Source organism: Pogoniulus pusillus, chromosome 14 (assembly GCF_015220805.1).
Source record: "Pogoniulus pusillus isolate bPogPus1 chromosome 14, bPogPus1.pri, whole genome shotgun sequence".
NCBI classification, from domain to species: Eukaryota; Metazoa; Chordata; class Aves; order Piciformes; family Lybiidae; genus Pogoniulus; species Pogoniulus pusillus.
Window position 1 is genome coordinate 22,571,984 of NC_087277.1, and position 127,183 is coordinate 22,699,166.

Sequence of the window (127,183 nt, forward strand, 5' to 3'; positions counted from 1 at the left end):
TACAGTAGTACTCCTGGAAGGTACTAGACCTAATCTTGGAAGCCTTCACTCTTGAGGCAGTCTGAATGGTATTCTGGGGGGAACATGTATTGTAAAAAATCGATTTTATGTTCCTCTAATGAAAGCAGGAGGTGAACCTCTTTCTGTGTTTGTGAAGGGTGAAGGCACAAGTGTACTTTAACAAATGCTTGATTAGAATCTCAGTCCCTGCCTCACCTGAGGAATTGTTAATACAGATGTGAATTAATGTTGAATTTTCTACAGTGATGCAGAAGAGATTTCAAAAAGGGAAAAAAATGTTTCTTATTACCTGCTTGGGCAATAAATGATATTTGTTCTCACCTTACTATCTTTCCTATTTTGATACCAACTTTCAGCAAGACTCCATTGTTCATGACCAAGCTCGAGTATAGCAGTTACTTCAGCCCATGCACCTGCTAAAAGATAAATAAAAGACAAAAGAAGGATGGAAAAAAAGTAATTAGTTACTTTCAAACATAAATTATCTGCCTTGTTACCATCAGAACACACTGGCCAATACAGTGCTATCTGGATTTGTAACAAAAAAATCTCAAAAACTGATGACTTATTAAGGTCCTTTGTGTTTTTATCCCTGGTTTCTGGGATGAACAACATCAAATATTGAAGAACTGTTTAAAGGTAGTGTCTTGAGTTTTCCAGAATATTGGTAATGTTTTAACTTTATGGCCAAAAAGAATAATCTCTAGCTAGAAAATTTCCTGTCAGTTACCTTGAGAAAATAATGCAGTTTTTGCTTTTTTTTTACTGGTTTCTCTGTGCTTAGTTTGCTATATCCAAGAGCTTTCGTTGAACAACTCACACATTTAAACATTCCTATTTGTATCTCTCTATGTTATTCTTTTATTGCTTTCAGTGTGATGATAAAACTACAACCTAGCCCATAATAAGCCCAGATGTGAAACTTTAAGCTGATAAAAAGAGATAAAAGTTATAATATCCCTTTACAGTTTATAAATTACATGTTTTCTTCAGCACATGTTTATAGATGAGCACTTAAAATATTTTAGGAAAGGGATTGTTTAGCCTGGAGAAGAGGAGGCTCAGGGCTGACCTTATTGCTGTCTACAGCTACCTGAAGGGAGGCTGCAGTCAGGTGGGGGTTGGTCTCTTCTGCCAGGCAACCATCAGTAGAACAAGGGGACACAGTCTCAAGTTGTGCCAGGGGGTGGTTAAGCTGGATGTTAGGAGAAAGTTCTTCCTAGAGAGAGTGATTTGCCATTGGAATGGCCTGCCCAGGGAGGTGGCAGAATCACCATCCCTGGGGGTGTTCAAGAAAGGCCTGGCTGAGGCACTTAGTGCCATGGTCTAGTTGACTGTATAGGGCTAGGTAATAGGTTGGACTGGCTGATCTTGGAGGTTTCTTCCAACCTGGTTGATTCTATGATTAGGAATGACACTTCTACAGAGTCCAGCTAGAAGAAGCCATTCAGTTTGAAGAGGTTAAATGACATAGTTTTCACTGGGTATTATGACTCTGTTGGAAAAAAAGCTTGAATTTTGCTTAAAAAAAAAAAAATCATGAGTTGTGGCACTTCATCACCTATGAAATGAAACAAACAGCACATAGTGACAGAAGACTTCCTGGTGTATGGTTACAACTGTTAGTGCCCATAGCGTGTAGCACTTATCAGAGACTGTGATTGCTTCAGGTCCAGGGTCTATTTTTATGTGCTAGAAATAATCACAAAGTTTGCTATCATCTTCTTCTACAGTGCCTGATTATGTTCCATACAACAATACATAAATACAGTTGTGCTTACGATGTCTGGCTTACATTTCTCTCACAGCTGTTTTGCCATCAGTGATCTTAATAGAGAAACTTAACAGAGATTTTTCTCTATTCAAAACAACTTAGAACAAAATGTCAGGTGAATCTACTCCTGCTTGCCACCCTCTTGGGAAATTGGTTTGATGTGACTGCAGATTATCCTTATTGTTGTTGTTTTCGCCCTTTTCTTGATGCTGTGATGGTAGAAATAGATTTAACCAGATAATCTGGGTGTAGGACTCACAACTAGGGAGGGCAGGCGGGAAAAGGCACTGAAAAAGATGCTGACAGTCACCCTTAACAGCAACGTGTCCTACCAGAACGCCAGCACAAGTGACACAGCAGGTGCAGGGCCAACATAACAAAATGGACTTTAAGAAGTATGCATTTCCTGGACCACACTTTAATGTGCCAATCTGACTACCGATGGCTTTCTGTGATGGCATTCTGTGACACTGGTGTAGTTTAATGGTCATGAGAAAAAGCTTAACATTGGTGTGCAAATAAATCCTACAGAACTCATGAGTGGGGGAAGGGCTAAGGACCTTTGACTGAGACATGAGAACAGAGGTAGACAGGCTCTAATTTGGTAGCAGCAGTTTTACTTGGTGAAATTCCATTGCGACAAAACCCTTTTGCATGCCAAGTTTTGCTCTTAAATCTATTTTTACTAATACAGAAAATTAAACTATCCCAAGGCCCTGGAGTTATCTTCCCAGAGCTCCGTATATACATACAACATTATCAGATTCACTGGCAGAAAAATAGCATGTGCATGTCTGGAACACTCTCTTGCCTAGCTTCATCCTGCAGTGGTTAATTACAGTTGCATTTCAGTCTCTTGGATCAGAGGATTTATAACAGAAATACTGCTCAGTGTGCTACTTCTGTCAACTCTGCATATACAAGCTGGGCTTGCTGCAGCAGGTTTTGCTTGCATCTTAGAAGGCTTTGCAAGAGCTGAAGCTGTTGAGGATATTTTCAGCCTTATAAGTCTGCAGAGATCTTGAGTCAGAGTTCACAAGGCAAGAGGTATATACAGCAACACACAGGAGACAGGCTTTGTGGTGCAAAGGTGGTTGCTTCAGCAGAGGCTGCATGAGTAGCAACTATTTGCATCTAACCCAAGTTCTCTTGACTGTTTAAAGAGCCAAAAGCCCTCATTGTCTCAAGCATGTCTCTATTGGTCTTACAATCAGTAGCAACATCCAGTTGGTGGCCAGTCACTAGTGGTGTCCCCCAGAGATCAGTGCTGGGCCTAGTCCTGTTTAATATCTTCCTTGATGATCGGGATGAGGGGATTGAGTCCAGCATCAGTACGTTTGCAGACTACACCATGTTGGGAGCATATGTCAATCAGTTAGAGAGCAGGAGAGCTCTGCAGAGGGACCTGGACAGGCTAGACAGATGGGCACAGTCCAAAGCTGTAAGTTGTAACAAGGCCGAGTGCTGGGTTCTGCACTTCGGCCACAACAACCCCAAGCAGCACTACAGGCTGGGGACAGAGTGGCTGGAGAGTAGCCAGGCAGAGAGGGACCTAGGGGTACTGGTTGACAGGTGACTGAACATGAGTCAGCAGTGTGCCCAGGTGGCCAAGAGAGCCAATGGCATCCTAGCCTGTATCAGGAATAGTGTGGCCAGCAGGACCAGGGAAGTCATTCTGCCCCTGTACTCAGCACTGCTTAGGCCACACCTTAAGTACTGTGTCCAGAGAAGGGCACCAAGGCTGGTGAGGGGCTGGAGCACAGCCTTAGAAGGAGCAGCTGAGGGAGCTGGGAGTGTTCAGCCTGGAGAAGAGAAGGCTTGGGGGAGACCTCATTGCTGTCTACAACTACCTGAAGGGAGGTTGTAGTCACGTGGGGGTTAGTCTCTTCTGTCAGGCACCAAGGGATAGAACAAGAGGACACAGCCTCAAACTGTGCTAGGGCAAGTTTAGGCTGGACATTAGGAAGAAATTCTTCATGGAAAGAGTGATTGCCCACTGGAATGGGCTGCCCAGGGAGGTGGTGGAGTCACCATCCCTGGAGGCATTTAAAAGAAGACTGGATGAGGCACTTAGTGCCATGGTTTAGCTAATTAGAAGGGTTAGGTGATAGGTTGGACTCCATGATCCTGGAGGTCTTTTCCTACCTGGTTAATTCTGTGACTATTGAGAAGTAAGAACAGTCTTATAGCTAATGTATGAGCCTTGGGTTTTATTTCTGATTGTACAGAGTGAGACTTTGGAGATCAGTTTTATTTCTGTGATCATTTTAATTTCCTCCATTGTCAAACACAGGCAATAACTTGCTGCTACAAATGTTTTGATTTTATCTGTGCTGCTGTCCAGAGCACTGAAGAAAGCAGAAAACTACAGCAAAACAGACAGGAAAGTCATCATCTGCTAACCATGACAAAGGAGCAAGTTACAGTCCCCAGCTGTTCAGCTTGCAGATTGCCCCTACATTGCTTTAACAATAGCTTTTTTCTTGTCCCAGAGAGCATCTTGTTTCACAGAGTGCAGGTTCTGTGGTTTTGGCATAGGGAATGTGAGATGGGAATCTATACTGAAACTACCTGGTAAGGCCAGATCACTGTAGAGGGGCCCAAACTGAGGATGGAGGAAAGTGCTGAGGGCTCTTGGAGTTGGGAACACGAGAGTTGTGTGAAGGCCTGAAGAAGGAAAGCATCAGTGGTACTGAATCAGTTCTGCCCATGGATTTCAGTGGCAGAAGGACAAAGTCATTGAGAAAGGACTGAAAAGTGTGAGTGACAGTTATCTGAATATATGTACATATGTACACACACTTCACTTCCTTGCTGGAACTTTGACAAAGAGGCAGCTTCAGATATGCCTCTCAGCTTTTTCCTGCTAAATCAGGAGGAAGGTAGGGTTTTCAAACTCCAAGAGGTGCTGATGCCTTGATGGTATCACTGAAGGTTGCGCATGTCAATATAGTTTTCCCTCTGACATTTTGCAGTGCTGACAGCATTCACAAATTCTTTTTAGTTGAAAAATAATATATGTAAGTATTACTTCTTAAAAAGAAAATTTGGGGTTTTCTTCATCTTTGGAGAAAATACTGTTGGGATTAGTAAGAACAAAAAGGTCTTAATATTGTTGTTGTACTTGATTAGTTTACTTTCTTTGCATTTACTTGTGTGCCTTTAGCAGTCTTTCCTTGGGGTGTTCAAACCAATGTAGGTCAAAATCCTCTAATTGATTAGCAGCCATCACTGTACACACACTGGGGATCCATGGAGGCATAAATATGTGTGCCTACCTTGCACTGCAGGAATAACAGGCTTTTTCAAGGCTCTGCTTTCATGGTAGCTTCCATGGTTTAACAGAACATCAGATCTTCTTAACTGGCAGAACAAGCAGACAACAGATTTCAAAACTGGATGGAAGAAGTGAAGCAACTTTTTCAGAAACCCATAATTATCTAGATGTGCGTGGAGATCCTACCTATTTCTCTCAAGATCCCTCTGCCTTGAAGTTAGGCTCTTAAAGGCATTCCTGAATCGGTCTTTATAATGCAGATTAGACTTGCTGTCTTAGCTAATCGAGTTTGTAAGTGCTGAATTTCCTAAGAGTCTGGTGTCTTTAGCTCTTCAGTCACTGGTAATGCAATGGCTGGGAGTGATGTCTGCCTATGGCCTGCTTTTCACTTGGCTCCCCGGCCCTCTTAGGCAATTAGCTTCATTTGAACATGGGTGTAAGCTGCAGCACAGGAGGTTCCACCTCAACACAAGGGGGAACTTCTTTACTGTAAGGGTCACAGAGCACTGGCACAGGCTCCCCAGAGAGACTGTGGAGTCTCCTTCCCTGGAGACTTTCAAGGCCTGTCTGGATGTGTTCCTCTGTGATCTGTGCTAGATTGTGTGGTGGGGGTGTTGGCAGGGGTGTTGGACTCAATGATCTCCTTGGGTACCTCTCAACCCCTAGCATCCTGTGATCCTCTGAGTCTTTGAGACTTTTTTTAATAATGTTTTTGTTTTGGGTTTTGTTTGTTGGTTGTTTTTTTCCTTTTTTTTTTTTTTTTAAGTCCCAGTGGAACTCTCTAGTTGCTGTAAGCAAAACCATTAGCAAAGGTATGGTGTCTGAAATGCAGTATTTTTCTGGTGGACTAGACATACTGCCCAGCTTTCCCCTGTTGTTAGTAGTGAATTCTTCAAAAGGCACAGTTTTGAACAAAGCACAGAGGGCTGAAGATGCAGGTAAAGCAACTGCTAACCACAGAGAAAATATTTTGTTTGGCTTGATGTGGATTATTTGTTTTGAGTGCTAATTGGTGTATCTTTTTTTTAATTTCATATCCTCTCTGAGACAAAGGGTTTCAGAATGACAAAAATAAACACTTTTCCAAGATTTATGTTACTGGAAGCATAAGATGTTGAAGGAAGAGAGGCTTCTCCTTCTCAAGAATTGGGGCTGACATTTATCAATGCACCCAGATGTATTGCAGCAATGACACGTCAGACCCAGTGCCTAACAAATCATCATTCATACATTTCATTATCATCATGTAACTTTATTAAACATAGTAAGGTAGTTGCATGACAGATCAGGTTATCATCATGCTGACATAATTATTACTCAGAATGAAAATAATCTCAATATACCACAAGCTTAGACTTTTTTCCTCTGTTTGGTATTTTTCTTTCTGACAGGGAAAGATATTTTCACAGTCTCTTCTTCTCCTTTAACCTAGATACCTGCTCAGTGCTTGCAAAATCCTTGGAGAATTAAGAACAGATTTTCTTGCTGGAAGGATCTGACATTTCTATTTACCTGAAGAGTTTACAAGGACTAGATAACTAGATGAAAATAGAGCTTTACTCAACAGAAACTAAGATCCTGTAAATGACCAAAGAGCTTGGTCAGCTTCCTTGACAGGAAAAGTCCCACTAGCCCAGCCCACTCCCATGCAAACAGAAGCCATCTCTAGAGTGACAAAGGGAGAGACGGATTTCAGTAAGACTACATTTACCCCATTAGCTGCTAGTCTGTGGGTTTGTGAGGTATTTGGAGGGTCAGCATCCTAGTGTGGAGGATGAAGCTGTGTAGAAATAATGTGTTACACAGTGCTTCATTGGGGATCTCTCTTGATTCTTATGGGATGCTCTGACAGCCTTGAAAAGCTTGCATCATTCATGGTTTTCTTGTCCTTTAGCCACTAGACTGATTATCAACTTAAAACAAGGAGTAAAAGGACTGAAAATAGCCCTCCAAGAATGTGCAGAGCATGAAGGAATAGTGCAGTCTTCGTTTGACACTCACAGCTTTGGGGAACCTTTGTGAAGCAGCAGGATAAACGAAGAGCCTTTCCTCTAGCCACCTTCTAGGTTAGAGGTAATTCCTCCATCCTATCCCCTTTCCCACTATTCTTTTGGATAAACCCCTAAGCTGAAATCCAAAAGAACAGGATACCTTACCTTTTGGGTGTTTGGCCTCCTAAGTAAACGCCTCATGGAAGGAGAATTGCTTTTCCTGAGTGTGGCACGACAATTGTACTTTGATTAATGGATGGAATTACTCATGTCTTTGGTTAGTCACATGTTTTCATGATCAGGCCCTATTTTTTTTTACCTTGTTTCCCCCCACACCATATTTGATGTGACAAGCTGCTCTTCTTCAGAGAGGAATACATCAGGAAACATTCCCAACATTAGGAAATGTAGAACAGAAAATGATGTTTAAAGAAGTCACAGCAGGGGCACTTCACTCACTCTGGGATTACTATGTTTTATATCTGTAGGCTTTATCATTTATTGAGTGCTTGGTTTTGCTTCTAAAAATAATTTAAAATACTTCTGTTTCAAAATGCTGTCTGGGCATGGTTTTCACCACTAGTCAGAAAATATTTAAGAGTCTGATGCACTTCTATGGAGTAGGAGGAAATTATGTTTACCACTCTCTTTTAAGCTGATCTGCAAAATGCTGTGCTTTGAACCATCTCCCAGGAACAGATTCTGAGTGAGGCTGGTGGTTTTTCAAGCTTGTTTTTCTCTTTTTCTGCAAATGTTGCCCTTGTTTTCTGTAATATTTCTAGCTTTTTGGGGGGTATGCTTATTAATCATTAAAATAATCAAAAGCCACATTCATTGCAAGTATCTAGAGGCACTTTGGGTTTGATTTTTATTCAATTAATATTTTATTTAAGACTGTCATTTGAGAAAAATGCAATTAGACTATTTAGAGTAACTTTTGGAAGAAATACCATTAATAAAGTGAGGAAGAGATGCATTATCCCAATCACAATATTCTGATGTGAGTATCATCTATTAAATACTGTCAGGTGGTGTCCTCTCAGCTTACCTTACTAGAGTGAGCTGAATATTTAGACCTAGTCTTTAGGCTAGTAGATCAGTGCCCAGGAGAGGGACTAGATGTGCCTTCTATGAAACCTGTCAGCCTTAGCATGGCTGTCATGCCCAGAGACATCTTTTGTGTAGTTCTGCAGACAAAGGTTTCTCTCTGTTACCCCCTGCTCAAAAGCACTCAGGCGCCTCACAAGCTTCTTTTCCCTGTTTGATATGGGGCTTTCCAGACAGAAGGTGGCCAGCACCTTACAGCAAATTGTCTAGGTCCTTGGGTACTGAGTGATGTTACAAGACTCATTAAAACCTACCCTTCAGGAAAAATATGTAGTTAATAGCCACCTGTGTTCTCTACATATATATTTATTGCATACTGTCCCAGGCATTTCCCCTTTGCTTCAGGGTGTGAACTCAAGAGCAGAGACTGCCTCTTGTACGTATACACAATGCCACATACCATGTAGGATTATAAGAACAGGGATTGGATATTGCACCTTTCAAAATGTCCTGAGGACATCTTTTTATTGTTAATATGCTGCAGTGCACTGGCATCCTCACTGGACAAAACTGACTCTGGGATTAGGAGCAACATAGCTACACTAAATTAGCACCAAGCCCTGTTGACAATCTGTGTCCATGAGCTCTGGCAACATAGTTACATTGCTTTGAGGTCTAAAGTGATCATCCTGAGGAGCTCCATGTTGGATGAACATGAGAGCTTGTAGTAATCACTGTAATCCACACTGAGTTGAGGTTGGACCTAAAATGGCTTTGGTTTGTGGTTTGGGTAAAAAAGAGCCAGACTTATGTCTAAAATTAGGCATGGAGCCCTGAAAAGCTTTGTTGTGTTACTTCTCACTGTTTCATATGGTGATGGTTTCAAACATTTGCCTGTTGCAGTCTACCCTTAGCAAGTTGGTGGCTGGGGAGTCTCACAGCCTGGCAGAATCATCAGTGGTATTAAGGCATACAGTCCTTTGCCATCATACTGAAAGAGGAAGTGGGCCAGCAGTGCAGTGGTCAGTTGCCAGAAAGACTTAACATATATTAAACAGCGTAAGCAACTGTCACTAGGTGCTACATGACTGCATGAGATGCTGTGGTTTGGGAGAGGAAGTGGCTGATGTTAGAGGGTCCCTGTGAATTTTCCAGTAAAGCCACTCTGTGTACCTTCATCACTTCTCATTTGTATGATACTACATGTGACACAGCTGTTGCTTGCAGGGCTTTTCTTTCATGAGTTAGAAAATCTTAAGCTGTCACTCAGTGAGAGATACTCTTCCATAAGCTATCTGGTCTTCTATAAATATTGCTGACTCCATGCAGGGCATTATTATCTAATCTCCTAGGGAACATCTCTAATCACAGTCTGCACGCCCATGTCAATCTAGGACACTGCCAACCCTTCGAAACAGCAGTGGAGAAATCATAAAATGTTCTCACACAAGGAGTTGGCAGGCAAGTGCGAGACAGGATCACAAACTCTGCAAAATGAACAGTTTGCAAATGAACATGCTTCTCTCTTCTTCCCCCACCAAATGTGCTGGATGAGTATTTTATGATGATTTCAAATTACCACACTAACCTTCTCTCTTGCCTCTTCGGTTTTTTTTCCTTCTAAATAAATTTTCCTTTAATCAAGGCTGCCTACGTGAAAATAACACAATTATCTGCAGTAGATTATCTTCTGTTCTGTGATCAAAGTGAGCCTTTTTTTATATTATAAATTCATAAACAGTTTTCCAGTTGAAACAGGCTCTAGTGTGATGTTAGAATGGTTGTTCTAATGCAGTGGAACAATTGTAAGACCTAATTGCAACCTCTTCATACAAGCAAATGGTGAAGGAGAACAGAGGTGAGGAAGAGTAAGTGGATGGTTCCATTCACCTTCAGCTTAATCTAACTCACCATTCAGGAAATAGAATAATATTGCCAGGGAAACTGTTTTCTTCTTTTCTGGGTTGGCCTTCACGCATTTCTTTCTTGAAAAAAGCACATGTGTCTAACTGCAGTGTGGGTTTGTAATAAGGCCATGTACCTTCTCATGCTGAAGTTTCTTTTATGTGGATTTGGGGCAGCTAAGTTGATTCACTTAGAAAGAAAACAAAAAGAAAAGAACAGTGATCCCTGGTAGACCCCATAGGTAAGACATGGAGTAAGGCTCTTCCTCTATACCATGTATGTGATTTATAGACACCATCTTGCACTACCTAGCTGAATATAAAAGTACTTCAGATGCAGGAGAAATAAGTATAGGGCACTGGCAACACTCCAGGTAAACAGCCTCCTGCAAACAAAAAGATAAAATATATGGCTGATGGTGCTTGTCTTTGCTATTACATACCATTTGAGGAAGCAACCTTGAAGTGCAACAGAGTATGAGATATGAAACATTTTATTGCAGTAGTGGTTAGAACTTCAGGTGTCTTTCCAGGTTTTAACTCTAGCTGTTAGGCAGAAGTTTGTATTCTATGTCACACATCAGCCTGGACACAATTTAAGCTGTACAGGTACCTATGCAATTACCTCATCTTAGAAGGTCTTAGTACCAAGCAATCTGGGTATCATAGCTGTAAAGATATAGGCTTAAAAACAGAAAATCTGGGGCTCACACACTTTATTTTTTAGTGTTGGGAGTTCTGTAACATGTAGCCATTAGGCAAAGGGCAGGGCTGCTATCTTTGAGAGCAAGAAAAACCATAGTAGTTGCAACTGCTAGCAAGCACTTTGCTTCAGCTTCACCCAAAGGAAGCTACTTGCTGAAATAAGTAGTCCTAAGTCTCAAATGCCATCCAGGTATAGTCCTGGGCAACATGCTACAAGAGGCACTGTTTGAGCTGACAGGTTGGATCAGATGACTTCCAGCGATCCCTTCCATCTTTATCTACCCTTTGATGGTGGGTTTCCTCTGTGGCTTAAAGCTGCCAAAGCAAGCCCCATGTCTCCAGTCCACAATTCCAGTTTTAGAGGTCTAAGCTCCATTACACTGTTTAGGGAACAGAAGTGTAGCACTTAGTCCTGTGGGTGACAATTAGTCAGAAGAGTATTCAAACCACTCAGTGTGAAGAACCTGCTGCAGAAGAGACAAGTACCTTGTAGGTCAGTTTGGAGAGGCTGAATTTGCAACAACCAACCTGTGGCAGAAGAACATTTTGTTTTCCTCTTCTGGGTGAGGGCTTGCTTTTTTCCCCCCTATTTGGGGTGTATGGGGGGTGTTTTAAATAGGGAAGCTTTTCAAAAGAGATTTGACAAGAGCTTTGCATTGCTCAAAACTAACACCTCCTCCTGCTGTTCATAATAGAGCTACTTGGAGAAAAATTCCTAACATATCCTCATAAAGTTTGCACTTATCTTCACTGCCATTAAAACCAATACCCAATTGTTTAGCAATTATGCTTAATATACAATGATGACAACAGAAGGATGACTCCTTCCCTGGGTTAAAGTAACAGTACAGAAGCAAAACTATAATTATAGATTTATTAGAGAACTTATCTAAAATACAATATTATTTTACTCTTTAAATTAGAGCATATATTATTTCAATGAAAAGATATTTTGTATTATTTCTATGGTAATAACAACTTTTGAAGATAACACTTAACTGAGAACATCTTTAATTAAAAAAATCCAGCACTACCATTAAGACAATCCAGGTTGTTGACAGCATGGGTAAAAATGTAAAACTGTCTCAAAAAATATTTACATGTCAGTTTCTTAAAATCTAAAAAGTCTAATTCCCAATATTCATTTTGCTTTACTTTCTCAAAATACTTTTTTTTTCCTATATCATATCTAGATTCTGTATTCCTGTGCTTTTCACAAAGCTTCAAGTTACTGTTAGTTATGTGTACTATCACACCAGTAGATGAGGTTTCTTAAAATGGCTTATTTCACTATCACCTTATCCTCCCCCCAAGTAGCCAACACACTGTTACACCGAAGTGTCAGTTGCAGTAATAGTCACCAAAATACACACAGCCACCGCCCCACAACCCCCAGTATGCATCTCCCAACCCCACACCTTAAGAAGCTTTTCCCATTTGGCCAAGAGCCATTCACATTTCAATAGCTGGCATTTTAGATGCAGAGCAAAATAAAGAACAGATCTGGGAGACAAGATGTTGCCAGGGCACGCATCGCAAAGGTTTGATTTGTGCTTAGCAAAGGGGCTTCTCACAAACACAGCAACTTCTAACACACTCAACGCTGAGGTTACTGGAAGGAAGCTCTGACTTCTCTGCTCTTCAACGGCTGACATGGGCGCCAGTTGTCCACCATATGGCACATGGGCTCATTCTCAGCATTGAAGCAAAGGCCACGGAGTTTGCACATCTGTGGAGAAAGGCACAAATGCATACTTGTTTCACCAGGACTATTTGAGTTGTACACCTTAGGCCTGAGTCAGAAGGCCCAACTCAAAATTTTGCCAGTGCTTGTGGTCTAGACATGGCATCATCACCCATGCGTGCCTTGCATTTCATCCATGCCCCTTCCTGCCCCTGACACAAAATATCCTAGCAAGAGCTAAGAAAGCACATTATATAAGGATGCAGGCACACTCAGTGCCTTTTACTCAAGACCTGAACTGAAATCCTTTCAGAATCCTTTGCAAATTGTACCATTTGGCCTCCTTTGAAAGTTGCATTTTTCTTACCCTTGGGTTAAATGAGACAAATTCGTTCAAGGTTTCTTGATTTTCAAATACTATGAGAGGGAAAACTACTCCATATCAGTAGGAGCACTGTGAAGCTTTAGTGCTTGTTCCTAAAGTGAAACTGGTGTTTGCACAATCAGCAATAAAAGCACCTTGATGTCTAAGTAGGCATCTCCAAAACCAGTAGAAAGATTGTGCCAAAATTCCAAATGGGATCTCACAAAGACAGAACTGCTGACAAATGTGTAGGTGGGATTCAGGATTTCACACACACAAGGCTGCAGGCCAAGCTTTCTTTCATTCAAGGGGGAAGGCCTCCAGTAGTGACCAGCCTAGGAGAGGACTGTTACCTTCAGGACCAAGTAGAACAAGAAGTACAGAAGTCAACCACTGCCAGGAACTGCTGTGTCACTACAGTAAATGATAATGTGCTTGTCACACCCTGCTGTAACACCCAGCTTTTTCCTGTCTGGGAAACCAACTTCAATCCACTGTCACCTTTATAGTTTCTTGTTTTGTTCAGGTTTAGAATAAAAAGGCAAACTGCCACACACACTGTTTTGATCTCAAATCCATCTTTCAGATGTCAGTGGTAATAAGGGGTGTGGAGTGTGCAGGAAAGGCAAGTGGAGTCTTTTACCACTGGTAGGTGGTTAAATTAAGGTGTAGTAGGGAAAACTATTTTGGTCAATGTGTTCCTGTCCTTTAATAAAACCATATTTGCAAACTCTAGGCTATCAATAGCAATACCAGTAGTTTAGAACAAGTAAACTGTGTCAGCTTTAATGCTCCCAGGCAGTTTATTAATGGTAATCATTGCTATAATTGTTTCCAATAGTTCATCCTTAACATAATAAAAGATAGAATAAATGGCAAGTCCCACAACAGCTCAGTTGCACATTTTTCACACCAGCTGAATAAACCCCTTAGAATTATGTGGATATTGTTAGCATGTCTGCCATTGATAAAAGGGATTTAATAGTTTGAAGGGTAACCCAAAAAGCCCTTCAGGATCTAGATTCTATTTATATCTCCCAAGCACACAGATGGTGAACCCCAGGATGGAATCTTGCCTCTATGTAATTTCATTAATGGATAGTGCAGAAAGCTAGAGCCAGGAGTGATTCAATCTGCATGAGCTCCTTCCTCCTGGGCAGACACTATCCTCCAGGAGCTGCTGAACAGAAAAAAAGTTTCTTTTCAACAAGACTTCTGGAACAGCAAATTTTGCCTCTCCCAAACAGGGCAGCTTCATTAGGATAGTCACAATTCTGTGTGGGATTTCCTGGTCTGTTCTGAGCTAAACAGAACTTTTTAAAATGAGCTCATGAGCTCTGTGTTCTGGCAATGCAGAGAGATCCACACTGATTACAGATCTACAGTGTGACTCTGGGGATGCAGAACACATGCACTTCACATGCTTGGTTGATCCAGTATCTTCAGGGCAAGTATACCCAGACAGGTGATGTGTGCACACATAGCAAACCCGCTAATGCTCACAATACATGCCTGACTAACTCTGCATGTGCAAACAGTCCTTTCGAGCATGCTACTATCTTCCCAGGTCTTTACCTCACAGCAGCTCTAATCATATATCTGGAAAGCCTGATTAAATTTTCCCTGGACTGTGTTCAAATGAGAGCAGCCTTACATTTTACAGCAGACTACTTCCACATACAGAAGAGGCTAACCACTTCAGAGAGATGCTCTTGACATGTGATCTCGCTAGTACCCTGAGTAGCTCTGCAGTTACACAAACTGCCACTTCAAAGATTACCTGGAGGGCTGAACTGAAGCACTCAGTTTGACTCCAGCACACATCTACCGGCACCGTTCACTGCAGACTTACCTGCTCAGGGCTCACAGTGATGGGCTCCTTCAAAACATGCCAGACCACGCATTCAAGCAGTGGAGGAGTGGTCAGTGAACCAGGGTATGTCCAGTAGTCTCTGCATGCAGGAAGCAGTCCAGTGGGGTCAAAGTTTGTGAAAGAAGCTTGCTTTCCCTACAGTAAAGGAAGGTGAGCTAACATCAGGGGAGACACCACATACACACACACAGAGCTTGCAGTAGTAAAAGCTCCTAGGAAAAGATCTGTGTTTACAAAAAGGTAGAAACAGCTTGGCCTGAAGTGTTGAGTGTCTCCTGCAGTAGATTTGTGATCAAAGACTTTCAGAGATATTTTTCATTTTTAAAACTTTTAAGGTATTTGTTTCTCATTTCAAATGTTTAATTTATGTTTCTTGATCCTAGAGATATGATTTGTCCTTGTTTGAAGGAACAATGAGATTTCAGATGCCATGCACACTGATGGCTCTGGAAATGCAGAACCTGGGAGACCTGTTGGACAGTCCCTTGTAGTAAATGGCAGCAACCATTCACCTCAGAGGGAGTCCAATGACACAGATGATAGTGTAGTCTCATTCTTCACCTTTCCTGTCCACATTTCTCACTGGCACAGGCCTTTACCTGTTATCAAAGTAGTGATAGTCTTCTACTACTAGAAGAGTAGTTTGGAACATGCATTTATGTAAGCTTTTCCTAAAACTACCCATACTGCTTTTGCAACAGCACTGAGGTAACTCTGACTGCTTGTAGTATTCTGGAAGCGTGCTGAGAGGCCATCAGCAGAGTTCACTGCTATCATAGCCTTACCATACAATGACAAACAGTGTCAAAATCGAGAAGATGAATCCTACCCTACAGGTTTATAATGCAGTTAAGACAGAGAAATGTAGTCACACGTGCAAAATGACCAGTGCCTGTCATTCCTTGCCCTCTACCATAACTTCATTAGAACCTCTATTGCATTTAGGATTCTGCTGGTGGCAGAAAGGTTTCTTGTATATGCAGCAGACTGGGTTGAAGTAAAATACAAAATCTACTTTCTGAAGAAGACAACGCAAGACATATGTGACTGGTGTCAGTCACCAGAGACAGCAACTATTACCTTGGTTTGAATGGAGCTGAGAGCATCCACAACTTTCTGTATTTCAGGCTTAGCATTTCCTACCTGTAACACAAACCAAATGAAAAGAACAGAACCATGCACTCTCACAATACCTTTAGCTTTCTGTTGTTGTTCTCAAGGAAACATTTTCCCAGCACAATTTCATTACATAACAGGACTATTACAGCAAGAGTGACTGGAATGATCTCTGTAAAATCATGCCAGTAGGCAGCCAGCAAATAATGGGTCAGCCAAGGATGCTAGGCAGAAGAAAATTATTTTCTTTTACAATGCACAGATTTCTTTTTTTTTTTTTTTTTACTTGAGCTATTCTTTTTTCATAGAGGTCACCCAAGACTTCAATGAAAAAAGAAAGAATAGCTCAAGTAAGGACACAGTGTACAGTGCTGGGGCGCAGTCACCTTCTCCAACTAGCTGTGGAGACAATTCAATGAAGACAAAATGCTCTGGACATTGAACACTGACAGAAAAAAAGAGAGGTGCTAGTCAGGCTGATCTTACTGCAAATTCATACACAGGTGGGCTGCCCAGTTATGCACATCACCTTTCATCAAGAGCAGGACTGGCAGCATCACTGTATCATATGTAGCAAAAGCCAAGAATTTGGAGCATCACCTAGTTTGCTATGGTGTTAGATAGTACAGCATAATGCTGCCTTATTCTATGTTCTAGAGTCTTAGGTCCCCCCCAATGAACATACTGGACTCAATGAAAAAATACAACAGAAAAGATTTAACTAACCTTCATGAAGATGCCCACCACAGCCAAACCATCAGGATGCTTCACAGCTTCAGCAAATTTACCATACTTTACATTCCAGTGAACAATATGGAGCTAGAAGCAAGAAAATGAGAAGCACTATGAAGATGATATTCCATCCACAATACTTTATAATGAGGATTCAGGGAAGTAATTTATCAGCTTTTAAAAGCAGATGGTGTTTTACCATTGAGATTTAAAAACCTTTGCAGACAATTAAGAATTTGTGGCATCATTCACCTACTCTCAAGTTTCATTTATGTAACAAGATTTCTGTCATGTATTTTATTTTGTTTCCTCACTCTTATTCTCAGAGGAGTTTTAAAAGGCAAACTGTCTCTATCATTCTGCTTTTTAGTCTGGTGAAACTCCTGTTATCTTCAACACAAGCATTTCCTTCATGCAGCCTGCAGGATTTTGATGTAGTATATTAATACTATATATCCTGGAGTTCTTATCAACACTGAAGCACAAGGATTATCAGCAGCAGAAGCAGCAGAGAAGGCACATTAACTACAGATTTGACCTGCAATCTAGACAATTTTGAAAGTTCTGCCCAGCTCACATCAGCCAGCATGTTGCTTTCTTTCTCTAGTTATTTGTAATTGAAGTTCATCTGTGTGGTTCCCCACACGTGCAAGTCAAGTTGACCAAGTAATTATGTCACTGTGATCAGATGCAAAGCAATGTCAAGCTTCTTAGATAAGACAAAAGCTACTTTTCTCTCAAACAAATGGAAAGCCAATGAATTTGTGGGACCATTTTATTTATCTGTCAATGCAAATCACAGCTATGTTCAATCACACATGTGTAAAAATACACGTGTAAATGTGTATTTTTAAAAAGTCTGTCACAGCATCAAAGAGATAGATTACTAGACAGGGAACAAGGAAACGTGGAATGCAAGGCATTAAAGTCACTTCATGTCTGTAGTAGTCTTAAACAGTCCAAGGGATGCATGGAGTCTTAAATGTACTGCAAAGAGTGTCTACTCTCACTTTGCTACCTGCCCTCTTTACAGCTCCTTTGCTATTGAAAGGGTTTGCCCCAGGATGATTCTGTTCTTTTACATAAATGTTTTTTGGTGTTAAAAATTGAGGCCAGGAAAAGGACATGCATGAGTCAAGGTGCTGCATTCTACTTCACAGTTTTCAGGAAGGCAGGGAAAAACTAGGAATAATTAACACAAGGTCTTCTGCTTCTGCAGTCTCTTTGACATCAAGTAGATATTAAAAGAGTTACGAGAGTCCTTCAATTCTAATCACTGCTCTTGCAAGGTGCAGCAGCACTGTACCAGACTCTTCAATGATAACTTCACCACCTCTTGTCCTATGAAGGTCTCTACAAAAGCTGCTACTGTGGTGGATCATTAGAAGAAAATGTCATAACCAACTCATTACACACAAAAGACTGGGGAAGGTAAAGCAAGTCTTACCTCTGCATCATATTTCACACCATCCACTGTGTGCTCAGATCCTTGGCCCTCACAGGATCCCCAGTGAATGTGAAATTGGACCAGCCTGTAGAGTCCATCCAGTGCCCCTCCTTGCAGCACTGTAAAGCAAAGAGCCTTTATTAGCATCTCGACGTTGAGTTATTTGAATTGGAAGGCCCATCTCAGGTCTCCCAAGTGAATTACAGTTCATCACTCTGCATGCTGCCATGCTACTCCAGGCTATCTTCAATGGCATATTGCTGCAATACACCAAAATCAGTAATGCATGTATAAAAACATAAGTGACTTCAGTGTCTCATCAGCAGTTTAACAGGCATGCCAACATTAGAGGTGACGAGGGAAGAGCTAAGGAGGCAACTTTTCTGTCACCAAATAAAAAGGCCAATAAAAAGAACAGCCTTTGTAAGAGGCTCATAGAGAGCTTTTTAAAGGAAGTACAATTGAAGACAAAATCATCTTTCACTTACAAATGTACTTCTGTCCCTTCACTTTAGACACTTTATCCATTTAGGCCTTAATCCTGCAAATCCTGTGGCAGATTGGATTGAGTAAAATGCTTTAGGTTCCAAATTAAACCTAAACACCTGTTAGCTGTGGATTGCAGCAAAGTGAAGTGCTAGGTAGAGCGCAAGGCACTGCAGAGACATGTGAATTCAAGTCTCTTGTCCCTCCCATCCCTTAGTCCTCAAGAACGAGTTTTTAAAACAGGGGTGGAAATGGCAGTGCCTGCAAAAGCAGATTTTTTCTTTTAAACCGCAGATTGGAAATGCATTTGCTCCTGCTCTCCACCAGCTGTCATCATTCCTGCTGTGGGATTACTGTAAGTGGAGTGCTCAGCCACACAATCAATTAAACAGCAGCAAGTTCCCCTGAGCTCCCTCATTCTGCCTGTTAGTTTTAACCTTGTACTTAAAACTGTGACCAATCACCATCATGATATGCAGGATCAAGCCACACTGATGCAAAATGTTCAAGGCACAGACAATGTTTCCTCTAGTGCAGCAGAAAGCACAGAACAATAACAAATAGTTCTATTAAGTAGAGCTGTTTATCCTAGTTATTAGAGCAAGGTTTCATCACACTGCTTTGTGTGATGGGTTTTTTCCCTGCTGTCTCAAATTCATAATTAAACCTTTAAGGTGTTAATATTTTAAAATGTAATTTGAAGTGTCACATGCCTTAGAGATCAATTTCTCTATATATACATAAATATATAAAGTGACAGAAGAGTGTGGACATCAGGTATTACATGTCAGTGTGCCCTGTGCATGTGCTACAAACAGAATGGTTCTATCCAGTAAAGATGCCTTCCTCTCAGTCTGCAGTTAGACACCATCACAGTACGTGCATGTGTGGCAACATACATCAAATGCAGATAGGAAACGGTCACTGTCTGTTCAGGTTTGAATAATCCTGATTATAGGCAAGCATGGACAACAACAGTTATGGATACTTTGCAATCAGGTGTGAAAGATTTGACTGAAAAAACAGGAGTACGTGAAAATGAAAGACATATGAACCACACAATTTCCCCTGTGTGCCTTATACATGTAAAATTTGGGGTCAGTGGACAAATTTAGCATTTGTCTGGGACTCCTTTGGTAAATATATTTAGAAGTCTCACAACATGTATTTTTATTTGAAAAATGTGGATTTATGTTCCACTGTAGTCTTTGTTATTTCAGTACTGTAGCCAACGCTGAACAGCCAACAGACCAAGGCTTGCTCTACCTATTGCCAAGCTCTGCAATACAAAGAATGGCTACTTAACTGAACAGGAACACATCTTATTCTACTGTTACAAGTTTCTCCATGTGCTATCTGCCAAGAAGCATGCCTGTTTTCGAGCACAGGACTAGAAGTCAGGACACTTTTTCCAGACTGGTGACTGTAAACGTGCATTAGCTCCTTTGGAAAAGGAAGCAATCAGTTGCTGTGCCTTCACAGAAGCAAAAATCACTTAATCCACACAACATTATGTTTCATTTAAATAAGATGCCACGCAGTTGCAATGTTTCAGTTTCAGTTCCTTTGCCTGATGGTCTTGCTGCTTGTTGCAGGTACAAATGGACTGAGGTTCCACCATTCCTGCACCTCATAAAGCACTAGCACAGCACAGGTTAATCTGCCGTTATTAACCAATGGAAAGCATGCTGAATAGCAGACCCATGCAATCCTCTTAAACCCACTTGAGGTGGTATTGCTCTATGTGAAGTTTGCTATAGTCTCATGAAACTCAAAAGATGCAGAAAAACCTCTTTGGAGTTTTTGCTTACTTTTCTCATTCTGTGGTTCTCAAATCCAGCACTACCTTATTTTGACTCACAGCAGAGCATTCAAAGAAAGTAATAATTAGATTAGTGTAAATGACTACAAATTCAGCAAGCTTAATTACAGAACAGCCCTTCTTTCAGCCTACATGAAGCCATTATTTTTGTTTAATATTTCTCACCCTTTGCAAAGATGTAAAATTTAAACTTAAATGGCAAAGTAAAAGTGTTAGAGCTTCAATTTTTTTTACCAGAACAAGATTTTTATATCAGAAATAAATGTTTCCAGCTTTTGCATCACCAAGATCATCAAGAATTAGAGCAACATGCACACTAGGAACTTCCCTATCCTTGTCCTATGTGATGCAAAAATCAATTCAGGCCATGCTGAAAAGTCCAACCTTCCCATCCCCACTTTTTTTTTTTGAGGGATAGGGAAGTTTTGATCCATATTTGAGCACCTGCTTGATCATTAGCTCCTTCCTTTTGAAATGACTACTAGTGAAAACCACACTGGATATACATGTGTGGCTGTGGTCCCTTTGGTTATGCAGCACAGCTTCAGACGCAGGCTGAAGACAGCACAAGCCAACCTGGAAAACACATTTTCTTACAGGTTCAACCTACACAACCCAATCTACGTCATAACCTGGCCTCCATAGAGATGTGTAACAGTCCAAGACATGACAGCTTAAAAATGTTGGGTTTAAATATTTTCCAGTTATTTGAAATGATAAAATTTTTATCTACTTTGCTGAGACTACAAAATGGTAACTTCTTAATCTTCTGCCCTTTACTGAAGAAACTGTATTAGTAACATCCAGCAACTCTGCTGTAGTTCTATTAAATCATCTCGTAACATTTTCTAAATTAGGTGAATGCAAGTCTTAGCAGCGCTAATTTGGAAACTCAAATAACCCCATGAACTGTTCCATTTACGTCTGTGGCATTTCTTAAATAAAGGAGGTCAACTCCATTTGTCTCCCTTACACTTTCTTATGACATTTGGCAACACATAAAAATTAAAGAGCATTTTGCTCCATCTGGGACAGCTGTTTACTGAGGCCACACAACATCACTGTCCTATTTAAAGGCAAGTCACTGGGTAGTTGCCCACGAAGAAGAGAACAGCTCTGTCAGAACTACTGTGGACCTCTCCATACCTTTTTTCAGGAAGTGGCAGCATCCACAAGTCTGAATTTTTGCAGGAATACCGTGGAATTACTGTTATTTAGTTACCTCCTACAGGATGTTCTCTCTATACAGAGCAGGGCACTGATAAATCTCTGGAAAGCAATAAACCTGTCAAAGAAGTGATCTAAATGGCTGAACTACAAGACAGTTTCATCAGTTAGAGTGAATTCCTTCCTGTCATACAAATTGGTGTGGTAAGAAAAATACTACTCTCACACTCTTAACTGAGAAGATGAAGAATGAGAAAATGTCCTTTAAATGCAAATCACTGACAGCAAAGCTCCTTCCAGGAGCTGAAATAATGGTCCATTACAGCACAACAGATGTCCAGAGCTCCAAATCTAGGATATTTAGTTCAAATTGAGACTCTACCACACAAAAACCCAGCAAGCAGCAGGACATTTCAACCATCTACTATTGATGACAGGCCTCTTGCACACATATTGCTTTGGCGTAAAGAAAGCCATGATTTTTCCATCAGCCTCTGGTAGGTGTGCACATGTATGCGATGTTGTGAGGCAAATGGTTATGCAAAGATATGCATATTATATACATTAATGTTTTGTAAGCTTTTGTGTATGCATGGACATCTGTACGACAGAAAACAGGCCTAAGACAGAGCAGATGAAGCAGAAGTAAAATCTCGAGCATCATGCACTATTAATGGCACAAAAGAAGCTCTTATGAGGATGCTCAGGGATTAACCTTGTGTTCTTATGCAAGGATGGGCTTCCCTGCCTGACTGACTGAATAGTTCAGATAGGGTCAGCTGTCGCTTCTCTGAAACTCAGAGTCCAGAGCACTACATTTTGTGAGATGTTTCCTTCTTTATATTATCTGTTTCAGACACTCCTTCTAGGACACTGTATCATAACAGGCAAGATAGGAAGACAGCACATAAACATCTGACTAGAGACATCATACTCACAGAAAACATCTGTAATAGGTTTTGGCAAAACTACAGAATTGATATCTCAAGAAAAAAAATACTCTTGCTGGAGGGTTAGCCTGGTAAGGCAACATGGATGTTCCACAGAGATAAACCAGAATGAATCAGCTGCCAAAATACAGCAGGTCTGCAGACATTTGTACCGACAGCAGGTCAGTGATTCTGACTCACCTCAGTTGAATTATTTCATCCCGACAGGCTAGCAGCCATAGAGAATCTGACCTGCTAAAAATACAAACTCATCTAGGTTCTTAATTTTGCTCTCACTCTCTGGAATCAGTGTTTATTTCTCATGTAGTCTTCTCAATGGAGATTCTCTGAGAGTTACAAAGTGCTGCACTGAGTCCCTGATCAGCCTTCAATCCTCATGCTTCACGCCATGTGACAATGCCTCTGTAAGAACTGAGCTGGAAGCATTAAAATGCTCTTAAAAGTAACAATTGTTTTAATGTCTGATTGTAATAGCTATAATACTATCTCAGTGACTGCTTACAGTACTGAAAAGTGCACATACCATGTTGAGATCTAATGAAGGATGAAGAAATGTTAAGGTGTGAGCATTGCCTCTAAGTACATAGCAGTCCCTCGTGCCTATAAGTAAATCAACAAATATATCAGCTGAGAAGAGTCATTGTGGTGACATCTGGCACACAACTTCATTAATCTTAAACTATTCCAAGTGGCCCCAGCTGATAACAGCTGACTAGTTGCTTCTGGTTTTGCACTAAAAGTGCCTCTAGTGGAAGAATTTGGAAGATGGACATTGCCATGATTCTTAAAAGGACAATCCATGTCAAATTTCTGCTGAGAAGTTGCATGTTAAAGGGGAAAAAAGATCCAATCGAAGTGAAGAAGGGCACCTTTGGGCTCTGTAAGGAAATGAAACATGCAGGACTGATCTCAAGCCCTCTCATCTTCCTTTCCTGTTCCTGGAAGCACTAGAGCTATTCTCAATACTTGTTTATGTCCTTTGCAGCTTCTGATGATCCCAGTTCACAAGACTTAATGGTCACATCTCCTATAGGACCCTGACTAGTCAAACAGTGCACAGCAGTACTTGTGGTACATGAGCAACTGTCCAAGTTCAGCCATCAGTTCTCCAATATATGATTGTGAATGGTCAATAAATGTGTCTAGCTTAGTCTGTAATGCCTTGTGGACCTTCAAACCATGACTGCATACTGAGAACATGCAGTATTATTCTGACATAACCAGTATTAAAACTTTGGAACTGGGAAGCCTAAAAATAGACTAATGGCAGTGACTTTGATAAACTGTTGTGCCTTAAAGACTGCAGACATGCTTGTTTCTTCCTCCACTTACCAGCTGAAGTGGAAGCGTAGGAAAAGAGCAAGAGAGACACAACTTTCAGAGTAACTCGGTGCCAGCCAAGCAGTGCTAACAAGCTTGCCCTTACTAACCCAGTGTAACAAAAAGATAGGTTTGTTTATGGTGAGTCAGAACTCAAGAGAGCTGAAGCATTCTTATTAATATTTACAGTTATGGGAAGAACTGGGTGCTATATTACAACTACTGGAAGTCTCCCAAGGGCTGCTAGTACCAAGGCTGATGCAGGATTTCATTTTCCTGGGTCTCCTCATAATTTTAAAGTTCTACTACGATTTAATGTTTGCAAAAAATGTCAGATTAAGTTGGGACTCTCTTGGATTTCACTACTACCTCTAGCTTAGCAAGAAAAAAAGAAAAGAAAAAATTAGGAGACTTGTCCACAAGCAAAAATTATCAGTACATTTAGTAATGTCTCTAGAGCCTTAGATCGCAGCTGAAATTCACTTCTGTCAGGTTGTACACTGAAATGATTGTATTTTAATATTCTTGTTATAGAATAAATTAATTGCCAATTGACTTCTTCCTTTTATAAGCTCAGGCACACAACCAGAAAATACAGAATACAGTGCCTACTACTGTGAGCATTTCCCATGTGAATTTCACATTTTATTTTCCTGGAAACTACACACAGAACACATTATTAGTATGTCACCAAAATTCTCCTTTGGGCTTTTGAGGTTTCCTTGAGCAAAGTCACTTCCTGTGGTCATAGAGCCCTGAGAAGTTACCGTTTATGTCTTTTGAAGTGACTGAAACAACACTGATGTCCTTACAGCAGACTATAGAATGTTTAACATGACAAAATAAGTACCATTAACAAGGTACTCCTTTACTATAAAGTTTCTAGAGCAAAGTGATTACAATTTAACATGCGTCAACACACTATTATTAAAAGAGCCGGCATGAGAACTAAGAAAACAAATCCAAGAGCTGAAGGAGAGAGACTAAGTAAAACTGGAAGAGGAAGTTCACTGTTCGTTTTCTAAGTACAAGAAAACATTCTGAAAGACTACAAGACAACAAGACAGAAGATACAAGGATATATTGGAGAAAATAATGAAATTTCAATAAACAAAAAATGTTTGTATAGAAGGCAATATAATAATACAATAAGGCTTGTGAGTTTCCTTTCCACATACCATTTCTATCAACCAGGAACTGAAAAAATGAAGGGGACTCACTTCAGGAACTGAGTCTTTAGAAGTGTACTCTGGAACGTAACAGCTGTCACACAATCCAAGAAATTTAAAAGATGTACTGAAATTGAAGATCTGGGGTAATTGCTTAGGAAGAGTTTTATGCAAGTGTGCGTTTTAGCTCTCACCTATTTTTACTGGACTTTTATTACCTGTATTTTTTATTGTAAGAACTCATTTTGCATACTACCAGAGATGCAGTCAAACAGACATTAATACCTAGAACTGCTGCTCAATTTACTTCACTATCATTAGTGATGAGTCTGAAAATTCTTAATGAATGGATCTCCTTCTTTGTGCGCAATTACGTCTTGAAGCTTATTCACAAACAATGGTCCCATGACCTCATTTTGTGCCTGCGGCCAGAGATAACTCATTACTGTATATAGGGCAGCACTGAGAAGCAAGCAACCCAGCCCATGGAAAGCGTTCACAGGATTTTGTTTCATTGCCTTCTGCAAAACGTACCAGCACATCACATCATCTCAGAGAGTTTCTCTCTGTGAGACTGTTGCATGCTAAGCAAGAACTTGGTTATAGCTAGCCACAGATTCAGAAACAGGCGTGCACCAAGCACAGTCAAGTCAAAGACAACTCTATTTTGTATAAGGAAAGTAGGTTACCTAGTTAACCGCATACAAATGAAGCCATTAAGCATGCTGCCAGGTAGATTCTATGCACTCTAATTCTCAATAGGAAGTGTGATACTGAAGGATCCACCATTACCTGTCTTCATAGACATCTGTTTAATGCCTTTTTCTAAAGAATAATCAGTTTCTGATTCACTAATAGAGCTACTGAGAATATTTCTACTTGCGACTCCTATCCTCCCACTCTGAGAGCTGTGTCACTGCTTATCTGTCAGAGGATGCCTGCCACAGATGTTCTGGTTCTGTGCTGACTTTCCTCATAAAAAGCATTTTTCCTACAGACATTTCTTTAGGTTACTACATGCTCCTGCCATTTTTCCTCCCAAGTTACCATATACAACCTAATTTTTACAGTCTTTCCAAATTTATGCACAAAGTGAATACAGTATAGTTTTGCTAGACTGAAGATCTGAACCTATTTCCTTTGGGCTCAAGGAGAGTAGAGTGAAAACACAATCCACTTCTCTGCATTCCAAATCACTTCTTATTCCCCATGATGCTGTTAAAATGAATGTTCATTCAACTCCTTTAGTTCCCTAGCACTTCAGAAAGGATTGTTTAGCTTGGAAAAGACCTTTAAGATCTTCGAGTCCAACCACAAACACTAAGGAGTCAAAAGAGCTTTTTCCCTTTCTGTTTTTTAAAGCCGTGCAAACGTTAGTGGGGATGCTCCATGTGAACTATACACCCACCTGTGTGTATTTATACAACTGTGAACTCCAAAGCTGACCCTTAATACTGCTCAGTATATAGACTGTAATTAAAACACAATGCTAACAGTCTGTTGTGCTGTTCTCTTACATTACCTGCAAACCCCTCACATTTTTAGCAGGCATGAACCACTTGTTTTCAGCACCATTCCTTAAACTGCACTGCCAGCAAAACTCTTGGGCAAAACAAGCTCTTGCTTGAGCAAGTTAAATCAAGCAGTATACAGAAATGGCAGTGACTTACGATGGTATTGGTTTTGCTATCCCACTTAAAAAACAGAGGCACATTCTTTGTAGCATGGTGATGATTTCTGCAAACTCACCCAAATGAAAAATTACAATTAAAGACAACCTACAAAGCCTTTTCTGCAACTGTGGCTTGGATTCCATCCACCCATCACTGCAACCATTACTTTCCATAAGGATTACTAGAAGGTTAGCTGGATTCAGCGACCAATTTCACCACAGTACAAAAGAACAGGGAGACGCTGTGGAACGACTGCCTGCCAGCAAACTCTGGAGGAATGTGTCACTTCCATTAGCTTCATCTAGAAAGCCCAGCGTTAAGAAATGTCAGGCATAATACTTGTTCAAGTGACAAAAGAACAGAAGAGGTATTTTCTAATAATTCCTGTTTCTGTACTAACCTAAGGAGAATACTGGCTTCTGAAATATGAAACAATATTTTGATAACTACAGAAACTATTGCCAAACTATTTCCACTTCAAGTTCTCAACTGCAATCCTTTGTTATTCTAAGCCTAGTTTCTTCCTGCGATGTATTTTGCCTCTTACTTTAACCATTTGGTCAGTAGCTCATGATGTGCTATGCCTGAAACTGTTCTTGTCAAAGAATCTTATTTGCTTTTTCTCTCCACAGCTGAGCTCTTATCCAAATCCCTCTGATTAAAAATAATGCAATTCACTTTCTGGAGTTTGAAGCAGGGCAGCTCGAAACTTCTCAGATAGATTTAGTATTACTCTAATAGGAGCTCAGCTTCCCGCTAGCCTGGAGGAGTCGTATAGGAATCTGGATGCTTTGAGGCTTGATTCTGACATTACCGAAGCCAAAACACTTGGGTGTTTTTCTGTCTTTAAGAAAACTCTCTGACCTCAGTAGACAGTACCGTTAATAGTAGTTTCTCCTATCTCTAACCCTGCACATGAAGGTGAGGTCTCACCTGACTTATCAGAAGAATCATCGAACTCCACGTTGAAGGAATGCCCGTTGTTGACGATATTCCTGGCCGTGCCGGCATCATAACTGAAGCTCAGCGGCTTCAGTGCGGGGTCGTACTTGGCGGACTTGGTGCTAATATCGATGGGAGACTGGCGCTCGCCGTTGGCGATGGGGAAGTGCTCGTGCCAGTGCGCGGGTCCTGCAAGACAGCGCGGAGCAGCGTGGTGGGAACAGACACGAAGCTCAGGGGTACGAATGACAGCCCTAGCTTCGGCAACCGGGATGCTTAACACCAGCATCAGCCACTACTGTTTGTGCGAGCTGCCAGTCCTGGCAACACCGGCAGAGGTGGGGGGAGCGCAGATCCCACCTGGGGACCCGGCAGCCCCCGAAACTCAGAGGCTGGGATTGTATACTGGGGTGTCCTTCCAGAGTCCACCCCGTTCCCCCTCTTCCTCGTGCCGCTCCCGAAGGAAAGGAATGACAGCAGGGACGCAGGAGATGCTCCAGGCACGAAGCCGGGCGCGCGGCTCGGGCGCAGGTAGCATCTCAAGGTTAAAAGGGAAAAAAAGGCTCCTCCGAGCTCATTCCCACTCCGGACAAGGGCTCGGTGCGACGTGCGGCGCCGACGCTCCGGGCACTCTCTCGGGAACCTGCTGGCAGGTGTCCCACACCGTGCCGCGCCGGAGCCCCTTACGCCGCGGGCACTCACCATCCTTGCTGCCGTACCCCCAGTGGTGGGACATGGTTCGCGGCTCAGCTCTGTCCGCGGAGACAGTCGCAGCGCTGTGACTTCGGCCGCCTCTTAGGGGCTTTTATAAGCTCCCGCCAACTCCATGCCCTTCTCCGCGGCCGAAGGAAGGGGTGGGGAGCGCGGACGGGGGCGGAGGGAGACTCCGCTGGGGGCGGAGAGAACCGTCCCTTATAATTCGCCATCCGCCGCAGCCGCGGAGCTGTCGAGGGCCCGCGGCCGGTAGCGCCGCCCCCTGGGAACCGGGCGGCGCGGAGCGGTGCGGCCCGGCCCGGCCCGGCCGCAAGCAGAGCGGGGGCGGTGCGCTCTCCCTCTTCCGCTCTTCTCTCCACCGCATTGCGCACCTGTGGCCGCCCGGACGCTACGCGGGGCGCTGCGGGCGCCGCCGGGCGCCGTGACCTTGTGGAGGCGGCGGCGGCGGCGGCGGATAGGGGACAGCACGGCGGGAGCCGGTGTTGTGCGTGTGTGTGCGCGGAGGGAGCGGCGCTGCGGGCCGCTGCTGCTCCCTACCGGGGGTGGAAGGAAAGGCCTGCTTGCCAGGGCAGTTGGCTCGGCAGGCTGCGGCGGGAAGAGCTCTGGAAGGGATTAGCGGGGATTTGGGGGCGGAGAGCAACGCTCTTAGCGGAGGGAGCTGCGGGCACGCTTCAGAAGAACGAGAAGTGTTTTGGGGAGCCTCTGTCGCCGCTTTGGGAGAAGCCGGCAGGTAGAGCTGAGCTTCCATCATCTCCACATTTAGGAAGCACGTAGTTACCGTGAGAGGGGCTCAGCTACCGCTCCCGGGGATGGACATGCGAAAATAAAACTAAGCAATACATATTTGAGATGTTTTTATGTTGCTCAATAGGCACGTTATAACTTTATCGCTGAACGGCAGGGATCAGACCTTGCCAGCACTTCGCCAACCGGCCGAAGTCGGTGGTTCACTGACCCGCGGCTGGCACCCAGCCTTTTCTGAAGGCTCTGGTGTGTCCTCTTGCTCCGAGCGGTTTTTGATACGGCAGTGACATTGTACTACTAGTTTATCTCATTTTCTTATTTGGACGGTTTATCCAAATGTGGGTTTAATCTTGAAAAAACAGCAACAACCACAAAAAAAAAAAAAAAAGGTTCTAATTTTACTCTGTTGTGATTCAGCCTTGGAGGTCTAAATTCTGTTGTCACTGAGGTTGCTGTAAATCTAGAATCGCAACAGCAGATTGACTGCATCGTTTACATTCAGCGTTGCAAAACGCGTCATTTGTTTTTATTTGTTAAGAAGGAGGAGAAGAGGGTACGTACAATGTGGTTACTGTTGGTAGTGGCAGAAGGAAGCAGCTGGGAAATTGCTTATGAAAATTAAAAGCATTTTTCAGACCCTTTCGATTGTAAGCAGAAAATATTTAATGCTTACTGCAGATAAACACAGTGTGTGTCCTCTCACATTTGCGAGCCTCTTAGCGAGATGGTTTAACAGCCCCAAAATGGAAACACGAAGGCAAAACTGCATATACAGAAGTTACTTAGAAGCGGCACTGGCATATGAGATGCAGAACACCAAATGGGAGTGCACAGGTCTATTAGGAATTCCTGGTCTGCTCATTATAGGTACTTTCCAGCTATCACTTCTAAATCTCTGGCAGCCAGTCGTGCTGCCACAGATCCATAGAGGCAACAGTCCCTGAAGGCTAAAGCAGAAAACATTCCTTTTTGTTGTAGAAAGGAGTAAGATGCCTGCACATTTCAGAAGCCTTCCTTCAGTTTAATATATATATAAAAAAAGAAGCAATTCAACCTGATTCCTCTGCACTCTCAGATGTCGAGTTTCCACTGACGTCAAAGGGAGCACCACATAAAGGACAAGTACAGGATTAAGCACAACACAACGTTTGGCATGGTAGTTTTTCTAGAAGATTTACTCATGATTCTTAGCAGGGAAATCAGGTCAGTCAACAGCATCACTGAGGGACTGGGATTTTAATTACATGGATCTTCACATTTTCACATTATTTCTACCAGTACATATGTGGTACAGGCTAAGCACATACAGACATGCATCCATAAAGAGAAGGTCCATTGTTCTTAATGTAAAATACCCATTTGCTTTGATCATTCAACAGTTAGCATTTGCAGGCTTGAGCCCATACCAAGAAACTTCTATTGAGAGCTTAGGTCCCGGATTCCAGCCTCCTTTTGTCTCCTGCCTGCATCAGACTTCTTTAATCTGTGACTCTGGTTTTATAGGAGTGCCTCAAGGAAAGCCATAAAGCTAGCACTGAGGAGAAGCTGGATACTGGAAACAGCACAGTCCAGATAACATGGCATACTGGCAAAGCTGCTCAGCAGAGACAAAGGCAAGGCATGTTCTCAGCAACAAAGGGATGCTGTACACATCAGCACAGTACATGCACCACCTGAGGCATCTCGCATAAACCCATCATGAGCTCTATAAACTTGCCCCTCTGCCACAGTTCTGCTGACATTGGTGGAATGACGCATGCTAGTGAGGCCTGCTTGCACGTACAGAATGTGTAGGAGCAGTGCCTAAAGCAAATGTTCACAAATCCTGTGATGGCAGGAGTATTATAAATACATTTCAAGCAATACAAATACAGGGAACAGATTAGATAATTACTGTAGCCATTTGATTACTCATGAATTTGACATTAACATTTTTGGGTAGAAAACATGCCAGTGTAATCTTGTCTTCCATTTCAGTCATTACTGGTACCACACACTGCTGATTTCTGGACACTGCTGATGCAAGCTGCTGTGAAATACACATTCTGATGCACTTTGAAATGTATTGTATTTAAGTTACCTGCTATGAGCAACTTTGGCTACACAACTAAGCCCAGTTTCCAGACTAAAGCTATTTGTTGTGATTCACTGAAATTGCATCCACTGGTAAAGCCATGTATGGTGCAAACCTAAGGTCAACAAAGGCATTTTAGTGTTTGGTTGTCCCAGAACTTAGAGAAATAATCAGTGTACACACCTTCTCATTCCAGGCTAAGGTACTAGTTCACGCATAGTGTTCCACTGCCTCAGCCTGATCTTCACAGCTCCCAATACTACTTCCCCATTTATATGCTACCATATCTTCTTCTTCAGCCAGGAATGTGTCAGTGGTCACCATCCTGACTTCTCATCTATATCTGTTTTTAAATATGCTCCATTAGTCTTACAAAATACCTTCTTGTGACTTCTGCAATTGATGATACACCATGTGGTAAACTGGTAGCAGCTCACCGTAAGGCTGATACATGTAAGAGTGTTGGAAGGCAGCAGCAGCAGCAGGAGCTCACCAGTGTGACTCAGTACAACACTGCACAAGCAAAGGATTTAAAAATGGTTTATAAACTAATCAAAGCCTTCAGCTTCCAGCTGGTCACAAGGCAAGTCACTTCCTTCTCCTCTGAGGACTAAATCTTGGCAAGAGATGCCAGTGTTCTTTGCAAGATGTAGGCGGTAACCCATATGGTCACTCGAGTTCCCTGCACACCAAAGTCAGCAAGTTAGAGTTTTTTCCTTTGAAAAGTTCCCAGCAGCCAAAAGGTTATTGCTTCTGAGATCTTCAGTGGGTTCAACAGCAGAACACTCTGGGTTTTTAGGCAGAGCAGATTCTGGAAAGTCCAGCTTTGGGTTATTCTCTATACCCAGTCTGCAGACACAGAATCATAGAATGGTTTGGGCTGGAAGGAGTTTTAAGGACCATCTAGTTCCAACCCCTCTGCCACACACAGGGACACCTTCCACTAGATCAGGCTGCTTAAAGCCCCATCCAGTGTGGGTTGGAAGGTTGCCGTAGGGTCTGCCCAGGCTGAACACCTCAACTCTCTCAGTTTGTACTCACAGTGGAGAAACTCCAGTCCACTGATTGTTATTATGGCCCTCTTCCTCACTCACTCCAACAGTTCCATGTCTTTCTTTTACTGAGAACACCGGAGCCAGACACTGCACTCCATGTGGGGCCTCACCAGAGTGAAGCAGAGGGGGAGAATCGGCTCTTGTGACCTGCTGGTGGTGATTCTTTTGATGCAGACAAGGATATGGTTGGCTTTCTGGCATGCAAATGCACAAGGAAAGGCCACGCTGAGCATGTCATGAACCAATGATAAAACATTTGTCATGGTGATCAGCTGGTATTTTTGCAGAGAAGAACTGTACATAAATGCCATCCCTTGGCTCAAGTAGAGGGATGCAGGCTTCTGGGAAACCCAGACTTGCAGAGCTTTTCTCTGGTTCCAGAATAAGCATCCACAAGGTGGAAATGTCTCAGCAATACTATCTCCTGGATCATACGCTGCGTAAGATCATCTTGGTCTTCTTTTCTCTCAGCTTTTAAGGTATTCCATGTATTCCTAAAGTAGTAGATGCAGTTATCCAACACATAAACAAGATGTTTCCCAGTCCAGATACCACAGTGTGACAACTGCTTAGAATATATAGCATCCTGCACAAGACTGTGAAATGTCATGCTGAGTTAGAAGGGCAATCACAAATGACAGAACACAAACATTTGTACCTTTTCAACTGCAAAGGAAGAGGTGGGAAATCAGTTATGAAACTGACCTACAGAGGAGAGAAACAGACAAAAAGAGAGGAGTATATAAGAAAAAAAGCTGAGACAGTTGTGGGAAAAGAATCTAACCTTACTTCTAAGTACTAAGCTGCAAGACATAATAAAAAATATGTTTTGTGAGAAAGTTTAGTGTTTACCTTGGTAGCCAGTATTACCATACAAATGTTCATATCCTTGAGTAATTGTAAGTAATTCCATTGGGTTCTCTCAGGAGTTTATTACTACCATCTGCCCTGCTAAATGTAAATCAACTAAATCACCTCAACCTAAAAACCCTACCACCCAACCACCATGTTCCTTTCTCCTTCATGGCAGGTAAAAAAGTAAAATGCTGGAAACTACACAGGATTTGAAGGACTTAAACGTATGTGGCAACATCTTACTTGTATTTGAAAGTAAAAAAAAAAAAGTGTGAAGTATTCATTTTTGTTACTGGAGGCCATAACTTGCTTTGCTTTTGTTTGCTGAATGTGAAGATGCTGCAAATAGTATTCAACCAGGTACCCTTTCTATGATTTATTAATTATAAGATTCACTGTATATGAGATCCTATACTTAGATCTTAATTTGAACACAGGACTGTAGCTTCCTAGGGCAAGAGAGAATGGTGACATGCTTCTCTTTTATCCTTTGAAAGAACTTTAATTACACCTCAGTTACAAACAGTCATGAAAATGCTCATGGACTGGGAAAATCAATACTGAGCAGGCACAAGGACTGACTGCTGTGTGTAGAGCAGACCAAGAAACAGTTGTGCAGGAGCTCGTGAGTTGTTTGTGGGATGGGAGTTAAGGGTGGGAAGCTGTAGCCTTTAGAAATGGGTTGTGCTTGCACAGAGATGGATAGTGGCTGAGAATCAGTGAGTGCTCTGTGCAAAGCTGCCAAATGTCATGTCACAGGATAGTAAATACTCTATTGGTTTGCTTAGTTTCTCTTCTTAAAGTTTCACGTCCAAATGAGCAGGACATTGCAGAGCAACACCTATCACTAATAACAGACCTTCACCTAGTTTTGCCCAAAGGCCATTCATGTCAATCTGTGATGTTTGCCACTGATGGGATGCAAACAAGAATGATGGATATGAACCCAAAACCTTCAATCCAAAGCCTACAGCTGAGGCTATTAATTCTAATGAAAAAATGGCCAACTGAACTGGGCAATCCTAGCAGCTCTCTGAGGCTGTCATTGAGTTGGATGTGGTTTCAAAGTAGTAATGAAACCTGCCAAGGTTTGCAAATACTTAATAAATCAATGAAATAGCCACAGAATGCATACCTCCTTTGTACTTCCTGGGAAAATAATTCAAACTTTGTTTTGTCATCATGTTTGTTGGTTTGGTTAAATTTCTGTCTCAGAGTAACAGGAAGATACTGAAAAATCTGTTTTGCTATGTATTTATAGGTCAGGCAGCCTCTAAATGCCAGCTTCTGCATTCCCAAGAAATTCTTGGATAGGTCAACTTACTGGGCAAAGTACCTGCATTTTTTTTTTCTAGGGTTAAGAATAAGTCTGGATTGCAATAGAAACTAAAGGCAATCCCCCAGGCAACCAGCAACAGAACAAGGGGGGACAGTCTCAAGTTGTGCTGGGAGAGGTAAAGGCTGGATGTTAGAAGTTCTTCACAGAGAGAGAGTGATTTACCATTGGAACGGGCTGCGCAGGGAGGTGGTGGAGTTGCCATCCCTGGAGGTGTTCAAGAAGAGCCTGGATGAGGCACTTAGTGCCATGGCCTAGTTGGTTGGACAGGGATGGGTGCTAGGTTGGACTGGATGATCTTGGAGGACTCTTCCAACCTGGTTGATTCTCTCATTCTATGATAAAGCTCAAGCCTGTGTCTCAGAAGTAACTTTTCTGTCCATACACTATTATTTGATCAGTTGTTCTCTTCTACATGGGTAAGAAATTAATGTTATTATGCTGCTTGTGTCAGCATTATATTAGATGCCTTACTCAGTGGTAAGAAAACAACTTAGTGACTTCAGAGAGAATGCTTTGGGACTTTTCCTGGTTTTGTTTATTCAATATTTATTCAGTTTTATTTTTTAATCTTACTTATTCAATATTTATATATTAAATTTTGGACTAAAGGCTAGGCAAGCCTCTCTTGCAAGTACACACCACAGCATAGGCTGATTTTGCTTCCTATTCAATTTCATCTTCCTTTCTCTTATTTCAGAAATGTATGAGATGTCCACACCCACAGATAGACACACACCCAAAAGACATAGCTTTTCAGATTTTTGCATGATGCCAGTACTTTTTTAAAACTCTGGTTTAGGGAGGGGAGAGCTGCTCTGCACTCAGCACTGATGGACATTGACTTCACTCATGAAAAATGAAAACAAACTCACCTGCTTCACTATTAGTTCTCTTGTTTAGTAAGATACTTAAGTATCTGGAGAAGGAAAAATTGCCATTAGAATATAGTGCAGTGAAATATTGTTGAGTAAAAAGGAAATTCTATCCACTGAAAGTGAAGAAGGAAAGCTCATTATGGGTACTATGTATGGTTAAAGCGTTGTATTTACTCAGCCAATATTTAAGCCTAAATTGATGGTTTAAAGAACAGCTGCTGTCCATCCCACAAGGTTCAAATCAGTTCATTGTTTTCACTGGTGTGTGGAAGGAAAGCAAACTGTAAGACTAGGCTTGTAGACCTAGCTAAACTGTTTTCAGCACAGACTGTGAAAAAAGCAAAGCAAAAGTGGGTTTGCATTAGTTTTCTCCATTTTGACTCATAGGGTTGCTGATGGCTTCCTCACTCACACACACCACCAGCATGGCTATTTCAGGTATGATAGCTCTCTAACAATTTAAAGTGAAGATAATATTTACTGCCCTACTCAGCTCAGAGCATGACCCCAGAACAGCAGAAAGGGAAAAGCAGTTTGGAGCTAGCTGAACCAGTTTTCAGTCATTCCTTCAACAGGAAGTTACTGAAAAATGCAGCCTCTGTGAGTGGATAACATCACCAATCACACCAACCACATTTAAAGCCTTGTGTTGGAATATATAGAGACTGCACACTCACTCTTTCTATGAAAATCTCCCACAAGTTCTTCCATCCTAGAGAACAGTAATACTGATTTGCACATGCTGTCTCTTCTGCTTGCTTCAGATGAAAATCACTGTGCAGTTACACTGCAAAGATATTTGTGTCACAGTGCAACACCCCCTGGAAATTATTCAAACACACTAGTGACACGAGTGAGTTTCACCCCAGCTTTTCTGCAGAAAACATGGGGTTTGGTGAAGATCTTACCTATGTATACAAATATCTGAGAGGTGGGTGTCAAGTGGATGGGGCCAATCTCTTTTTTGCTGGTCAGCAACAATAAAACAAGGAGCAATGGCTACAGATCAGAACATAGAAGGTTTCACCTTAATGTGAGGAAAACTTCTTTACAGTGAGGGTGACAGCACTGGAACAGGCTGCCCAGAGAGGTGGACTCTCATTCTTTGGAGACTTTCAAAACCTGCCTGGATGTGTTCCTATGTGAACTGCCCTAGGTGATCCTGCCTTCTCAGGGAGGTTGGACTAGATCTCCCGAGGTCCCTTCCAACCTCTGAAGTTCTGTGATTCTTGAAGTGAAGTTGGCTACCTGCTGCTATCAGAGCAGAAACAAGCAGTGGGATAGAAAGCTTTTCAAACAGAAAGGGAAAACTTAGGGGGAAAATGGCAGTTCATGGCTTTTTACTTTTTTAATATGTCAAGATTACTTCAGTTCTGTGAGTTAATAACCATTACAAATAATGAAAAGATTGATGTCAGTTTCAGGCACTCTACAAGGTCAGGGGCAGTAAAATACTTCTACAAAGTTTGTTTTGTTCTTATCAGTGCAAGTCATATTTTTTTATTTATTTTTCAGAAGCAGCAGAAAATGGAGGAAGAATTACTACAAAATGAATCTTTGGTTTACAGCCAGAGGAAGACCCGACTTGTAGATGCAGTGAAAGGACTTGGCCTTCTACAGGAATGAAGACCAAGTGGAAGGTTTGGATTTAGATTTATATAATCAAAATGGAAAATGATGCTGTTATGTGAATACTTCTAATTTATAGGGTTTTTTCGATTTATAACATATTTCTTAAAATGGACTTTTCCATTCAGAAACCCAAGTTTGGTAGTGTAGCTACTCTTTGCACATTTCATTTTTAATGGCATTTCTCACATGCAGCTCTAAAAATCTCTATTCAGTTAGCATTAGCCTTACTCAATCTTCTTAAGAGTCCTGATCAGATTAATCTTTTCCCAGGACTAAAATGCTACACAAAACTTGGTAATGGAGCTCACTGTAAAAAGCCTTTCCAAATGTACAAATAACTTTACATTGTGTACCAAAATATCTGCAAAGAAATAATGCACAGCTGCCACTTATTTTACATCAAAGCATTACCATGAACTCTGCCTTTAAATTCTGAGTATCTGTCTATACTGGACCAACAGCAGGGTATTAACTTTCCCACCACCTGTTTTGACCTGAATATTTGTCAAAAAATTACAAACTCATACTGAATTCAGACCATAAGAGTTAATTACATCTCACTGCCGTAGTTCAGAGAAGAAATAGTCCTGATGCCCTGACAGAAAACATAACAGATTTCCCTAAACTAGATTACTAGCACTGAGAACAGCTGTACCTTCAACTTCTTGGTCTTGTAGCTTAAAAAAGCTGATTTCAAGAGCAGGAGTTTGGTTGTCCATCAGCAGTTCCCTGGGAAATAGGCATGGCTGGCCACTTGAACTGTGGCTGCGGCTCTGAATAATTTTAACATGCAAATAGTTTACAAAAGTGGTGAAGAAAAACTATATATAGTAAGTTCACAGCAGTGGAGACACTGCACACAGTGATGTATTGACCCAGAAAAAGGTCCATGGTAGTGCTATACAAGCCATCATAGCTCTTTCAGTGGCACTGATGTGTTGCAATTGCCAGTGCTGGGGAGGGATCCTGTCAAAAGGGATGAAGGCAGGGTAAAGCTGTGAACAGCCAGCCTATAATCCGTGGTGCTGCAAGGAAATTCATAAAAAGGTAGCATTTTGTGACTTCATAGATCACTTCATATTGTCTATTAAGACTGCTGAGCAACCTTCTTCAATGGGAAAGTATTAAAAATGGTTTGTTTTCCTAGAAGACATCACATGCTGTGCCAGCTGAATACTTTGCCTTTCCAGAATGCAAAGTAATACTGAAGGGCAGCTCACATAGCTGCTGCACTGAGTAAAAATAGCTGCTGAGGTTGACTGTGTGAAGTCACACAGTCTGTGCTTTGTTTGAAGGAAGTGCTCAGATGAAGCTTGTCATTTAGCATGGGGATGGTTTCACAATGTGAAGGGGAAGTGACTAAGCTGATGTGCTGTCAGTAATAAGGCCAATCACCTTCCTTTTGGTAAGGTGTCAGGGGTTGAGTATTAGCTGTTTTCCAAACCATCCTGTCTCTTCGCAGCTTCAAAATGAAAGTGCTGGCTGGAGCAAAGTATTATGGAGCTTGAAGTTCAGGTTGTAACATGGGAGGTTTCCTGGTCTGATTGTTGCTTTTGGGTTTTGGTTTTTGGCATTGACTCTTTTCCTCAGGGATGGTGGCGATCCTAGCTAGCGCAGACTCACTGTCAGTCACATGGCATAGCTCTCTAGCATGGAAGCTGTGCTAGAACTGGTCACAGGTTACAAGGAACTTACATTGCTAAGTATAGCCATCTCCATCCTGAAAGACAGATTTGAGTAGCTGCAGTTGTAAGAATTCATATCAGTTATTTGCTTCAGAGAGTAACAGAGACTGGGATGAGGCAAAAGCCCCTCTGAGCAGGAGCAGTTTGCTTCTGGACTGGAAAGTACACAAGGCGAAAGACTCATCGATGGTGTCAAAACAATAGCTGCAAACAGAATAGCTCTGAAACTGGTTGCAAGTTGTGCAGTGCAGGACATTTATTGCATAGAGTACTGCACAGATGTGTATGTTCCTGGACTTTGTTAACTCACCATCTCTGCTTCATGATTGTTTTTAGCCAATTAGCACCTTTAGCTGATAATCAAACTGAATTTTCTCTAGATCACTCATCTTCTTTCCAGAAGAATAACAAGCACCATCACCCTTAAATCCCTCCCACTTTTATGTTTTACTCTTAGAATTGGTGTAGTTCAGCCTGCAGAAGAGAAGGTTCCAAGGAGACGTTATAGCTACATTGCAATATCTGAAGGGAAGGACTGATTAGGAGGGCTTGCAGTGATAGGACAAGGAGTAATCATTTGAAATTGGAGCAGGGTAGGTTTAGGTTGGACTTATGGAAGAAGTTCTTCACAATGAGAGTGGTAAAATACTGGAACAGGTTGTCCAGGGATGTGGTTGCGGCTTTGTCTCTGGAGACATTCAAGATCAGACTGGATGTGGCCCTGGGCAGCTTGATCTAGTTGGAGATGTCCCTGGTCATTGCAGGGGAGGTTGCACAAGATGCCCTTTGAGTATCCCTTTCAACCCAATGCAATATATATATATAAAAATAATTTTTTATATATATATATATATATATATATATAAAGTAGTGAGGTATACAGGATAATCATATCTTGGTCTTCATTAAAATTCTAGGCACTGAATGTTGTTAGCACTTGAAAAGTTGATTTTATCAATGGCTTGAGTTCACACTTTTCTTATGAACTTGTGTCCTCTGGCTTGGCAGAGTTAGGAAAAGTGACCTCTGCTTACCTTGCTAGCCTTAGGATTGATCAGAAGGAAGACAGAACTCAGGAAAGGAGTTTGCAGTATCATAGAATTGTTTCAGTTGGAAAAGACCTCTAAGATCATTGAGCCTATCTGCTCTACTTGTTCTACAGCCTGCATATTAATATTTCCAGGCCCACATGAAACCTATGTAAGTGCTTGGCTGCATTTATTCATCAATATGTTGATGGAGGAGTTTATATAATGGCAAGGAGGAGTTTATGTAATGGCAACAGCATGTGACTGCAATGACCTAATTAAAAAGGAACTATTTTCCCTTAAGAAGACAGATAAAACAGAGTATCCTTTAGCATTAATATAATGCTAAATAAACTTGACCACATGGGATTTGGCTCTGAAACAAGCTAAATACTTTGTCTGATTCCAAGGCATGTAATAGCTTGTGTGGCTGCTATCGATTTGAGACATCTCTATCTAAGCAAGGGCTTAGAGTGTCTTTAACATAAAAATAAGGATAATTAAGGTAACAGCATAGGCACACAACAGAACTTCTATTACCTTTTCTCTTCACTGGCTCCTACTTGAATTTCCAGGATTCACAGACTACCAGCTTTCTCATAATACATTCTGGTATTAGTATTTCATGTTTTCTGTGGATATTGTCCTTCAGTCCAAGATTTTTCTGTCTGCAAATGAAGGTTACTCCAACAAAGACTATTTCCCCCCAAAAAAAACCCCACCATTTCCTCTGATGCATCTTGATCTCTGTCTTAGTTCTACTCTTGATTCAAGTTTTTCTGAACAGATGTGTTTGACCTCACTGTACAATTTAGGAGGGCCAGTTTGAGGGCTGACATATTTCTTTCTCCAAATTCTTCACTACATTGCTCTCTCTTCCCTTTAAGAATGCCTTTTTTTCTTTCCCATTTTGACTCTCCCTCTGTAGCTAATTCTTCCAAACCATGTAGGCCTTTTGTCTCCCTTTTTCAGCAAACATTCAGCAGTTGTTCTTGCTCTGTTCTTCACTGTCACTTGATGAATTTCTGATAACATCAGTTCATGCCTTATTTTTCAAGCATTCTAGCTTGGATTTTGATCTTGCTGGCTGTTTCCCAGAGAGGTCTGCTAGAACTACGCATTTCACCTTCCTTTCTCCCTCACATTTGTCATAGTGCATACATAGTTTTTGACTCCTCTGGGAGGACATCTAAACTCTTCAAATAAAATACATGTCTACACTGTGAACACTTTTCCTGATACATGACATCTATACTCCCTACAACTAAGATTCCAAAGCCTTTGTATGTGTACAAGAATAGCAGTCTAAGTTAGCAGACTTGCCTTATGGGATAATAAGATCTGAATTAGCAAAATAATCTTATGAGAATGTATCTGAGTTAGAAAGCTAAAGATGGCCTTTTCCCTCCCATAATTTCTCAAGTTAAATGTAACAGAGAGAGGAGGAACCAAGATCAGAGAGACTGTTCACATTTCTGTGTCTTACAGGCCTTGTATGAACTGGCTATTCATTTTCCCCAACCATCCTTTGTTTTCTAAGAACTGTATAGCCATACTTTGGACTGGTAGTTACCTTCATTCCTTCTCAAAGACTTTTATAATTAATTCTTGTCCTCTCAAATCAAGGAAGAATCTTAGCTTGAAAGTCATTGATGGTAGAAGTATATTAGACTTCTCGTAGGTAGGTGGAAAGAACAGCCCTGGAAGCTCCAGCCATCACTTGGCCATGATCCTGCAACACCAGGTGCAGCTGAATATCTACATGTTACTCTGTCAATGACATTAGCAAATCAACATGCAGCAGGCAGAAGCTGAGGACATTATTTGTATGTTTGTCTTTTACACACCACATGAGCCCTCCTACAACTTCTTGCTTTCTCACCATCATTCTCTGGCAAGTCTGATGTACAGGAAGCGGATGTTTCTGAACAGCAGACTACAGCCACATGAGATCAGAGCACATCTAAGCAGAAACCAGATGTTTCTTTCCAACATTTTGCTCCAGAATGAACATCTTACAATTTGAGGGAGAGGGAGGACAGAAATTAGAGATGATCTTGGAGAGGAAGAACCACAAGAGTGAAAGCTCCATAAGCTGTAGGGTTAATGGAGTCAAGCTTCCTGTTTTCACAAAAGTTGTCTATACAAAAGGTTTTCACCACTGTTGCAACTGTACATGGATAAGCTCCTTGAGAGGCAGTCATTTCCTAAAACTGGTGAGAGCTAATGGGTGCAGAAGAACTCAGACCATCATGACACATAGGTCTGTTTAATGTGTCATATTTTTCAGTCCTGCAGTTAGTTATCAGGCATCATGTTGGGTTGCACGGAAAACATCCAGGAAGACAGGATGAATAGAAACAAGGTAGTGTTAATAAAATGGTTCCAAACAGGATGAATAGAAACAAGGTAATGTTAGTAAAATGGTTCCAAACTTGTAAATCACCATGGCTGAAATGCTCCTTGTGACCCACTCTCAGGAAATCCAGGTACTATGGTCAGCAGGTTTGACTCCTTTTTTGTAGGTCCAAGCACTGTGGTTTTTCAGGCCTATGACCGCTTCTGGCCACATAGACATTATTTGATACTGCAAAAGGCAGGATTTGGACACCCCAGGGGTTGCTGAGTAACCAGAAATTCCAAGCACTCCGGGAAGGGAGATACAAACAACGAAACAATGACCTCATGCTGCGCTATACCAGGTGTACTAAACATTTTATCAGGGGGGAAAACAAAAGAAAGGCTCTCTGGACAGGCAACTAATTATTGCTGTTACATAACTGCTGTTAGACAGGCTGTCTGCAAGCCTTTGTCCAACCTCAGCTTCATCAACTTAGGGTTAACAGTTTCACTTTTGAAACAATTTGTGTGTCCTGTTCTGCTTGTATAATTTCACTGGCTATTCTTGCTATATTTATTTGCTTAATATCTTTTGTTCTCTTGTATAGTTTTAAGCTTACAATGAAAAATATATGTAAGCAGAAAAGCTTCATGAAAATTTAAGGAAACATCAGTGCCTTGGAATATAAATTTAGAGGTGCCTTCATTACATGCAGTCTGTAAGTGAATTCAGCACAAATTAATACTAACAGAAAAGAAAAGAAAACAAAACAAAACCCAAACAAAAACCCAAAGAAAAACCCCACCAAAAATCAAACAAAAACCCAGCAACAAACCACCACAATATGCAGATACAAGAAGCAAGATACAAAAAGCAAAGACATACCTAGTCCCAGTACCTACAAGTCCATTTCCTGTTTCCTTCATCAATGGAAACCTAAGCAACATAGAGATAAAATCATGTGTCAGATGACCATTGTCAATACAAACATACATGCATTTACATTCAGTCACTCACGGATGTCACCTTGTGGTGACACCTCTCACATTCCATGTCTGTTTCTTGACCTTTAACAAATACTAGTACAGGCTATTTTGGGTGCCCTCAATAATTACCGGTGAAAAGACTCCATCAGATCAGATAAATCAAAGGTTACATAGCTTAGTTTCTCTTCTCATGAACAATGAAAGGGGAAAGAATGATAATAAACTCACTCAGGCACAAAGTCACAGGTTTAGGAAAGGTAGGGAAGTCATTGTATAAGGTAAAAAAGTCATACACAAAAAACCAGGCTACATAAAAATAAGCAACAGCTCTAGAAAAAAAGGTTCAACTCTTATGCTTTATGGCATGTTAATGTTTGCTCTAAATGCCAAAAAAGGAAAAAAAAGCAGGGAGCTGGCTAGCTCTGGGTGCAGTCTTGCTTTCTCTGGTTCTCCTGCCTGCCCTGAGAGACACTGCAAATGAAGGCAGGGTTGAACACTTCTCCTTTGGCTGTGCAAAGGTCCCATGAGGCCAGCTTCTCTTATCACCTGCCACTGCTGCTGCTGCTGCCTGCCAGGGAGCAACTGGAAAGATAATTCCCACAGCTTTACTAAGGGTGCTTCTCAATTTAGATCAAGTTCAAATCAATCTATATTATGCAAAAGAGATTGTGACTCAGAATTAGTTTTCAAAGTATAGAAATATGACCTAATACAAAGCATATCTCCACTATTTGGAGTTTCCTCTTGATTCCTTTTTCCTTCCTTAGGTGAATGGATGTGGATTTAAAAAACAACCAACGCACACACACACACAAAATCCTGCAAACAAAAAAACCCCAACAACACCAAAAGACAAACAAAACACCCAACAAAAAACCCTAACCCTAAACAGATAAAACTGTCTCTTGTGTGCTTGCTGAAACACAACAGAACATGTCATATCGGACGGATCTCATCTGCATAAGCCTGGCCCTATTGTAGGCTGAGTTTCAGAGCCTCTGCAAGTGCATGAATCTTTGGCCCTCTGGCCTGTATTACAAACAAGACTCAACAGCCCTTCTGCTGACTAAGGCTTTACGTTTTAAACCCTGACACCTAACAGCAGTGATTCTTTCTCCTGCTGATAACAGAGTTTATAAGGTTTGTTTCTGCTTTCATCATGGAAATTTAATTACTTGGTTACAGTGTGCATAGAACAGGTCATACAGATTAGGAGAGAGCATCTGAAGGGCTACAAGGAAATGCACAGTAGGGCTGACCCAAGAAGACCCCAAAACAATGGAACTGAAACCCGTGGCATACTGAGAAGAGACAAGCTCAGCTGCATTTGCCTGTCTGCTGCCTGTGTTATTACTGCTGTTCAGACATGCATCGTTTATGTCCCACCTCTACTGCAGTGGATCTTGTGACTGCACCCAGCTGTATCAGTGACAACACCTCCGTACAGCTGAGAAATTTCTCTGGAAGGTAAAGGCTGAATGTGTAAATTGTGGAATTGCTTCTAACCTGCCTGTAGCGAGGAGAGGAAGATTGCATCAAAAATGAACACATAGCCAAAGCCAGTACACAGGCCCTGAAATTACCTCCTAGAGAGTTCAATCCCCATTCAAGTCCCTGCTTTCAGCTCACAACCCAGTTACACCTTCTGATGCCCTACACTTGTCACACCATCTGGTGCGGCCAGCACCCGGCTCCCCAGGCTGGGACACCAGCAGACAGCAGAAGGCCCCACCACAGCAGGGGCCGGCATTCCTGCTTGTTCGCGGCCACTGCTGCGCTGAAATGGCACCGTCCGGCGTCAGGCAACGCGCCCCGCGTAAGGAGAGCAGAGAAAGGCGCGGACGGCAGGCATGCTAATGCTTCAATCTGACGGGCCCAGCATTCGCTTCTCCCTGGAAATAAAACGGACTACTGACCCAGGCTGCCGACGCAGGCAGGGCAGGCTAACCTCAGGGGTTACTCTAGCTCCTCAGGGCTGCCTTTGCACAGCGTGCGTAGGCCACACCGGCCCCAGCGGCCGGCCTCAGCGGTGCGGCGCTCGGGCAGCGAGCCGAGCCCAGCCACAGCTGCGCCAAGCCAAGGCGAGCTAGGGAGAAAGGAGCCGAGCCGAGCCGAGCCGAGCCGCGCCGAGCCAAGGAGCTGCAGGCGGCCATTGCCCGCTGCTGCCCTCTGGCGGTCGTCCTCCGGGCGGTTCGTATACCTGGATGGCAGTTCACGAGCCTCTGTTGCCATCAGTCATTGGTCAAAACTAAACAAAAAACCACCCAACAACATATAACTAAAAACAAAGGGTAGTTGTTGTCCATTTATTTCAGGTCCTTTATTAACGACTCATCCAAGTCTAATGGCATTTACAAAACCGATGGCTAGATTAAAAGCAGCCCAGATCCTCCAGAGATGGTTTTGTGTAGGGTGCAGGAGTTGCCATGAGACATATGCATTCAGCCCCAGGACGCCGCATACAGGGGACTTCATCTTCTACTGGCCTGTGTAAGGCAAAGTTGTGCACTCTGTATGAACATTCAACATTCAATGCACAATCTTCAACACACTTCATTGAATGTTTTCTTCTGAAAAAAACAGAGAGCAACACATCACACTGAGTGTGATGTCAATAGGATGGAAATTCACTGACTGTGAGCAAAAAATGTTTCTCCACACTTATTTGTATGCTGAACTCTGCGGCAAAGATTTTAATGTTTCAGTTTAAACACCTCTATCATACCACTGCTTTTATCTACCCACCCTCTTCAGTGTTCCTCAACTCTTCTGCACATTCAAGACACTTTACAGCTGTTTCCTGTGGTGCTTCTCATATCTCATTGACCATTTAACACTAGCATGTCCAACTCAATGGACCAATTCCAATCACATATGTCTAAAAATTCATTGTTTGTGTGAAATAACTATTGGTCCCAGAGATAAGGGGGGGAAAAAAACCGTAATGTGAGATCAGTCTTGCTGAGGTCCTAGAGAACACAATTCTGTTAGAGAATGCCCTTAATTGTGACCCAGGTAGAGGTCACATCTCAGAACCCAAAGTTGGCAGGACTGTCTTAGTTATACGCTGGCCACCCAACTACAAGGCATAAGTTAAAGAAATAGAAAAACCACATTGCTCCCAGATTGGAAGGGTTAAGGCAGGATTACCTAGCAAGTCCTTCACTTCAGTGGTGAGGAGAGACGGAATTATTACACCACTACAGCATAGCATGTATATCCATTATTACTGACTGGCGTTAAACCAAAATGGTGATTTGATTAACCCATTGAGCAGCTAAAGCTGCCAGTTTATCTCATTGTTATGCGAATGCTTAAAGTTCCCTAGCTCTTGTGATGGAAGCCAGTTAGCACTTTGCATCTCTTCCTCAGGAGTCTTGCTAAGGACATTTTTCTCAAGCCTCATTTTCAGTGCAGTCCATGCCTGCTGTACCCACTCACAGCCACATTTCTCTGTATTCAGGGGTGCATACATCTGTCATTGCCACCAGTGCCACATGCAGAGGTGGAATTGCAACAGTTGGCCTCCAGACTGGGTTGGTATGTGGCACTGAGGGACCAACTGGTGTGAAAGCACTGATTATGGAGCAACTGCTGTCCAGTCCTGAAAATCTGCCCTAGTGTCTCAGCTCTGCAACAGGAATGGCATTATTCTCAAAGGCAAAGTCCTGAGTGCCTAAAATCTTGCCAGGAACTGTACTATATAGCAATCCCTTGACTTTGAGGGCAATGAACATGTACTTATTTTCTGTGTATACAGTACTTAAGTACCTACTGTAGCTGAGTTATGTCTTCCAATTGAAGGTATTGCCACCATACATGTAGATAAGTATATGAATGACAGAGAACAATATCTGAAATAATGAAACCTTAAATAAATGTGATGGTGCCAGCCACATTTATTAAATATCCAGCAAAGTTGCAATTTTTCTGTCTGTATCAGGCCAAGTGTTCTTCTGAACACTGTGCACAGCTCTGGCCAGCTTTATCTTTCAAACCTACTAATGATAATACCGATAAAAATAGCACTACTTGAATTCCAGCTGAGATCAAGAATATGCTGCAGAAACTTGGACCAGCGTTTATCTACCATATTCTAAATTATTTTCATACTGAAATGAATATACTAAGGTGGGCAAGATGACAGGATGTTGACATTCTTGTCCCTGAGGCAGCAGTGACTCAGTAATGACTTTGCTTTCGTCTGAGCCACAGATAAATCTGTATCTAAGGCTATGCAGCGTAGATAGCTGAATCAGAAATAAGGCTCTAAACAGATCTACATTTTGCAGCCAGAGGTTGATGAGATCATATTGGCATGCAAAGACAAGGTTCCAAATACCAAATACTTTCAGTACCATGAATAAGAAATGGAGAAATGCCTTCCAGACATTTAAGTGGGTGAATACTGGTGAATTAAACACAGCTGTGCAATAGCTAACCTTATGCTAACTTTACCCTAAAGACTGCAGGTCACATAATTTTTGCACTTGAGTAATGTCATCGATGTTCCCTAAAAAATAAGCAGTCATATTTGTATGGTGTACTAATGTGAGCCAAGATTTTTATGCAGTAGCAAAAATGCTGCCCCTCACTTATTTGTACACTGCCTATTAATCATTGTAAAACATAAGAAGCTTCAGCTGAAAGAAATGGAAGTTCATATTTTGTGTCAGAGTATTTAAGTTTCAAGCACTTGTGTAGTGCAAATTTCAGTTAACAAGAATTAACCTGATTAAGAAAAACAACTGCCAAAAGTTGAGTTTGACAAAACATCAAAAATGTTGTAATCTCTGACATCCCTCATCCTATTTGGCCCAGGCCAGAGGCCAGAGGTCTACACCATGTTGCCTGGCCAGCTATTCCAAGCCCTAGTAGTTCTCAAATTCATGTATGACTGATCAACCACAGCCATACATGATTCTGAGAACTACTAAACCACTTCAACTTACCAGCCAGCCAGAGCCCTACATCAGAGCTGTAGATCACTGGCTGATTCAAGTCAGCAGTAGCACTGTCCTGAACAAACAACAGGGAAATTAAATTCCCTGTGCCAGGGGATGTTTTGATTGGGTGTTAGGAAGCATTTTTTTTTGCCAAGAGAGTGGACAAATACTGGAAGAGACTTCTTAGAGAGGTATTCGACACCCCAGTCCCATTTGGGAAATGCTCTTAACCACAAGTTTTGGTTAGCCCTGAATTGGTAGGCAGTTGGACTAGATGTTGTTGTAGGTTCCTTCCAACTGATATAGTCTTGTCTCTTCTCTTTTCCTTAGTTTAGAATTTGGGCTGGGAGAGAGAGGAAAAACATGGAACTGACCTTGGAGTGGGGCTGCAAAGTGGTGTACAATGGAGTACAAACATTACTTTTTTTCAGGATGGTCCTCTTTAGCAGTCAGAGTCAAAGCTCATCTGTGGCAAAAGTCTAGGGTTAAGGTTAGAAAACATGCAAAGTCTTCATTTGATGCCTTCTCCTTCCATTGGTAGCACTTCTGCTGCCCTTTCCAGTAGCTGGTCTATGCAAGCCTAAACCTTGCTCTAAGCCATGATTCTCCTGACAGCGTTCTCCTCCAAACCTGCGTTTTCTGTGCCATCCCCAGGCATGCAGATGACGATTCACAGCAGCTGGCTCTGTGTCCTTGGGTTCTCCTGAGGCTTCCAAGATCTCTTCTCGGCTCAGAACCACAATTGGTGCCCGTTCAGTGGGAGAGGAGACGGCGTTAGGCAAGGCGGGCGCCACTAGAGGGCAGAGCAGTCCGCAGGAACGCAGGGGCAAGGCGCGGGGACACCAGGGGTGGGCGCTCAGCGGCGCAGGCACAGAGTCGCTACTGCTGGAGAAGGCCTGTGGGAGCAGAGCCCAGCCTCGTTAGCTGACCGTGTCTGCTGCTGAAACACAGCACTGCCTCCTTCAAACTCCTCCAGGGATGGGGAGTCAGTCACCTCCTTGGGGAGCCTCTTGCACTGTTTGAGAACCCAGTCAGTAAAGAAGCTTCTTGTAACGCCCAATCTAAACCTCCCTTGCTGCAGCTTGAGGCCCTGTCCTCCGGTCCTGTCGCTTGTTACTAGGGAGAAGAAACTGAGCCCCCTCCTCACTCCACCCTCCTTTCAGGGAGTTGCACAGAGCGAGATGGGACTCCCCTCAGGCTCCGTTTCTCCAGACTAAACAACCCTGGATCCCTCAGCCACTCCTCAGGTGACCTGTTTTCCAGAACCTTCACCGGCTTTGTTGCTCTTCTCTGGGGCTGCTCTAGCACCTCAGTGTCCTTCTTGGAGTGAGGGGCCCAAAACTGAAGCCAGTATTTGCGGTGCAGCCACGTGAGTGCTGAGTAGAGGGGAGAAGCACTTCTCTCCTCCTGCTCGTAACACGTTTCCTGAAAAAGGCCAGGGTGCTGGACACCTTTTTGGGCACGTGGGCAGACTGAGATGGGCTTTTTTGACCCTTTTTCAAGGTCTGATCATATTTCTGAAGCGAGGCCCCTTGCAGAAGGTGGCTATGTCTCTTGTGGGTGATGCCTTAGAAAGTGAGGCAGAAAATGAGTATTTGTGCAACAGCAGTGAAAGGAGGCCCTGAGTGCCCCAAACTTGTGCATCTGGAACAGAAACAAAGCAGACAGGCATTGACTGGGAAGTCAGTGTCATGTTGCCAATACAAGCCCCCTCTGCCATACACCACTGCCTGTCTGGGGCAAGGGAGAGGCTGTCCCACTCTGCCATGTGAGTATGGCCACCTTCTCCTCCCTGCCAGCCTCCCTAGCTAAGAGCAGCCTCATGACTGCTTTAAAAGAGTGTCCAAGCCCTGGAAGAGGCTGCCCAGGGCAGTTGTGGGCATCCCTCCTGGAGGGATTTCTAAGCCATGTGTCAGTGTGGTGCTGAGGTACATGGGTTAGTGGTGACCTGGCAATGGATTCAGTCTAGTTGATTTGACAGGGCTGGGTGATAGGTTGGACTGGATGATCTTGGAGGTCTCTTCCAACCTGGTTGATTCCATGGCCTTAGAGGTCTTTCCCAGCACAAATGATTCAAATGACTGCACAGACTCAAGGCTGGAAGAGCAGAAAAAGGAAAATACTGGAACATATTAATCAGCAGTTGCTCTAAGTGAGTCACCAGAGTATGAGATTTGTTCTCTGCTGGGGAACTCACTATTGGAGGTGCAATGTTAGGAGTAAGGAATTACTATCCCACACTGTACTTTACTGTAGTTTCTTTATTTTGTATGTAAGGCTTGGCTTATTTATCAAAGGTGTGCTAGCTTTGGGAATTATCACTTAGCACCCTTTTCTGCACAGAACTGCGATGAAACAGATAGCCCAACTGTGTGCCAGTTTGGTTTTGCACGCCAGGTAAAGAAGCCAAATTTGGGTCATCACTCTGGGAGAGTGCTGGCAGTGGGGTTGTGTGCGCTCTTTCTTCTCTCACACAGCATCAGGAAGAGTTTGGGGGCTGCAAGGACAGCAGAGAACACACTTTGGGATCCCATTGCTGTACTGCTCTGTAACTGCATTTAACATCCAAAGCCTGTGGTGGTGAAGTAGCACCACCCTGTACTGCACAACTGCCAAGGGTTTCTGATAGTTGCTTTCTCTTCAGAGTCAAGGGGTGATAAACATCACCACAGGTGCCTGCAAATGTAGACAACTTTCTTTTTGTACTGCACTCTGGGAATATTTGATTTGACTTCAGACACTCTGACCCTGCTGATCTGAACTGTGACTGTATGAAATGTAGGATCCAGATAGTCTGTTGTAGTGATTTGGGCTGTGAGCTATTATCTCCACAGCAGCTGGTATGGTGTTATGATTTGTGTTTGTGGCCAAAAACGTATTGATGACACAGGGATGTTTTAGCTATGGCTGAGCAGTACTGGCCAGTTGTCTGTGCAACATGATACTTACAGATACACCATTGGGAGCTGCCAAGCAACCATTTTCAGACTAGCAGAGGCAGCATCTGGATAAGCCCAATGGTTCCCTCTGTCTCTGTGTATAAAGCACTTGGGAGTTATGGTGGATGAGAAGCTGGACATGGGCCAGCAGTCCAGATAATCACATCCTGGGCTGCCTCGAAAAGAAACATGGCCAGCAAATCAAGAGAGGTGTTTTTTCCACTTCACTCTGCTGTGGCAAGCCCTTGTTTGGAGTACTGCATCCAGCTCTGGTAGCCCAAACATAAGGATATGGACCTGATAGAAAAAGTCCAGAGGAGGGCCACAAAAATGATCAGGGGGTTGGAACACTTCTCCTGTATGGTGACAGGCTAAGGCAGTTGGGGTTGTTCAGCCTGGAGAAGAGAATACTCCAGGGAGACCTAAGAGTAGCCTTCCAGTATCTGAGGGGAGCCTACAAGAAAGCTGGAAAGGGACTGTTTACAAAGGCTTGCAGGGACAGGACAAGAGGCAATGGTTTGAAAGTAAGAAAGAGTAGATTTAGGTTGGATGTTAGGAGGAAGTTTTTTACCCTGAGGTTAGTGGAACAGTGAAACAGGTTGTCCAGGGAGATGGCTGAGGCCTCCTCTGTACAACCTGATCTAATGGAGGATGTCCCTGCTCACTGCATGGGGGTTGGACTAGATGACCTTTGGAAGTCAGAGGTCCCTTCCAACCCAAACCATTCTATGATTTTGTGATTCTGTGATCCCATCTGCACAACTGTTCTTCCAGCTGGCTCTGAGAGCTGAGCCTACTCTGCTGGCTTTTCCTTGAATGTAGTAGGCAAATGAGAATTGTTACCTATTCTTTCTCTTACCCCATTTTCTGATCCAGCTACACCAAATCCCATTCTATGATTCTATGATTAACTCATTCCTGGAATGTACATATTGTTATAATTATCTGAGTCTGAATCTGTCTGCCTTCCTCCAGCTCTTCCTCCATCTCAGGATACAGGATTTATAAATCAGAAAGGAAGGCAGGTGTAGTTGTTGCTCAATGGTTTGTGGTATATCTGTGACTTTAAATAAGTAAATACAATTACAAAAGTTACTAGAGATTCACCTTAAAAAATGCAGGATTGTCAATGAGGATACCTGTGTGCTTTAATACACATGCCTGCCTTTGTATATATTTATATATATAAATATACACACTTTTTTAATTGCAGTGCATGTGACCCACATGAACTAAGATAATAAATGTGGCCATACCAATGTGGTAATTCTGCTGGCAACAACATGATCTCTCACCGCTATGTTGATAAGTGAGTGAGAAGAAAATTTATGTCTGGGGTTTGTTATGCCATGCATTACATAAATCTCTGTGCATGTCAGTACCAGGTTAAAAAAAAACCCAACTAAATTATAGTTAAATATTTATTTGACCTCATTCTTTCCATCTAGTGATCACATAAAAGCTTTCCTACATAGATCTTTTTGTTTTAAAGTGAATGCAAACAATACGTAATCAGCATCCTTAGCTCTGTCTTGTGGAGCACTTATCTTTGTATTCTGTTGATAAACCTTTGCACCATCATGTTTCTGGCCCATCCACAGTAACACAGAACATATACAAGTCCCTATACATCTTTAAGAACATGCATCTAGCTTCTTTACATTATTTGCAGAAAGCTTATAAATTACTTGGATAGGACTGGGGGATAGGTTGGACTGGATGATTTTGGAGGTCTCTTCCAACCTGGTTGAATCTATGATTCTATACTTGTAGTATGGGAGATCGGTAAGTACTCCATAGACAGTTAACCATTTTTAGGTACCAAATATTAGACAAAGTGCCTAATCACTCAAAGTGTTCTCAAATTTTGCCTAAGAATCTCTTACCTGAACATGCACCTTCTCCTGGCAGTGCAGATGAGCCTTCTCGTGGTTTTCAGATTGCACCAATCAGCACTTTCTAAAAGAAAAGACTAATGGGAGAAGGTGGCATGGGCCATGTGGAGCAGAAATACATAGAAACAGTATGGGATGGAGTAATCTAGAGATAAACACAGTCTAGTCAGGAGGTGATTATGTGCAACTTATAACAGTGGAAGCCCAACTACAGGGAAGCAGAGATAGCTATTGTGGTGAGTTAAGGAACTTCTCCCCACCCTGAAATTTACCAGACCAGCTCAGATGGCTTGGAAGTAAGATAAAGCTATATTTACAGCAAAGCAAAATTTACAAGCATATATACACAATATATTTTCATGTATTTACAATTATATACAATTTAGAAATAATACAGAAATCCAAACTCCCTCCTGGACACACAAGTCCAGAAGGGACTCAAAACCTTTCTCAATCCCAGACAGCAAAGCTTACTTCTTGTCTTATTAGCCAAGGTTAGTGGATTAGCGTGGAGCAAAGGAGAATTGAATAGATCCAAGTCTTAGGAGCAAAGAAGGCAAAAGAGGGACAAATTGCTTACATTTTGACTTTTTATTCCTTTTAGCAAACTGCTGAGTGATACAGACTTTACCACTATCTCCACTCAGCACAGTACAGCCCTGAAAAAGAGAGGAACTAAACCCAAGTATTTCTACAAGTGAAACCACCCACTATTTGTGTGTTGTTCCAGAGAAATCATTTTAGGCAACTGATCACAGTGTGGATATGCTTGAAACTCCTTGCACATTAAAAGCTTAACACTAGAGAGGGAGAACACTCCTAGAAACCCTGAAACAGCTTTCTGTTTAAAGGCTTTCACTTGGACTGCACTCAGGAGACAGGTTACAGTCAAGTGCACATAAATAGATTTTATTCATGCTGCAATTGCAAATGCACATCTCTCTTGTAGAATATATAGAACATAAGATCCATTAACTAAGAGCTTGTGATCTGAAACAAAGACAATTGCAATTCCAGTGTGTAAGCAGAGATAACTAGCTATCAGATCACAAACAAATTTTCCTCTCATATATTTGTTGTTTATACCTAAACACCAAATAAAGCATAGACAAATATGTCTACAAGTATGTTCAAGTGCCAAATTCAAAGAATTCTGCAAAACAAATAGAGAGGCTCTAATATCTAGACTGACAGTTACCCCAGCACCTACAATTTCAACAGTGTGCAAATGAATATACATGTCCTAGACTCAGAATGTTTCTTGCTAGACCCCAGAAGAAGACACAGAGCAAGATTTTTTTTTTTTCAGCAAACCTAATACAAACTGCAGAAGAAAAAGTCTTCAAATGCAGGTTTTGCTACTGGTGTTCATAAGGACTGCTAGGACAGCATGCATGTGAAACCTTGAAGTTTTCCAGCCAGAAGGTGTTCAGAGTTAAAAGTTTTTGTGAGTCAAAGTTTATATGCTACTATCTTGGTCCTGGAAGAATCTTTGCTCTCCAAGAACTGAAGCTGCTGAGTTCCTGAAGAAAAGTTTGAAGTATTCAGTGGTCTAGAAAGAGGAAAATCAAAACCAAAACAAAAACCAAGAGAAGCTCAGCACCCTTACCAGGACAGCTGGGAATTTCACATGCATATGAGGAGACCCATGTCCCAGTTTCCATAGATGCTGTGTTTATTATGCTCAGTGACTGCTTACCTTAAGTCATTTCCTGAGCCAAGCATTGGCATGACTCTACATGCCTTCTGCTGAGACAAGTTTCTCTGTTCAGCTTCCAGATGAGATGAAGAACCTGCCAAAGGCCATGAAGTACCTTAGTGGCTTGAGCCACTGGGCTCCACTCATAGGGCTGAACAATTTTGTGATGCCAGACTAGTGTTAGTGTGAGTCTGAGAGCTGTTACACTCTGTGAAGACTGTGTGGGAAATGCATCCTGGCCTGGCTGGACAGAGCAAGAGTCTGGGAGACACTGAAGTATCTGAGGTGAAATCCAGCTGTATCTCTTCACAGGTCTGCCAGAATAAACAAAGGAATGTATGTCAGTTATGTGGCTTGTATCTAGAGCAAATATACACTTAATCTGCCAGCGAATCACCTTTTTCACACAAAGATCATCAGTGATCCCCTGCAGAACAGCTGCTCAGACACATTCGGCTCTGGCCTCAGAAACCTCCCACACCAATGCCATGAGTAAAAAGCTATAAAAGAGTTGGTCTGCCAGGTTGGAAGGTCAAATGGCAGCCTCCAAGTGATTGCAGTTGGAGTGAGTATGACTACCAATATTCATTCCTCTTTCTAATTGGCCTTACGCAGAAGCAAATAGGAGAAAAAAAATGTAGGAGAAAGTAAAAAATAGGTAACCTTTACCAGAAATGAATCATTTCCATCACACTTTCTCTTTTATGTTGCTGAAGTATGTGCCTCAGCTAAGAATCTGCCTTGATTTTATTAAGAAAAAAATATATATTGGAAAGTGTCAGCTCCTGAAACACTGATCTAGAAAGATCTGCCTATTATTACTCTCTTCTAAAGAATTTCTTTATTTTTATTTCCTTACAAGAGAACCAGGCAGGGAGAAAATGAGTGATTTAAAAATCTCAATAACAAAGAACAGGAATGTTCCAGTTTCAAACAAGAATCAATAAATAAAATCAGCTTATTCTTTATTATGTGCTCTCGATTAAACACATTAATCTCATGTTCTGTCTTCAGCTCATATCTACAAATATTATATTACAAATTGAACTCATACATTTCAGGAAAACACTAAGCCCACAGAAATAGTCTCTTTCTCATCTTATGTGAGATAGAGACACTTATGTGATCATTAAATGCCCTGTGGACTGCCTTGTGCTTTTCTGTTCTTTTAATGGCCATTTTGCTCTTTAAGGTCTGTCATTTTATTTACCAAAACAAAATGTTCTTGTGCATATCCATACATGCATATATCATAGAATCATAGAATCAACAAGGTTGGAAGAGACCTCCAAGATCAGCCAGTCCAACCTAGCACCCAGCCCTAGCCAGTCAACTAGACCACGGCACTAAGTGCCTCATCCAGGCTTTTCCTGAACACCTCCAGAAACAGTGACTCCACCACCTCCCTGGGCAGCCCATTCCAATGGCAAATCACTCTCTCTGTGAAGAGCTTCCTCCTTACATCCAGCCTATACCTCCCCTGGCACAACTTGAGACTGAGTCCTCTTGTTCTATTGCTGGTTGCCTGGGAGAAGAGATCAACACTCACCTGGCTACAGCCTCCCTTCAGGTAGTTGTAGAGAGCAATAAGGTCACCCCTGAGCCTCCTCTTCTCCAGGCTGCACACCCCCAGCTCCCTCAGCCTCTCCTCACAGGGCTGTGTTCCAGGCTTTTCACCAGCTTCATTGATCTTCTCTGGACACGTTCCAGTATCTCAGCATCTCTCTTGAACTGAGGAGCCCAGGACTAGACACAGTACTCAGGGTGTGGCATATATCTTGACCCCTTCTAGGCATTTTTTTAATGTATTTGCCTTATTTGAAAGAGGAAGAAGTTGTCTCAAAGTTTTTATTTGCTGCAGGGTCAGTGAAGAAGAGGGGAGGCTCATGCATGGCCCCTCTGGGGAAGGGCTACAACCATTCTTGGAGGCCAGAGAATCCATGTAGAGACTGCATCTCCAGATGCAGCTGTGGAGGACACAACACTTCAGTGGTTTTGCTGTTCAGTTATTTGTTTCAAAGATAGGCCACAGCAATGGTTTCCATTGGAAATTCTCTCAGCCCACAGAGGCTTCTGAAATCTGTGTGTAGTGGATTGTAGTGACCTTGATTCATTGCAAATTATTCATGAATCGACCAATTGTTGTTGTCTTTCATGAGAGATGTACAAAAAGCCTAATCAATACCAAAGCAGTGAGGAAGAGTGTAAGGGTTGGTTGATCATTATAAGCCAGCAGTGACAGGTTTGTTTGTCTGTCTCTCTGATTTTTGCCTTTATCATTAAATAGGTGGAATTAAGACACCATCTTTAACTGTATATACAGGTACCTATGTTTCCTTCTCCTCTGCCTTAGTGAGACCTCACTTGGAATACTGCATTCAGTTTTGGGCTCCCCAGTTTAAGAGGGACAGAGATCTACTTGAAGAAGTCCAACAGAGGACTACTTAGATGATTAAGGGGCTGGAGCATGTGCCCTATGAGGAGAGGCTGAAGGACCTGGGGCATTTTGGTCTGGTGAAGAGAAGACTTAGAGGAGGTCTAATAAATGTTCAGAAGTATCTGAGGGCTGGGTGTCAAGGGGGAGGGAACAAACTCTTCTCAGTTGCACCTTGTGATAGGACAAGGGGTAGTGGGTATAAAATACATGAGGAAGAACTTCTTTACTGTATGGGTGACGGATCACTGGAACAGGCTCCCCAGAGAGGTTGTGGAGTCTCTCTCTCTGGAGACTTCAAGACCTGTCTGGATGCGTTCCTGTGCAACCTGCACTAGGTTCGATGGTCCTGCTCTGGCAAGGGGGGTTGGGCTCAATGTTCTGTGGAGGTTTTTTCCAACCCCTAACATCCTGTGACCCTGGAGTACCTCTGCAAGTATCTCTTCAGATACTCTGCCTGAAGCTCATTATAAATATTTTTTGAACTAAGACCTACTTTACCCACTTTTATTGAAGACTATTAGGAATGCCAACATGCATGCCAGCCTAATGCAGGAGCTTTCATTAGCTGAGTGACCAAACTACACAATTTAAGTGGAAAATACATAGGTCAAAAGTCCACAGTTAATTTCAACCCTTTGCTTGTTTCATTAAATACATCAAGGATTTAAAGCAGCAAGTTATCTAATAAAGCAGCTTCCAGAAGAAACGTGATAGCAAAGGTCAGGGCATTTCAAGCATGAACAGGACCACTGATGAAAGGTTTATGAACATTCAACTACGCAACTGGCTTTTACCTCCCCATATTTCAAGTCTGGACACATCACAGTCATTAAAGAAATCATCCCCTTCTCAACTGACAGTATTTCTGTGTCCTTCTCAGTGTCTGAATGGGAAGGAAGGCAGGAATAAGTTAGAGGTGAGGTTTCCAAAACCGGCTAAATGAGCTGGTGAATTTTGAGTATCCCTCTCAGATGTGAATTGCTTCAGGATACAGAAGGCAGTGGGACAGAAAAGGAAGATAAGGATTTCTGCCTTGAACAGATGATGTCTAAGAACATGACCTAAGAACATGACCCCATAGAATAAAGCCAAGTAGTAACACCCTAAGAAATGTGCTTTGAAGGGCTGGTAAGATTAATTTTGAAAGAATAATAAAATATAATCAAAGGACAGGTTGGGACTGCTAGAAGAGAAGACAAAATTGGAGAAAAAAAATGAAAGAAAAAAAAAGTAGAGCAGTTCTGAAATGAAATGGAGAAAAGAGGAAAACACATTTCAGCAATAGCATTGGCATTTAGATCTGAAAATCCTGCCATTTTGGTCACAGAATATTAGGAGTTGGAAGGGACCCAAGGAGATCATCGAGTTCAACACCCCTGCCAGTGCAGGACAATACTATCTAACACAGATCACAGAGGAACACATCCAGACAGGCCTTGACAGTCTCCAGAGAAGGAGACTCCACTGCCTCTCTGGGAAGCCTATTCCAGTGCTCTGTGACCCTTAAAGAAGTTCCCCCTGGTTTTGAGGCAGAACCTCTTTTGATGCAATTTACACTCATTGCTCCTTGTCCTATCACAAGGAGCAAGTGAGCAGAGCCTGTCCCCCGGCTCCTGGCAGCCTTCAAATGTTTATAAACATTTATTAAATCCCCTCTAAGTCTTCTCTTCTCCAGACTAAAAAGCCCCAGGTCCCTCAGCCTCTCCTCATAAGCCATGCCCTCCAGTCCCCTCATCATCCTCATAGCCCTCCCCTGGACTCGCTATTTCTGCTATTGTCTTTAAAACCTAACATAACTGTCAATTGGTCACAACCAGGCTAGTTTCAATAAAGGTTAAATGTCACATTTTACTTCTCATAAACTATATTTGCATAATGACTATAAAAGAGAAGATATTTTGATGATATAACATAAAGTAGGATTTGAGAAATCTATTTCTTTCTTTCTGCTTACAGATTTCAATGGAAGTAAATACAAGTGACATGAAAAATCTGCCGATTTATTCCTAACGTGATGTCTCACCTTTGAAAAAATTTACATTTGGACATCTTCATCTTCTATCTGCACAGGTAGGATGGCAAAGACACTGTAAATGGCTGGCATGTTAAGTGCTTGAAGTAGCTTTTGTGCTTTCTGCCATGCAAAGTAGTTGTGTATATGTAGGACAACCACAGACAGCATTTCTATGACTTTCAAAAGGAAACTGTTTAGCTGGGGTTGAGACTTGCTCATGTACTTCTGTGATGGAAGGGTAATAATTGATGTGTGATGGCCTATTTTCCCAAATGAATATTGTTAATTTTGATATTCAGAACTCTTGCCACCCCAACCACTATTTTTAATAATAATTAGGTTCTTCTGCAATGGTCACGGAAACATTACACAAAGGATGAACTACATCTAGAAACAGTTAGGAAAAACACAAACATTAATTGAACTGGAAGAGAACTACTTGTCCACTAGATGGATTGAGAAGCCCCTTTCTGCTTATGGCAGAAGGCATTTGGTGATTTACAACAGGCTTTAGGTATTTACTCACAACTATTAGCTCCTGACTCGCAGGGCTAGCTACAGCTTCAGGCAGTACCCAAAATGCTTTCAGGGAATCCTGTTGGTGTATTGGCAGCCGCTAAGGCTTCTGATTCTTCCCAGCCTTCACAGGGTGCTGGGGAAAAGGATGCAGATGATCTCTGACCTGGTCCTGATTTCTCTGGATGATTTGTGTGTCTCTTCCAGGGCTCCTTGTATTGGCAGGTGTAGGCAGGATGTCTTGCGATGTGCAGTCTTAGCACAGATGTCACTCTGCCTATGCAGGCCTATCACATAAAGGCAATTATGCTTGTTTCTGGTAAACTCCAAGCAGGCAGTTTCCAGGAAAACAAACCCAGACTGTCAGAGTTCGTTACTTTGTGGCAGAGCTAGCTTATATTTTAGCATAGCATAGCAAAACACCGTGAGGCAGTGGCAGAATCACTTCCAGAGGCAGACAGCAATGACAGCAGGTGGCAGTATGCACGCAAGCATGAATACGATGTCAGAGCATGCTGTATTACCTGCTCATCTCTTTTTATCAGTACAGCCTGAGATTAATGGGCCTTTGGACACAAAATAGCCAATCAGAATGGCAGTTATCCAAGCCTGATCATATTAGGTGAAGCCATGGGCTTACTTTAACCAAATCTGGGGAAATTTTGGTTTAGGATCTGGTTGCAAGATAGAGTTCAGAGGGTGGTGATCAATGGTGCCAGGTCCAGCTAGAGACCTGTGACTAGTGGTGCCCCCCAGGGATCAGTGCTGGGGCCAGTCCTATTCAACATCTTCATCAATGACATTGATGAGGGCACAGAGTGTCTGCTCAGCAAGTTTGCTGAGGACACCAAGCTGGGAGGCTTGGCTGATACAGCTGAAGGCTGTGTGGCCATCCAGAGAGACCCGGACAGACTGGAGAGCTGGGCACAGAGGAACCAGATGAAGTTCAACAAGGACAAGTGCAGAGTCCTGCATCTGGGGAGGAATAATAAACTCCACCAGTACAGGCTGGGAGATGATCTGCTAGAAAGCAGTCCTGTGGAGAGGCATCTGAGGGTCCTGGTGGCTAACAAGTTAACCATGGCACAGCAATGTGCCCTTGTGGCCAAGAAGGCCAATGGGATCCTGGGGTGTATTAGGAAGAGCATAATCAATCTGTACTTCCCCAGGGAAGATGGAAAAACAAGCCAATGTGTCTTTTTCACTGTAAAACTGCCAAACAACAACAAAAAAAGCACTACACATAAAACCATGGGATTTGTGTTTATTGAACCATAGAATAAATTGTAGAATCAGAGAATGCACTGGGTTGCAAGAGACCCTTGAAAGTCCTCTTGTCCAACCCCCGTGCAATGAGCAGGGCTATCTTTAACTGAATTGGACTGCTCAGTGCCTTGAACGTTTCCAGGGCCTCAGTATTAATCCTCAGTAGGAGATCTCCTATGATTTTTTTCCCTTGGAATATGCTTTTCACCTTTTCCATCTTCTGTAAGGGTTTCTTGAAACTCTAACTTTTTGAATTGGTCATGACACTGCTTTCCAATGAGGCACACTTCTGGTTTTCAAGATGCAGAATATGACCTTTCCACAGTTCAGGAATCCTCACCACTTTCCCAAACCAGCAGTGAATTCTGTCTGTAGGTCACTTCTGCATATCTCACTGTGATCACCTGTCTGCTATCTGCCCATTCTTTGACAGCTATTCCCTGAGACCTTCTGCTCATGCAGTTCTTCATTGCCCTCCTTGGATAAGCAGCAGGATCCACTCCCCCCCTCTTTAGCCTGATCAGAGTTAACACTGCAGTTTGTAGGCTGGGTAGTGGAAAAGGTGATTAATGGCCCCAGCGACCTCTGAAAGAAGCAAAGCTATTCCAAGCTGATGAGTTTCATTTGTTCCTGGAAAAGGAGGGAAGGGGAGCTGTGTCCTCAGCTGCTTTATTCTGAAATACAGTTAGGTGTGTCCAACCAGAGCCTGGTATGTATTTTTCTTATGTACTGATACACAGACAGACAGAAAGCTATGAGACCACAGAGGCACATGTCTATTCAAGGGAGAAAAGGTGCTGAGACAAGGGTGTGAAACATTATACAGAACAAGCCAGACTTTGGCATGTTCCATTAGAGGCATGACACATTCTCTAATGACAGTGGCTAGGGATTAGCTGCATGCCCTCCTGCAGCGCTGGCTTTCCCAACTGACAGACCAGAGACAGCCCTGCTAAGCTGTCACTGCTACCACATGGTCAGCGGGCAGGACAGGGCAGAAGACCACTCAGTGATCCCAAATATTCCCCACAAGATGCTTTATTACAGAGCAGAACAATGTTTGGTCATTAGCTGTAAGTACTGGTTTTGATGAAACAATGCAATAGAATACTTTTCCTTCCTTCTTTTAATAAAACAACACAAATCCCAGAATTTCAGGAGTGAAGTTGGCAAGTCATATTTTGCAGCACTACTTCAGACATGACTGCAGATAGATTTGTTTAAATTTTCAAGCTAAGGAGAAATTTGAACTTCTAAAAACTCAAATTAAACCCGAAACTTGGGCAAAATAATTCAGAATTCTTCTTGTGGTCTTAACAGCTGCACAGTTTTCAAACTACTACTTTACTTAATATAAAAGAAGAGGCCTAAACATCTGTCCAGTTTTTGTATAGATTACTCAGTTGAAATTTCCATGGCATAAATTTAGAAATGGAATAAATCACATTCAATCAAATGTAGTCCTGATCTACAGCAGATAGGATTAGTAAAGTCTTCAAAATTATCCATCACTTGACCGATTTTGACTCTTCTCCACCAACACCTGTGTCTATTTTCATATAAAATTGTACATGTGAAATTTTACATTTACTACTTCCTGCCTGCCTCAGACCTCCATGGAGTGAGACTGCTCATTGATCAATCCCTGCCCAGCTGCACACAGGTAACTTAAGGAGAACGTATCCTTAAGAATCTCAGCCTGTTGCTGGGGCTAGAGAAGAGGTTCAACAAGCAACATGCAGAAGTGGACTTCCCACATAATAACCATGGATGCCTTCTAGTCTGAGCAAGTTTAGGCTCTTCTGAATCATGTCGCAATGAGGCTACAAACAAAGAGTGCAAACTCGAACAGCACAGCACAATTCAGGTGGGAAACTGGCTAAGAAATACTAACAAGGGCTAAATGAAATTCCCTGGCCAAAACATTACCAGTTTGAAGGAAGAAAGCAAAGCGAGGACATGGTCAAAAACTTCCACAGTGGGAAAGCTAGAGACAGGGTGTATAACCCCTGTCTGATCACCAAACTCAGCAACGTCCTTCTGCCCTAGCCCACAGCAAAGACTCTGGCCAGAGCAGCAGCTGCTTTGTATCTGCAGAGCTCAATGTAAATTGCCATTCAGATCAATGGTTTAAGTACAAACTGAGCTTTTCTGCTGTGCAAACAACTGGTGAAGGAGTTGACTGGTATGAAGCTACATAAAAGCTCTTGCCAGAGAAGGGTGATCTCATTGAAACAACAGATGTGGATGTCTCAGTGATATAGCACATTTAAAATGCTATTTCCTTGCTGGCAGTCACATGAAATATTATGAGCACTCTGAAAAAACCACCATCCACCATCATTTTCCATGAATCTGTATTACAGAAGACATTGACAAGTTTTTCCATAAAATTATTATTTTTACAGATTTCTAAAACTGGAATAAAACATACAGAACAAACACTCTTAAGTCTATTTATTATAGCTGGATTTTTAAATGCAATAATAGTGTTATTTTAAGGGTAAGTTTACAATCCTGGTTTATTGGTTTTTATGCCAAAACAAGAGATAAGAACACACTGATCAGAAAAGTCAAACTATGCTTTCAGATAGTTATGCATGAATCTGACAGCAGAATTAACTATATTTGCACACAAAGTGAGAATATGCTTCAAAAACCCACTAAAAATTAAGAATTCTTGCTATCTTAATACCCTTTTTACACAGAAAAGTCACTTACATACAGAGATAAAATATATATTCAGAATACAAAGACACATGTTTTGAAAAGCCATGCCAGTTTGACTGCTACAGTATTAAAATGTAACTTAAATCTATTAATATGGACAACGACTTGTCACAAGAACAGCTCTTCCCTCATTCCTTAGTTTTAACTCTTCACCACCTGGTGAATGTAGTTTCCCAAAGCACACCTGTTTCACCTGGCCATTGTTTTAAGAAGTTAAAAGCTCAGTTCTTTATCAAAGGTTATGAAGTGAGTTTTTATCCTTCCATCAGATACAAAAAGAGTGCTCTCATTAATTTCCAAGAATGCCTTGGCCATCAAATGGTGCAGCTCAGAGCAGGATATGGACAACGCTGAAAACAACTACAGTACAACATGATTTTATGCTGGAAACAATTACTTAACTGCCACATCTTTAATATGGAATAAGCTAAGCACCAAGGGACATGTAGGCAGTAAGAAATAGTTTTGTAGTTATTAGTAGCATCTTCTTTAGTCATTTGTACTATTAACCAAGCCTAATGTTAAAGCAGTTAGGAGGAGCCAAACAGACCGTCTACTTCATCTGGACATGAAAATTCACTGCTCAAAGTTTCAGCTTCCAAACCTACAGCTGGGGTTCTCTGTCTAAATGCATTAGAGGACACAAAACCAAACCATGTCTTGGTTCTAGAGATCACCCCCCTCAGAGACACCCAACTTGGGCCAGGTCCTAGAGGAATGATGCGCTCACCATCCTGAAATACCGAGGCTGAGTTGGGCGCCAGTTATCAACCAGAGGCAGATCGGGTTCATTCTCAGCATTCTTGGATAGGCTGCGAAGCTTTGCCATCTGTAGGAGAGCAAAAATCAAAGAGTCCTGATGGAGATCCCTTGAGTTCAAACTACAGCTCAGCAGTTACACCAAGGAGCCTGACCTAGCCCCAGAAACTGGGAAAAAAGTTCCCTCAAAGTTATGAAGATGTCCTTCACTGCATCACCACAAGAACAGTCCCTTGACAGTAATACTGCTAGAAACAGACAGGACAGAAAAAAATGGGTTCAACCCAAACAAGATCTTGGAAAGTGCCATCATTTACTCACTGTCTGCAGAACTGTGTACAGCCAGTACACAAAGAGAACAGCCTATGCCCTCATAAACCTCTCCTAACCCTGCCTTAGTGACTGATTGTTGGGAAACTTCTGGAATTGCAACATTCTAAAGCTGAATTATAAACTACCTGTTAATTTCTATGGTGGGTCTGTAACAGAGAATATATTCTGCTGCAGGGAGACACAAAACAATCCACAATTACAAAAAGTAACAGGAATGCAAATCTGGATAATGACTTGGTCAAGGTTTCAAATGGTTGGTAAATTGGGTCTGTGATGTGACTCTCCTTGGCCTTTTTTTTTTTAATCAACATTTTTTTTTTTGAGGGATTCTGCAAGAATAGTTCCATCTATACTCTTTGAACTGTTTAATCTCTTCCTCTATGGATTTTTGATTTTCAAAGGATACAGTGCATACATCCACCTACAATACGTTGAGTTGTTGTCACAGCCACACACACACATTAGAAAGCATATCAGCTGTGACTCAGACACTTGACACTTCCCCATCTGAAAGGCTCATCAGGAGAAAAATGCAAACATTTTCCTAGGTGCACACTGAAAATGGAGCCCTGCGAATGGCACACATCAATTTTACTCACAACTGATTTCAATACATTGACCCATCTAGCTTCTATGGTACAGACTGAAGGTCTGACAGAAGCAGAACTTCTTTCTAGACTCTAAAAGATAGGTTTGCCATGACTATATTAATCCCAGTTAACATAGTTTGGACTATTCCAGGTATCTCCATGTTGGTTTTCACTGCACAGCTCAGAAAAGCCATCTATTTCAGTTTGCCTCAACAATGATGAGGCCACATTTTACAATGATATAATATAGAATCATAGAATGGTTTGGAACAGACTTTAAAGATATCTAATTCCAAACCCCTCCTACTAGACCAGTTGCTTAGAGCCCCATCCAACCTGGCTTTCAACACTTACAGGCCTGGAGCCTCCACAACGTCTATGGGCAACCTGTTCCTGTACCTCTCCACTCTCAATCTGAAGAATTTCTTCCTAATGCCTAACCTAAATCTAGCTTCTTGCAGTCTGAAGCCATCAGCCCTTGTCCTGCTACAATAGGCATTTGTGAAAAGTCCCTCTCCAGCAGGTTCCCCTCGAATACTGGAAAAATACTATAAGGTCTCCTTGGTGCCCTCTTTAGGCATCTGCTAGATTCTTCATTTGGCATTAAATTTCAGATGAAGCTTAGTTTGTACAGAACAGTAGGAGATTAAAATAGTCCATCTACTGATAAAGTGCTATCAGAGAAGAGATTGCTGGGATTTATTATTATTTGTGGTTTTACTTAGTAAAACCAATTTTAAACATGCATCATATACTCACGCTGTAGCTACATAAAGGTGAACAAATTAGAGTGTGATTGGATAGAGTTATCCCATTGTTAAATTCCTACCCTTTCATTAAAAGTAATCTGAGCATCCTCACCACCCACTCTGCATCTCCCAGGGATTTCTGCTGGACTGATTTTTCCTGCAGAGTCCTGATTCACAGTGACTGCATGTACCCTTGGGGCTAATTTACTGTTGCCATCTGGCTGTAAAAGCATCCAAGTGATCCACTGTAAATGCACATACACTCCAAATAATTACTATTAATGAGACTGCCATGGTAGTACACTTTCTAGGATTAGAAGTAATTGGTAACACAATCCTCTTTTATGAACACGTTCTTTGGAGACTGCAGGCACTGTGGAGTGAGGAATGTCTTTCTGCTGTGTTTGTGGAGTCCCTCATACACTGCCAGTTCTGCCTCAAAAGTGGCTCAGGGTAAGAGCCAGCGTCTTACTGCTGTGTAGCCACTCCCTTTTGACATTAAATGTTCCATCTTTTCTACAGTAGGACCAGTTAGAGAACAGCCTGTATTTCCTAAGCCTCACCAACTTTAGATAAACTAAAAAAAAAGGAAAAAAGTAAAGGCCATGATCCAAATACAGCAGCAATCCAGAAGTCTTTTCATGAAGCTGGACCAATGATGTGACTAGGTACTCCTTTAAGAATACATTTTAAATCAGAAATGCTCAATTTCGACATTTTTCCCAATGAAATCTGCAGCTGACCTGTAATATCACCCTTTAAGCAGAATTATTTTGCAGAAACCAATCATGCAATTTCTTGCAGAAACAAATGGGCATTTTACTTGCCAAATGAGTAAGATCAGGTTATGGCATATAACTAAAAAGAGGTGGGTACAATATTATTTATTTGACATTTACCTGGTCTGAACTGACTACGATAGGCTCTCTGAGGACAATCCAGGTGATGCACTCTTCGCAGGGTGGTGTAGTGAAAGACCCATGGTATGTCCAGTAGTCATGAGATTTAGGGAAAAGAATTGAAGGATCGAAGTTTGGAAAAGGAGCTTTTTTCCCCTTTAAAAAAGTACAACAAAACCAAACAGAAAACTCTTCAACAGCTCTAGGAAAGATCAGGTAAAGATATTTAACAGGTAAAAATCAAGGAAACAAATCACACACCTACTCAAGACATGATGCTGCAGCATAAAGGTGAGCGTACTGAATGACTTACACAAATGGGCCCCAAGAAGCACCACACAATATACAACTCCATGATGCCACTTCTTGTACCTGAGCTAGTGTGAAACAGTGCCACTGCCAATGTGCTTTACTCATTTCTGTGCAGAAACACTCTCCTTTCTGGCCTCCTTTCTTAGGGAAACTCTGTCTACTGCATATTTTATCAGGGCACCACATAATGAAGTGAGACAGAGGTACTCTACGTTTGTTACACTTGTATCACAGACAGCCTATGAATGTGAGATTCCTACCATGGTATCTGAGACAGATGCCTAGTCACTGGCATTTCCAGAGGCCCATTAGGCAGCCTGTTTCAAGATTAAATGGATCAATTTCAAAAGGTGCCTTTTTTGTTATCACTGACTAGGGAGGGAATACCTAGTTTTGAGCTAAGTTTGGAAAGTTGATTATCGTTTTTAGTAACATTAGAAGACTCACTAAAGCCAGGCTCATCTCTACGTGGAAGAAAGGACTTTTCTTGCTGAGGAAAAGCCATCCATGGCTTCATTCATGAGTAGGATCTGGCAATGTTGCAGAACAGAATTTGGGAACTTGAAAGTCATGCATCTTACCTTTGTTTTGATAGCATTTATTTCTTCAAGAATTCTCTTCATCTCTGGTTTGGGAGTTTTCCCTACCTGTAAAGAAGAAAGAATGAGCTAACCAAAGAGTTCTGCTCTGTCAGTTTTCTTTTTTCTCCATTTTTTCTTTTTTTCTTTTTTAATATATGCATCTAAACATAGACCAGCTATGAAATCATAATGCATTATTCAAACAGATCACCCCTGCCACTGCCTTCTGTCTGTACCTTCGTCCTGTACCCAAACAGATATTTTGATCCAAATGGGGAAATCATATCTGTACAGAAACTCAGCATCACAGGTAATTCCACAATACAGCTTTCCTGACAACACTGAATTTTAGCCTAATAGATATTAACAGCTCTGCAGACTCTGGTATAGTATTTGCAGCACTTGTGAGAAGTTTCATTCTAGTTAAAAAAAAAATTTATGCTTGCACTTACTGATCTCAACACACAAAACCATCTTTCTATTCCAGTGAATATTAAAGACAGAGTGAGTATTAATTAATGAGAGACCAGAGGACACTATTTCAGGCTAAGACTGCAAGCCTCCCAAAAGATTCTGGAAAAGGATGAGGGAGACATTCTCTGGGAGCTGGCTTTACCTGAGATAAAGTTCATGAAAAGCCTAGGGTCAGCATCTGTCCTTGACATCATCCCACAATTAACATAGAAGACACTGACTGCTGTTGGTCAAAAGTCTGCTACTGATACTGTGTCTCCAAAGCAAGGGCAGACACATCTGGATTTACAACTTCCAGCAGCCACACAGAGACACACTAGCTGCTGGGACAAATGTGTGTAGTGTTGCCTACCGTCTGGTATAAGATGACTCATACTCTGTAAATTGAAAAGCATGCATGACTGAAAGTCAGGCTCTTCAACATGGTACCATCCATCCAAAATACACTCAGAGGATTTTGCCTTTTTAATCCTGTAAGAATAGAAAACTCTACTATAGCTGCAATATGAAGAACAGTTGCATGCTTCCATTTACTTGCAAAAATATGGCCAAAACAGCTATTCCATCAGTTCTTCTCACAGCATCAAGGTAATTACTGTATTTGGGATTCCAGTGTAACAAATGCATCTGGAAACAAAAATGTGTTAAAAAAGAATCAATTGTTGAATAGCAAGCCATCAGAGTCTGAATTTAGTGTTCTTTATACACACAAGAGAGTTCAAGGCATCAGACAATGAAGGTTAAGCCTTCAAAAAAAAAAAAAAAAAGACAGCAATTCATATACAAGTTGCAGTTTTGTCTCTTCTTTGCTTTAAAATAAACACCTTAATACAGAAATTATGAAATAACAGAATTTTCATCTTAAAAACTGAAGAACACGAGAAGGTGCTTAAGTAAGCAGGTACAGCATGCAGTTCAGAATTCATCTATTGATATGTGACTCATTTCCATTTGGCTTTCCAATTACAGCTACTCTAGCAAAGAATTCTTAGGAATGCAAGCTCTGTATATTAGTAGTCTACAGATCTTATCTTCTTTGTGAGTGTTATTTCAACCTCATTCACGTTTATAAGAACTGATAGGAGTGAGAACAAAATGTCACAGGTAAATAATTAGAAAGGACTCTCTGAGAAGCAGGCACATGGCACATTTTGTCCCACCTGGATGATGACAAGTGTTATTTTACACTCTATTTTAAAGTAAAAAGCGGTCTCACCTCTCCTGCATATCTAACTCCATTCACAACATGCTCAGAGCCATGGTCATCAGATGAACCCCAATGAAAGTGAAGCTGACGCAGCCTGTAAACTCCTGGAAGTGGCCCACCTCTCAGCACTGCAATTGATAATCTGCCACAGCATTAGACTCAAGTATCTGCCAATTCTTTTAAAATAAAGACATATTTGAAATATTTACTGCACAGATGTTCTGCATTCTGAGACCACTCAGTACCTCTTGGAAATCTGCACTGATTTTAGCAGCACTTCAGGCAGACTGAACATTATTTGTGTTTATGCTTCTATTATAGTCAACAAAGACCATTTTAATTCAGTTGCATAAATGTGCATCTAGTACCTTATGTGATATACCAAAGACACCTGGACAGCACCAGAAGATGTGATACAAGACCTATAGAACTGTACCTTTTTAAAGCACTATCTGAAGGCGAGGTCACATACATCAAGTTATCAAAACTGGCATGAGATGTCTATGTGGGTAATTTATTTCAAAGCACCTTATCAGAACAGACAAGCCTCTGAAATAATTCTGCTTGCCTTAAGGTAGACACTCAACAGATGGTCATCTGAATTGCTCCATGGACTCCACTGATTAAGTCTGACATCATCTTGGTTGAGTGGAATGGGGACTGAGACATATAACCCGTCGACTTTTAAAAGCCCACATTAAGACACCTTAATTTAGATGCCTTAATCTTCCTCCAAACTCCATCTAATATCTACCTGTATCAAAGCACACAAAAATAACCACACTTAAGACCAGCTACTGAAGTGCTAGATGATAAACAAATTCCCACAAAGCTCTACAAATTATGTCTCTTACTTCAAGCTATGACTTATTCATTTAAAAAGCTATGAAATTACTGATGCTGCTCCTGCTGTAATTGCTGCTCCTTCCGGCTGTGGAAGAGGAGAAAGAAAACAGCAAATGAGTCAGAAAAGCAATCATTGAGAAGATATTTTCATAAAGAAAAGTTCAGCCTGTGGTGAACAATACCCTGCATTCTACATTTCCTTTAAAAAGTTTGTATTATATAGCAAATGAAGATGGTGTATTTGAAAGAAAGTTCTCTGCATTCACAAAATACTAACTAAAATTCAACTCACATCCATTGTATTTGGAGATAGAAGTTAGAGCATTACTATAAAACATTCAGCACTTCTCAAGAACAGACCAAGAGCAAGGATGATTGAAGAGCTGGAGCACCTCTGCTATGAGGATAGGCTGAGGGAGTTGTTTAGCCTGGAGAAGACCCCAGGGGGACCTTATAGCTGTCTTCCAATACCTGAATGGATCCTACAGGAAAGCTGGAGAGGGACTTTCCATAGGGGTGTCTAGCAGCAGGATTAGGGGAAATGGTTTTAAGCTGAAGGAGAGCAGATTTAAACTAGATCTTGGAAAGAACTTCTTCAATATGAGGGTGGTGAGACTCTGGAATAAGTTGCCCAGAGTAGTTCTGGATGCCCCATCTTTGGGTGTGCCTAAGGCTAGACTGGATGAGGCCTTGGGCAGGCAAGTCTAGTTGAGAGGCATCCCTCCCCAAGGCAGGGCAGTTGGAGTAGATGATCTCTGGGGCCTCTTCCAACCTAAGCCGTTCTGTGATCTCAATATACTAGAGAAAAATATCCTTAAATCTGAAAGGAATGAAATCTATGATTGCCTCAAGAAATGCAGTACTAAGACTATTCACTGATGAACATTAAGAGCAAGCTGTCATTCTCAACAACTTGCATTTACTTGTCCCACTGACATTCAGTACTGTGGCTGATTCAGACACAGTAAGAGTAGTAGCTGACAAGGCCATCAACTCTCCATTAAAATAGATGTGTAAGACTGAATAATCCAGTTTAAGGTAAAAACATTTCATTATTTCCACTGGTGGGCCATTAGGAGTCATTTTCAACTGGGTGATAGGTGAAGCCGTGCATCATGTCATGCCAACACATTCCTGCTTTGCTCATCCACAAATAGACAGTAGCTTTTACTTGGCACTCTTAAAGCAGGCAGAATGATGCAAAGATGAAGATGCCTATGAACCAGCATCTCCTGAAGGACAAAACAGTGTCATGTTTTCTTCCTCTGAATTACAAGTGTATAGGATAAAACTTAGAAATACTGAAATGACAATGTAAGCAAATCAAATGTCCCTCTCAGTAAATTAATTTTTCCTTTGCCTCAGAAAAGTTTAAATAAAACACAGTTACAAGAACTAAGTTCTCCAGTATCTGAAGCATAACAAAAATCCCAAACTATGTCAGCATAGTTCAAAGTTAGTAAAGAAACCTTTATTTCTGTTAAACATGTAGCTTGGAACCTGAATTCTAAAAGTACGTTCATCCCCTTGGGATTTTGAATACTAACACAAATAAATCCACACCCATACAGCAGTTAGAAAAATAGCAGTTTATAAAAGAAACAATGCTGCCTGTTTTTCAGTAGTCTTAAAATACAGCTTCATTTTCATGTATTTTTAACATATGTATATGTAACAAGGAATTATTCTAACAGTTATCACACAGGAAATGTTCACCTTTAAACACCTGGGACTCCTAGTTATAAGGCTTTTTCCTTACCGCAAAACACTTGCCAAAGGTTAGTTTTCTAGAAAGCCCCATGACTCACTCTGAGCTCCCACCTATGATGACACTGCATGAAACCAAAAGCAAGACCTTTCAGAAAACCTGCAGGCTCGCCCCCTGATACAGGAGCACTCTTAGTTTTCTGAAATATTGTGGAATCCTTCTCACATGGCTAGCTGAGTGGCTGGACTTACTTCTCAATACTGGAGATGTTGGCTTTCTCTTCCTGTTTCTGCTCTACAAGAAGCAAGCAGATGGTCACAATATTACTGAAACCTAATTCCCCCAGACTTGCTGACATTAAAGTAACACGCCCCAGCTGTAGGAATACACAGACCACTAGGGAGAAAAGCATTAACTCCTTATTAGTGCCTTATCACTGCAAACCTTCATCACACTGTGACTGTTTTCATAAGGGCTGCCAAAGTACCCAAGTTCTGGTATGGGTTTTATTTGGCACAGCCACCTAAGAAGTTTTGATTTCAGCTCTCAGTTCTATCTGCGTTTTGAGACTCCAGTCTTCACCTACAATGATTTTACAGTGCTTAAGGTCCTTCTTACACATAGCATGTGGTAGACAACAATCCATTCACTTGTACTGACAGGGAGCAGAGGCATGACACAGGTCCTAAAGCAAGTATCTGTCTTCTGTAGCAAATTCTTAACATCAAACAGACTTATAAATTGCTGGAGATACTTTCTCCATTTCTTCCTCTAGATTCATTACAAAGATAACTGCAGTAAAGCCCTTTTCAACACAGTATGTGGGTTACACTGGATGGCACTTTCCTGAGAAAAATCATGTGAGTTAAAGAAACTATCCAAATGGTGAATAGTCACAGTATTCCTGGCAGGAAAAACACAATAGAAGTAAAACTTGGAAGACACCCAAAGCAATTTGTTTTATGACTTACCTCTGCAATACATTCAGCAAATTGTTTCACCTACCATTAATGAAAATCTTGATGGAAGTAGACATGTATGACCACTCTAACTGACAAAATTAGGGAGATAAAGAAAGCCCTTAGTTTTCTAATTAACTCAGAAATAATTTACCTAGATAGACAGAAAAACTCTTTGTTCCAAAGGAATAAAAGCATCTTTCTGGTATGACTGCAATTACGTATGTATTATGCAGCTGGTAGTTCCTTTACATAAAAAATAAATCACTGTACAAAACCTAAAACATGTAAAACAGGCACAGTGGAATTCACTCTACAATTAGCATTATATTGGAGAAGGAGCAACACCCACAGACTCTGCAGGCAATGGTATAACAAAGGAGACATAACAATAAACACTGAATATTTCTTGCCTTCAAAGAGAAGAGAAATACACCTACTTCTTTTCCAGTGAGTCACTTTTTATTTCTGAGATCAGAACACAATAGTTACTGAGCAGCTCATCTGAAAAAAACAATTCAGAACATCCCAAAACTTTCTGCTCTTTGTGCCCAGAGTGCTGCAGCCAAACTGTAGATTGCTGCAGCTGGAGACTCCCTTCTGTGCAAGAAATCTGAGTAATGATAACTATAATAACTTTGACAATTACACAGAAGATGTAATCATTGACACATGTGAAACGGTTTCAACAAATGCAAGAGTTAGTAAAAATAGTGAGTAGTGGTCATGAAGGTCTTCTCGTGTGCCACAGCTACATCTCTTCGATGATGTATTATCTGATAGTGATAGTATTTGTAGTTAAGTAACATCAAGTCTTTTTGTAAGTTTTGATAGTGTATTAACACACATTTTGATCCTCAGCTTTCATGAAATCCAATCAACCTATTAGCAAAATTCCTCCTAGAAATTATATCTGTCAATCCTAGTTATATTGGAATAGAGAATATAACTTTTAATGCACTTAAGAAATACAGGAAGTCACTGTGAACAACAGACTTTTCAATATTTTACTGAAACTGATTTTTTTCCCTTTCCTTACAGTCTCCTGTGCTATAAATAACACAATTCAGTTGACCTTGACATATGAATAAGGAGGTATGCATTTGATTTTTTTCTTTTATCACAGTACTAATGTAATTTCATACTGCCTTCAGTAATGCTTTTTCCTTTGAAATACAGCCAACAGTATTAACATTAAAAGTCAGTGGTTCTGCCAACATAAACAAAATATTTCTAGCACCTGTTAAACAGAATAGGCATAGCTCTTCAAAATATATGACCCACTAACACTTAAAAGCTACCCATTATATATGCAGCACATTGTATGTTGTCATAACTACAAGTGAATAAGAGATTCTGGGCATCAAAGATGAAACACTAGTATTCCTCAGCTCAATAATCCTCATTAGGACAGAATCTCATGAATGCCAAAGGGAGCTCTAACTGATTAAAAACCATGACCCTGTGGCAACATCTGGTTCCTTAGTACATTTATCAGCAATTCCATTGGTACAGTTTCAAAATATTGTGACACTCTAAGACGTTTTGCTGGGCATCTCAAACAGCTTGAATGGAGATCAAGTCCTCACAGACAAAGCCCTAGATTCCTTGCTCCTGGAAAGCAACATAATGGCTTTTGCAAGCCCAGAAATTTACCTTACTTATTTCACCCTGCACCAAGCTTCTTTGCAGCTCTCTCCATTCCCTAGAATTTTACCTAAGGACTTTAAAAGTGAACCCATGCCCTTCCCACAAGTTGTGCAGTGCACAGGAGTCAGAGAAACCTGTGCATCACAATGCAGGCAGTACACAGAGACCTTCTGGGAGCAACGGGCATTCAGAGCAGTCTGTATTTCAAGGAGCTTGAGAAATAACCACTGATACATAATGACAGCTTGAGATGAAAACAAAACTAACCTGATCTGTCAAATGAATCGTCAAATACAACTCTGCAAGTTTTCCCGTTATTGAGGATGGTCTTAGCTGAACCAGGATCATAACTAGCAAACCACGGTAGTAGGGAGCGATCGTAATGCACTTCTTTGTTATTGATTTCAATAGGTGACTGATGGCGTCCTTTGGCAATTGGGTAATTTTTGTGCCACTGATCTGGTCCTAGAAAAAAAAAAAAATAGTAGTATCATGAAAATCTTTTCCAGGCAGGCACGAATTATACTTCTGTTACAATAAATGCAAGCTTGGCTTTCCTTAGTTACAGAACATCAATTAAATGCATGAATAAGTAGGTTATTGATCACTTGGTTGTTAATCATGCCCTGTCATTCACTGTGAAAAAAGTGATTAGATTATTCTACCTGGACTACTGCATGTCATTCAGCTGAACCTAAACTCTCATAGCAACCTCCAGACTCTAGGAGGCTGACAATACACTGAGGAGAGGAACTGGAAGTGTGTTCCAGTCCAGTTGTGGTCCAAAATATGCTGGGATATACCCAAACAATTCAAATGTGGCACTAGGTATCCATCTGGAGAGGAAAAAGGCCACTGCCATCTGTAGAAGACAGGATTTTGAAACATAGATTTGTCATCATGGTTTTACCAAGAGTTTCATGTGGAAAAAGTACTGATGTAGACCGTACTGCTCTTCCTACAGCCAAAGGGAGATGGGGCACATCAGGGCACCCAAGCTTCCACCTCTGCAGGCAGGAGGGATGGATGGTGGTTTCCCTGCAGATGGGCATTGCTCAGCCTGATCAAGGGTTGCCTAAAGCTGAATTTTAAAGCTATGCCAAATTTTAATATATACCAACAGTCGGCAAACTGATTTTATTTAACTTAGAGACCTCTGCCACGGCCTCTCCTTCCGCCAGCTTCGCCTCTTCCACACCGCCGAGTGAGGGCCAGACCCAGGCTCGCCCACTCCATGCACGCTCAGGAACGGGCTTCTGCTCCCAGCCCCGCTGCCTGCCGGGGCGGCGGCCGCAGAGGAGCCGGGCGGGCCACGGCCTCACTCACCGTTGTCGCTGTCGTAGCCCCACGGGTAGTAGTTGGGGTTGATCATGATACCGGTGCCGCTCCCGGCGCCGCGCCTCAGCCTCTCCCGGCGGCTCTGGCAGGACGGTGGCCTCGTCTCACGGCGGCTTTTTATAGAGTCCCGCCAACTCCATGCCCTTCCCCGCCGGCAGCGGGCCGGGGGGAACACCGGGCCAGGACTGAGCGCCGGGGGCGGGGAGAGCCGCCCGGCCTCGCTCTGCCCTCCGGCTGCCGCCGCCAGCGCGCTCTGGGCCTCGCACCGCTGGCGGTTTGCCTCGGAGCTGCCGCGGAGCGCGGGGGCTGAGGCGAGCAGAGCCCTCCCGCCATGGTGCTGGTGAGGGGAAAGCGGCTGCCGCCGCCGTGCCCCGGCGCCGAGTGCATGGCAGTGTAGGAAGCACGAATGTCCAGGACCAGGGACAGGCAATGCAGGTATTTCTTTTCAATTTCAGATAAAATACCCACACGCACCTACAGGCAGACACAGAAACCACCATGCCTAGCCTGCCTGGGCTTTGAAATTAAATTTACAAGCAGGCTGACGGAGCTTTTTTGTGGTTGGTTGTAGAAAGCTTGTTTGCCCTAGGATACCCTCAGGTTAGGCGAGGCTGGGTCCTTGCCGAGGCCTCTGGATGTGCCCCATAACTCCCATCGGGAGGTCACCGGGGGATGAGACAGAGGCCTACAGCTTCTGTGTGCGAACAGTTACCACAGGTTGTACTCCCTTCCCTGTGAGATTCCCACATCAGCAGCTGGAATCTGTAGCCCACTAGCTGATCCTGCCAGACCCAAGATAAAACCTTATGAAATCAAGTGGAGGATGTTTGTTTTGCTTCAGCTTCGAATTCTCCTTTCATTTGGCAGGCTATCATGCATCAAACTGTGCCTAAAATCAAGTGTAGGATGTTTGTTTTGCTTCAGCTTCGATTCTCCTTTCATTTGGCAGGCTATCATGCATCAAACTGTGCCTAAAATTGCATGCATTCCTTATGTGACTCACATGTGACATGAAAATTGACTTGTGAAAAATAGTTGTTCTTCTGACTGACTGAGGATTTTCAGGCCAGTTAGAGAAAATAGAGGTTATCACCAGTGGTGTAAAATGGATGAGGGATTGACTAGGCAGAAGATAAGACACAGGACTGTGAGGTGAATTATTGCAATTTAAATTTCTTTAGACTCTCTGAATAAGAAGTGAAATTTTATTTTGTGGTGATGAAGTGTAAACAAAGCTACAAGCTGGTTAAAGAATAATGCAAATGGCAGAGGTTGGAATCATGAAGTTGTCATACAGGAAAGGACAGTATCACTGTACACTGTGTAAACTGCAGCATGTTTAGTAGCAGAAAGTGCAGCATAGTGATCTTGAATCATGGTCTTGGTTGATATGTTTATGAGCTGAAATGGAAGTAAAAGAGAAGGTGGAAGAGTGGAATTCAACGGTGATAAAATGTCAGTACTCATTACCAGGCAGGAACTGCTCATAAAAAAACCAAGCACAGAACAGGGACATGTCACTGCAGCTGGCATGACCTCCCCTGAAACAGGTCTTTCGTCCTCATAAAGCTGAATTAGGATGAATTGGAACAGGTGCAGGGGAGATGAGGGAACTAAAGAGCTTTTTTTTACAAGGAGAGACTATAAAAGCTTGGTGTGCTTCACATAGCGATGCTTCACATAGCCAACAAATGGTAAGAAGGGAAGTGACAGCTGTCTGTATATACACGTCATCAGAGAGTTAAACACCAAGAAATCAGCAGACTCATTGATGAGAAGGAGCAGTCTTAGCCAACGTGCATGTACCATGAATAACTTGAGGTAACAGTTGAAGGTTTGGAATCACCCAAGGTATTCCAGTAACTTTGCAGTATTAAAAGTGGAGACATAAACAAAGTGCACAGGAGCTGTGTGTATTTATGCTCTACAGAGTACATACTGTTTTGTGCCTTTTCAATTTTCACTTCTCTTACCCATCATCTTCTCACTGCCCTGACCCATAGACAAATCTCCATATCCAGAGCATTTCCTAATTAATCAGTACACTTCCTAGACTTCCAGGTGAAACTATACTTCAAACATGAACATAGACTACCTGTAGTAGCCCAGGACTATGCACTTCTATTTCCAGTCCAACATTTGCTCAGATGGAACCCAACTCTCTTCTTCTTTTCCAGCTTCACAGTCTACAAAAACAGCTTTAATTTGAGCTTGAAGCTACTTTTAAGTAAGGGAAGTCATAATGAGAAAATGTGGGAAGAGTGGAGAAATAGGAAATGGATTTCTTCTGCTCATGCATTGAAGTTGATCATTTGGTCTTCCCTCCCACATATAAAGCTTCCCAACCTTCCCATTTTTCCAGTGCGTGTCTGGCACCTAAAAGAACAGCCAGAAGGGGGATGGCAAGAAGGCAAACCCCTGGGCAATCCTGATTTAATCTGATCCATTTTTTAAAAATTCAGTTTTCCTTAAACAGGGGCTGTTCTAGTTGAGCTCCTTCCAATTAAAAAAAAAATCTTAAATATATAATCCCAAATCAAATTAGTACCAAACAAGAGAGGAAAACTCCTTCTGTTTCTTTCCTCTCTGATCCTCCTTCTTGTTGCAGAGAGTATTCTTAACCCTTTGGATTTCTCTCCTTTCCCAAGGCTTGTGTACACTGTGTCACGCACCTCTCTCCAGGTTAAATACTCACTTGTTTCTTTCTCAGAAAAGATCTGTGTAGAATCTCTTGAAAACACTGGTCTTATGACTGAGAGATCTCCTCTTACAGTGCAAAAAAACCCTTTAAAATGTTTGCTGGGTTTGTCACTATCAAACATGGCCAGGGATCCCTACATCTTTCAGACAAGTGAACTATTTTAAGCAAATACATAGGTGGCATAGAAAGTAAGACTCAAACTTAAAATTGATTGTAAGTGGAGGCTGAAATAAAAAAGCTTTCACAGAGCAAAGTCATATTTATCATTGGACAAAAACAGATCCACGAGCCACCTCATTATATACTCAGCTATATTTCCGGTTTGGAGATTACTGGATTCAAAGCAATACATTTTCAGGCAATTTGGTAATAACTGACAAAAAATAAACAGCTACATTGTATATATTAACATATTTTCTATGTGATCTCTAATGTACTGGAACAAATGTTTTTCCCTTAAATGTTTAATTGAGAAAAATGCTCAGATATGTGTCTTCCCTGTGAAATTCTCATTAGTTACTCAGGTATCTTATTCTTATACCACAGATTTCCTCTATATACATTTCCAAGACAAACATTACTTAGTAAGCTTAAAGAAGATGCTTTTTAATTTGACATCAAAATATAATCCCTTTGGGTCCTGTTTTTTTGGCAAGTGTGCATTATCCACACACATATTTGTAGGTTGTATCACACTGTAGGGTAATTATTGCTGGTATTTGCTTTTTATATAATAGTAGTCATGCAAGATATTGTATAAGCATTTAATAAGGTATTTTTCTGCCTGAGAGACAGATGGGAAGCAGCTAGGCAGTCAGGAGCACTGAGTAGCTCATAATTATACAGCAGAATAATGAGACAGTTAGAATAGGATTCCAGCATTCTCAATTATTCATCTCATATGTAAAATCACTAGAACCTTGAATTCCTAAAAAGTCTTGTTAACATAATTTCTTGATGAGATACATGCATTTATTTCAGGGCAGACCACAAGTCATAGGTTAGTAGGTGCCATCTGTGTGCTGTAACTAGTTAATGCTGCTGCTTTAGACAACAGTAAAGTCAGATTTACAAAGAAAAACAAGACAGACTTTATATCTAAGTTAAAATCAATTATAAGAAGAATAGTTAAGTTCAGAGATTAAAAGCAGTCAAGAAGTGGGGTTAAAATTCACCAGACAACATCCACCCATAAGAAAAATACAAAGCAGCAAATTCAACACTCAGAAGCCAGTTACTACTCTAGTTAGGCAGCCACTGCAATGTTATTGTAGTATTTATCAGGTCGCCTATATGCTGAAATCTAAGTTCTTGGCCAAGAGTGGGGCAATCTGCTCAATGTCTGCTGTGAGGCTTCATAAAAACAAAACCTGAACAGGTCTGCTGAGAAATTCTCACAATTTGGTGGCCCTTCCCCACTAACATATAGGCTATATTTATAATTAGTTTACATTGACCTTAAACTGTAAGGTGAAAAGGACTAGCTGGGTATTTAACTGATGATTAATTTTTCCAGGATAATTTTCTAAAGCTTATGCAAACCACTTATTTTCAATCTCTGATGCTAATTGGTGTGATAAAATTCTCAGTGTTAGGATCTGAACACATGTAAAGACAATCTAGAAAAGAAACCCACAGTGCGGAGAACCTCAGCTCTCATTCTTTCTCTGTGTTCACTGCATCATGTCTTTATCAGAAGACACCTGTTTCAAATGCCTTTAAATATTGCATTAAATGATTTAGATGTAAGACTAATCTCAGTACTTTTAGAAGCATGGTCCAGATCCTGCCTCTTAGCTACCTTTTTAGAAAGACTGAAATACATCAGAACTTAAATAATTCTGCACTATAGCTAGTGAGCTAGCATGAGGCAAAGTTCTAGTGTAGAAAGTGCAGCATGGATCCACATTCCTTACATGTGCTTAACGAAGGCATCTTTTGTGTCAGTAAACTAAAAACTCTGAGGAACACAGTGGGAGGGTAGATCTGCAATTGTGAGGATCCATCGACCAAAGCCTTGATGCTATTGATGGTAGTGAGGACAAAGACACAAAAATGACTTCCAGAAATAGATAAGAGGTTGTGTTTGCTCATGTTTCATAACTCACTTCCAGAGAGTGGAGGAGGTTGCTATTTCTAACAATCCTGACCTAGCAGTTCCTCCCAAACGACTTTGTAGGCTTTGCTCAAGGGACTAGGAATTAATGCAAGATCCTTGCCTAATTAGCAAACTATAACCTCTGTATATTGTTCCCATTCTTCACAGTTATTCACTTCTCCTTACAGATGCATAAGACAAAAGACTATTAACACAAGAGTGTGTAGTTTCATTTTGGACAAGTATAAGAATAATTCTTGTTCAAGAGGCAAAGGCACATAGCTGGCCAAAGGATTTAGGCTGAGGCAGTTATCTTTGCTTCTTATACTTGCACCTGGACTTAATACTAATTACCATTAAAACTAAGGCAGGCAAAGGACTGGAGGGATGAAGAAATTATATTAAGCTTATTCTGAATTTAGGTACAAGGCATGCACAAAACCACCTGAATAGAAGGCTCTGTACATTCAAAGAATCAGCCTGAGAACTGCTGTATTTCTTGGTAGCATAATCATGACTTCATTCCTGGATTTAGACATATGCATATCCAAAACTCGTCAAATCAAAATGTATAAATTTTGCTGACATTATAAATACAATGTTAAAGTTATTCTTCCAAGTTATTCACATATTTCACAGAAATCTCAGCAGCTAAGATGTTTTCATCTTTAACCACAGAAATCTCTTACAGTGATATTTTGCTGAGGACATGAGAAAGAAGCTATGAAGCTATGGCACTAGACACCCACATAGAGGGCAGTCAAAAGAATTGTAATCTATAGCCATGCAAATTCCTGTAATTGCCAGACTGCTCCTTTCATAATACAACAGTAAACTTGGGAAATTTCTGTGGTACTTCTGCCATTCCTGTTATGAGGTCTTGGAAGAATCATCTACTATATTAGGTTATTACAGGATTCTTATTCAAACAATATTGTTCCTTGCATATTTATTTTCAGAACTAAGATTCTATGACTCTATGATTGAGAAAGTCACTAACATCAGTAGCATCAAGGCTTGGGTCGATGTGTTCTCACAATTGCAGAAAAATCCTTCTTTGATTACAAATGAGATCAGCAGCAATTACAAGATCAGACTTACCTTCCTTCACATGCTGCCAATTGTATATCATACTTCAACCCCAGTTTTGGCTTATTCATGTATAGGTGTATACTGTATCTTTAATTCAAGCATCTTCCCCAGACAGTATTTTTTTTCCTTTTCTTTGCCTCTTCCTCCCCATCCCTATAATGCAGAACAATCATTGCCTTCAAGAGCTGAACCTCTGCTTACTAAGGCCTTGCTGAATTCTCTAGAGTTGTACCTACATTTGTAGTACTAAACTGATCCTGCAAGAGACTAAGAATGATTACTCATGCATGTACATCTGTTTCAATTGCAAAACAAACATGAACATAAGGAAAAACTTTTCACTGTGAGGGTGACAAAACACTGGAATTGGCTGCCCAAAGAGACTGTGGAGCCTCCTTCTCTGGTGATATTCAAAATCCGCCTGGACACGTTCCTGTGTCACCTACTCTAGGTGATCCTGCTCTGGCATGGGAGTTGGACTAGGTGATCTTTCAAGGTCCCTTCCAACCTGTAATGTTCTGTGATTCTGTGAAAGGTATTCAGCCAATCTGTGGTTCCCAAATGCTAAACAATGAGGCTATGGCAGGTGTTTCATGCCGTCATCAGGGATCACATCCCAAGCCTTTAAATGTGCAGCTTAGTGGTAAGTTTACACAACATCTTAAGCAGACAGAGTGAGAGACCATTAATGAAGTCCCACTCATTAGAATGTCTATCAGTTGCTTCCAGAGGGATCTGTCAATTTATCTATACTTTTACAGAAAGAAAGGAAGATGCACAAATTCTTCAGTTATTTGACCTTTATTAAATATAACTCCCACCTCCAAACTTGAAAATCATCTGAAAAGTAATTGGCATAAGAAATAAATACTCAGTAAATCTAAAAATGCACATATGCAATGGAACAAAAACATGATGGAAATGCTGACAAAAGGAGGCATTTGAGACCAAGCTACTTTATATTGCAGGCTTGCCTAAACCTTGCCTAGGAAGATCTAGCCTCAGAACTGCAGCCTATTTAAAAAATGCATTGAGATCAGCATCACATAAGCCAGTTGGCTGAGCATTATGGCATCATCTTGATGACATTTCTTTGCTTATCTGCTTGGACGTAATGCGATCACTATGGAACGGGTAGCACCTCAGCAGTCCAACGGCTTAAATACTTCTGCAGTTTTCTGCAGATCAAATAAACAGCCAGCTGGTCACACCAGTTAATGCCATACTGCCTAGCTATAAACTGAATGTTTTCCCTATTCATCTTCCCAATTAAGCACATTTACTGGTAAATCACTAAGTGCTTTATTGACTGAGCAGGGAAGAAATGGGAAATAAAGAGATGGATAGGAAGCCATTGTGTGTCAGAAAGAATGGCCTGGGCAAGGAACATATGGAGCCCTTGCTATAAGGAGAATGGGAGCTAAGTATGCGATAGCAGAGACTAATATAAATTTCTGGGCCAGACAGAAAAGAGAAAGGGAACTGACTAGAAAGAGACAGCGGTGGAGAAAAAGATGGAAAAAGATTTGTGGCACAAGAATTATTGGCATGATTGAAGATAGGCTGGTTGCCAGGAGTCCATGAACAGAAAGGAGAAAAAGGAAGGCAGTTTACAGTGTCTGTGAGTGGAGAAGAAAAAGAGTCAATGTGGGGTCATTAAATACATCCAGTAGAAGAAGTAAGGCATTGCTACAATCCTCCAGTATATGCAGACTCCCTGTCCTTGAGGTTTTGTACACCTGGGATCAAAAAGAAAGAGGCAAGTCAAAAAAATTTTGCTAATTCAAAATAAATTAAGGTAGCTACTTATTCAGATACTGTGAACAGGATTTGCTCCAGTAGAGTATTCATTACTGTTCTGGAATACAATTTCATTTGTTTTGTTTAGTGGCCTGAACATTGACACAAAATTTATCATCAGCCTGTTCAAGCATGAAGTCATGGCCTGTAATCCAGAGGAACCCAGGCAGGCTGGAGAAATGGGCTGACAAGAGCCTCGGGCAATTGAACAAAGGCAATGCCAAGTCCTGCTCCTTGGGAGGAGCATCAGGACCTGCACCAGGTTCTGCTAGGGGCTAACTGGCCTGCAGGCAGCTTTGCATAAAAGGACATGGAGATCCTGGTGGACAACAAATGGAACATGAGTCAGCAGTGTGCCCTTGCTGTGGGACACATTGAGCTGGATTAACAAGAGTGTAAACTGGCAGGTTGATGGAGGTGGTAATTTCCCTGGTGCCACTGGTTCTGGAGTCCACTTTTGAGCCTTCTCGAAAGACAGTATAAGTATTGCAAGTGCAGTGGCGGGCTGGCAAGATGGTGGGCTGGAGCACATGGCAGACAAGAAGAAGCTGAGAGTGCTAGATTTGTGCAGTCAGTAGCGCAGGCTGAGATATGTCTGCTTTAATTCTGCTTCACCTCAGTGCCTGACTGAAGAACCACTGCACCCTGTTACAGAGCACCTTTGGAATGTTTGTTTTGTGCCTGCTACAAATATTAGTATAACATGCCTTCTATTTTAATTAGGAATTTGTGGACAGCGATACAACAGAAAAGAAGCTGCAGAAAGCACCATGTTGTTTTGCAGTGGCACAGAGCATGCCTGGCAGTTTGCAAAAGACATTCACACAGTGCTTTTCATTGAGCATGCCATAGTTGGCATGACATGTCACAGCCAAGAAGCCAGTTTGTCATATGCCTTCCACTTCACTGAAATTTGTGCCAGGCTATGGAAAACATGGCAGGCATGAATGGAAACCTATCAACAGCCAGATCTTCGCCTGCCAAAATGAAAAGGACAACATATTGAGTTGTGTTGCTATTATGTCACAGTCCCCATTTTTTCCCACAGTTTCTGTTGTCAAAGAGCAGAATCTGACACAGGCTAAGAGTGAATAACTCTCTAAAACGTCTTTCCACCAGGCTTTATTAGCTTTATTGTATTTTTATTGCTGCACACCTACAGAATCCTAGAACTGCTGTGGCATAACCTGCTCCAGCACTTACGTTATTTAAAAGTCTGCATGAACAAAATCCATACGGAAACAAGAAACAATGCAGATTTCATTAGGTTTTTATATGTGGATGACCTCAAAGAAAATACTCCCAGTGAACACTTCTAGGTGAATGTTCAAAATGTGTTGGCAATCTTGGCTGGAATGCAGGATAAAACACTTCAGCATGTGCTCCTGTCTACCCGCTTTGCAATGCTATGCATCTACAACACATAACTGGAAGCTCATTTGAATACTTTCTGAATGCCATTCAGCTGTTGCTGTCAACTGCATTGTTTTGCTTGCTACCTTTCCATTCCTTTCAGAGCTCTAGAAGACATTCGCTTCTCCATGCACACACACAGAGACATCACCCATGATTAATGGTGAAAGCCAGTAGGCTTGCTTCATTGAATATGCAGCAGGGTAGGTTGACAAAAACATGCTCAAGAAGTATGTTACTAGACCACATTATGGTTGAGATAGTAGTTTGTATCACTACAGTGTTGCAAGATAAACCAGAAACATGCATTTCTGTAGAAAGAGATCATCTGAAAAAGTTTACCTGGTGCTTATGAGAGGCTATTGCCTACTGCAGGGAGCTCATTAAGCACTAACAAAATTTGGCAACTCTTTGTTGGCCTACTTGTGCATGTAATTCAACAAGTCCATTTTACTACACCACTACAGTTTGTAGCTCACAGTGACCCATGCAAAGAGAAGTATGCTTACCTAGATCAGAGGTAAGCAAGAAAGCAACACCAGGAGAAAGATTGATGATGGACACCACCCCTACCCCCCTCACCCCTCAAAATCCTGCCAAAGTTTAAAGAAAAAAAAAAAGAGAGCAAACTCTAGAACAGAGCCTGCTACTGGAGACAGCCTGCGTGCAAGATAGATAGCCACTGAGACAGACTGGCAAAGTACTCTAGATCTTACCAAGAAAGTGTAGACAGAGAAGCATGAGGAGGAGCCATGTCCACAGCAAGACCTGAGGCTGGATACGTAACACTGAGCCATAGACATTTTGGAAACATAAAAGAGAGGGGTTTCTGGGCAGTGGCCAGTGTAATCATTTACATGGAGTTGGATTTAGCTTCAGTTATGGTGAAAGCCACACCACTTCCTTCACCAAGTGCAACCCAGTTTAAATAATGAAGTTATTTGTATGCTTCAACTAAGTGTCCATCCAGTGATGGAAAAAAACCCACAAATGAGATCATAAATTCCAGCAAACATTGGCAGGATATATGGATTATACAGAAATTCCCAGTGGCAAAGAGTAGGTGGAAAAGCATTCTGCAGATAGTACTGCCTTGTGCACTGTCCATCTGGGCAAAACATCACATCTAAGATTAAGATTATGTGAATATTCCTAAATATTCCCTCCACCATTTTCAACCAGGGATATTTGACATCTTTTGTGCATCAGACAGACCAGAAAAGGAGTCAAAAGCTGAGGCAAGGAGACATTCAACAGCTTATTTTCTTCAGACTGGCTATAACCATGCATTGCTATGATAGTTATTTTCCTGTTGCAACTTTTTTCTCTATGCATGTGTAATTGGAATTAATCTACTCATTTTCCTGCCGCTTAAAGTATTCTACAGTTCTCTTCATGACATGGAAATAAGTGCCCTTACATTCATGATATCTATCTAGAGAATGAGTTTTAGAGAACGTTTTTCATTCAGCAGCTTGTTCATAGTAGATGCTGCCACTGAATGAACGCCACTGTGAATTGGACCTTGCAATCACACAATATGAAGATACAAATGCAAGTGTTCATCCAGAAGTTTTATGAGTCTACATGTAGTGTTGCCCCAAGCAAATATTTTCTGAATCATACAACTTAATTTCTTGATTAAAGATATTTCAATACAACAAGAAAAAGGGGGGGAAAATGAACAAAAAACCCAAAGAAAAACCCAAAACAGCAAACACCCAAAGAAAATGGAGTTTTAGCATTGCTTTTTATTAAACATGAATTGAATACTAGAAAAATGGCTCTTCCTTCAGTCAGATCCTGTGAGGAGAGAACATCGTGCTTCCATCATGAATGACAGACAAGAGCTAACTAGGCCAGCCAAGCTGAGCAAAGCAGATGAGCAGCAGATTTTATCAGGCTTCTGAATATTCTTGACTAGCAATGCACGCTGTTATTAAATTTAACTAATGCAATTTTAATTATTTTACACTAATCAATATGAAACAGTGAGAGTTCAGTTGGAATATAAAGCAACAGAAAACAAATTCCAGATCATATCACAATCAGGGTCCAGCAGGATGTTGATTTTATAACAAAACTGTCAGGCAAGCAAGATTCCCCATGTTAGATCTTCACTCCCATTGCCTTCAAGAGGAAGAGATGCCACTATACATAGCAAATTCTGTGATTTGGGGGTTTTAAGGCTATGTGAAGCATATATAGGGACTCTGGATGGAAATATTCAGTTATTGTATGTGATTTCTTACAGTGGTGTTGAAATAGTCTGATGCTGGGCACCAGTATAAGAACGTAGTTATCATCACTGTTAATTAGTACAGTACCATACTGTCTTTAATCTGTGCCCTAGCACAACTGCTACTTTAAAGGCAGAAGGCATATTTCGTATCCTTAACTTTACTTAGGTTACACCAACTCCATCCTTTTCTGAAGTTAATAGTAACGTGCTCTAAGATGTTAAGCATGGTAAACATTCTTTCTGAACTTGCATCCCTTACCTTTCCTGATGAGACAATGAAATCAATGTTTCATTTATAGGTCTTGCACACTCTTGAGTAGCAAATCAACTTTCATCTGTTTATTCAAGGGTCAGTAGCATTTGCTTAGCTATAAATTTAGGTATGCTGCAGACACTGATGTAATGCAGTATGCAATAATGTCCAACAAGAAAAATATTTCTTAATTGTACACTTTCACCAGAGATTTATTACACAGACAATGCACAACACTGGGAGCTCTCCAAGTAAAGCTTAATGGCTGGCAGCCTGCAGTGTTAAGTAAAACAAATCACTATTTTCTGAAAAAAACAAACTCTCATGGGAATGCCTTTGTTTTTTTTTTTTATTCAGTGGAGGATTATCATAATCATAGAAGACAATTGAGACATCATGTGCAGAAAGGAAAGGGCCATGCAGACTGAAACAGTTATTTAGGGTATTAATTAGCATGCAGGGCAATATGCCCTGAAGCCCTGGCCTCATAATGACTGAAATTAGCAAACTCGGTGCATATCAGTGGAAGATTTTAATCTGTAGCTCCTCTTACTTTGTGGGTGGATTCTTTGGGACTTTAGGAATGGAATTACCTGGACTTCTCTCAGCCTATAGAAACAAGAGCACTTCGATACATAAACTTTGCATGAATAAATAAAAGCAAAAGCACTTCTATACATAAACTGCATGAATAAACATGCAGGCAAAATCTGAAATATTTTTACACAGAACTGGATCTTGGCCCATTACTATCAGCATAACACAGGATCCTATAGCTCAAGAATAACTTGGACTAAGAGCATTTGTTTCAATGGTCATTTAGTCACGACTCCTGCTGGACTAGAGGGATCTGTGCCCTGTAGCAGCTCAGGCTTCCTGCTAGCTGCAAGTCGTGTCAGAAACCATGCATGTTGAGGAACTGGCTCCACCACGTGGACTAGAACATTGTATTGGTTTAACGCAAAGGCTGCTCCACCGACACACAAGTGAGGAAAAAGTATCACACAAAAACTCAGGGTTGAGATTAAGAGATAAGAATTTACTGAGTAAACCAGATAACAGAAATGCACAATTACCCTAGCTAATAATCTAATTAATCTAACAACACAATGCATGATTACCTTAGTTTAGTCTGTGTGCAGAAGCAGCACAGCAAAAAAAAACAGGGCAACACCAGCATGCTACCTCAATACCACTCCTCTCTCCCCCCCTCCCTGCAGAAGAACCAACACCCAGAAGCAGCAGCTAGAACTGGAAGCCTCACATGTTGCAATCTGAACTTCAAGTTCCATAATACTTCAACCAATACTTGCATTTTTGAAGCTGGCATGACTGCAGCATAGTATGAATAACACAAGCAGTCAACTCAACCCATGACAAGTATGGGTCACAAACACAAAAAGAACCTCCTTCAGTTGTCATTAAAGGTGTTTGCATTGTCTGTGGGACAAAGGCAGGATGCATCGTCAGTAAAAAAAGGAAATACTGGGATGAATTGGAAGAATTAAAGATGTTAATCTAGTAAAGCTTTGTTTTCACCACCGTAGAAGTCTGAGAGAACTGGCCCATGGTCTTGCTGGTCTAACTCCAGAAATCAGTTTTGAGTTCTTAAGCAGCTTTCTGACAGATCTTTTGCAAGATATTAGCAACAGTAGAAGAGTGACAGTGTGCCACTCAAATTCATCAAAGGAATATTTTTCCTGACACCTACATGTTCTGCTTAGCAGTGGCACAACAGAACTGCAAAAGCGTGACTTAGTGTGAACCTCTGCCTCAAAGAATTGCTGGCACAATCAGTGAGACTTAGTTTAAGAACGGATGGTATTCTGTGTGCAGGCTTGTGTGTGGAGTCTAGGTATGGTTCAGTAGTGCAACTACTTCTTCTGCATGCTTGTTGGCATCATAACTTCCAATCTTCCTGTTAGGTTTTCTCCTACAAAGACAGTATGCCATCTCCAGGGAGAGCTTGTTGAACAGAGTTCTTCACAGAAGTGTTGTAATTTACCATGTCAAAAGTTTTCTGAAGCAGAGACAACTCTGGGTGGAGTTTGCGCTACTGTTCTCCTTAATTTACCATCTCACTTAATGATAGATTTCATTCTCGTCTGAATATTTCTATGAATCATGCTTCATTTGAATTTATGGTCTTCCTTTGTAGATGAGGCAGTGTGGTTAGCATCCATATAACATATTCTTGGTTTGTTACCACAGAAATCAATACTCTCTGTCAAAGAGGAAAAGGCAGTAGAACAGAACTCTGTGTGTGCTTTATTCCTCAAGAGAAAAATGAACGTGTAAGGCATATTTGCAGTGAGGTTGGTGGTTTTGTGTTTGAAGACAGAATTGCAGCAAATGGCTTGATGAGGCACAACACCCACATTTAGTTGAGGATGTCCCTGCTTACTGCAGGAGGGCTGGACTAGATGATCTCTAGAAGTCCCTTCCCAATCCAGTGCTTTCTATGATTCTATGACATGTGTGAGGGAATGATACAAGTATTGGTCTTTCTTTTCCTTTGTGCCCACTAAGCATGTGTTTGCTGTTGGAAACAAAACTGCTCCATGAGTAGTTGTTAAACTTCTGCCTATTCTACCTTTCAAAAGCAGTGGAGGGAATGTGCAAATAAAGTGCACTCAGTGTCTGGTTTTGTGGGTTTAAGACATTATTTCACTTAAACAAGTTTAATCTGTGCATTTAAAAAGTAAAAATTAATGAGAACATTTTGGAATGTTCAGCTAACACGTCAGCTAATGGATCCTTGTGCTTCTTCTAAGAAACTGAAATTCATCTTTCTTAGTGATATTCAACATCAGACATGAATGTATGAATTTTGAGGAGACGTAAGGGAACATTTGTGTCCAGGCAAGAAACACTTCTTTGAACCTGAAAACAGGGAACAAGTGACACTGTTCTGATGTCTCCTGCTTTTGAGGATCTGTTTGATTGGATACACAGAAACCAGGATGACATAATAAACTAAACTCCAACAGCTCAAAAGGTGATTCCACTTTTCTATTACAAGCATATGTATTGGAGAAGAGTAGCAAGGTTTTCTCCTAAGTTCTCATTACTTTCAATCATCACTCAGCATTAGAGATAAAACCACAAATCATTTTTTTATGTAAGTGTATTTATTGGTTCTCTGAAGACAAAAAAGCTGTTAAGTGTGGGCAACTCATCATGTATCATTGCCCCATTAACAAGATATTAAATCATCACAGTCAATGGCTTTTAAAGTAGAAAGGCTCAAACTCTTGCCTCAGTTATTTGTGCTGAAATGTTCTTGACAGCAAGATCAACTGCATTTGGATATGAGAAGAAATTGCATATGTATGATGCAGAACAGCAGAAAAAGTGTTGCTTATGAGTTTTCAGTAGAAATGTTTTTATGTGTTGAGAAGATGTACAGATTCACGAGTTTAGAGATCTCAAGAGATCCTTGAAATCACTACAGCTCGAAGTGCTGCACTTGTAGTCTCAAAAGGTGACCCTCTGATAAGGTTAAACCAATGCCAAAGCATTTCTAAACTGAATTTAAGCAAAACTTTAGTTTCTGATGTCATGAACTTGTTTTTAGAATGAAACTGCTTTATACTAAGCAAAATACACTTATAATAAATGGAGATATTAATTCTTAATGGGAATTCATAATTCTTTGAACATTTGTAAATGAAAACAAAGGATCAAACTTTGTCCTTAGTTTCGTTCCTGAATTCTCAATTAATTGTGCTGGTAGCAACAGTAGAATTTGTCCAACATTGCCCATTCACCTCTTTGCCATTAGAGCACAGTTTTTCTCAGAGAAGTGGGAAATGCCAGTTCTAGGCATTTGTAACCCTGCTTTTTTTCAGACTTTGACTTAGCCTTTATAATGTTGCCATGAACAGGTGTGGCAATATCTACAGATTAAGCCCCTTTGCCACATACTGATGAGAATCCAGAAGCTCCATTTGCAGGAGGCTTCATGTTTGACCACCCAATTTCCTGTTTGTACAATACTGACTAATCACCCTGTGACCACCCCTACGTACTATAAAGTAGCAGATCTTTACTCACAGAACCTGCACTTGGGTTCAACTTGGGTGGTACTTGTGTTATGCTGATTATAAGTTTCTGTCTGCCAGTGACTCCTCGCTCAGATCATATGTGCTGCTAATGTGTCTACACAGAAAGTAAGAGCTAAACAGGCTCCACTTAAGAGTCTCCACCTACAGAGTCACAGTAAGAAAGCAATTAAGTGACTTAGCCTGGATTTTTCACTAATGAATACAAAAAATAACACACAAGTCATCCGTAAGGACCCTGTCCATATGTAACAGCATCCCTAATAGGTGAAATGCAGACTAAAATATCAAAAATCAAAAGCCTGGCGTAGATAAGGTAGAGCAGCAGAAGAAAGGCACTTCCCACTCATCAGTACAAAGGTGCTGTACTAAATACAAGACAAACGTGATGCCAGCAGCACGCTACACCTGTATAGGTGAAGTGACAGCAGCAGTAAAAGAGCAAAAGACAAATGGACAGCAGCAGCACATGGCAAAGACAGTAAATACTGAAATGACAGCAAGGTGCCTTTTCTTCTTCAGCCACAGAAGCTGAGTATGTCTCATTGTATCCTCAGAATATGAATCTAATTTTGGATAATGAACTATGAACAAGTGTGGGAAGGAAAAATCTAGTATGTTAAAGAAGCAGTTACTCTTTGGAAGTTGGCACTGGAGAAGTGGGATAACTGGAAGGTCGCTACTAGCGATGCTCTAGGAGCAGGCATTTTACCTCATCTTCATATACTGTTTACCCACTCTTGTTTCTGTTTTCCTGATTCCTTTTTTTTTTTTTTTTTTTTTTTGCCTTTACTACATTTCCTTTGAAATTAATTTAAAGTACTGCAATGATCTCATTTTTTTTCCAAGAACATATGGCAGAGAAGTAACAGTATCACAAAATCTGAGGCATTTGTGGTCAGGAATCACATTTATCTCTCATTTCCTGATTAAGGTTAGCATTTGCATACAATATTTTGCCTGCTTTCAAAATCAGATTGACTTTTACCACTCAGAATTTCAATCTGAGAAACGCAGACCTGGATCCAGAGGAAAAGCAGTAGACAGCAAAAACTAATTATGCTTTGGGATGCAGGGATGCTCTCACTTGGGTTCATTAGAGTGACACCTGGGACTTCACTTGAATGAAGCTCTCACTATCCTGCCCTTCACAGGCTGAGGTGGGCGCCAGTTATCAACTAGTGGGTTCACAGGTTCATTCTCACCATTCTTGGAAAGGCTGCGGAGCTTCGCCATCTGCAAGGACAGAAAATTAGTGTCTGTGTGAATTCTCACGGGTGCAGCGTGGACCTTGAGCAAACTCTGAAGCAGAGAAGTTTTCTTATACAAAGAGAAACTTACTGGTAGAGATGACTCATAGAATCACAGAATGGTCTGAGTTGAAAGGGACCTTAAAGATCATCTAGTTCTAGCTCCCCTGCCACAGGCAGGGATAAATACTAGACTAGGTTGCTCAGAGCCACATCCTTTGATCACTTCCAGGCTTGGAGGCTCCATTGCTTCTCTGGGCAACCTTCTCTGGATTGCTTACCAACCTCATGGAGAAGAATGTCTTCCTAGTATTTAATCTAGATCTAGCTTATTCCAATTTAAATACATGAACTCTCCATCCTGTTATTCCATGACTGTGAAAAGTCCCTCCCCAGCTGTACTGTAGACCCCTTCAAATAATGGAAGGCTCTTATAGGGTCTCCCCAGAACCTTTTCTTCTCCAGGCTTAACAGCCTCAACTCCCTCACCCTTCATAGGAGAGGTGCTTCAGCTGGCCCACCTCTGGACCCATTGTAATAGTTCCATGTCCTTCTTTTCTTGGGGACTCTCAAGTTGGACACAATATTCTATTTCGGTACATTATTAGTGGAGATCAATGCAACCCAACAGCTGCCATTGTTTCTGAGAATCTTTGCACTCTTCATCCACAGAGCAGTGCATCATCTGACTCTTCCCTGGGCTTCTTTGGAATGACTCTTTTGGAATTGTTTTTTTCTGACCCACTCTCACAATGTGGAGAAGGAGCAGAGGCCTCCTGTAATCCTGCTGAGGCTGGACTGCAGTCAAATCACTTGTGAAAATACAGCCTGTGCAAGGTAAAGTGATAAATTTTTCTATTTGCTGGTCTGCAGAAGTTTGTATTTTGTTCTGTAAGGCAGAGGAATGTGTGCCAGCTGGATCATTAGCTTCAGTCATGAATTCAGCACTTAGCCCTTGTTCTCCAAATTAAATTAAATTGTTACAATTTCATCAGAATGCAAAATGAATCTCTTCTGAAAACAGCCAAGTCAGTAAAAAGGTTGCACCCTGACTTATATGACTGAAGTAGAAAACACTATCAACAACCAAATGCTTAAACTCAGCTAGTTTGATCCTTCTCACCGACAGCTTCTAGAATTCAAGATCAGCAATTTCTTAAACTGGGCAATCGGCTAAATGTTAGTCTCAACACTGAAGCACAGACGGACAGAGGCTGCTGTGGTTGCTGAATTTTGTCGCTTGGGGGCACTTCTGCCTACAAAGAGTTTTAGGATTCTGGTCCTTGCAGAAGCTATTCCAGGAAGTGTCTAGGGAGAGAGTCTGATTCTCATAACCAGTTTTAAAGTACATTTCAACAGTCCACTCTGCAGGCAATTTATAGCAGTCCTCAGATAAAGCTTTCCTTATTAAAAAATGTAAGGTAACAGGAGGCTTGCAAGTCGTCATGCTGACATACTGAAACACTGTTGAGGATTGGTAAAGGGGTGGCAGAACTTGCTGGAGATTACCTGGTCCGAGCTGACTTCAATTGGCTCCCTCAGGAGAATCCAAGTGATGCATTCCTCACAGGGAGGTGTAGTGAATGAACCCTGATAGGTCCAGTAGTCTCGAGATTTGGGGAAAAGAATTGAAGGATCAAAGTGCTGGAAAGGAGCCTCTTTGCCCTTAGAGAAATAAAAAAATATGGCTCTGTACAAATTCTAGAAAACATCATTATCTACGTTATTATAAAGAAAGTGATTAAATACCAAGATTCACACAAAAAATCAACCCATTTTCTTCCTGTCAAGCAGTTAGTAACAAGTGATATTTTTATTCTATTAATACATTAAAAAAACAGAAATTAAAATGTTCAGGAATAGCTACCAAAAAATTGTTACATTTTTCTGTTCTGGAATTATAAAAAAAATTGTTTTCTTTTATGTCACTTGGGCTAAAAGTTGAAGGCTGTGACACTGCAGGTGCCAACACTGTTTTGCTCCAGCAGAACATTGGCTAGGTATTTGTCACAGATTCATTACAGTCTTCTCCTTTACCGGAAGGAATTTAAATATGCATCTCCCACTTCCCAAAATTGTATCATCATGGTGACATTCTCAGTCTTTTTGCTGGTTCCTGAAAGATCCTGAATGTCTTAGAACTGAAGGTGATTGTCACCAGACAAGGGAGAACAACAGACACCAGACCACATTTCCTGTTTTTTAAACTGAGTAGGATACTCAAGAGAATATCTCCACAGTGCTGTGTTCAAACCTCCTTGTCCCCCCAGGGCAGCAAGAACTAGACAAGAAAGCTCAGTTCTCTAGTGGTATTTAGGATGCAGTTCTGGAAAGGGAAATCCAGTGAAAATTCTCAGTTCCTTCTATCATGGAGAACCTTCTTTAGATGGGAACAGAGTATTACACTACAAAGTGCAATGGGAAGAGCTGAAATTTTTCCACACGTCCTTGCAGAAATTATACGTGGAAAGAATAACATCAAGACTCCAGAGAATCACATCACTTAGCCCAAATTTCACTGCCAAAGCAGGATCACTTAGGGCAGATGAGAAAAATATTCTGTAAGTTTGATATGAGTTTGCAGATTCAGTTGTGATGATCTGGTGTTATGGTTAATGTGACAGAAAAAAAAGTGGCTTTTCTATTAGCAACACTATCATAAAGAAGAATTACTAAAGTATACCTAGAGGTTAAGCCATAATGTTGAATACCAGTAGGTGCAGAATCACAGTTCTTTGCAAAGCACTTCCTTCTGCAGTGGTATCTATGCAGCAAGTATGGACTTTGGTCCTTACATCATTAATTAAAGAAGCACTTCACAATAGATTTGCAGAGCTATTGGTCCTGGTATCTTAGAAAAACAGAACCTGGAACTGATGAAGACTTGTAATCACTTCTATAAATCAATTCAGTCCATCTTAAAGCTAACAGTGTTTTCAGTTTCCCTTACTCTGAGTGCACCATCATTCCCACTAGTTTCTTCTCATTTCAGGCTAACTAAATTTCTGGCTTTCTGCATTTGTTTTGGTCACTGTGTCCTCAAATTAAAGAAAAAAAAGCTTTTAATTTCTTCATGTTTGCATACTAACTTATTTTTATAGAGCAGTATCACAATGACTATCAATTGTGCTTGCAAGGATTGATACAAAATCCTCTACAACAGAACAGTTATTAACAGAATGAATAACAGAAGTGATTAGTTACATGTTTACTTAAGTAAATGTCCTGCTCCACAGCCCAATGTATCACTCTTGTGCTAGTGTTGGGTATCAGAACGAAGGCAAAAGGAGTGAATCTGAACTTCTGATTTCTGCTTCTGCTGCTTTTCAACTACAATATAACACAAAAATTGTTTTGATACCTTGGTCTTAATGTTATCAATTTCTTCAAGAATTCTCTTCATCTCTGGTTTGGGAGTTTTTCCAACCTGTAATGCAGAGCACAGGTGCTGTGTTTTTTCATTGTGTTCTACAGTATTTGAAAGACAAGTCAGTACATCCCATCTGTCACTCTCAGGACAGCCAGTAGCCTGACACAGAGCTATCTATGTTAAAAGAACATCTGAAACTGGCTTTGCACTTCAAAAAAAGCCTCTGTAAGGCATCTCCCACTGTCTGAGGAGTGTCATCTGTGCCCGCCAGGGCCTAGCCCTTCCTCCTAGTTTGAAAGCAGCCCACGACCACTTTGAGACCTATGAGCACTCAGCAAAGTGTTGATAGTACGAAGGGCTGCAGTTCCTGCAGACACTTCAAACATTCTACAGCAGTTATGCAGCCACAACAGACTTGATGTAGGACATCAAGATGAGATTGATGTCATGACCTCCTCAAGCCATGAGGTCAATTTAATGCTTTTGTTCATGATATTCTGCAACTCCAAAAGCTTTGTGATAGCCTTGCATCCCAGAAGAGTAAAGACAATATTCATAAGACATGCTGTTATTGACATATCTTCTTCTCAAATGGTTAGAATTCAGTTCTTCAGGAGATAATCTATTCACGGAACATAACAAACCCAGAGCAAAACAATGGCACCCGTGCCCAAGGGCATGAAGGAAACAGAGAAGATAGAGTGACATGCTTACTTTTTAGACCTTGTAGCTGACCTTTGCATGATTAATGGGAACATAATGTTATGCTTTATAATTTGTGTCTTGCAAGATAAAGCTTTAACCTAAACTAGACCAAAAGAAATGATAGAGGACTTGAAGGGCATAGTTGTATGAGAGAATCTGGGCAGGTGCTGACATTCATGGTAACTACAAGAAAAGAAGGTCAGGCTACCTCACAGTATAACAGGGTCAGAACTACATTGATTCTGGCCTGTCCGGAGACACTGTGGCAAAATTAACTATATGCATCTGCTATTGCTCGTATGAACACAACTTACTAGGTAGAATAATAAAAGAGCTGTTTCTGATGCTGTGTTCAAGCTGAAGTGCACACCTGCACATGAAATAGGAGGTTATTCTTCCCCTGTACTCAGCACTGGTCAGGCCACACCTTGAGTACTGTGTCCAGTTCTGGGCCCCTCAATTGAAGAATGATGTTGAGGTGCTGGAACATGTCCAGAGAAGGGCAACAAAGCTGGTGAGGGGCCTGGAGCACAAATCCTATGAGGAGAGGTTGAGGGAGCTGGGCCTGTTTAGCCTGGAGAAGAGGAGGCTCAGGGGTGATCTTATTACTGTCTACAACTACCTGAAGGGGCATTGTAGCCAGGTGGGGGGTGGCCTCTTCTCCCAGGCAACCAGCAATAGAACAAGGGGACACAGTCTCAAGTTGTGCCAGGGTAGGTATAGGCTGGATATTAGGAAGAAGTTCTTCACAGAGAGAGTGATTTGGAATGGGCTGCCCAGGGAGGTGGTGGAGGCACCGACCCTGGGGGTCTTCAAGAAAAGCCTGGATGAGGCACTTAGTGCCATGGTCTGGTTGATTGGTTAGGGCTGGGTGATAGGTTGGACTGGATGATCTTGGAGGTCTCTTCCAACCTGGTTGATTCTATGATTAAATGGCAGCCACATAGCTGAAGTCTGCATAATTTATCACCTTTAGATTGTCTGCCTGTTAGTGTTTCTCAGTGTCCTAGACCACATGCAGATTTGATACTAGGATTGCTTTCTTTTTGTTAAGTTTATTTTAAAAACAACTGAAAAATACCAATACATTACAATTGGGTTATAAGGCTTCTTTATTTCAAGGTGAAAATGTTCAAGAACAACACAACTTTTTTTCCATTCCATTAGAGAAAGGTGAAAAATACAGAAAATTAGGATATTTGCCACTTACTTTCAGAAAAATGCCCACAACAGCCACACCATCAGGTTGTTTCAAAGCTCCAGCAAAATTGCCATGTTTTGGATTCCAGTGCACCATGTGTAACTAGAAGTCAATGAAACCTCAGTTAAAAATTGCCAGGAGCACAACCTTAGAAGATTTACATTATCTTAAAGAAAGCTTCCAGTATATAGGAAGGAATGGACATAACATAGAAACTGTGCATAAGCGTTTCCTATTTCTGTTCCCATGCTTACTTTCTGTAAAGCATCTCTTTGCATTTAACTGCAGCATAAAAGAAAGAACATTGAGGGTACCACACAGTACATTTAAAAATTAACCACCCAGTTTAACTACAGTTTAACCCAAGCACATGATGTGCACACATGCAGTGCATGAAGCACCTAATGACATGTACTTGATCTCAAGTAGACTTTCAGATCTTCAGGTTATGCTCAAGGATCCACTCTGGGTTGTATCCCTTACTACTTCTCAGCACATTGTACTGGAAAGGAGTGGAGGTAGTAACCTGGCATTTTTTTCTTGTTTCTACTTTCAGCAGTGCTGTATTTTCAGGATATATTTCAAGTTTTCACATCTCCTTCCAGAAAATCTTTGGCTCCTGCATATAGCTACAAATGTTGCAACCATCAGTGTGGAATCTTGAAATAAATGGTGTCCAGAACATTGTGCCATAGAAAAAGAACAACAGCAAAAAAAAAAAAAGGAGTCTTGTGCATATTTTTGAGGGCAAATTTTAATATTTTTTAAAAAATTGTTTCAAATAACAAGGAAATAATTCGTCCTGCTTATAAATGAAATGCATTGCTCTCTGTTTCTTTTCTCTTGAGGATAAGGATAGCATTGCCAAGCATAAAGCTGGAGCAGCCATATATCTTTGATTGCATTCCAGCAAATGAATGACAGGCTTCCCCTTCCTGTCAGTAAATATCAGAGTACTGCAAGCAAAAGCAAAATAAAAGATCTATGCTAGAAGTAACCAAGAAATAGCTTGAGGAAGCTGTTTAGGCAACCACAGAAAGTAGAACACAAACACAGTCTGGCTGTGGCTTAGGAATGGGGGAAAAAAAAAACCCAAACAACTGAAACTACCACCCACAGTCATATCTGCCCAAAGTCTCTCCTGTGCTAGGTGGGCAGAGCCCCTGGGATTCTCTGTACCTTAAGGGGACAGGTGGGAGGCAGGAAAATGCTACTGGAAAAATTTTGTGGACATAGGCATAAATTTTGAGCCTATTCTCAGATGGAGGAAGGAGGTAACTTCCTTCACTAGGATTGGTAGTGAATTTGCTTGTGTTTATTACCTGAAGAATTCTTCAGGGCCTAAAGTAGACATTACTTTTAACAAATCTGGACAGTAATAGCATAGTATTTTAGGTTAAAAAACCCTCCAAACACCTGTTGACTACAGTTTCTGAAAATAAATACAGAGATTTAAAGTATATTTAGAAGCTAGAAGATATTCTTTACCACTGTGTATCAGCTTTAAGGTGGATCTAATTTTGATTGTCACTTTATCAAATGTGCTTTTGGTGCATTTTTCTTTTCATTATTAATGCTTTCTGGAACTAACTTAGCAATTCAGGCTATATGAGAGGTAGCTTAAAGACAAAAACAAACCCAAAACACCCCTCATCAGAAATCACATCTCCCCATTTGACAATAACAGATTGCTTTCTCTCAAATATTTTGTTAGACATTCTAAAATATCAGCAAAATCTCTTGCTTCAAGAAGCAAATCCCATGTTAGTATACACATGCGAAGATACATTTGTTGGCAGATGCTACTTCTCTTTCTGCACGCTGACAAATAGTCACAAGTTTTGTAGACAGATCTTTGGGGGGAAAAAAGCCCCCAAAATGTAAATGCTTGCAAAAGGGAGAACGGTTAATCTGTTCAGGTACACAACAAGTCAAATTCCAGTTAGTACTGAATGCTGCTATTTAAAATAGGGCCTACCTCTGCTGCATATTTCACCCCATCTATCACATGCTCAGAGCCATGGTCGTCAGAGGAGCCCCAATGCAAGTGAAGCTGGCGCAGCCGGTAGGCTCCAGTGAGTGGCCCACCTCTCAGCACTGCAATGGATAATCTGCATCACCAGCAGCCTACAGGACACATTCCTTCACTGAACAGGCATCTCTACTTAAAACAGCATGGAGCACCTTTTGTAAATCCAGGTGGCTACAGTGGGGGCCACAACAGTCAGTGCTTTCCAAGATTAGCGCTGAATTCTGTTACCACTCAGAAACTAAGTCCTGTTAGATATGACCACTGTGGAAGCTGCTATCAGTCAAGCACAGAATCACACCCCAGAAGCACAATAAGACCCTTTCCTCTTGGCAGGTGGTTGTGCTATGGTTTCTGATTTGGAGAGAGGATGAAAGTATTCCCAGCTAATTTTCGTAAAGAAAGTGATCTGTTGTGAAACAGTTGAGGAAATGACTGTGAAATTAACCTAAAGGTGCTTTGAAGCATACCTCTAGTCCATGACTGGCATACCTTCTGCAGTTCAGACAACTAAACAGTGGTTACAGCATAGCTTACTGCTTCAAAAAAAAAAAAATCATTCTTGAGAGAAGAGAAAAATTTTAGGTCAAACGAGTTAGAAAAGTGTTCTTGAGAAGAAAAAAGCTGTATAGCCCACATTTAACATTGCTGCCAATTAAACAAATTAAGAAGCTATTATTTCTGCTGACCTCACATCAGTCTGACAGTTTACATAATTTTTGCCTTCTAAAACATCACACCTGCTCTTTCAGTTTAGGGATTCTTTTGAAAAGGGACTGCTTGGAGGGCAAGCTTTCAAATATGTTTTTCATTCATTACCTAAGGCAGGAATGAGAAGTGTTTCCTTACACAGAAAGCTGATAATGCAGCTCACAACTGCAGTGCCAGAAGGCCTTGTTTAAATAGCATACAAGTTTGAACTTCCACCAATAGCTTTGAAGTTCAAAGTTAACGTTGAAATAATGTTTAAATCCTCTTGTGCCAAATGGTCTCAAATTAATTCTTGATATCATATGTGTTGGAATACATACACACAGTAAGAGTTTAACTTTGCAGTTTCTCTTTTTAGTTTAGTAGGTGTCACAGCCATCAGGGGTGGAAGAGGGCAGAAACAAAGCACTCTTTCAAGTTTTAGGTATAAGATTCCTCTTTTTTTTTTGCATTTATTCATACATAAATAAATTACCATAACTAAATCCACACAGTATTTAATAAGCCTTCATTTGTCATGAAGTAGAATTAGTAATATTATTGTTCTTTCGCTTTTCAATGTAGGAAAAATAAGGCATAGATTCTGGGCCCCAGATCCTCACAAGTATTTGCTTACCATTTCACACTGGAATCAATGGGAGGCAGGAACATTCAGAAGTTGAATTTATGTCATCTACCTCCATCTGCAAGCTCAATCAATACCAGAGCTGGAAATTCATTTAGCAGTCATTTCTTACAAGTGGCCCTTTCCAGAGCTCAGGTACTGTGAAGCGCTTGGAAACATCACTTCATAACCATATGCAGATCTCTATAGCATAAAAGGAAATCTTTTTAACATTGAAAATGTTTCATGTGATTAGATTAAAAAAAAAAAAGCTATCTTCATGATATTTTTCCAGTAAAAATGGGTTCTGTAACTACTACTTAGCTGCTGCCACCACAGAAGCTGACAAATGAAGGTCATGTATATGAAGTTATTTTTCATGTGGTTTTATGGAGCTGTCAGGCATTGTATTTGATTCCACTTGTCTGTGAAAGGCTTTGAACCCTAAACTACTGTCCAGCAGCCTGCAGAAAGTTAGTAGCAGCAGCAGGGGCTGAGTGTACACACTGGATGTCCAGATGTGCAACAGAGATGATGGAGAGGGGAGAGGTGGGGAGGGGATAAAGGAATATGATTCAGAATAGGGCTGCACAAAGAGTAGCACTGTTTGGCCAAATCAAGTTCTCTCTCCCATACAGTTCCCTGGGCAGACACATTCTTGAGCAGTCTCTATCTAAACATTTCAGCCTTTAGGAAGCAGAACTACCAAGTGGAAAGATTCATGAAGAATTTAGTTCCCATGCTTTGAGTCATGGCATTGATTTTATGCAGTGCTTGTAGAAAAGCATTCCCCGTTATAACAAAACTGCAGTTTATACTTTTCCTGCAGTAATAAATGGTAAAACACCATACAAGTACATAACAAAGAGATAGTCCCTGTCCTAAATAGCTTAGATTCTGTCTGCAAGATGTGCAACAATAACAAGTAGCTGTAATGCTAAATGAAGGAGTCCAAAGAAACAAGGAGATCATCAAGAATGAGAGTGATTTTTCAGTGGGTGCAGGTACATTTCATTAAGTATATAGTTTACTTAGAGTAAAATCCCAATATGATTGCCTTCAAAGCCTGTGCAGAAAAATACCATGGCAACTAACTCTATTTTCCTGTCTGAACTCAAAGCTAGGCACTGATACTGCTGCGGAAACATGATGTGAACAATTTGGCTTAGGGCTTAGAGATTGCTTTCTCTCAATTAAATAACAAAGCCATTTCATAGCTTTTCTAAAGCTATGAAATCCTGTTTTCATAGTTTTTTCAGACTGTGGAGGCTCTTAAGTCTTCACATACACATCAAGACCATAGTCTGTGGTTTTAAATGCTCCCAGAAATGCAAATCATCACACTCCACAACCTCTGAGAGCAAAGTGGTTCAGTGTTCTGCCACCCTCTAAGTGATGAAACACAAAATATTTGTGTTTGTAAAATGCCTAAGTGTCCATACCAAGACCCCACCCCTATGACAGTCTCTCCTCTGACACACGAACTGAGGATGTAGTGTCTGTGCTGAAGGAGGTAGCATCCACTTGAGTATGTATTTCAGGGGTGCCCCTGCAGCTGCAGCCTCCCTGTCCCACTTCTGGTAGACCAAAACATGGTTGGATTCACCAGATTAAACTCCAAGAGAGCCATTTTTTAATGTAGTCAAATGACTTTTCCCTGCCAGCCTCCATATACTATCTACCACAAGAAGCATTTGGATTCCCAGTGCTTTGCAAACCTCAGTTCCAAACAAGCCCCATGCTGAGCCAGAACCAACCTGAGCGATCAAAAGTGTCATCAAAGACGACTCGGCAGGTGCGCCCGTTGTTCAGGATGGTTTTTGCTGCTCCAGGATCGTAACTGGCATGCCAAGAGGCAAGCGAAGAGTCGTGCTGCACATCTTTGCTGTTGATCTCAATGGGTGACTGCTTGTCTCCCTTGGCCATGGGGTAGTTCTCATGCCAGTGCTCAGGTCCTGTCAGAGGAAAGGCACAGAAGTGTCTCCCCGGCTCAGCCCTGTCCCACCAGCCCCAAGCCCCAACTCACCATTGTCACTGTCATAACCCCACACGGACTGGGCCATGGTTCCACTGCCCACCCTCACACCACAGTGGCTCTGACAATGCAATGATCTCCCTCCCTGCTTCCTCTCCTCCTTCTCTCCTTCCCTGAGGGGCTTTTTATAGACAGCTGCAGCTTTGCGTCCTCCCTTGAAAGGTGGGCAGGGGGAGGGCAGCAGCAGGAGGCTGTGAGGGTGATTTTGGGCGAGCTGCCAGGGCAGGCAGGCTTCAGAGTTACAGCTTCACTGCTCTCACAAATACTCCCATTTAACAGCTACACAAAACGCCGCACCTGCCTGAAGGGATATCTCACAGGCTTCAAACCCATGCTGTAGTGCAAAGCTAGCCTCTATCAGCCCCAGCAGAGGCCATTGCTGGCTATTTGGTCAAATTGTTCTCCAGTCAATTCTCCTACATGCAGGGAGCTTTACACCAACTGCATTTCTCATGTTAAATAACTTAGAAGTGGATATTTTGGTCAGGAAAACAGCTGTTTTTTCAGGTGATGGAGAGCTAGTGATCAGTGTGGTTGTGTTAGTTGGCTTTGTCTCTACACCTGTATTGAACACAAAGTTTTCTTCTAAATGCCAGCTCGGCCACAAGTGTCCCTTGGCTTTGTCAGTCCATGCTATCATTGCTGCAACTGTATCTACCCCAAACTAAATGCTATCTCAAACTACATACCTTCAGCTGATGAGTATTCCAAACTGAGTATCTGGGCATCAGCCAAGAAGCATAGTGAGCCATAGAGATTTTAGACACAGTTTCAGCAAACTTGCTCATGTACTCCTTGCACCCATCATCACTGGAAAGTGTGGTGGAAATGTGTAGCTTTGCGAGGTTGTTGACCTCTCTATTGGTGAGGTACAGGGAAAAGGTTGAGAAGCTCTAATATACAAAACCTATGTTTTGTATATTGTATTTGTATTTTATATCTCAAGACCAACTGGAGGATACAGGTTTCTCTTCTAGCTTCACTGCGTAGCTAGGCTAATAAATAACTAAATGTTTAGAGAAACAACAATGATTTTTTTAGATTTACTTAGTAAAAACTTCTTGCTCTGAGGTGAATCATAAGTAAACATTCCTCCTTTGAGAGACAGGTAGGAGAAGACCTCCCACTTAGGGACATGCATCTGAGAAGTGTTTGTGTTTGGAACATATGTCAGATTGAAACTAAACCTTAGCAACTTAGGTGATATCATAAGAGCTGTTCCTCTTACCATCTCTAAAGATACAAAGATATGCTCATTATCAAATGTTCTTCAAAACTATTTCCTCACATCTTGCCTAGGCAGAATTCAGAATACTAGGTATGATGGTATGGAAAATGGCATCTTTTCACTTTCAGAAGAGGACTCTGAAACAAAAGAAAATACGGTCTTTTACTCTGTCATCAATTTAATGGATAATGTCACATTCTTTGCGGGAACAGCCATGTAAAATTAACACCTGTTGCAGTTTTAATTCAAAAGGCTCAGACATTTATCTTTTTGAGATGGTTTCTACCTCATTTTCTGAAGAGGAGCATTTGTGAGGTCATGAAATTCTAATTGGATCAGTTTACTTTCTGTCTGTATAAAGACAGCTTTAGTGGGCTTGTTTATTGATGGCTCAGAGAGAATTTTAGTGAACACAGTGTATAAAAGGAGTACTTATTGGAGCCATCTGTGGAGGTGATTTGTATGACACAGTAAAAGGTATAAATCATTACTTTTCCTAATAGTTCATTGCTCTTTGTGAGAATTTACATTCTTCTTTGCTAAGGAGCCCGATGCCTACAAAAAAAAAAAAGTTGACTTATTTTAGCTTTCCAGTGAGCTGGACCTGCTGCATTCAGAGGAGCAGCTCTTTGTCAGCTTCTGAATGTTGAGACCTCTAGCCACTGACACATATAAATGACAGATGCTAGGATCAACAGTGTAGCTTCTTGGAGTAAGCCCCAGGCACTGAGTCATATATCACAGTGACTTTGTGGTGGTGGTATTCTTTTCCTGCTGTTTTCATCATCAATCATAGAACAAAAATAAAATGTAGTAGCTTCATCTGCATTAAAAATCACAGTAAAATTATTTTTACATCCCATAGGAGCTATTTTTGAATTTCTTCTGATGTTGGCTCAGAAATACCTCATCGTCTAACGTGCGTAACATTGCTTTGTTTAAAAAGTCAATAGTTCTGTCATGGAAAAGCCTTTTTAACTATGAAAAGGGCAAAGTTTAAAACATTCAAGAAAAGCAGGATTACCTAGCACATTCACAGCTGTGTTGCAATCATTTACTTCTGTTTTCTGAACCTCTGATGTATTTAGAAAACCAAGAGCCATCTGAACTAGCAAAGGTGAGAACGTAACGGGATCCATCTATATTATTCCAGAAAAACTTCAGGATTTCTACAAATGCAGCTCGGTACCTTCACCCACAGTACTGCATATGCCACTAATGAAAGCATCTTTGCAATATCTTTTGAAAAGAATTGATATTATACCCATTGTTCAGGTGGAGAATTGAGGTGCAGTGTTTTTAAGGATGGCTTTCACAAAAGTTGTTTTACATGTCTTATATGTTCTAAAATGTCTTGACTGAAATTGTTTACCTCTGAATAGGCAAGGAGACTGCAAACCAGCAGAGAATCTAATACAGCCATCCTACTCTGTGCTTCAGTCAGGTCGCACTTAATCAGCTGCAGTAATACTCAGTATTACTGTAAGGCATGACTAGGATGACATCTGTTTTATCATAAAGGTAAAGATAAGAATCAGGGAAGGAAAAGTAACAAGTAAACTGTGGAATCAAAACACACCAAAGCAAATGGCATATTGCAGCAGCATCATTGATAGCTGAGACTAAAAAGTATTAGTTTACAGTCAATGATATGTGATTTTAGTTGCAGAAGAAAAGCTGTATGTCTGATCATAGTGTTCTGATTTTGTCTTCAAAAGCAGAAGTCATCTGAGTGTCACCTGGAGATTGCCAGGTGAAATGAAGCCACCAGCTCTGGCTTCTCTCAAATTGACCTTTTAGAATGATCAAATTATCCAGCACTCAACCATGTAAGGACTTAAGAAAAAAGCAAGTGATGCATCATGGAAAGTGATGTCATTGAAGAATGCAGCTGATTTTTCAGCTTTAAAAGATGTTTGCCAGCTATCACTGCTGTATCTCTGAATATATGTGATATCACAAAGTAGTATAATCCAATTCCAGTGCATATAAACCCACAATCTTCATTTATGGTAAGAATCCTTCCTATGTAAAGCAGACAAGTGCATGCATCCTGTAACTGGAGAGAAATGCAGTGGGATGAAATGAGACCAAAAGTTAGAGGTTTTAGCCTGCAAAGTAATTGCAGGCATGTGCTTGTGTGAAACTGGTTCTCAGACAGAGGGGCACAGCTGTGCACCTGGTGACAACAGTTCAATTCAAAAGCTTATTAGAAGAAATAAAACACAGTGGTACTGTTGGATACCTAACCAATAAGATGCTCTTCCCCCCAAAGAGGATTTTGTCCATTTGTCACCGTCACCTAACTTAAAGACGGAAACAGAGAGACTGCTACTAATTAACATGCTATAGCTATGAGACACTATCTGTTGGACTTGGTAGGAAACATGACCATGCTCATGTCACTTATGAAAATTCTTTACCTGAATTCATTGACCCTCTTTTTGAGAATGGTGAGCATCAATAAGTGGAGCCTGGAAAATTACTCAGAGCTATGGCTTTACCCAGAGCACAGAAAGCAAGTATAGAAGAATGGTGCATGGAAAAGTGACTTACAGCAGCTTTAGATCTGCCAGCCAGGACTGGCTTGGCCCATACCGTGGCATAACTAGAACAGCCAAAGTGCTGCTCCACCTCAGCGTGCCAATTTCCAGCAGTCTCAAGGGCCCAGTGTGACAGCTAGGAATGGCTGACTGTAAGGGGACACACAGAAGTAATTGTGCCAGCAGGATGTAACTCAAGAATTCCCCTGCTTGAAGCTAAGTTTTCCAGGTTCCACTGTGCTGAGGGCTATTTCCCTTGGGTGATGTCATGCGAAGGGCTTTACTGGAGCACAGAAGGTGCCTACAATGAGTACATTGTTAAATCAGCAAAAGCATTTACTCAGTGCATGTGGCTAATCTAAATATAAAATATCTTCCACTATGTTTAATAGCTTTTGGAATAAAACAATATAACAGAAAAGAATTTGATAGTACACAGTATGGAAGGGACAGCAATGTTTTTTGACGTGCCAGGCAGTGCAAGAAAGGCGTATCACTCGGTGCTTTGGACTGAGGGATGCCATGGTGGCAAGCCATAGCCAGAAAGCCAAATTGTCATATGTCTTCCACTGCACTGAGATGCCATGCTGTGGAAAACATCGTTGGCATGAATGGAAACTCCCACTGACAGCCAGATCTAGATTGGAAGATGTGCTGAGGAAAGCTGAGAAGCGTTTTGGATCAATTTTGTTTATATACCAAATGAATTCTTTAGCTACATTTGCTTTATTTGATGAAAAGCACAATGCACAGGAAGCACAACTAGACAAACCTTAGGCAGACTTTTAACTCATCTTTTGCTTTCAGAAGCATAACTCAGCAGCCTGCATTTCAAACCCTAGGACCTTGCTTGCAAAATCCCATCATTATCCTGTTGGGGTTGAGAACTGATATATGGAGCTAAAAAAAAAAAAAAGAAAAAAAAAAAAGAAGTAGAAAGCAAATTTATTAAATATCACTTGGAGATCTGATACAGTGAAAAATAAACTGCCTGTTTAAGACACACCTTCTGGATCTGAAAACCAACACCGGTAAACTCTACAGGAAGGTGACTCTCCTCTTTTTCCCATAGGGATTTGCTTGTGTGGCACTCACACTGAAATCCAAATCTGAACTAGGCTTTCTACTTTTATACACACTGGCACAGTCTGATTTGAAATGATCCAGGTATGAGAATCTGACCTATCCTGGTTGCTTTTATAAGGTCTGGGCATGCCAGTTGGAGGATTCCAGCAGACTGGCAACTCTTCTGTATCAAGATAGAGTCATGTGTATGACCTTCATTTTGCGTGACATCCTGGCACTGGCATCTACCTGGAATGGTCCTAACTACACCACAGAAATGTGGAGATGAGTCTGGAAGAGTTCATAAGAGTTTCACAAAAGACATCTCCCTGTAGATTGCATAGTTAATGGTGCAGCAAATCAGAAATAATCAATACATATTTGCCAGTGAGACACATCCTCCTAAAAGAGAATTTTATGTGAAAATCACTGGATGTGTTTCCAGTTCTTGAAGTAAGCCCTCTTCAGGCAGCAGTTTTCAGCTGTTAACCTTCCAGAAATCCCTTGAGTTGTCTGCCCTGCAAAGCCCTGAGAAAGTCACTCCTTATGAATTCGTACCATTTGTGTGCTTCCAAAGGTCAGACACTTGTATTTCTCTTTGCCTCAATTGAGTTAAGATTTCACTCTGAGATCACAAAATGGCTTTGAAACTATATGTTGCATCCCTTCCTTGGTGACCTGAGGTATCATGGGCCCACCAAGATAGAAATAATTCACTCTTATGTTGCCAGTCCAGATCCACCTCAGCCACTTCAATCTTAGCAGCTCAATCCACCTGCTGGCTGTTGCAGTGTTCTTCAGTGGCTTGAGCCTTAGGTATGTGGGCATCCACATGATATACTTTGACCATCAGGTTCTCTGCCCGAGCAGCAATATCTTGCCACAACACAGCTGCCCAGATGGATTTACCTTTGCACTGCCAGTTGTTTTCCTTCCCTGTCCCCATAAAGCATTTGTTAGCATCCAGAAGTCTACAGAGATAGAGCATTGGCCATTTTTCTCACTTGACAATATCTAAACCTAACTGGATAGCTTTCATCTCTGCAAACTGACTTGATTTACCATCTCCCTCAATAGCTTGTGCAGCCTGTCATGTAAGCCTCCACACAGCACCCTTCTGCATTCAGTCCTTTCCCACAGTACAGCAGGACCCCTCAGTGAACAGGACACAGCACTTTTCATTATCTAGGAGTTTTCTGCCAAAGGCTCCATGTGAAACCATTCTTCCCAGCTGCAGTGTCTGCAGCACATTTGTAGTGTCTTGTCCTGTCCAAACTGGCCCAAGCGCTACTGCATGCACAATCTCCCCATTGATTTGTTCTAACGCCTGTGACTGGTCAGGGCCCCATTGAAAATCATTCCTCCTCCGAGTAGAGAGGACTCAGAATCAAACTAGTCTGAGATAGGCATCCTCCAGAAACCCACAACACCCAAGAAAGCCTGTGTTTCCTCCTTATTGGTGGGTGGAGACATAGCTGTAATTTTGATGACATCCTTTGGGATATGGTGATGCCTGTCCTGCCATTTTATCCCTAAGAACTGGATCTCTCTTGCAGGTCTCTTGACCTTACTTAGCTTTATAGCAAACTCGGCCTTCAGGGAAACTCTGGGTTATTTTACTCCCTTTCTCGTAAACTTCTTCTGCAGTGATGTCATTCACTCTTACATTGCCAGTCCAGAATGTCAGATTACATAACATACTGTGAGTCTCACAAATCCCAGCAACCCCCCACCTCCTGTCATGCAACAAGCATTGCTTAGAATGGTGTAGGACATACGATCCATCTTAAACCAATACAATTGGGTAATTTGGGAAACTAAACACTCTTTGTACTCCTCAATGGATGCTAAGACTGTATGATTTGTTTTGGTGATCAGTGCTAGACATATTCTAGTGATCTAGACAAACTCTGCTCTAGAATTTTCATACTCATTTCAGTGACCTTACTCATAGCCACAGTGGTGCTGAGGTGCCAAAATACATTAGAAGTATGGGGTCAAAGTTCTCAGATCCTTTCCTTTTCACTCTTAACCTTAAGGATGCTTCAGCACTACCCATAAAAACAGTAAAAAGTATCAATGTAATACCATACCTTTTATATATTTTAACTGAAGGGGGTTTATAAGTAAACCATTTATGTTATTGTGGAGCTGTTCTTCCCAGATAAGGACAAAGTGTTTTCTCTTCCTGACTTGTCTGCAAAGTCAACTAGTAAAGGTCTGGTAAAGGCCTTGATGTGAGCTAGAGGTAAATAAGGAAATAATGTTTCATGCTTTCAATGACTGTAGACAGTTGACAGTAACTACTGTTAGCTTGTGCCATGCCTCAGGCTTTTTTGGAAGCTGTAACAGCATCATACCAAGGATGAAAAATGTAGCTGACCAAATAATGGTTAGTTTTAAGAAATATTCTGGGCTGAAATCACAGAATCACAGAATGTTAGGAAGAAATGGGAAAATGAGGAGTAAATGTATGATAATGAAGATCAAGAAATAAGAAGTCTAAAGCCAGTCAATAGTAGCGCTTTATATAACCAAGCACTATCTGATAATTTCTCAAATATCCCACATGGACAGAGCAAAGATTTCCCAGCTATTCAGTAAGGAAATTTCTTCAGGACAACACAACTGTAATAAAGAGAATCTCATAAGAAATTAGAAGCCTTTAAGCCTTCTCCTGTGTGTAACACTGATCTTATCAGAGGGTCTGGGGTGTCAGTCCCTGGCTGGTGTTCATGCTGCTGTAATTGTGCGGTAGTCCCTGTGTCAGAAGGCTGTGTTAAAGATGAATAATATGACTACTGCAGGCTCTTTCACTCAGCAAAACCAACGTGCAAGTGCTAAATGTTAGCTTCCTATGTGTTACACGAACACCTTTACTAAAAGGAGACAATGTGATCTGTTCTTGGTGCTGGCACTGCACAGCATTACCATACCTCTTTCATTATTTTCTGGTGGAGTTACAGTCTGCAGGTGGCATGCTGGGTGGAAAGAACAGCAGATTGAATGCCCACAGCAACTTGCATTTTGTTAGTATTTCTCAGTTGCTTTCCTAAACAGTAGTGTTTGCAGAGTTAGTTTCACTAGGCAGTCTTTTCTGTGCTTCTGGCTCTGCATTTTCACAGAGGTTCTCATCAGAAATTAAAGCAAAGTATTTTAAGGCATTAGGCATGGAAAATATTTTTCTAACCCTGCATCACTATACCTTTTCTGACAGATGCAGTGAACCTCAGTGTTTCAATTATAGGTCTTACACACACAAGTGGGCAATAGGCCAAGAATTTTCATCTGTGTATTCCAGGACCAGTAGCATTTGTTTAGCTATAAATTCAGAGATGCTGTAGGTTATGATCTTCTGTCAGGACTGGGATAACACATGCCACAATTAAACCCTTTCTCAAAACAGTTTATTCTAGTTAATCACTTTCCAATTCAACTCCAGAGACTAAAATCTAACAAACTGTAATAAATTATTTCCACTGGAAGATCAAGAAGGGAGCACATGCCACTTCATGGTTGTCTTCTAGATGTCTTATGTCTTACTACTGTGTGAAAAGAAAGGTAATGATTATGTGAGAGGAACATCGTGGTTGTGCAGTGTGTGTCTTTTTCTTCTCTCCCTTGCAATGTCCACTCTTAATTTGGACCAAGCAAGAAAAAAGTACAACATCTTTAATTCCTCGGGAGGCTAGCACTGAATGACATTTCTGCCTTTTATCTTTATAGTATTTTTATCATTTTATCTATTATTTTAGTATATTAAACTGTAAAGGTGGAGGCCATCTACCTGTGAATGTGGATATGCTTCATTTTTTGATAACAAAATTTCATACACAGAGAACACCTGCAATTGTGCAACCAAAATGTGCTTGCAAATCTAGCCAAGTAATTCCTATGTTTGCAAATGTATGCAAGTAACTGCTTAATACTAGATCCTGAGTGATGGAAAAGATCAAATTCCAAATAAACATGAGTAGCTCCAGAAGCAGTATTGTAAATCAAATCACAAGATTTAATGTCAGATGTCAGTTACTGAACAGAAAGTTAAAAACAAACCCAAGATAAGATAAAAGATATTTCAAAATTAAATGACTTTGAAATCCACTTCTGTCACTGACATAATCTTCATCATTAGGTTTATTTTGAGTTAAAGAAAAAACGAACAAAAAACTCCAAACAAAACCCCCAGCAACAACAAGAAGCCAAACCAAAACCAGCACAAACAACAGATTTAATTTGAAAATACAGTGTGCTTAACATGTATCTTAACAAAATGAATATGTCAGAAAAAAACAGCACTTCTCCCATTTCTTTCCTCAGTCCCCATCCCCAGGCTCATCTTAACTCCCTAAGGTGAAACTGCACAACCTAGCTGCCTAAAAACAAATGGTCAAAGTTCTGCAAATGAGTGAGGCTCTACCAACTAAAATACCTGCTGTCAAAGACAAGATTTCATTGATTAAACTCTTAATTTTTACTCTATCACCCACAGATAACTCCCCTTCTCAATTGCAGGGTTCAAGGACTTGTTTTCATATGCCTTTGCCGATCAAGGAAAGGCAGAGAGGAGTTTTCCTCTCAGTCAAACAATGGTCACTGCAGTAACTTGTTAATCCTTTTAAAGAGTTTTCTTTCCTCTTGAAATCAGTCAAATAAATGAAATTATGATCAGCTGTTTAGATCAGCTGAAAGGCAAAAGTAGAGCTGCTGTTGCTGCAAGCTGGTGCAACCATAAACGATCTTTGCACATACTTTCAGTGTTACTAATAGTTTCTTAAAAGCATGTTTCACAAAGGTGAGGACAGTCCTCATTCTGTAGTGCCACCCTTCTTTTCTAAAAGTTTGTGTTCTAGACAAGTTTCTCAGTTTTCACAGAATCAGAGAACCCAAGACAGAAAAGAGTAACAGCAGGGAGTTTTACACTCCTGATAGAAAATGTAATGCCCAGATAAGCCTGCAGAATATTAACAACACTTTGTCAATAGCAGGGCTGCTTATGATATGTTGTAATGCTAATAGTTTGTTCTGAATTCTAGCAAACTAAGCTCCCCAATGTGAAAGGACAATAAATTAAACCACCTTTCTCTTGTTTCAAAAAAGCCTCAGTCTGGCTGTTGGTCTTGATAAGCCTCCTCATATGAACATACTCATCTCAAGCTGTGGTTCAGGAAACTGAAGGTCATGTATGAAAATGTTTCTCCACCAAAGGTTTATATTTTAATGATGTCGTGCTTATATTCAAAATCAGTTGCAAGAGTGATAGTAAACATTAGTTCTTTGGTATTATGAGAGTTTTGCTGGTTTGCAGAGAGAAGATGCTTTAGGAACTGAAGTTTCCAGTCACTGTCACAGCTCCAGTGCCTCAGTGAAGGCAAGTCACATTCCCTGTGGGGAAAACCTTCTGATGGATCACATAAGATATATTTATCACCTATCAGCCAAGTAGGTCATAACTTAGCATTGACTCAAAAGATAAAGATTTGCTGTTACTAGACAGTTACTTAGTGCATCATTTGATTCTGTGGTCTAATAACTAAAGCTTCCTTTTATTTAATGCAATGAGGAAGAAAATGAACTCAGTGGACCACTGATACACCATCACAGTGACAGATTTGTGCTATGGAGGACAAGACACCAGAAAATAGTCTCAGACCTTCTTCTGCCTCTAAAATTAGAGAAAGGGACAGCTGCTGGCCACCTAAGCCACCTAGCACATAATCCCAGCCTAGCATATAATAGAGAATATAAGCATATACATAGAATATAAGCACATGCAGAGTTTCAAGTTTATAACCAGTTCTTTTGGTTTCAGTTGGAGTGCTCACACTCTGAAGATGCTTCTACGCTTTATAGACACAATTGAAGTGAAACACATATTTTGTAACAGATATTGCAGTTTAATTTTAGACAGCAGTGCACTGGTTTAAAATTCACATTTAATTTCAATTTTGAAGAAACTATGGATTTGCTTCAAAAATGAATGTAACATGATTCTGTTATAGAATCAGCTTACCAGATGTTCTTTTGATGTGCTGGGGTGGACTTGTGAGAATCAAGCCTGTGCTTCCCCAGTTAGTAAGTGCCTGCCAATGCAAAGCACTTGATTTGTGTTCTACTGCATCTCTAGCAGATGGTGCAAAGTGGCTGTTCCTTTTAAAACAACATCAACAGCACTCCTGAAAAGCCTTCACATCACTAGTAGTCCTTCTCTGATGCTTCCCTCTGTTACCCATGTCAGTTGCAAAGGCCAAGCCACATTTTGCTGGTCCTCATTAGGAGGGTCTCTCAAGCTCCTTCACTCAGTCTCCATCAGGGTTTGAACTGTTGCATATTTGTGTACTTTGAAAATCCCTTGGGGACAGAGAATAAGATTCATGCAGAACAAACAGAGTCATCTGTCACCAGGTTGTTAATATTATGAATACTTGTAAACAGTAAATAAATCAGCCACAAAATCACTTCTGAGAAAAAGCAGGCTTGCTCTTAAGTGACGAGGGATGCTCTTGTCTTCAGCATTCCATCTCCTTTCTTCAGAATGTATGTCACAGATTAGAGATTAAAGAATTTCCACCTGTGGGCATGTAACACAAATTGCACACAAGTAGTTGTGATGTGCTTATTATATTCCAGTACAATAAATAAGCAATCCCTCAGCAGTCACAGCATCTTAAAGGAAAAGATCTGTTTCTGAGAGTTTCTAAGATTGTCCTGAAATAGCAGCCAATGATGCTGTGTTTATAAAACTTGTTTTTCTCTCTGCACTTACTACATGATACTTGATCTTACTGTGGTATTGCCTTTTGGAATGGAAAAAACCCAACAGTTTAGTTAGGCTTTTAGGAAGCATTAGCTAATTATATCTTTTGTAATCCTCTTCATTTAGAACCAGGAGCCTGTTTGTAGTAGATGAGATCATCCCTGTTTTGCAGCATCCTATGTGGTCACTTCTCTGTCAGGATGCAATGGGATGGAGAATCATGAACCTGTCTCACCTTCAGTAACACTCTTGCTTTCTGTCTGTCATCACACTGAGATCAACTCAGTGGCTCCTTTCTTCCATCTCACACAGAAAAGGTGTGGTAAGCTTTTAGTTTTTCAAACTGAGGAGATCTGCAGTCTGCTCTGTTGACCTGGGACTCAAGTAGTTCTCTCTGATCCTTTTCCAGTATTCCAGAGTTCATATTTGTCTTGTTGCCTTTGTGAGAGTAGGATAACTAGGTAGTGCATGGTGTGATTTCATGGTGGCAGGGAGTGTGGAACACATGGTTATTCTAACTGCAGCAGAAACTAGGGGAAACAGGGCAAGCAGGTCCTATTTTTGATGTTTCAGGCACACCATACTTTTACCAAAAAACTGGGAAAGCTGCTGTGCATTTAATAATGGAAAAGCTATAACGATTAATCTATTAAAAAACAACTAATTTCTCTTAGTGCTGTTTGGCATCATGAGGCTTGGTTACATTCCAATGGGACATCCAGTCTTGAAGATAATTATAGAGCATGGGTACAAGTCAGAACACAGAAATTCCACCTCAACACAAAGAGACATTTCTTTACAGTCAGAGTGACAGCACTGAAACAAGCTGCCCAGAGAGGTTGTGGAGTCTCCTTCTCTGGAGACTTTCAAAACTTGCCTGGATGTGTTCCTGTGCAGCCTGCTCTAGGTGATCCTGCTTTGGCAGGGGAGTTGGAATGTATGATCTCTGGAGGTCCCTTCCAACAGCCTATCATTCTGTGTTTCTGTGAGCAAATAGGTGTAGTTCCTTGCAAAAACCTTGCCTAATTCCTGTACAACTTGAATTAAATCTTGATCATTCATCTCATTGCTCTACTGCAATACTTTGCACAAAGATAGCCAGATTCCTCAGACCAGGTAATACCTGTTGGCTTGGACTTGCCCTCCTCCTTGTTCTCTAGAATTGTCTTATCTTTGCAACTTTGCTTCTACTAGTTTACTTACAGTAGTTACAAGGGAAGGTCATCTAATACAACTTAAGCAGTTTTTCACCAGAGCATTACCAGTAACAATATCTTGACTCTCTGTAAACGTTGAAAAAGAAAGGATCACTATGAGAGCTAGTGAAATATTGTTGAAATTTTGTGTGGTTTTGTTTTTCTTTTTTAATATCTATATATAACTCTAGTCACTATCCAGATATGTAGCACATGGCACATGGATATTTTCCTTTGAATGTTCTTGTAATGTAATATTTTTAAGGAGAGTTTTTTGTTTTGATTTTGTTTTGTTATGTTGGGTGGGGGTTTTTGTTTGCTTATTTGGGTTTTTTTTTTTGTTTGATTTTTTCCCCCCTTCTGGTCAGTGTTTACTTCAAATATGAATATTTTACATTAGTTTCTATATTAAGTTACTTTTTAATTTCATACTCACAAATAAAGTCAACAGATACCCTTCTGTGCATGAAGACATAGACTCCTGTAGTGGTTTGCAGGTTCAGAGCTAAAGTAAAACACTGCCCACACTCATCTGGAAAGCAGGGGATCCACTTTCATTTATACTGTGAAGGTTTTGCCAAGGAGATCACATTTCTTTAATCCCGGTTTCCTGGAAAGATGCTAACACTTTCCCTGCAGAGTGTGGATAGCCTAAAATGTGGAGGCAGCAATCAGTGGTTGATGGAATACAGGCTTGTCTTTCAAGAAGCTTGTTATCATCCATGATCTTCAGCCTTCTTATGCCATGTGCTGCTGGGACAATTTGTGTGGTTGCTGTCTTAGCAATTTAAGTCCATTGTTCTAATGCATAAATATAATGTGACAATGTCTGGACTACAAGAGCCACAGAAACAATTCTATAATGCTTTAAATCACACAACTTTAACTTACATTTGTAGATGATTTACTTGAACACTTATGGCACTTTGCAAAAGTCTTTTATTTAGGAAAAAGGTTCAGCGGTCTTTGAGTTGAGAAGTCTTTACTCCTAGCATGAAGTTGTAAAAAGCCTTGAAATGTTTTCTGTCAGGTAGAAGAGGGAGCTGAAAGAAGTCACCCAAGTGGCAGGTGCTGTGCAACAAGCAGCGAGATATCTGCCACCCTTCCTAAGTTGTATCTACCCTAACTTGTGCCTTATGAAGAAAGGCTGAGAGACCTGGGGATTTTTAGTCTGGAGAAGTCTGAGAGGGGATTTAATAAATGTTTAGAAATACATGAGGTCTGGGTGTCAAGGAGGAAGGACAAGGGGCAATGGATGTAAACTACAGCACAGGAAGTTCCACCTCAGCATCAGGAAGAACTTCTTTACTGTAAGGGTCATGGAGCACTGGAATGGGCTCCCCAGAGAGGTCGTGGAGTCTCCTTCTCTGGAGATTTTCAAGACCTGTCTGGACGCATTCCTGTGCAACCTGCACTGGATTATATGGTCCTGCTCTGGCAGGGGATTGGACTTGATATTTAGAAGTCCATTCCAACCTCTAACATCCTGTGATCACCTGTAGTCAGGTGGGGGTCAGTCCCTTCTCCCAGGCAACCAGCAATAGAACAAGGGGACACAGCCTCAAGTTGTGCTGGAGAAGGTATGGGCTTGATATCAGAAGGAAGTTCTTCACACAGAGAGTGATTGGCATTGGAATGGGCTGCCCAGGGAGGTGGTGGAGTCACTGTCCCTGAGGTGTTCAAGAAAAGGCTGGCTGAGGCACTTAGTGCCATGGTCTAGTTGATTGGCTAGTGCTGGGTGCTAGGTTGGACTGGATGATCTTGGAGATCTCTTCCAACCTGGTTGATTCTATGATTCCTTAGTACTTTGTTTAAATTGAAACCTAAGAAAGGCTGACTGTACAGCCATGTTGTAACTTCAGGAATTAAAAGGAGTGGTAAGTGGATTCTTCTCCTTTGAGTCTTGGTTCCTGAACTCTTCATGTGTTCTTCAAGATCTCCTTCATAACATTGCTCTTATTCTCTACATAAAAGTAGAAAAAATCCTCAGTTAATTGTTTCTGACTGATTTTAGTTTACAGCTGTAAGAACAAACATCTTAAGACTTTAATGAAGAAATATTGGTAAATAACATTTTAGTAACAGTGACAGTATCACAGTTAAAAGCTGAAGTGCACTTAGGGAGGTATAAAAGGGTGCAACAGAAGGAATCATGAACTGGTTGAGTTGGATTTCACAAAGCAAACCAGTTGTTGTGTCAGTCACACACAATGTGCTGCGTTTACGTCGGAGGTCTAGAATTACTTTAGAGCCTGGCTGATGGAATGGTAAAAAGGTCACAATTCTGAAATCTTGGCTCCTCTTCCAAGAGATCATTTTACTGAATCTCTGCCATGCTCACCTTGTGTAGAAAAATGTTTTTCATACTCATAAAATTGGCTTTGATTATCTGATCAGGCAAAACTACTAAAGCAAAATTTCAACATTATATTGCCATTGTCTCTAAGAAGACAAGGTTTGTAATTCCTTTGACTGTTATTGCCAAAGTACTTTCTTCATTAGAAAATTCAAAATTATATAGTCCACTCTTTTTTTATTCTTCATCACTGAATTTCATTCTAGTATGTTGTCCCCATATCATGCTGGAATGTACCACCTGTTTCACTCAAAACATAAAGAGAATTTTGGATCTCTCTGGATTACTCTTATCTAACTAATCACTTGAGTTTGCACTGTCTAGGCTGTAGTTCTTGATCACTAACAGAAGGTCCATGATACTATCTATATAACTAACTCCCAGTGAGCAACACGGTGACTGATAGCAGACAAAGTACCAAAGGGTTTTTCATCTTGTTGTCAGTGTGCACAGCTGCAGTTCATTTGGCTCTCATAGGAGTAAAGGAACTTATCCTACATCATTCCAAAGGATTTGTAATAATTACCATCACATCTGGTCCAAAGTCAGGATTTCTGTTCTGCAGGACAAGCATTCTGTTTCAAAACAGTTCTTTAAAGAATTTCTCAAATTGGCTGGTAGGGACTGAACACCCTACAAAAGCATTCCAAAGAGTCCTGGTACTCAAAGAGAAAACCTATTGAGTCAAGAACACCTTTGCCCAAATGTACCAGGCATATCTGTCTCTCCAGGACTCTAAGAGTCCTAGAGGACAAGCAGGAAGCTGAGAGGCTTACATGTTGCTAATAACCTTGTAACTTGAACTCAAACCCCAAATCTTCTCCTTCAGCAGGAGAGAGGCTGCAAGTCCTGAGTGCCCAAGGTGAAGATTGCCTTTTGGGTTCACCTGGGCTGCTTGCTGTATGGCTCAGCTCCCCAGAGCAGTGGATTGAAACTTTTTAGTGTCTGGCTCCAGGTTTGGTTTCCAAAGCCTCAGAACATAGTCACTGATACCAGCCTGAATCTGTTTTGGTGCTAAACATGGCAGCAATTTATTGCCGGTATTTAGCAGCAGAGCTCTCAGTTCTTCACACTCCAAGAGTGTGCTGAAGGCTTGACACAAGCCTGATTACTGAGGTCTTCAGACTTCTGCTGTGAACTAAACTACAAGTGAATGACTGGCCAAGTCCAGCACACCTAAGATTTCCACCTCACCTATTAGTTTTGCTGTCTCAAGTTGTGCCAGGGGAAGTATAGGCTGGATGTTAGGAGGAAATTCTTCACAGAGAGAGTGATTTGCTATTGGAATGGGCTGCCCAGGGAGGTGGTGGAGACACCGTCCCTGGAGGTGTTCCAGAAAAGACTGAATGAGACACTTAGTGCCATGGTCTAGTTGGCTGGATAGGGCTGGGTGATAGGTTGGACTGGATGCTCTTGTAGGTCTCTTCCAGCCTGGTTGATTCTATGATTCTATGATTCATTTCTCACACAGCATAAGCAACAGGGTTGCCCAAAGACCATAAAATGTGCACCCTTTACTTTGAGCAGAAATTTAATGATGAAATTTCACAACTGCTATTAGTAATCTGACTAGGAAATTGGTCAGGGACTAAGCAGGTGAAGTTATCTCTCTTTCAACAGAAGTTTGTGCTGGTAATTTTCCTTTGAATATTTTTCTTTCAGATAAAATGTAGTTTCTGAACAACCATAAGAGATTACAGAGAACTGCAATCCACCTGAGACACACCTAAAAGCTGTCCTGTTGCGTGCACAAATTCTTGACGTCAGCTGTGGACATCTGCAAAGGCAGATATAAGTAGTTTCCTATTACTGAGAGTAGCCTGCAAGAAAAGCAGGCAAATGTCAACAAGTTCCATTTCTGCAACACATGATGACGAGGCAATGCTCACATAGCCTATGATAAACTTTATTTTGTGTAGAAATAATTACTCAAAGGGTTACAAATATAGATAATACAACAACTAGGCTGCAATACCTGTCAAACATAAGATCCTAAATATAGTCCTGTTTTTAAGCACTTACGGGATAGAATCTAAGCCACAAAATCCCACCTAGGTTAGTAGAACTTAGCTTTAAAACAGTTGGGGCATGTTGTCTTGATGGCAAAGAAATAGGTGATTGTGTGGACTACAAAACAGGACCTGCTTCTGGAGAAAACTCTGGAAGATGGACTTCAGTCATACACTTAATTATCAGTCCCTTGATAGGGCCTTGAAGATTCCCAGCAGTACAAAATGGCTTGAGATCATTCCCAGAACATCTAAAGGTGGTAGGACTTGATAGGCTTTGGACCTTCTTTTTCATTAATGAGAGAATTGTTAGTCATATTAGTGTACTGCTTAATAGTCTATTGACCATTCATCTTGATGCACAATGACATCATTATTTGTTTTCCACCACTAAAAGCTACTGAGATTGGCTATTGTTTAGTGATTAGCAAAATTAATGTTCTAAAATCCATGGATAGATGTCTTAAATCATTGACATGGATGTTCAAAAAGGCTAGCCAGCTATTGCTTTCTCTATAGCCTGCATTTTTATAATATAATTATTCTTTGGATTGTGAAGATTTAGTGCAAAAGCCTTTAGACAACATTTGAGCAGTTAGAATGATGCATATTTTAAGTTGGCATTTACCTTAGCTCTGTCTCGATATATGTACCGAATCAAGAAGTAACCTGTTTTCCTTATTACAATCCTTCCTCTTAGCACACTTTTTCATGCCATTCAGGAATCTTATGAAATCAATAAAGGCTGGTTAGAAAATATTACTATCTTTATGGCTTAAGCAGGCACATAAAAGCCTAGGCATACATTAGAAATTCAGAAGAAAATCAACTCTTAACAGCTTTCATCAGCACCTGCCATTGAGTCAGCAGTGTGCCCAGGTGGCCAAGAGAGCCAGTGGCATCCTGGCCTGCATCAGGAATGGTGTGGTCAGCAGGAGCAGGGAGGTCATTCTGCCCCTGTACTCTGCACTGGTTAGACCACACCTTGAGTACTGTGTTCAGTTCTGGGCCCCCCAGTTTAGAAGGGACGTTGAGATGCTTGAGCGTGTCCAGAGAAGGGCGACAAGGCTGGTGAGAGGCCTTGAGCACAAGCCCTATGAGGAGAGGCTGAGGGAGCTGGGATTGTTTAGCCTGGAGAAGAGGAGGCTCAGGGGTGACCTTATTGCTGTCTACAACTACCTGAGGGGTGGTTGTGGCCAGGAGGAAGTTGTTCTCTTCTCTCAGGTGGCCAGCGCCAGAACGAGAGGACACAGCCTCAGGCTGCGCCAGGGGAGATTTAGGCTTGAGGTGAGGAGAAAGTTCTTCCCTGAGAGAGTCATTGGACACTGGAATGGGCTGCCCGGGGAGGTGGTGGAGTCGCCGTCCCTGGGGCAGTTCAAGGCAAGGTTGGACGTGGCACTTGGTGCCATGGTCTAGCCTTGAGCTCTGTGGTAAAGGGTTGGACTTGATGATCTGTGAGGTCTCTTCCAACCCTGATGATACTGTGATACTGTAATTCTGCTTTCCAAAGAGGACAGTATCAGGGAAAAACAGCAAGTTTGAACTCAGTTATCAAGGCAACACTGGTAAAAGTTATCTTTAATAGAGATCCAGATTTGTTTATAATGCATTGAATATTTGTTTCCTTCACAATTACATGGATTATTAACATATCAAGTGTCTATTAAGTATACAATTGGTTCCATGGGAAAGTGCCATGAGTTCAGCACTGGTACAGAATTAGAAGTGCAAAACTTCAATTATTTACTTGTTTGTTAGTCTAGGGCCTGCCCACTGACACAAGTTATCCTCTGTTGCAAATAAGACACTGTCAGTCTCCTGTTGGTATTAAAACCTGGAAAGTGAAAATAGATGCATCTCTGGGGCTTCCCAGATTCACCTGGAAACCTTCCATATGCAAAGAGATCATCAGTGTTGGACGTTCATTCCATGTGAATTTTGAGCATAAGGACAAACAATCCAGTTATTAGAAAGGGAATCTGAAGAAGGAGATGCAAGGCATTTTCTTTTTTCATTCTATCTTTCTCCAGTTTCTATAGAAAAAAAGACTAATTGCCTGTCAGCAGTATTTATATAGATTAGTTTATGCTAGCTAATTTTGTTACACTAATTTACAACACTCTTTAACTGTAGATCACAGCAGATTCAAGTTGTGTTGTTTAAAATTAGGACTTCCTGGAAGGTATTCTTGTGTGCACCTCTGGCATCTCATAATCTAAATTAATAAAACAAGTACCTATACCTGCTACTTCTGTGAAGAGACTTCTAAAGTGTTGTCATACATAATAGAAATGTTAGTGGAAAGTGAATTCCAGGAGGTAGGATAGTTTGTTCTGCAGTTGTTAAAACTCAGTTACTGTTTCTGGCAAACTGCTGTGTTTCTGCATCATTTTCCCTTTTGATTTCTCTCTGGATTAGGAGGTATAACCACATACATTTCACCTGGCTTTGGAACTGTATTAAGGAGACACGAAGATTTACTATAAGCAGTGTGCTCACATACGTACCTAGAATTAAAACCTTTCATGACTTTGGCTTCACTGCACAGACTTGGGGTTTTGTTTTGTTTGTTGTTTGTTTGCTTTTCTCCAGATATTTAAAACCAATGTCATATTAAAAAAAACATATTCATATGGAGAAGACTTCTTGCATGTTATAAAATCTGTGAAACCTGTAACTTGGCTGCCAGGAGGATTTAATTGATTGGCCTTTTCCCCACATTTCATGCATTTGCAAGTGCTGACTGTTGGACCTCTCATCTGAGTGTATAGAGTGAGGCAGTTTCATTTCCACTTGGGCCAAACTGACGAGCAAGGCTCAGAGCACAGAGTGGATGGAAGGAAATATGTCTCAGAGATACAGACAATGAAATCAGAATCAAGGTTTCAAAGCCCAAACATTCCTAGGAAAAAAAACCATATGTAGATAGCTTTGATAATGATTCTATTTTACCAAAGCAACATAATCTCTTTGTGTGCAAAGTTGACTTTGCAAGAGCAAATTTGGTATTGTGTTCAGCACACAGATAATTTAAATCCATATTTAAATAATGGAATAGTTCTGAAAGATGCAGGTGTAAAAGCAAGTAACACCTGCTAAATGTTAAGAAGGTTAGTTGCACAAATGCGTTCAGCTTGACTCTTTTTAGAGAGTCAGATCATCCAATATCCCAATGTAATTGTATCTGGAGCTCCTCCAAGCTACAAGCATCCTTATCAATGTAAAGTTGGAGGGGTTTATGGCTTTTCAAGAACAATGAGTAAAAAGGAAACTCAGAAGAAATTAATGTAGAGAAAGAGGTAAAAATGTTACCTAATAAAGGTCCCAGTGTCTGTCGCATACATACAGAACATACATTAAACTTAACTTATTTTCTTAGTTTTCTTGGTGCCTTTGTGCTCTACTAGTAGTAATGAACATGCCTGCAGGCAATTCTTGTGCAATCCCTGTAATGTTACCTTTGGCAGCTTCTTAGATTTTAGGAACATTACAACATGACAAACTAATGAGACTAATACATTTTTTGGTTTAGGCATTAGGAATACATGGCCAGAAGTGTCTTCCTCGTGGGAAATTTTCCACTGCTCAGAGTGCTTAAGCTATCTCATTTGATACAGCCGAGATTAGAAAGGGGTGTCCCTTCAGAATTGCTTTCTGCTGGAAGGAGATAGTGCACTTAAGCTGTATTTAAACAGCACATGATTAAGTGTTTATTAGTTTGCTTTCAATAAATAGTTTATGCTGAAACAGTAGAGAAGTTAAGCTGAAGAGACAGCAATTTGGCTCTACAAGATACCAGACATTGAAAAAACCCTCTGGTTTAAATGAGAATTTTAGGATTGTGTGCATTATCTCATAATTTCCATGTTTTGTTTCTACCTTTTATCAAGTCACAGGATCACAGGGTATTAGGGGTTGGAAGGGACCCAAGGAGTTCACTGAGTCCAATCCCCCTGCCAGAGTAGGACCACACAATCTAGCACAGATCACAAAGGAACACATCCAGACAGGCCTTGAAAGTCTTCAGAGGAGACTACAACCTCTCTGGGGAGCCTGTTCTAGTGCTCTGTGAATCCTTACAGTAAAGAAGTTCCCCCTTGTGTTGAGGTGGACTTCCTATGCTGCAACTTAGACCCATTACTCCTTGCCCTATCACAGGGAGCAAGTGAGCAGAGCCTGTCCCCCACCTCCTGCCGAGCCCTCAGGTGTTTATAAACATTTATTTCTCCTCTAAGTCTTCTCTTCTCCAGACTAAAAAGCCCCAGGTCCCTCAGTCTCTCCTCATAAGCCATGCCCTCCAGTCCTCTAATCATCTTCATAGCCCGCCTCTGGACCCTCTCCAGCAGATCCCTGTCTCTCTTAAACTGGAGAGCCCAAAACTGAACACAGTATTCAAGATGAGGTCTCACCAGGGCAGAGTAGATGGGGAGGAGAACCTCCGTTGATCTGCTGGACACACTCTTCCTAATACACCCCAAGATCCCATTTACCTTCTTGGCCACAAGGGCACATTGCTGTCCCATAATTAACTTGTTATCCACCTGGACTCCAAGGTCCCTCTCCACAGGGCTGCTCTCCAGCAAGTCCTCCTTATGTTTTAAGATCTTTTGATATTTTTAGTGGCCATGTTGCTAAAACACTACAGAAATAATCCAAGAGGAGACTATTGCCACAGAATTACATGTATTCTAAGGATTTGCTAAGCATGTTTGTAGGTGAGAAGGCATTTAAAGAAAATCTTATGATTTCCAAGTTCTGTAAGTTTTGAAAACTTGTATTTCACCAAGACTGAACAGAAAATTCTGTTAAAGCAAATACTACCAGATGCATGTTGTGAGATGTATGCTGAATATAAATAAACCATCCACAAGCATGATGTGCCTGGCCATACCATGAGTCTTTTGGAGCAAAAGGGACTACAGATTGTGAATAAATATTGTACAAAGTGGCTACACTCCTAAAAATGTTATTTAATCTAATGCAATTTTTAAAGTCACAGAAATAAAAGCATACACAGCAGTCTGTTAGAAAAACCTATGCCTCTTATAATTTGTGGCACTCCACATCTCTGTGTACTTACACCTAAACTGCTTTCAGGAATACGTGCAATCCTGCCTGCATGAGATAAAATCTGGGTGTGAGTCCTGGCAATGCCAGGGCAACACCACAAATCTGCAGGCATTTAACATTCCCAGTTTCCTTGTCAGACTCTTAAGAGTCCTGAGTAGTATTTCTAACTATTTTACCCTCATTGTGGTATTTCTTTGTAATAGAACCAACAAAAAAAAAATCCTATCAATTACTTTTTAGCTTCATCTCATTCACTGGAACATGGAAAACTGTTCAAATGGTGGCTTGGCAATTGTCTCCATTTTCCTGAAGGCCAGTTACTGAAATACTCAAAACACATTTCTGACTTCACTTTCCTTATCAAAGCTGCAATCAGTAATGAGGCCCATGTGTAACTTGGTGGAGATGAGCATCTTTTATGCTGGTTCAGCTTTGCCCATACTTCTATATGGGCGTTTTCCCCAAATACCGCATTTGATCCACAGACCCTCAAGAAGAACTGTGCTTTAAAGTGTGGATGACAGTGAGCTTGTGGTGTTTGTAAGAAAGAATTTTTGTGAAGCATGTTAAAAATACAATATGGCATCTCCTGTGAGACTTTAGAAAGGAATGTAGCCTATGACACTGAACATGCAAACGTTATGAATGTGTGAATTACCACTTTAGCCTCAACAGACAACTGAAAATCAATTACACACTTTGGTTTGGTCAGAGGCACAGGCATTTTGGAAAAAAAAATGAAATGCACAACCTTTTAGTAAGTGATGACTGGACTCTGGTATTTGGGGAGGAAGTTGTTTTTTTTGAGTATCACTGCCCATCATGAGTGGTGCAAGCTTAGGCGCTGGAATGAGCTGCCCAGGGAAGTGGTTGAGTCACCAACCCTGGATATGTTTAAGGTTCGTTTAGATGGAGTGCTTAGGGATATGGCTTAAGGTGAATCTTGTAGAGTAGGGTTATAAATTGGACTTAGTGATCCCGAGGGTCTTTTCTAATCTGTATGTTTCTGTGATTCTGTGATATTTCAGTGTCGAGCAACTCACCTCTGATGCTATGAGAAAACACCAATGTATTGAAACTACCTTTCCTGAATTAGGAACACACTCCCTTGTAGCCTGACATGTCAATCCTATCTTATTCATGGATTTCATTAACCAGCATATCTTCCATAGGGTAAGCAATCTCCCTTTCCTGATTTTGCTACTTCAAGCCTCCTTCCTGCCATAATCTATGGATTACTGGACCTACAACAGCTCTCTGGCTCATCCTCTCCTTCATGAGAGTGCCATCTGGATTATCCAAAAAGAGCCAGTTACTAACAGCTCAGAGCTGAGGAACAAGGAACAACACCCTTCTTGTCTTTTAGCTTCAGGGACATTATCACTTTACATTGTATTATTGCCTTTTATTAGGGTTTTGTTTGTTTTTTGATTCTACTTGCATCTTAGAATATTTTGTGGGAACTGAGATAAGACTACTTCAGATTGGTAGAGTTACTTCCACTGCTCCATGAAAGGTGGTTTGCTTATTTAAATCCCTTTGCAGTGCAGTGTCTCCCAAAGCACAAGCCAGGAAGAAAGCTGAATTCTTCCCATCTTCATTCCTACAGAACGTTCCAAAAGAAATTCAGGCTTAGCAAATATCAGCCGAAAACCTGCCTGAGCACAGAGATTTGTAATGTGCCACCAGATCAAACAGCCAGAGTATAGTTCTGCATTTCATGGTATTGTAGAGAGGTTAGAAGCTGTACCA

General features: G+C 41.2%; 3 protein-coding genes and 2 long non-coding RNA genes across 14 annotated transcripts; 1 reads left to right on the top strand and 4 right to left on the bottom strand.

Annotated features, from left to right (window-relative positions):
• Window positions 1-6,303: 6,303 nt before the first annotated feature.
• On the bottom strand, window positions 6,304-28,383 carry LOC135181401 (carbonic anhydrase 2). Of its 4 annotated transcripts, none has more exons than XM_064154568.1 (7): window positions 28,167-28,377; window positions 27,456-27,653; window positions 17,936-18,054; window positions 16,483-16,575; window positions 15,721-15,783; window positions 14,620-14,775; window positions 6,304-12,448 (listed from the first exon to the last, which is right to left on the bottom strand). In XM_064154568.1, the coding sequence occupies exons 1-7, from the start codon at window positions 28,198-28,200 to the stop codon at window positions 12,329-12,331; spliced, it is 783 nt and encodes a 260-aa protein (XP_064010638.1). In that variant the 5' UTR covers window positions 28,201-28,377; the 3' UTR covers window positions 6,304-12,328. The 4 variants fall into 4 exon arrangements, with proteins under 4 accessions (XP_064010638.1, XP_064010641.1, XP_064010640.1 ...); XM_064154570.1 differs by lacking the exon at window positions 6,304-12,448 and adding an exon at window positions 13,301-13,944 and having other exon boundaries at window positions 28,167-28,383; XM_064154569.1 differs by lacking the exon at window positions 6,304-12,448 and adding an exon at window positions 13,301-13,947 and having other exon boundaries at window positions 28,167-28,383.
• A 1,178-nt stretch (window positions 28,384-29,561) lies between these two features.
• On the bottom strand, window positions 29,562-32,758 carry LOC135181408 (uncharacterized). Its single transcript, XR_010304855.1, has 2 exons — window positions 32,710-32,758; window positions 29,562-32,545 (listed from the first exon to the last, which is right to left on the bottom strand). It is a non-coding gene; the product is annotated as an uncharacterized LOC135181408 (long non-coding RNA).
• Window positions 32,759-36,641: 3,883 nt separating this feature from the next.
• On the top strand, window positions 36,642-93,352 carry LOC135181407 (uncharacterized). Of its 2 annotated transcripts, XR_010304853.1 has the most exons (4): window positions 36,642-36,760; window positions 58,665-58,778; window positions 73,693-73,746; window positions 93,225-93,352. It is a non-coding gene; the product is annotated as an uncharacterized LOC135181407 (long non-coding RNA). The 2 variants fall into 2 exon arrangements; XR_010304854.1 differs by lacking the exon at window positions 93,225-93,352 and having other exon boundaries at window positions 73,693-73,851.
• LOC135181400 (carbonic anhydrase 3-like) lies at window positions 62,947-76,066 on the bottom strand. Of its 5 annotated transcripts, XM_064154563.1 has the most exons (9): window positions 75,628-76,066; window positions 74,569-74,766; window positions 71,944-71,986; window positions 69,148-69,280; window positions 68,466-68,558; window positions 67,458-67,523; window positions 66,565-66,720; window positions 64,752-64,895; window positions 63,990-64,063 (listed from the first exon to the last, which is right to left on the bottom strand). In XM_064154563.1, the coding sequence occupies exons 1-8, from the start codon at window positions 75,671-75,673 to the stop codon at window positions 64,800-64,802; spliced, it is 831 nt and encodes a 276-aa protein (XP_064010633.1). In that variant the 5' UTR covers window positions 75,674-76,066; the 3' UTR covers window positions 63,990-64,063; window positions 64,752-64,799. The 5 variants fall into 5 exon arrangements, with proteins under 5 accessions (XP_064010636.1, XP_064010634.1, XP_064010635.1 ...); XM_064154566.1 differs by lacking the exon at window positions 64,752-64,895 and having other exon boundaries at window positions 62,947-64,063; XM_064154564.1 differs by lacking the exons at window positions 64,752-64,895; window positions 71,944-71,986 and having other exon boundaries at window positions 62,947-64,063; window positions 69,148-69,266; window positions 75,628-76,028.
• Window positions 92,167-103,291, bottom strand: LOC135181404 (carbonic anhydrase 3-like). 2 transcript variants are annotated; one of them, XM_064154575.1, is made up of 7 exons: window positions 103,199-103,291; window positions 102,930-103,127; window positions 99,807-99,925; window positions 97,838-97,930; window positions 95,914-95,979; window positions 94,062-94,217; window positions 92,167-92,538 (listed from the first exon to the last, which is right to left on the bottom strand). In XM_064154575.1, the coding sequence occupies exons 1-7, from the start codon at window positions 103,233-103,235 to the stop codon at window positions 92,419-92,421; spliced, it is 789 nt and encodes a 262-aa protein (XP_064010645.1). In that variant the 5' UTR covers window positions 103,236-103,291; the 3' UTR covers window positions 92,167-92,418. The 2 variants fall into 2 exon arrangements, with proteins under 2 accessions (XP_064010645.1, XP_064010643.1); XM_064154573.1 differs by lacking the exons at window positions 99,807-99,925; window positions 103,199-103,291 and having other exon boundaries at window positions 102,930-103,025.
• Window positions 103,292-127,183: the final 23,892 nt, after the last annotated feature.

Coding starts and splice junctions, on each gene's coding strand:
- LOC135181404 (XM_064154575.1), bottom strand. CDS start 103,235: ATGGCCCAGTCCGTGTGGGGTTATGACAGTGACAATG. Junction 103,128..103,198: donor GGGTTATGACAGTGACAATG/GTGAGTTGGGGC, acceptor TTCCTCTGACAG/GACCTGAGCACTGGCATGAG. Junction 92,539..94,061: donor TTGAAGTCAGCTCGGACCAG/GTAATCTCCAGC, acceptor CTGTCCTTGCAG/ATGGCGAAGCTCCGCAGCCT.
- LOC135181401 (XM_064154568.1), bottom strand. CDS start 28,200: ATGTCCCACCACTGGGGGTACGGCAGCAAGGATG. Junction 16,576..17,935: donor GTGTGAAATATGATGCAGAG/GTAAGACTTGCT, acceptor TCTTGCTTCTAG/CTCCATATTGTTCACTGGAA. Junction 14,776..15,720: donor TCAGCTCCATTCAAACCAAG/GTAATAGTTGCT, acceptor CCTTTACTGTAG/GGAAAGCAAGCTTCTTTCAC.
- LOC135181400 (XM_064154566.1), bottom strand. CDS start 75,673: ATGATCAACCCCAACTACTACCCGTGGGGCTACGACAGCGACAACG. Junction 68,559..69,147: donor GAGTTAGATATGCAGGAGAG/GTGAGACCGCTT, acceptor TTTTGTTTCCAG/ATGCATTTGTTACACTGGAA. Junction 66,721..67,457: donor TAAATGCTATCAAAACAAAG/GTAAGATGCATG, acceptor ACTTTTTTAAAG/GGGAAAAAAGCTCCTTTTCC.